Genomic DNA, 144,179 nt, shown 5'->3' with positions numbered 1-144,179 from the left:
TCCAAAATTTGAACGTTCATTCAAGAAAAACATGTACGATAGTATTATTCAAAGTATTGCCCATTTGAAGCTATGACTTTTTCCCATCTTTCTGACAATTCGTGGATCTCATTCCAAAAGAACTGCGCTGGCTTGGTAGCCAATAATGAATCAAGACAATTTTAGATATCTTGCTCTGATGTAAACCGTTTTCCAGTGGGGGCGTTCTGCATCGACCGGAACAAATGGTAGTCAGAAGGAGCAGGGTCTGGGCTATAAAGCGGGTGAGGTAAAACTTCCCATCCACTGTTTTCCAAATAGCTCTTAACTGGAATAGCAACGTGGGACCGAGCGTTGTCATGATGGAAAATTATTGCCTCGTGTCTGGTCGCACATTCCGGGCGTTTTTCGGGTACTGCTATCTTCAAACGGATTAATTGTGTTCGGTAGCGTTCTCCATTGATGGTTTCACCCCGATTTAGCAGCTCATAATATAGCACACCCTTCTGATCCCACCAAATAACCAAATAGAGAGCATTACCTTCGCGCTATGGATATTCGTTAAATTGGCTGGTTGGCCGGATTTCACATATGATTTTTTGCACTTGGGGCTGTCGTAATGGATCCATTTTTCGTTACCAGTCACAATCCGATACAAAAATAGCGCATTCCAGCAGCATTTCGGACGTGCAAAACCGTCTTTCGACGTCTCTCGGTTTGAGTTCATGTGGAACCCAATTTATTTGCTTTTAAATATATCCAGCTACTTTCGAAATGGCTACTTGAGTGACACCCAAAGATTTTGCGAGTTCTTCTTGTGTTTGGCAACAATCATCTTCAAACTTTCTTGGCTGCCCAGGACGTGCATCATCTTCCAAGCCAAAATCACCACTTTTAAATCGTGCAAACCACTTTTGGCACGTTCGCTCAGCTAGAGCATGTTCACCATAAAATTCCACCAAAATACGATGACTTTCGGCAGCATTTTTCTTCATATTAAAGTAATTAAGACATATTTGAGTGAAAAAAAACTATTGTTGTTAATGCTAGAAATGAATGACATATACTGAAAAGACGTACAATAACAGTAGCTTTCAAACGCTTATAAAAATTAAGATTATTTTCTAATTAATTTTGATTTAATTGAAAATTTTTTTCTCCTTTAAAACTCCAATGAAATCAACTAATTTGAAGGCATCTGATTGAAGACAACCAATCAACACTGAAAACAGATCCCATAGGTTGTGACATTTCAAAATGTCACGATTTGGTTTTAATACTGACGAGAAAGAAATTTGTATGGAAAGCATTTGTGGACTTTTTGCAATGATAGAAAGTATCGATCAGATAAAAAACTGATCTCTGCTCCAGATTGGGCAGTGAACATGAGAAGAAAAGATGGTACAGAGTTTGAAGAAACTATAGTCAAAACCATGTGGAACCTAACAAGTTATTATTGACCCATTCAAAAGCCATATACAAATGAAATAACCCATCAGCTGATCTACCAGGGTAAAAAAAGATCATATGACTACAATCCGATCAACTCGATTAGTTTCCGAACAACAATGAACGTGATCAGTGTTAGTTTCCGAACATTTCGACACGTTTTCCAAAAATCCTACAGACGAATGAGAATAGGTTTTGAGCTCTGATTGATCACGTACCAAGGAATGCCAACTGCGTGCTTTCGATTCAGTCGTACCTTGGAAACAAATACATTTCATAGTTTTGGAAATTGTCACCCATATTTAAACTTTAGTACGATTCACGCAATCGTGGTCGAGCCCTCCAATTCCTCCAAAGCTCTGTACTTCTCCTACTACTCTGTTATCAATATATTATATTTATTCACCAATTGAATTATTTTATTTGAGTAATTAGAAAACAAAAGTGATTTTTTAGGTTCTATTGTGAAATTCGAAATCAGTAAATCATGCGAGGCAAATTGTTTCGTGGTTACCCCACATTTCGGAGAAATACCACCCTCGACAGGAACAAATAAACAGAGTGTTAATATTTTCGTTTATTTTTTTGCGAAGTAAGTATTTCTAAACTAAATATATGAGAGGTGATCAATTAAATGTAATTAAGTGACATATCTATCACACGACCAAACTCGTATTGGTAGAAATCAGTTTGCCCTTCATTGATCAAGATCTCGACTAATAATCACTGGGTGCCTAATATGTGCTATAAGAGGGCTACTACACATTACCTACTATCTTAAACCGTCAGATTTCAGCAGTATGACACCAGGTACTGTCAACATTAATATCTAACTATTTGCTTCGGATGATTTCGCATATTTTGTCATAATGACAAATGGACGATATGCATCAAGCTCTAGGTATGCAATAAAGATAACAAATAGCAGACTTTTAGCAACAGAAGATGTGAGCTTAAATTTGTTTTATCGTTGGTGGTTCATACTCGCTTTTTTGTTTGTTTGGAACGAAATGAAACGATTAAATCGATAGAGTGGTGGACGTCAGAATGGTGCAGTGGTAGACGCAACACCCATGAAAAAAGTCAAAAGATTAAAATCTGCAGATCTTGGTGGTATCTGAATGAGCCTTTTCCTACATATGCATTTGCCTGGGAATACAACACCGAGATATTCACAAACAATAAATTATTCGGGTTATTAACTTGTAGGGGGTAGGAAATAAGTTTATGTATAGTGTACGTTTCCAGTTGCTCCTACCAGTTAATTTACAAGGTAGATGTAACAGTACTGGAGCAAATACGAGTAAACTAAGTATATTTTGAGATACTACGGAACTAGATAAATGGCAACAATGCATTTCATGAATTCATAAATATTCACCAACACTAACTGCGATGAAAAAACAAAGAATTATCAAAGATGTTATGTATGCAGTTTAAATAATAACCTGCAGCTCGTGAGTCAGTCGATTTTCATCCTATTCGCCTGATTTGGACATGTTTGGTTTCCTGTTATTCTTTAACACGATCTCAGAACTCAATATTTCTCTAGGATATTATAAAAATCTTTTAGGGGTTGGTTATTATTGTTATACGAAACTTATTCTTGTGGCAATTTATTTTGATAGTTGTTTTATTTTTCAGTGAATGCAAAAAATATTCAGAATCTTTTAGGGTGTTGACGAATATTCCCAATTATTTTATAGAAATTCCGGTGAAAGGAGCTGGCACAATCAACGAAAGATTCTCAACAAATTATAAAACATAAAAAAAATTCTATTGTTTTTATACGAATATATTTATCTGCCATTGTTGACTTTTTCATTGACCACATATTTCGCCTTTAACGACTACTTTATTTGAAAATGATTTCATACAACGCGTTTATCCAGTGCATACCTCATCTACGAGGATATATTGAAAAATTCTTAGTTAACTATAGAACCAAACAAAATTTCAATGTCAAAATATTTTATTATTCAACATATTCTCCTCTTACCTGGATACATTTATTACAGCGAACCTGCAACGTCTCTAGACCTTCAAAAAAATGTTTCTTTTTGATCTGCAAACCAGACATCCACAGCTTTTATTACCTCCTCGTTGGAAGAAAATTAACAACATTTTAAACTTTTTTTCAGTTGAGGAATGAGATGATAGTCGGACGGAGCCAAATCTGGTGAATAAGGGGGGTGTTCTAGTAATTCAAACCCTAAATTACGAATTTTTTGCATGGCAATATGAGATTTATGTCCTGCAAAAACAAAACACCTTTGAATAGCTTTCTGCGTCTTTTCTCTTTAATTTTTTCCCGTAGAGTGGTCAGTAATGTCGAATAGTATTGTTCTAGCCATTTCTAAAAATCAATCATGATTACTCCATGGCAATACCGAAAAACTGAAGCAAGAACTTTTCCACCAAATTTTTGGACACGAAACTTCTTAAGTCTTGGAGAACCAGAGTGTTGCTATTCCATCAATTGTTGCTTTGTTTCTGGATCGTAGAAATATACCCAGTTTCGTCCATAGTAACAATTCGGTTTAAGAAGTCTACATCGTTTTCAAATCGAGCACAGATCGAACGCGATGCACCTACCCTTGCACGCTTTTGGTCAACATTTAAACTTCCTATGAAATATTCAGTGGTTCAGATATCCGTTTTAGCCCAATTAGATAGTCTGATAAAATCATGGCTTGAACTGCATCGATATTTTCGGAGACTGACACAGAAACTGGCCTTCCCGATCGCTCATCATCTTCAATGGAAAATTTACTTGATGATGGTGGACATCTTTTTTCTTTTAATCTATTGCGTAACTCTGGTTCACTTTTTTGACGTCAAACTTTACACTGACACTTCTAATAATTTATTGTTCGTTGCTATGGTAACGCAATATTTTGTTTATGCATGGAACTGGTCTAAGCTAACTAGATATCAATACATCCTCGTATTTTTTTCATTGTGTATACCAGTTATTATTCGTTTTTTTTTTTTAAGAATTGGTATTGTCTTGGGTGTTGTAAAATTTTTCTATATTATTTTTTTCAATAGCTTCTTTTGCGAGTTTTGTTTTGAATCGGATAAAGTATGATTGAAGATAAGTCGGGTTCACATTTATCCGCAAATGTAGTTCATAAATGCATGGAGTACCTCCTCTTGTAGTCTCCTTGGACTCTTCAGAGGTTCGGTGGAGTGATGGTTGTTTTTGTTAGGTTTATAAGGTTTCGTACCCCTTGAGACTTTTAATCAGCTTGCTCCAAACTACCAATGTGTTAAGTTTGAAAAAGAGTTTGAACAAATCGAACACGACATCACGACTCGAATAAAAAATTTCGATGCTTCCATCTTTAGTTAGACGTGTGCTCTCACGCAAATATACTTTTCGTGGAACATCATAAATATTTTATAACACATAAAATACTGTTATTAAAAAGAAGCGGTATGTCTGTCATTATATTTGATATTTTATATTGGGCAATATTACAGTATATTTCCTAAAACTCCCTTTGTTGAGCCACTAAAACGCAATCTGCAAAATATTATGATTTTGGGTAATATACCATAACGGTTATCCTATTTTACGCAAAAGCTGTAAAAATTGCACAAATTACGGTTGTTGCTATAACGGCAAATATTTTTTGGCGTAACAAATTGGTAATAAAACCATAAAAAACTTGACCTGAGATTAGAGAAAAATTAGAATATTGTTGTTTGGAATTTTACAAGAAAGTACATTGTGCAAATAAACTAAGAAAAAAACTTGTGTATACAGTGTGTTTATATAGTGACGTAACTAATATTCCGATTTTTACCAAAATCAATTTTATAGGAATACTTATTCTTGGAGTGCTTAGAACCTATATAGTATATATATACAGTGCTTTTCAGATAAAAGTATCCACCTTTAATAACTTTTGTAATACTGGTATTTAGAAAAAATCCAAAAACACGTCAATTTATGATGGAAGGGGCAAGCATTATGGCTTATTTAAGCTTACTGGAAAAGCCACCCCCTCACCCCTAGCAGCATCCCCTTTATTTTTTTAAATTACTTTTCATATTTTTTATGTAAAATTTGGATACTCCTCTTTGAGCTGATTTCAAAAATGTATAATACTTGTAGGTTAAAGTGGTTAGTTTATGAGATAAACAATTTTTCTTTTAAGAGCACAAATTTTACTTATTATTTACTTTCACCTTATTTGCCTGTACTAAAATGGGTTGTACAACAGTTCAAACTCTTTAATCTTTTCAACTGTGCTATTTATTCTACTTAAAAAATCCAAACAACAAAAAACTCTACTTTTTATTAAAGTTTGACATTGTCAATTAGAATTTGTAGTCACTATTGATAGTGTAATTTGATACATTATTTATTTTGTTTCTCTGAAATGGTTTACTCTTTGCAAGAAAGAATTGAAATTGTAGGTTTATACTACCAAAATAATAATTGTGCAAGAGCTGCTGCTAGAATATTTAACGAATTACATGACGGAAGACATGCAACTCATAAGTATGTAATTCAACTGATGGAGAAATTTACCACAACAGGGTCTGTTTGCAATAAAGTGCATAAGCGAGAGGGACTCGTAAATAACGAAGCAATCCAAGTGGCAATTTTAGGGCAAGTCAGCTTAGAGGCTCAACAACCCCAATCGTTGTCAACAATAAGTAGCGCGATCGGTGTTTCATCTTCTACAGTTTTCCGAGTTCTACATAAATTCAAGTACCACCCATACAAAGTTAAGTTGGTGCACGAGTTGAATGAAGATGATTTTGATCGTCGTCTAGAGTTTTGCGAATCAATGACGCAAATTATCAATAACAATCCACAATTGTTAAACAATATTTGCTTTTCTGATGAATGCTCATGGTCATTAAATGGCTTAGTAAGTAGGCATAATTGTAGATATTGGGCTGAAAGTGATCCACATATTATGCGTGAATTCCATACACAACATCCCCAAAAGTTAAACGTTTGGTGAGGTATCCTAGGTGACCACATTGTCGGACCTTTCTTCATCAACGGAAATTTAAATGGTGAATCATATCTTGAGTTACTCAGGAAGGGGTTGACCCACGTATTACAACAATAATAGAAAATGATGATAACCTTTCCAAAGATTTACTGGTATTTCAACAAGACGGAGCTCCCCCACACTATGCTATGCCTGTCCGACAATTTTTAAACGAAACATTCCCCGCTCGTTGGATAGGTAGAAGGGGGCAGATGATGGAGTGGCCACCTAGGTCACCGGATTTAACACCCCTAGCCTTCTTTTTATGGGGGTATTTAAAAACAAAAGTTTATGCTACCCAACCAGAATCTCTGGATGATTTACGAGAGAGGATAGAAAATGAATGTCGACAATTAAATCCAGCCGTATTAAGCAATGTCAGAGAAGCATTTCAAAATAGATTATACCATTGTATGGAAGTGAATGGTACTCATTTTGAACACTTATTGTAACTTCATAATAACTAGCACAGTAAAAAAGATTAAAGAGTTTGAACTGTTGTACAACCCATTTTAGTACAGGCAAATGAGGTGAAAGTAAATAATAAGTAAAATTTGTGCTCTTAAAAGAAAAATTGTTTATCTCATAAACGAACCACTTTAACCTACAAGTATTATACATTTTTGAAATCAGCTCAAAGAGGAGTATCCAAATTTTACATAAAAAATATGACAAGTAATTTAAAAAAATAAAGGGGATGCTGCTAGGGCTTTTCCAGTAAGTTTAAATAATCCATAATGCTTGCCCCTTCCAACATAAATTGACGTGTTTTTGGATTTTTTCTAAATACCAGTATTACAAAAGTTATTAAAGGTGGATACTTTTATCTGAAAAGCACTGTATATATATATATATATATATATATCTATATATATACATACATATAAGCGGTTTTCTTATTGGGAACGATTCAATGAAACACCAAAGTGGACTAACTTTAATATATTTTCCGAGCTTTTGAATACTTCGAATAAGTTCGAAAACTCAACAAATATAAAATGGTTTTTTTGTAGAAAATTGCGTGAACTACATGTAAGCTCAATTTTAGTAAAAAAGGAAATTTTCTCATGTTAATCAAATGAAAAACTAAAATAGAAATAGGGACCTCTTACAGTTGAGCTACAGCGCCCATCTTTGGTGAGGATTCTTTTTATATCATATAGAAACATTTGAGATGGTAAAAGTTGAAAAAAAAATTTTTGGAGCACCCCAATAGGGTACCAATGGAAAATTATTTTAATCAATAAAATTCTTGACTATTATTTTTTCTAATAACATATGTTTAATAAAAATCATTGATCAAGGGGCACGACAACGTCCAAATTTCATTTCCACTGTAATTGAAGCATGACTACACGTAATTTGTAAATATCATAAACTCACCATCCTTTGGTTGCGTAAAAACCCTTTTGGTTCAAAAGAAATATTTACTTATTGTACAACTGACCCGTCAACGTCCTTGCTATTTATTATGATAAATAACCATTCAACATGACGAATACCAGACTTTTATATACAAGGAGTGATCAAAAATACAATGATTTGTTATTATTAGTAATAAACTTAAATTTTGAATTAACCTCCTTGAACTACTATTAATATTTCACTGTAATCCCTTAAGAGGCTTTTCCCATCTGCTCCGTCGTGGCTCCCTTAAAATCGAGAAGTACCATCATACCAAAACATTTCACCTTTTCATTCGCCGGCTTCACAAGTCTTCTGCAGTTTTCTGTAACCTTGAGAAGTCATTCATCAGCTAAATGGCTGACGACATTTTCATCTGGTCTCTACTCTCCATAAACTTTTTGTTTCGTCAAGCTATTTTGTTTTATTGCCTTTTACTCCCTTTTCAAACTCCTATCTTTCATCATAATTAATTTGGAATGAATCACTGATTTGAAGCATAGATTTTAACAACGACAATTTGGAACATGGGTTTGAAGCATTCCGCATCCATGTGCTCAAATTGTGTAATTTGAAAGCGACTATTTTGGTTAACTTTGGTATTTTGAAAAACATATTCAATCATTAAGACAATGATCTCTTTTTCATGTTAATTGTAATGTATTTTTTTATATTAAAATTTTTAGCTATCAGAATTAACAATGATCTTATCAATTCGAAAACTATATCAATAACATTTTGTTCTTTGAAATTTCAAAATATAACAATAAATTTTATTGGCAACAATTTCTTGTTGATAAAATCTAATTCTGAGTACCCTTTAGTTGCGTAAACCCTTCCGACAAAAAGAAATATTTACTTATTATACAATGCCTTCTACAAACTGGTCCATAAATGTCCTTGAAGTTATGTCATTTCTATTTATTATGAGAAATATAACCTTTTCTGTATGCCTGTATCATAAACAAAAGCAAAAGCGTGGATAATCGCAGGACATGCTTGAGAAAATCCTTCCGCATACATAACCTACAATAAAATAATAAATTATTCAAAATATTGTGTTGTAGTATGTTTATTTAGGAGGTTGTAGAGCTAAAAATTATACAAAAAATTGAATTTGTAGTGAAAAACCAATAACTTTTTTTGGAATTGACTATCGAAGCACAATTTTTAATACAATGAAAAAGTAGCAGATATATCTAAAATCTACGGAAAAATTAGAGAATCTTTTGATTTAGATATAGGCTTGTAAACATAATCTTCAACTAAGGTCGCCATTTGTGCTATACATTAGTTATTCGGGCAATCACAAATATTTTTCTGTGTGTATTTTTCATTAATTATTAAAACTAGTATATCCCAACGTGTTTCACACAATATTTTTTCTAATTTATTCATTAAACCTTGATAAGATGTAAAGAAAAGCTTATCAAGGTTTAATTGATAAGCTTTTCTTTACATTATGAAGATGATTGATTGATGATGAACTTTTCCAAATTGAGGCTCTTACTCTTTAGTAGTTCCTTGGACTCTTAAACTGTTTCCAACTAGCACTAAGCTATTGAAATACCTCAATAGGCTCCTTACTTTAAGATTTTTTCTCTGGCTGGTGTTTTGTAGAAGATAAATAACATCTAAGTTCATACGATCTGAAAGCGGTTTTTCAGGCCTTTTGGTAAAAAATGTACCAAGGAATATTTATTATTTTCTTAGTTATTTAATTTTATATCTTGGGATTCTTTAGATATTACTTATAATATATAATTCCACTTTACTTTATTGCTTGTAGACATAATATAATAATACCCAATACATTTTTTTGTAATTTGATTCTTCTTTTATCATGAAATGGACTTTCCAGAGAAACCCAGCATCTAATCAGGTACTTATCATACTTAAGTTTTGAGACAAATAAAATCAAATATTTATAATTGGATATGACAAAATATTATCCATTAAGATCATCGAAGTATTTTTTCCATTTCGATTTTCGAGCTACGTCCATCAACCGCTTCTTTAGGTATAGAAAAATATCATGTTCCATGTTTTGACTGTCCAGAAACATTTTTGTTTGAACTGGTGTGTGACAGCTCGCATTGTCGTGGTGGAGAATGAATCTCATTCCTTGATCCATCATTTGCTTCAAAGAGCTTCGTACGCGGAAAACTTTTCTTGGATTTGACTCATCTTGAATGACCCAGTGAATTGTTCTTTACCCTCGGGTTTATATGCATAGAGCCATAAAGCCACGATTCGATTTTATAAACGTCTTTTGAAGTACCGCGAATTAATTTTTTTAGAATTTCTTTGCACCAACAGACACGAGCTTTTTTACGATCGATTGTCAAATTGCCAAGTATTTCAACTTAAGCACAACATTGTTGTTGGTCCAATCCACGTCGAAAATCATAAAAAATCATCGCACAACAATTCCATTTTTTTAACAAGAATAAATAAACTTATATAATATTAATAAATATAATGGCAACGTCCAATTTAACATATTCACATCAATATTGCCATATCTCAAAACTCAAGGTACCTCAGTTTGCTTAACTTTTCCAACTTGCATCTTAGGTTTGGAGCTCATTGAACTGGAGACATGTTTCAATTTATATATTTCTGCTAGTGAAATACGTAGTCCAATCCTTTCCTTTTAGAATATTTGGCTTTGGATTCGTACAATCCTATTCCAGATCTGTCTGCCGCTTTTTTGTTTATTTCCAATATGGTGTTTTCCTTCAAAAATAAACATTTTCGGTATTTCACTTTGAGGCATATTCCAGATTTGATTAATTTGTTTCAGAGGAATTTACCATCTAGAACCGTTATCCCAAAGTGGTCTAGGTGGACTCTTAGGGGTACACGGTGGACTCGAGAAGGGTCTACGCAAATTTTCTTCTTTAAAACTCATCTTCATATTGTTTGACGAATTTCGAATATATGGCGAAAATGTATCAGCAGGGGGTATCCTGAAACCAGTAATATTTCGAAGTAAAAAAGTTTGTTAACTTAGGATCTGCAGTTTGTAGTTTACTATTAATTGTTGATACATTTATGTGCGAACCCTGTATATTTTTCGGAATATTTATTACTCTCGACTCCAGTAGGGTTAAAGGACTGGAAACGTAGCAGCCGGTTATGTAAGGGAAATAGTTTTAAAACAGAATAAGTGTGCCCATTAAGTTGAACCCCTTATTATTTATTGCTATGGTCAATAAAGTATAGGGATTGTAAAATATTTGCCTGCTGAACTAGAAATTGAATTTGTATATATCATAAACCATTTTTGGTACCCTTTAGTTGCGTAAAAATCCTTTCTGCTCCGAAGAAATATTTGTTTATTGTACAACGTCTTTCTATGAACGTCCTTCAAGTTAGTCACTTCTGTTTAAGATAAATAACCTCTATATAACTTTTAAATTGATAAATTTGACAAAGAAAGTAAAAGTTGAGTAAAAGTAAGAGAGAAAGTACACTGAAAGTGAAATTTTGACTTCGACTTCGAAGTGTTTGCTATTTTGCAAAAATCAAATTTGAGTTGTTTTGGGTGGTGGGCCTCATTTCTAAATATAATAAATACAATATTTCGATGTTTGTGGTTCAAATGTTAGTGATATTTGCGCTCTGTGCATTCTAATTTAGCTGTCTAAGCAAAAATATGAAACTTTGAAAGAATGAATGCATTCTCACTTGAAGAAATAAAATATACAGTGAAAGTAAAAAAAAAAACAAACTTTTCTACTATCTTCGGCGGTGTCCGAATATTAATATATTAATATATTTAGGTTGTATTTCAAAAATTATTTAGCAAATTTGAAGAAAAAAAATTTGCCCAGAACTGTGTGTGCTCGTGAAGAGATTAAATGACTTAAAGTTTTTGGGTTAAGCTGTTTAGAATCAAGATATAGGACCATATACCAAGAAATCAGTTACCAACTATAATTTTGAAATTTTTCTTGTAATAAACACTTCACATTTTTTTTATCACCACTTACTTAACACATTTTTTTAAACGGGCTAGAAATTAGTACTTTCTGATTTATTTTTAGGCCAGAAAATCTCATTTTGTCGGACCGAGCCAGATAATTATTGTGATAGTCCGATAAAAGCTTTTACCAGACTCATTTTTATTTACTTTCCGGCCCATCTTTAATGAAAAAAATTATAAAATAGTTAGTCTGAGATAGTGGTCAATTGGTTTCTATAGTAACCGAGTTTTTTATTACAGTAAAGCTCTTTATTCGCGGGGTATATGTTCCAAAAATATGCCGCGAATATAGGAACCGTGAATAACGAATGGTAATTTGTATGGGACAAAATAAATAAATAAATACATAAAAAACAAATATATAAAAAAATCAATTTTATTTAAGTTTTTGAACATTTTGATCAATTATCTTTAGGCTTAGGCAATGGTTTGAAAAATTTTGTAATTTTCTCTTGCTTGGCAGTTTTTAAAAGCTCCTTCAATTTAGACTGATACAGAGCAATCGCATTAGCAATTTGCCTCTTAAAAATAAGGCTTCGTTCTATAGACGGATCAATGCTCATAAAGAAATCACAAAGCTCATTTGCCATTCTTAAACCTTCACTAAGATTTTTCTAATTAAATGTCACGTTTCCAGTGGTTGTTGAAGCCTCTTCTTCGATAGGCTGTGAATTTAACATTTCCCCCAAGTCGGTTTGATTCAAATTATCATCTTGCGATTCAAGCAATTCATGAACGTCACTTGATTCTATCTGCTCGAACCCCTCTCGTCCTATTCCATTCGCGATTTCGGCTATGTTTGCAGTCATAGTTTGAACTTGCTCAGATTCTTCATTATTTTCCGGAGTCAGAGCAGGCCACAGTTTTTACCAGCATGACTTCAATTTTTGTGGCTTCAGTTCTTCTAATGATTCTTTTATGTTTACGATGCATTTTGCAATATCAAATTCCTTCCAGCATTCCATACCATTCATATCACGATTACATTCCATATTATCCAATATAATTCTGATGTAATAGAACTTAAAGGCCTGTATTATTCCTTGGTCCATAGGTTGACCATAGGTCGAGTTGGGAGATAAAAATGACACTTTTATATTTGGATGCATAGTTTCGCGAGGATGACCTGGTGCCTTGTCCAAAAGCAGAAGTGCTTTAAAGTCTAAATTCTATTTTTTTAAATAAGTTTCAACTTCAGAAACAAAACAATTCCGGAACCAGTCACAAAAAATAATACTTGTAACCCATGCTTTCTTATTAGCACGCCAAAACACTGGCAGGTTGTCCTTGTTTTGATTTTTTAAAGCCCGAGGATTAAACGATCTGTAAAGCATCAGTTAATGACACAACTTCCAGATGCATTCGAACATAGCAGCAGTGTAACTCTAACCTTTGCTGCCTTAAATCCAGGAGCAGATTTTTCGCTTTTAGAAATGAATGTTGTATTTGGCATTCTTTTCCAAAACAGTGCAGTTTCGTCTGCATTAAATACTTGCTCAGGTTTGTATCCTCCATCAGCTACTAGGTTTGCAAATTCTTCTGGATATCGCTCTGCTGCTCTGCAGCAAAGCGACTTTTACCATAGAACAGAACAGCAACATTGTATGTATACAGTGCTTTTCAGATAAAAGTATCCACCTTTAATAACTTTTGTAATACTGGTATTTAGAAAAAATCCAAAAACACGTCAATTTATGTTGGAAGGGGCAAGCATTATGGATTATTTAAACTTACTGGAAAAGCCACCCCCTCACCCCTAGCAGCATCCCCTTTATTTTTTTAAATTACTTGTCATATTTTTTATGTAAAATTTGGATACTCCTCTTTGAGCTGATTTCAAAAATGTATAATACTTTTAGTTAAAGTAGTTAGTTTATGAGGTAAACAATTTTTCTTTTTTACTTATTATTTACTTTCACCTTATTTGCCTGTACTAAAATGGGTTGTACAACAGTTCAAACTCTTTCAAAATCTTTTTAACTGTGCTATTTATTCTACGTAAAAAATCCAAACAACAAAAAACTCTATTTTTTATTAAAGTTTGACATTGTCAACTAGAATTTGTAGTCACTATTGATAGTGTAATTTGATACATTATTTATTTTGTTTCTCTGAAATGGTTTACTCTTTGCAAGAAAGAATTGAAATTGTAGGTTTATACTACCAAAATAATAATTGTGCAAGAGCTGCTGCTAGAATATTTAACGAATTACATGACGGAAGACATGCAACTCATAAGTATGTAATTCAACTGATGGAGAAATTTACCACAACAGGGTCTGTTTGCAATAAAGTGCATAAGCGAGAGGGACTCGTAAATAACGAAGCAATCCAAGTGGCAATTTTAGGGCAAGTCAGCTTAGAGGTTCAACAACCCCAATCGTTGTCAACAATAAGTAGAGCGATCGGTGTTTCATCTTCTACAGTTTTCCGAGTTCTACATAAATTCAAGTACCACCCATACAAAGTTAAGTTGGTGCACGAGTTGAATGAAGATGATTTTGATCGTCGTCTAGAGTTTTGCGAATCAATGACGCAAATTATCAATAACAATCCACAATTGTTAAACAATATTTGCTTTTCTGATGAATGCTCATGGTCATTAAATGGCTTAGTAAGTAGGCATAATTGTAGATATTGGGCTGAAAGTGATCCACATATTATGCGTGAATTCCATACACAACATCCCCAAAAGTTAAACGTTTGGTGTGGTATCCTAGTTGACCACATTGTCGGATCTTTCTTCATCAACGGAAATTTAAATGGTGAATCATATCTTGAGTTGCTCAGGAAGGGGTTGACCCACGTATTACAACAATAATAGAAAATGATGATAACCTTTCCAAAGATTTACTGGTATTTCAACAAGACGGAGCTCCCCCACACTATGCTATGCCTGTCCGACAATTTTTAAACGAAACATTCCCCGCTCGTTGGATAGGTAGAAGGGGGCAGATGATGGAGTGGCCACCTAGGTCACCGGATTTAATACCCCTAGACTTCTTTTTATGGGGGTATTTAAAAACAAAAGTTTATGCTACCCAACCAGAATCTCTGGATGATTTACGAGAGAGGATAGAAAATGAATGTCGACAATTAAATCCAGCCGTATTAAGCAATGTCAGAGAGGCATTTCAAAATAGATTATACCATTGTATGGAAGTGAATGGTACTCATTTTGAATACTTATTGTAACTTCATAATAAATAGCACAGTTAAAAAGATTAAAGAGTTTGAACTGTTGTACAACCCATTTTAGTACAGGCAAATAAGGTGAAAGTAAATAATAAGTAAAATTTGTGCTCTTAAAAGAAAAATTGTTTATCTCATAAACTAACCACTTTAACCTACAAGTATTATACATTTTTGAAATCAGCTCAAAGAGGGGTATCCAAATTTCACATAAAAAATATGAAAAGTAATTTAAAAAAATAAAGGGGATGCTGCTAGGGGTGAGGGGGTGGCTTTTCCAGTAAGTTTAAATAAGCCATAATGCTTGCCCCTTCCAACATAAATTGACGTGTTTTTGGATTTTTTCTAAATACCAGTATTACAAAAGTTATTAAAGGTGGATACTTTTATCTGAAAAGCACTGTACATATGTATTTCATCATTGAATAATAAGGTTGATTTCATTCTGTTTATTTACATTCTAAAAAACACCGATTGCGGCGAAGGCGGCTTATGTCAAAGTCGTCGGCAGTATCATTTAACAACATACTTTAGGCAAAGTTTTAATAAGATTTATTTTACTTTTTTTATTAGTCCATTTGACGGCATTTACAAAGGATATTGGGTTGAATACTTATTGGAATCCTTTTATTATTTATGTATGTACTTATTAGATCCGCGAATAAAGAAATTTTTAGTCGCGAATATAGGAATTTGATTACATGTTTTTACTCCGCGAATAGTGAAAACGCGAATGAAGGAAGCGCGAATACGGAACTTTTACTGTATTTAAAACTATAAAATAACTTGACATATTTTGACGTTTAGTTGAAAACGTGACATTTATTATAAAATGGATGTTCAATATGATGCATTTGATTGTGTTTATGGTACAACAATGCCCATTTTAAAAAAAATATTGTCCGTAATACGTCCCGAAAGTGCGGCTCGCCCTGCAATTTGTCCACTCGTCCAGTAAAATACCACTTTCGTGAACTACTATTAATAGATATTTACAATATAAGTGTCTATTCATATTACGAAATAAGATGGGAAATTTGAATATGGAAATATAAATTTACGATATGAATATAGTACATTATTTTACCTACTACCAATAATGTTAATTATTTACTCAAAATTAGTCAATATTCCTGAAATTAATGATATATCATGTAACAAGCAAGCGTTGCGCTATCAATTTTGACGCGTTCACTTCAGTTTGGTATAATTGTATCGACATGAGTTCCGACTATGAAGTGTGGATTTTGATATAGAACTTAATACAAATAACGGAGTTCAAACCCTAGTACCCGCTAAATCCCGCAATAGATACGAAAAAGAATATAAACGATTCGAAGACTAGTGCAGTTCAAAAAAAGTCCGTGATATATCCGAGAAATCCGAGAAAATTTTATTAGCTTATTTGGCTGGGAAAGCTGAAAAAGAAAAGGCATCATCATTATGGACACATTATAGTATGCTGAGAACAATGATATCTGTGAAGAAAAATGTGGACAGTAAATATTCACAGCTATTGGCTTTTTTGAAGCGGAAACGTGAAAGTCGCAATTTTTGATTTTGATTTTTGAAAGAAGCCAATGATGATCAATTCTTGATGATGAAGGTAAGATTATACATATATATGGTGACATTTCCATGTAGCATATTATTTTTATAGGTTTCCTTAATCGTGGGTGTGTTTGGCGCCTGCCGAAGAGAAGAATTGATGAAGTTAAAAATTGGTGATGTAGTTGACGAAGTAACGTTCATAACGATCAAAATACCGAATACTAAAACCAAAATTCAAAGGGAATTTGCTATCACTAAAAGAAACATTGCTGGTTTTGACTGCTTGAATAACGTCCGAAAATAATTTCGACTTCGACCTCAAAATATAGTCCATGACCGGTTTTTTATTTTATATAAAAATGGAAAATGTTTTTCTCAACCAATTGGTATCAATACTTTCGGGCGCAAAGAAATAGCAACGTTTCTGGTGCTACCAAATCCATCACAATATACAGGTCACTGTTTTAAAACATCATCAGCATCCCTACTTGATGATGCTGGTGTTGATATGCACATTTTGAAGAGACATGGTGGATGGAAATCCAGTAGTGTCGCTGGAGTATATGTAGAAACATCCTTAGAAAACAAAAAAAATGTAGCTACTAAAATAATGGGAGGGGAAATCGTTTCTACAAAAAATTCAACTGAAATTGAAAACTACAATTCTTCAATTGCCTCGTCACGTCAGCTGGAATAAACATCACTTATTGAACAGGTGTTTAATTATTATAATAAATGAGGTTTAATTTCTTATTTATGAGTTCATTCCACTAGTGCGGTAAAGTATCTCAGTATGAAACTCATATTGGTATCGTAATGTTTGATATTACATATTGGTAGTAGGTAAATATTATTACAGAATAATCAGAATAATTTTATAACCATGAGCTATACAAAACAATAAAAAAGGTTTGGATTAGTTAAAATCTCTGTATATTAAAAATAACATTTATATAAGTATTTGTCAATAAAGTTTGAAATTTTGTTTTACTTTAATTCCAAGAATATCTTCCCGGTCAATTTCAATCAAAAAAACAATTTTTTTCATATTGTAACAAGGTTCAAGTTCATTTTGATGACACAGTGGAATAAGTTTAGTCACACCTTTGGTTTTGGGAAATCTACGATTTACAGGGTTATTAAAGAAGAGGGATGTAGTGGATTTCAAACAGCACGTAAACCATCAGGAATACCATAACTTCAAATATAAAATCACTTGAAAGAAAGACATTGAAGGAAAAGTACATGCGTTCTTCTTTAGAAAAGAATTTCCGACAGAAGATAATGATAACACTGAACTGAGTGGAAGCATATTACTGTAGAAACTATAGAAACCAAAGAAGAAATATATTTTATTTAGATGAAACATGGATCAATAAGAGACATACATTCAAATAAAACAAGGCGAAGAAAGACAGATTTTTCAAAAAATGTATCGACTGGTTCAAATCCACCAACAGGAAAGCACATATCGGCAGCTGAAACGGATTTGTTTAAGGTGGTTTATTGATTTTTAAATCTACTCGTTCCCGGTGACTACCATGATGACATCTTGACCAATAATTTGTGGAATGATTCACCGAGTTGTGTGACAAAACCTCGTGCACGTCAGCTGCGGCATCAGCGGTGGGTTGGCCAACGACAATCACCAAATCACGTTAAAAAAACAAATTTTATAATTTCATCCCTGTTAAAAGTTTGTGAGTCAATAGTTTCTATAATACTGAACTGGAAAAAAAACGTCAGCTGGCTGTAACGCGGTTCCATGTCAGATAATAGTCGACGTAGTACTTGAACTAAACAAATACATCAGCTGGTTGTATACCGAGGGAAAATCTGTCAGCTGACGATTTTTCCATCCACATATTTACAGATGACGGTTTTTTTCATTCGGAGAATTATGTCAACTATCATCTGACAAATTTTCAATCAAATACTTTTTTCTCACTTCAGTATTATAAAAACTATTGACTCACAATTTTTTAACCGAGATGGAATAATAGAATTTTCCATAAAAAAGCAAAAATTAGTAGATATTAAATATAATTATGCAAATTGTCAATGTCAAGTGAAAATTTAACGAAATTCGAAGCAAATCGAAACGTCAATTTTTTATTTGTTTTTTGAATCTAATTTTCCATCAAGAAAAGACGTAAAACCAAGGTAATTTATCCAGGAAAACATCTAAAAAGGTTCAAAAAGTGAACAAGTTTAAGAAATTACTAGATATTAAATATAGTTGTGCAAATTGTTAATGTCAAGTCAAATTTTGACGAAATTCGAAACAAATCGAAACGTCATTTTTTTATTTGTTTTTTCTATCAAGAAAACACCTATGAAGACAATTTATCCAGGAATATATTTAGGTTAGGTTAGGTTAGGTTGGGTTAGGAGACTATGACTATAATCGCATTGATGAGAAAGATACCGTCTTTATAGCTGTAAATGTGAGCTCGATAAATCCTCGTATAGTATAATCTGTGCGATGTGAAAACATCGATGTATCGTTTGCACCCCTAGTTAGAAATGTATGTTCACAATTTACTTTGTTATAATTGGCATCCATTATTTCATTCATTCTTAACCACAAAATAGATTTATTATTAATTGTATTTTTCATCTTTTAGTTCGTGCTTTTAGGAAAAATTATCTAATTTTTTATCATTGCCTATAATTACAGAATTAATTTTTTTTACAATTTTTAATTTACAATCCTCATAACACTTTCTGCGGTTTAGAAATTTTAATCCCTTTCTCAGAAAGTAAAAGACTACTTAAATTGATCTTGAATTATGAATATTCTCTACCTGTAGAGATAACAAACTTACCTTATATTTGTTGATTAAAACGACTAGAAAATTTAAAGTCACTTTTGAGATGCATAAGTAGTTTCATAAATTTGTACAGTCCGCCCTATTTAAGATTATATTTAATATTTAACAGAGTTTGTTTTAAATTGGTTTACAAATCCAACAATACATTAAAACAATTGTTGGGCAATCCTAAGGAATCATGACATAAATATTGATAATGTAATTGTTGAAAAGTGTATCCAATAATGAAGTGTTAGATGCATTTGAAAGAATTTGAATTGCTAAACGTAAAAACAGCTTGAATAAGGACAAAGGACAAACTCCTTAGAGCCCATTCTATAGTTTAGTAGTCAAGGAATAAATTTGAAGATTTCCGCCAAGGAGGTTTACCGTTGGAATTCATTTTCGCGGGAAAAGGTTTATTGGTGGGAAAATTTTGTATAAAGCAGGTAAGTCAAGTAATTAATTTTAGTTTACCTTTACCTTCTGAAGATGATAACTTGGTTATCGAGACGCGGGTCAGACAGTGTAATTGTGAGTGTTGATGTAAACTGTTTACCTTCAGTCTCTGAAAACGATAACTTGGTTATAGAAACGCGCTTCAGACAGTGTAATTGTGAGTATTGGTGTAAAATGTTTCCCTTCAGTGTCTGTAGACGATAACTTCATTATCGAAACTCGCATCAGACAGTGTACTTGTGAGTGTTGGTGTAAACTGTTTGCCTTCAGTCTCTGAAGACGATAATTTGGTTATCGAAACTCGCATCAGATAGTGTACTTGTGAGTGTTGGTGTAAACTGTTTACCTTCAGTGTCTGAGACGATTATTTGGTTACTGAAACGCGCGTCAGATAGTAATTGAGAATATTAGTGTAGAGTGTTCAATATGAATATCACCAACGGTTCCAGAAATTCTAACTTAGTATATATAGTATATAAATATTAAAATACTTGAAACAGAATAAAATACAAATACAAGAAAATGAGTAGATATGGTTCACATGCACAGGAACGAGATATCTGTCAATGTTAAAAAAAGATTAAAAATTTGAGTTTTTATATTTTATTAATGGCAGCATCACAATCATTGCAAAGTACTTGATATATAATATTGCATATTTTGTTTTTGGGTGTTTTAGATTTTAGTTCAGTGGAATATTTCGATAATTTATCATGTCCTTAATGACTGATACTGATATTTATTGAAATAATTCGATAGTTGTTGGGAAAATCCTTGTACATAATTGATTATAGTTTATCCTTCTCTTAAATATGTTGAATTTTTACAGAATAATCTTTTTTGTGTCAAATTATGACATGAATTAAAGTTTACATATACTGAGGACCAATTCAATCCCTTATACCTTTCTTTTTTTTTGTTATTGTCAATTTTATATAATATGACAACAAGAATCAATTTTTTTTCGATTTCGATTGTGGATTGAAATTTTTTATGAAAGAAATTGAAATTACATTTTAAATTTCATTTTTCCATTGAAAATAAATTATACGCAGAAAATACCCGCGTTAACTACTCTTAATTACATTTTCTAGAATTCTAATCAACATTTTTTTAATGTATTAAGTTTTGATTATAAATTGTTATCCAAAGCAAATCGTACGCAGTTCCACCTATCGCGTAGGTTCTGAGTATTACTCTATATTGAATCGTCATTTTTTTTAAGGAAGTGTCGCTTTAACCAACCCATTACAAATTTTAAATATGTTTTCAAACAACGGCACTATTATATTTCAGCAGCCTTACCACAAACTCAATCCATGAACCTTTCCAGTAATTCTAAGTTTCAAAAAATTCTAAGAAAAACCAAATTTCAATTTGCACACCCTTTTAGAAATCCACTGTAACTAATGTCGGCTCATCACATTGCTTTAAACATACAAAAATACCCAAAATATTAAACCATTACAACATTACCTCAGGTACCAAGGTCATAATTGGGATCATAAATATTCACCCCCAATATATTTTTATTGCACCCACAGACCAAGTCAAATTGGGTTGTACCATCCCCATTTGGAAGGGGAAATAGGCGTATATTTATAGTTCTTGTCGAAAACTGTCCATATTTCATTCTTTACTCGCAATTGGGTACCACAAGTCGTACTAAATTAATTTGACTAATATCGAAGTTAAAATGCAAAATCAAAATAACGTCGACGACAAAAAATACAGAAAACCATTGATGGAGAAGAAAAGAAGAGCTAGAATAAACGACAGTCTCGAAAATTTGAAACAAATATTATTAGAGTGCGATCCACAAAGTGTTGGAAAGAAAAGTGCTAAGCTGGAAAAGGCGGACATTCTGGAAATGACTGTAAGTTACCTTCAAACTATAAGAAAAACACCTGCTCCTAATAGTTATTATCAATCAACTAACTACGGGAATTGCTCAACGAATAAATACAGTAGCAACAGTTATGTAACTGTCGCCTCTAAAACCGGTAATGTCGGTCAATATTGCTACGGTGGTAGTTCGACTAGTTCGTATTATTCAAAAAATCAATCTACACAGAAAGCGGACAAAAGCGGATTGTGGAGACCTTGGTAATTAAAAATAGTGTTTAATTTAATTCTTTCTGTGATAATGTATATATAACTTTGTAAATACGATTTTTTTTGTAGAAGTTAGTTGACGAACTACTACAACTTTTTATTTGTATATTTATTGTGTTTATATGTTATATTTTTTGAGAATTAGAAATACTTTTATTGATGAAAAAATTGTAAATTATTGGCAACAATTTCCCAAAGTTTTTGAAATGTTTTTATGTAGTAAATTTACGATTGTAAATGAAATTGTTGTCAACAATCTATCATCATTACAGTAGATTTGATTTTACAAACATACATAATTTACATTTTTTTCCTATTATCTTCTGTTACTGTTTTATATGCATATTTTTTAATTTTTACTATTTGTAATTGTAAGCGTAAAATAAATTATTTTCTACTTTATAAATTTATCTTTCATTATAGTATTTTTAGAACCCACATATTCCATCCTTAAGAAACTTCATCCTCAAGACCGAACCAGTAAATAATTATTTATGTATTTAATGTGTCTTTTTTCGACGAATGTGAATAGTAATTATTTTTAAACTTCGGTCATTGTTTCTTTAACACTCACAGCTCCGATGACCTTGAAAATTTAGTATGTTGTATTAGTAGATGCTGATTAATTTGATGTGCATATATGGGGTGCGGAAATCATATCTTCACATAGTTTTTTTATGTTGAAAATTGAATCAATTTCTTTCCCCCTTGGATCAAAAATATTCTCAGGGTAAATACCTCACTAACCATCTACAATAAACACGAATCCCCTAGCGTTCTTGTAGAGAAAGCATTCTTGGAAATTCTGCATAAAAAATACAACGACCTAATTCTCTATACGGATGCCTCCAAAGCTGATTCCGGTGTCGTTTGCGCAGTTACTACAAATCACGAACTCATAAGCTCTTTCCACTTACCCTCGACGTGTAGTGTTTACACTGGTGAAATATACAGTATCCTTCAAGCTTTCAAATATATTTCTCCTCCCCATAAATATATCACCATATATACTGACTCTCTTTCATCCACAACCATATTCACCGACCATCCAATAGTCCAAAACATTCATGACATCTACCAAACTCTCATTGATTTTGATATAACAGTCTCTCATCTGGCTTCCATCGCACATTGGAATTGCTGGAAACGAATGTGCAGATCGCCAAGCCAAAGAAGCCACAAAGAATCATCCTGAAATCCCAGTTCAGCTGGCCAATGATCTGAGAACTAAATTCAAAAATCTTGGCACAATATATGGAGCAAGAGTTCCCTAAACTTTTTTAATAGGAGAGGAGCTGTGGCAATAAGAAGACTTCGCATCAACCACACGAAACTTACTCACGGGTTATTTGATGTCATCAGAAAGTCATCCTGTCTGCCAAAGTTGTCAAGTTCCTGTGACTGTTAAGCACATCCTCATCGACTGCAGAGATTACTCTACCGCATATCAACAGTTTGATATGAAAACTAACCTCAAGGAGACACTTAACTGCCCGACGGAAATGAAGAAAATCGTGGAGTTTCTTGAATACAGATTAGGTTAGGTTCGATTGGGTTAGGCTAAGTTAGGTTAGGTCAATAAAAAAACTATGTGAAGATATGATTTCCGCGCCCCATATATGCTTATCAAATTAATCAGAATGATCACCTCTACAACATACCAAATTTTCAAGAAGTAGAAAAACATCCACATATTTTTGGGACAATAAATCATTAGGAGCATTCTGTGCTACGTCTAATATGTTTGGTACTATATTTGCGAAATAATCTTTTAAGACATCGTCCAAAGAATCCATTTTTATAATTATATCTAAAAAAACATTTTAGTGGCCTAAAAATGTTTAATAAATATAAATACTTTTGCTTACCCTAGGTATACCGGGAATATCTCAATTTTAATTTTAAATGTTAGATTTAATGCACGAAAAAAATGTCAATCACTTACAACCAACTTATGGATGCAATAATTTTTAATTTCTCATGAAAAACTCAGATTTAATATCTGTTTATTATAAATATCTATATTTTCATAAGACTAGGTATAACTACATATAAATTGGAACTTTAGAAACTTTGAAAAACTCTTTACGCACTAGTTTATAAAGTAGAGTTTTACGCACCCGAAAGTGTATCTAAAGTAGTACTTTACACACGGTAGTAGAAAATAGTTATTTATGTAACAAGTGTGTAAAGTAGATTTTTCTTCGACGATTGTTAATATTGTAATCACAATCACATGAATCAACTTATTTTGAGTTGATTTTTAAACACGTAAATGAGGTATTCATAATTTAATATAAAGGAGTGAAAGTTTTATTTTATTATCGACAGCAACCACCTGTCACTATTGAAAAAATTGAAAAAGGGATGACGAAATGAGTCTAAAGCTCGCGAATTTTGGAATCTCTCACGTCCGTCATTCTCTAGCTGTAAACCCATCCCAGCATGATTATTACAATTGAAGCAAACAAGTATGCAAAAAACAGCAACCGGTTCTGTGGATATCCAGATAGTTTTGATTGTTGTTATGAATATATGATAAAAACAAACATTGTGAACATGAAACCAGATGTAGTTACATCCTCTCCTTGCAATTGCGAGCCATTGGAGATGTTAATATCAACAAAAAGGTCGATTTACATCACGCTATTCAGAGGAGTTGTGATTCAATATTCGTCGAGGCATTAGCCAGGAAAGTAGTTGTTTTCTCCTTTGAAGAACGGTAGAATACATTTTCGAAATTAGAGGTTCAGAGGTGAATCCTTTAAATGTATATATATATGCTAAATTCGGCGGATTGTCCATGACATCAATGTTCAATCACGTATTAGCTAGGCAAATAGTCGTTGTCTTCTTTGAGAAAGGGCAAACCGGTATTTGAAATAATGAAATTCGATATAATAGGTATAAATAGATAGTCTCTTCTGTTTTAAAATAAGTTTTTTTTCATAATTTTTGAAAGACAGATAACAATTTGACGTTTCGACTTGACTTCAATCTTTAATATGATTAATCAATAAATCACCTACAACATGAATATCAAAATAAAAATAAAATAAAAATAGAAATCTGTTTTAACAAAAGAAATTAATTTTTCCTTGATTTCTACACACAACTCAAAAATGTGTGTAGCAGCCATCAATCAAATTATTTGTAGCCTTTTTTATCACTACAGCTTTTCATTCTTATGAATTTCTAAAAATTCTCTCCTTGTTTTAGATTCCGTTCCAAGAATTTTTGAATCTTTATAATTGAATTCATTTTTTGTTTGATATTTCGTGGTTCGTTAAAACAATTTTATTTTTTGTTATCGTCTTGGTGATCTTTTAGTCTATTTTCTAAATACTGAGATTTTTGCCCCATGTAGACAGCGTCACAAACAGTACAAGGCACATATAATATTACATCTTTTGCTTTTAGAATAGCTAAACATCTTAATTCAGGACCTGATAGTTGGATAGATCTATCAGCCAAACTTATTATCATTGATCTGATTTTTTTATCTGTTTTTCAATAATTATAAAAAAACTAATTTTAAAAGCTAAAATCAAGACAATATGGGCACCAGGTACCTCATAGACATTTTCTATCGTGAAATTCGCATTCAACGATCTCGAAATCCCCCGAATAGTAAAATTGTGATCAATATTTTCCGAAATTTTTCATTTTTTAACCATTGGAGATGCACTTTTTGAAATGCCTCTTTCCCCTGCACAAATGCAAGTTTCATTTCTTATTAATAATTATTTTAATTCACAAAGTTTCCTGAAACCAAAAAAATGGATAGTAGAATGAAATCCATTGAAAAAGAAACAGAATATAACAAAAAATCATTTAAAGGTGATTTGTAGTCGAGAAGTGAGTTTTTTAAGGTTAGAAAAATTATTTTAATTAATTTATTAATGTCAACACTGCCTCAAATACTTTAATTAAATTTTCAAAAACTATCAAATGTATATTCCAAATGGATTAAAATATTCAGATACTAAATATCGAAACTCGTTTATCTATTTTTGGGTATTTGTACTGAAAATGGACACGTGGCTTTCTGATAGTACTGGTTACTTTGAAAAAGACTATAACGGATTATAAATTTGTTATTATTCTACAAATTCCTATCCTTATAGAAGTTTTATGGTGGTTATTCCCTTAATCCCCCAACTACAATGGCGCTCACGTACATGATTGAATTCGATGGGTAAGTTCAATAAATTTAAATTCATTATCTTAAGGAGAATATTGAAACATGAATTTAGCTACACAGACTTGTACAAAAAAAGAACAAGTTATAATAAATATATTTGTCGATCACAGAAAGTGAAATATTCAAATGAACATTAAACGAGAATCAATAAAAATTCCATTGAGCTAGTTCGAGGAAGTTGAGAGAAAAACTTTAAGAAAAATTTCAAGAATTGATGTATCTGCCTAAGAGTTTATATTTAAAATTTATATGAGGAGAATAAGTTGCTACAATAGAAGTAATTCAGTACTAGTTTTACCAACAGGGAGAGTAGGCTATTTTTTAATTATTTTGAGCCTAATACCAAAAATTTCATCAAAATTTGACTTGACATTGACAATTTGCATAACTATATTTAATATCTACTAATTTCTTGAACTTTTTCACTTTTTGGATCTTTTCATATGTTTTCCTGAATAAATTGTTTTGATTTTAGGTCTTTTCATGATAAAAAATTCATTTCAAGAAATAAATAAAAAATTGACGTTTCGATTTGATTCTATTTTCGTTAAAATTTGAATTGAAATTGACAATTTGCATAATTATATTGAATATCTACTAATTTCTTGAACTTCTTCACTTTTTGGAGCTTTTTATATATTTTCCTGGTTAAATTGTCTTGCTTTTAGATCCTTTCTTGATAAAAAATAGTTTCAAAGAACAAATAAATAATTGAGGTTTGGATTGGTTTCGAATTTCGTTAAATTTTGACTTGACATTGATAATTTGCATAATTATATTGAATATCTACTAATTTCTTAAACTTCTTCACTTTTTAGAGCTTTTTATATATTTTCCTGGATACATTACCTTGTTTTTAGATTCTTTCTTGATAAAAAATAGTTTCAAAAAACATATAAATAATTGAGGTTTGGATTGGTTTCGAATTTCGTTAAATTTTGACTTGACATTGACAATTTGCATAATTATATTTAATATCTACTAATTTCTTCAACTTTTTCACTTTTTGGATCTTTTCATATGTTTTCCTGAATAAATTGTTTTGATTTTAGGTCTTTTCATGATAAAAAATTCATTTCAAGAAATAAATAAAAAATTGACGTTTCGATTTGATTCTATTTTCGTTAAAGTTTGAATTGAAATTGATAATTTGCATAATTATATTGAATATCTACTAATTTCTTGAACTTTTTCACTTTTTGGAGCTTTTTTGTTTTTAGATTCTTTCTTGATAAAAAATAGTTTCAAAAAACATATAAATAATTGAGGTTTGGATTGGTTTCGAATTTCGTTAAATTTTGACTTGACATTGACAATTTGCATAATTATATTTAATATCTACTAATTTCTTGAACTTCTTCACTTTTTGGATCTTTTCATATGTTTTCCTGAATAAATTGTTTTGATTTTAGGTCTTTTCATGATAAAAAATTCATTTCAAGAAATAAATAAAAAATTGACGTTTCGATTTGATTCTATTTTCGTTAAAATTTGAATTGAAATTGATAATTTGCATAATTATATTGAATATCTACTAATTTCTTGAACTTTTTCACTTTTTGGAGCTTTTTTGTTTTTAGATTCTTTCTTGATAAAAAATAGTTTCAAAAAACATATAAATAATTGAGGTTTGGATTGGTTTCGAATTTCGTTAAATTTTGACTTGACATTGACAATTTGTATAATTATATTTAATATCTACTAATTTCTTGAACTTCTTCACTTTTTAGAACTTTTTATATATTTTCCTAGATAAATTGTCTTATTTTTAGATTCTTTCTTGATAAAAAATAGTTTCAAAAAACATATAAATAATTGAGGTTTGGATTGGTTTCGAATTTCGTTAAATTTTCACTTGACATTGATAATTTGCATAATTATATTTAATTTCTACTAATTTCTTGAACTTCTTCACTTTTTGGATCTTTTTATATGTTTTCCTGAATAATTTTTTTTGATTTTAGGTCTTTTCATGATAAAAAATTCGTTTCAAAAAACAAATAAAAAATTGACGTTTCGATTTGATTCGATTTTCGTTAAAATTTGTATTGTCATTGACAATTTGCATAATTATATTGAATATCTACTATAATTTTCTTACAAAGAAAACTAAGCATGACCAACCCGTTGAACACGCGGGATTTAAAAAATGATTCTACACCATAGATCAAATTAAAAATTTTGTACGTAGTAGATATGAGAAGAAGAATGTAGAAACAGTAGTTTCGTGCTTGTCTTTTAACATCACCCAAATAATTTCAGATGAATATCACCCTTAAACTATAAAAATTTGTTTGTTGTTACTGGAAAGTATTCGAAATGTCACTTGATTTATGAAAAACTGAATGAAAACAACATGAAAAAAACATGAAAACTGTTAAATTAGACTTAATATAATCTATATTTGGTTAGAAAATATCTAGTTTATGTATTACCTTTTCACCACTCCATGTATATTTTAGTTTATTTTTTACGTACAGTTTTTTGCTTTATATAAAAGACACCACTCAAATACAGTATCTGCATAACTAATTTAAAAAATTCACATTGTAAACTTTGGTAGTAAAAATATATTCAAATATACTTCCTCATAGTACTCAGACAGTCCAAAATACAAAATAAAAAGGGAACACGCTGTAATTTATGAAAATATGATTATTCATACCCTTTACAAACCCTAATAGTTGCCAATAAACGCATTTATAAATATTTAGGCAAACTTTTATTGACAATAAAATCAACCCTATTTCCGCATGTTTTATAACTCTTAAAAAAGTTTTTTTAGCTAAAGGCAGTTAGCCCTTTTCTTTGTCGGTCATTTTTTATGGTTTATTTGGAATTTTTTTTTGACTTTCAACACATTTTATGGATAGTATAAGAAAAAAAACACATTTAAATAAAACTCAATTCATAAAACAGGTAGAAAAAAAAATATATCGACTTGGTTAGAATAAAGATATCAACCAAAATTATTTACGTTGGTGGACACGTGATACGTAAATTGGTATTAATAATATTTAAAATTCATCTATACCACAAAATTTCTTATAGTTATTTAAGCAACATCAGGCAAACATTCTCTAGATAAAAAAAGCTTAATTTTCCAAAAGTATCTTCTCATTATATTTCGTTAACTTCTTCACATCTTTATAGATCTGCATTTCAACTCATATGACAAATGAAGTGTCTAATACGACGGTAATGCTAAATATTTTGAGATACAAAAAAGTCTTTTTAAGAAAGTAATTTTATTTATGGTCAAAGTCTTCAATGCAATTAAAACTTCTACAATTTGAAAGCTTGAAGCTCTACTATTCGTTTTGACGTACCGCAAGCTTTTGACATGAAGGAATCAAATACAAAATGTATCGATTACTGCTAGAACAGTTTTCGAAATTATTAGACTTATATACAGGGTGTTTCTAGATTCATTCGAAAAAATTCACGAGGTGATTACTCGTATGAAATTAAGATAGATCTTTCCTATAATAAAATTTTCTCAGATCAACACTTTCCTAGATATTATCCTTAAAAGGGGGTGACTAAAATTAATATCAACTATGAGTGTCGTGTAAACTAATGATTTAAAATAAACAAAAATCGCAAGGATTTAACTCTGGATATCGAGGAGGCCAATGTTGGGACTATCCTCGACCATTCCAACGATTGGAATATATTGATCTAAATGTTGTCTGGAGTGTACTGGACCATCATCGTTCTTAAACAACTGACATGTCTTCAAGTAGTTCAATCGCTTAAGCAGAAAATGTGGCCGAATTAAGTTATCTTTTACAATACCAATACCATACGTCCACTGAAAGAACAATTTCAAAATGGTGCCCTGTGAAATTATTTAAACGAGGTTTTTCTCAATAGGTGGATTGGAAGACGTGGAACGATCGGTTACATGCTCCGATTTGTTTCCTCTCGATTACTACTTATGGAGTTATTTAAAATCTAAAGTATATTTTAATAGACCAGAAAATATTGCTGATTTGAAAATTAGGATAACGGAAGAAATTAACGAAATAACCCCTGACGTCATATAGAATGTACGAGAATTCCAAAATCGTCTCGGTTATTGTCAAGAGATGAATGGGGGTCATTTAATCAATAAATAATTATTATTATCTTCATTCTACGTAAAGTTTTGTAATAGAGACATTATCAAAACTTTTACATCTTGAAAATGTATTTAAAAAAGTACAAAAATCAACTTTTTAACAGAAAAAAAGTAACCAGGCGTTAAGTGGTTAATTCGCATATACTAGCGATTTTTAGACATTTTCCAATGTCAAAATGAATATTCACACAATTATTATCTCTTATTATATCTTTCTTTTTAATATAACCTCAAACTTTATCCTAAATTAATGATTATCAATTTAAATACTTGGGAAATATCCAACAATGTTTATATCTACATAACGTATTTACCAATGTCTCATTTTAAAGATAATTTACGACTAAACCAATCTGTTTAAAATTGGGTTTGAATCATAATTCATAACCACAAACTGATCTTCGTAGAGACACTTTTGGGGATGGTCTCATAATTGAATAATTGTGCTCACCCTTTTTAAGGTTAGGTATTCATAAACGTTTACGGTTTCTTTTCGGAAGCTTGTCAGAAATTACTTGAGACGCATCACCGGTTTCCTTAGCCAAGAATGTCTCGAGTTATCTTTCTTATGTCATCCGGAAAGTTTGGGATGAATTCAAAACGTGTCATTACAGGTGTCTGTAATGATAATGTTAAAATTCACAAGGTTAACTGCTACCATGCTGTAAAATATTGTCAGAAGCCACCGTTAGCATTAATTTCGTCCAAATTATCCACCCTTGATTTAATAGATTTATAAAAACTTTTTATTTCTGGTTTATTATAGGACCGACCGGTAAATTTTTTGTTATATATGGAGGTTATCAAATTGACAGCTTTACTTTGTTTTGGTACCTATGACTAGAGTGTTACGTGCTTGGAAAAACCGGATAAGTTTGATCCTAATTTTCATTTTTTGCTTGGTAGAAATTCAGAGCATTTCTCTCTTGTTACTTCTCATCGGACCAACATATGTTAAAGTAATTATTTTCAAAGAAGAATACTAATTGTCGGCAGTAACATTACAATTGGAGTGTGCAATAGTTGCTCCAGGATCACTTTTCAACCATCCTTGTTGTGGCATCGTCAAACCTCAACGCGAATAACAGAGTTTGACATCTTTTCAAGGACATGACACCTCGATTGGTTTATTTGAAAATAATAGGTTTTCTCCAAACCTGTTAGTTTGGATCGTTCTTGGAACGGTTTTTGGAAGGGTTAATTGATATTTTCTGCGCAACCTCCAGCTATGCACGGTTCTTGTAACAATACTTGATATCAACTAAGTATCGAAGAGACCGTTCTGGGAATCGATTCACTCTATTCCGCAGAATGATCACCGAATCAAGGACGGTTTTTTGATGGGTTGGAACGCAGCTAATAGGTTCGTTCCAACCTGCTAGTACGGATCGTTCTTGGAATGGTTATTGGTAGCGTGTATAGATATTTTCTGCGCAATCTCCAGCCATGCACGGCTCTTGTAACAGTACTTGATATCAACCAAGTATCGAAGAGACCGTCCTGGGAACGATTCACTCTATTCCGCAGAATCTTCACCAAGACTTTCAACGATATCGGTTTCTTTGTATATCGCCGAGTTTTGATTTTTCAGTTTTTCCCTCATTGTTTTCTAATTTGGCTAATTACTATTCGTAATATTATTTTATGATCAAACAAAAGGCGCCAAATATCTTCAATTTTGGGATTTTTACTCAGTGACAGAGTTTGACATTCTAAATTAATTATTATTATCAATTGAAGGACTTGGAAATATCCAACAATGATTATGTCCAGTTCACCTATCAACGCATGTCTCATTTTAAAAATAATTTACGACTAAACAAATCTGTTTAAAATTAGATTTGAATCATGACGCTTAACTGATAATATCAAAGATATAATCATATTTCATAACCACAAACTGATCTTCGTAAAGACACTTTTGGGGATGGTCTCATAATTGAATAATTGTGCTCACCCTTTTTAAGGTTAGGTATTCTTAAACGTTTACGGTTTCTTTGAAAAATTACAATACATAATAACATAACGAAAATAGAAGTGTAATAAAATTTCGTAGTCTAGACGTGAGTGGAATATAAATGTTTCAAATATAAAAGTGATTTATTCAAGATAAGCATTATCTATAGGGATAGAATAATATACAGTTATAAGGTACCTCCTAAATAACTAGGATTAGCCGAACTACTGAAATTTATCGGCATCATAAAGTTTCAAAATTACGAATTCCAAGAAAGGATTGAGAAAAGTTACAGACGTCGTAAGGGATAATTGCCGATTTAAAAGTTACGGATAACGGAATAAAATTAATAAAATAACCCCTGGGATAACACAAAAATTGCAAAGTACATTAAGCGACATTATTATCTACATTCTACGTAAAGTTTTGTGAGAGAATTTTCTCAGTTATGATTGCACTAAATTTAATAACTTCATATTACTGAACAGAGAATTAAAATCCCTTTCCAACGAGGTGCCACACGACACCCATTTGAAATGTTCGATAGGGTGTTTATAATTCAGAAGAGGTCCTGGAGGGAGATAAAGTTTGTCAATTTAGGAATAAAAATTTAAAAATTGAGTTATTTATTCTATAAAAATGGATATCATTGTATAAATAAATAATGTGAATACAAGTCGAAATAGAGAAAATAGTTTAAAAGGCCATTCCAGTATTCCAATATGGAATGCAGGGATAAAAAGCCTTTTGTTAAAGAAGCGCTATTACTAGCGTTTTGTCTGTTCGTCTGACTGTCTGTAGCAGCGATATCTCCTAACAGAAAGCATGTGGTGAACTGGAAAAAAATGTTTGGCATTATTAGAATAAAATACAAACCCTGCTATAGATCACAAAAACATTCATTATTATATTCTACTTAATAATGTGAACGTGGTCTAGCTATTAAATAACGAGACTGATTATCAAAAAGGGTTTTATTATAAAAATTATTCTATATTCGAATGCTCCCCTTCATTATACTCCCCTTCCCTCGCCACACACCTCTCCATACGTTTTTTCCATTCACCGAAAGAGTGCTGGAAGTCTTCTTTGGTGAGTGTCTTTAGGAGCTCTGCCGTTTTTTGCTATACCGCTTCCATCGGGTCCCTTTCAGGGCAAATCTTTTTCTAACCTTACAAGGAAACTTGAGTAGACCCGTTGACGCAAGAGCTTTTGGTCAGGAGTCAGATTTTTTGGCACCAACTTCGCACAGACTTTTGTCATGTATAATTCCTCAAATTTTTCTAACCGTTTCTTTATCGGCGTTTTCAGCCCGGTAATCATCCGGATGCGCATTCGACGATCTGCACGCATAATTTGATTGATTTTGGTCACTGTTTCCGGAGTTGAAACAATCACAAGGCGACCTGGGCGCTGGTAATCTTCGGGGCTCTCTCGGCTCTCTACTACACCACTCAAAAACACGCGCACGAGATAGAGAATTGTCCCCATAGGCCTGTTCTGCTCCTGTTTTTCATCACACATGGTTTTCTACAAGAGAAAAAAAACACGTTCGTTTCAAACCGCTACTGCGCAATGACGGAAACGTGTTTTGGGACGTGCCTAGACAAGATATCCAGATACCCAACACACTAATCGTTTTTTACCCCACCCGTCTAGGGCGCCCTCTAGGCGAATAGTCTTGTTATTTAATAGCCAGATCTCATACTCTAGCCTAAAGGCCGCTTGTCATGATGCAAAACAACATGCATGTTATTTTTCAATTTCAAACTGCCCACAAAATATTAAATAAAGTTTGAGGTTAGGAAATTGTTTACTTTTACTTTTAGAATTTTGATTACTGACAACCATGATGCAGTGGTAAGAGACTTGCATAATGTCAAATGACATGCAATATTCGTCTATGTAATATTTTGATCTTTCATGCAATTTCTTGCACGTTGACTTGGACCATGTCAAGAGTCCTTAAACAGCCATCACTCCCCTGCAACAACTTTTTGTGATTTTTTCTAAGGTTTTCGATTGGGTTAATCGTAATATTTTAATTAACAAATTGCAGTACTACGATTTCAGGAGAACAACTCGCATGGCTTAAGTCATATCTTACAAATAGAAGTCAACATGTAAGAGTTGATATAACGATTTCTTCTTGCTATTCAATAGAATGTGGAGGGCCATAAGGCTCGGTACTAGGCCCTATTTTGTTTCCTCTCTTTATAAACGCCTACCTAGACATCAGTGGTAAAATATGTCTATTTGCAGATGACATTAGTTTCCCTTGGAGCAACCCTGATCCCACGGCACTTCATAGGACCATATCTAGTGACCGAATCACCTTCAAATCATGCTGCGATTCTAAACTTCTCTGTCTCAAAGTTTCTAAAACCAAAGTTTCATCATTTCAAAATACATTGTTGCCTTTTTTATTAAACAACACCACCATTGACGACGTTGAATCTGTAAAATTCTTAGGGCTTGTTGTGGAAAATTTCTTAAAATGGGAGTTACGTATTAAGTTCCTCCTGTTTTGCGCTGAGATCAGTTTCCAAAGAACTGAACTTATCCACCTCCTCAGCAGTCTATTACGCCCTTATTGAGACGCATTTCCGATATGTCCTTCCATTCTGGGGTAGACTCAATTTGAGCGAATTTTCAAACTACAAAAGAGATATTTACTCGGACTAAACAGCAGAGCTCACTGCCGGGAAAAGATTAAAAATTCTGGCTCTTCTTTCCTTATTCATTTTTGAATCCTTTTCCCTGATTTTTAAGCACGCTTTTCCAATTTCAGAAAAGTCTTTGCACGGCTTTCCACTTAGGAAGGCGGAGCACGACCTTTACCTACCTACGTTCAGAATTAGTTAAGGGATCGTTATTTTACAATGCAAAAAATGCACAATCATTTGCCAATTGAAATCAAATCTTCAACATCTTGTTCCGCAATAATTTGAAGACATATTTACTGGAAAGTGCCCTATATACTCTGTAAACGACTTCTTTTTCTTCTTCTTGATTTGTATAGGCATCATTGCCTCTGCTCAGTCACCTGGGAGGTTGTCACTCCATCTTCCCCTAGGTCTTTCAAGGCTTCTTTGTCCTGGTGGTGATTTGTCCCTTGATATTTTCACAATTCGTTCTTCCGTCATGCGGTCAATGTGCTCATTCCATTTTAATTTTCTATCCAGTACCCAGTCATTGATGTTATCTTCCCGCTATTCTTCGAACTATTTTCATTTCTGTAGTCTCCAATATCCGTTTCGTTTTAGAGGTCTGAGGTCGGGTCTCTGCTGCATAGGATAATATAGGTCTGATTGCGGTCTTGTATATGCGGGCTTTTGCTTCAGTTCGAATGTATATTGTGTCATTTAGGTATGCTGCTGCTCTTGAGACTTCTATTCTGATAATATCTAATTCCGGACATGCTGCATACTGGTTTAATTTATTTGTATCTTTATTTAATTATTTTTATGTTTGTTTTTCAAGTTTTACAAGGTTTTGTCTACAAATTGTAAGAATTTTTTGACAATAAAGTATCTCCCTCTGTTTCTTTTTAAAACAACACGATAATGTTATATTTTGTGGAGATTTGGATCAAGATCTCTCAACAACCACTGAATTAATAATTTTGTTTATATTAATTGGTAAAAAATGCGTTATAGTCTCTCTTTTTACTTGACTTAAACTATTATTTATTATCTGTATTTATTGTATTTAGTTACAATTTTATTATTAGCGTTTTTATGAACGTTTACCATTTTCTCAGTAACAAAAATTTAAAGTTTACCTTTCTAGTTAAAAATGACTATTTTTTCCCGTCTTCAAAGTAAATTGTTGGTGTAAAACCATTATAATTGAATTTCAAAATGTTTCCAAACTTAAAAATATATTCCAGTAAGCAATAATTCTAGGCGACATTATTTTGTGTCTTTTATATTTGCAATATAACAAAGAAATATTTCAACCCTTTCAGAAAACCCTTTTTCGCCATAGAACCGTTACAGGTTTATGACACAAACAACTCTTTCTACGGTTCTTTTAATTACAGTTATATTGGTGATTTTTGTAACGGGTTAGGTAGGATACAACTACATAAAATAACTGTTTCATTTTATAGCAAGGGTTATGCAGGGACGTAACCGACAAATAAATATATTTTTAAAATTTATTTAACCCTTGGTAACAGCCATTTTTTACTCATTGCAAGTAACATGCGTCTGTGAGACGTGCACAAATCAAAAATTGATTTTAGCGGTAAAATATTCATTAAATCTGTGGATTCTCTCTGGAAGCTTGTCAGAAATTTCTTGAGACGCATTACCAGTTTCCCCAAGTTCCCCAAGAATGTCTCGAGCTAATTTTATTAGGTCATCCGGTATGGTCAACCGATTTAACATCACAATTAGAGTGTGTAATGGCTACTCCAGGATCACTTTTCAAGCGTTCTGTCCTGGTTGTGGTATCGTCAAACCTTAACACCAATAACAGACTTTGACATCTTTTCAAGGACATGACATTGTTTTCTGTTTTTAATTTGAGCTAATTACTATTCGTAATATAATTTCATGATCTTACAAAAGGCGCCAAATATCCTCAATTTGGGGATTTTTACCCAGTGATTTTGCATTTGTTAGCAAAGCAGGGAGTTTTATCTTCATGTTATTTTTGGCTGTTGTCTTCGTGATTTTTGTTCTCTGATTCTTTTGTACTAGCCAATGAAGACTCTTCACCAGAGGGGCCAGCAGCAACCTTTTTCATTGGATTTCCTCCCAATGTTTCGAGTGCCTTATCCTCCACCTCTTGCTCATCTAATTCAGAACCAGAATTATGTTCAGAATTTTATATTTCATCTTCGATATTGTAGTAATCATCTGAATCAAATTCCTCATCACTTTGTTCTATGTCTGCCATGCTGTAAAAAAAGAAATAAAACAATAATAATAAAAATCCGTACCTACTTATATCAAATTAGGTAAATAAATAAATATTGAACGACGCTGTCGAAAAACTGGGAATGTCAGACCTAAAAAATAAATTCTAGTAGGCCAAGAACAACAAGAACCATTCATAAAGAAAATATGATTATTTTAAATTTAGTTCTACCGTTAGAGTGGAATTTTGTCAAACATTACAAGAAATGGAAGTTATCTATACAAATTTTTACGCGACAACACTCATTTAAAGTTAATTGTTTAGGCAGTAACTTCAGGTAACAAATTAATAGGTTATCACATTCTACCTGGTGATAAGTAAATGGTGATATTGTAAGCAATCACTGAGAGATATTAAAAGATTTAAAGCTAAACGAGCGAAAATTTCTATTTTCTATGCACGATAGAGCCCCACCGCACTTTGATAGAAGGAATCGTAATTGGTTAATTGACCATTTTCCGAATCGATGGATTGGTAGAGGTGCAGAAGCTCCTCTACCTCATTGGCCTCTTCGGGCATGTGATTTTAATCCCTTGGATTACACAGTTTGGTCGTATCTTAAAGAAAAAGTTTATTCTACAGTAATAAATTCACTTCAAGAATTGAACGACAGAAATCAACTTTGATAACCTCGGAGCTGACTCCCAACCGCTTAGAAGATTAATTTATTCTTTAGAAAAAAGGATAGACTTGTGTTTTCGTAAAAACGGAGGATATTTTGAACAACTACTTTAATTGAATTCTATGTTATTAGCCTTTTTTTTTTAATTTTCATCATGTGATTTTTTGTTTAATTGATACATTTATCAATACTTTATACCAGCATCGGTTATTACTTCATAATTTTCAAATCAAAATATTCCCAAAACGGACTACTAATATTAAAAAAGTTTTGTACAATACTACTTCCAAAACATATTCGTATAAAATTTCAATACAAATCCCAAAAATTTTTTATGATTAATAGTGGAGTCATACGTTAATAAAATGTGTATTACCCCCCAACATTAATAATAAAAATTAATTTATCTACATACTTCAGTTGTATAATATAATTAGTTAGCCTTGAATATTTAGAATTTTTTAATACTAATTATCTCGTAATAAGATAAAAATGTTCATTGTTTTATTATCATTATTTTAAGTTTTGATTCTCAATCTTATGTACATAATCTAATAATTTAGAATGAAAACATTTCAAAAATTCATATCTATTATTTTTAAAATTAATATTATTACGTGCATTGTTTATAATCATTGATCGCAATTCAATAGTTGTGGTTGTATAGGGTATAAATCATAAGTTGAAAATTCCCAAAAACGACACATTTACTGGAAGAAAAAAATATAATTATTAAAATATGGGGGAGAGTACGATTTCCGAGTCGCCACGATTTAACAGATTTGGCTTAGTTAAGCTAAAATAAATCGAAAATGAAAGATGAAATTTTTTGATATCTCGTTTCGTTTTCGAGATATCGATACTTAAAGTTATAATCAAACGTTAGTTCAAAATTCGCTTTATTGAACAGATGGTGTTCAATAAATACTTCGATTCATATGAATATTTTATCACTTCAAATTCAATATGAATCTTGTAATTCAATATACAAAAGATTTTTTATTTAATTTTTATATTATTTACCCTGATACTCCAAAATTTTTGATAACTTTCATCACTCTGTGGTGAATATAACTTAACTTACGATAAATACATGAATAATTTGATGTTTTTCATGAAGAATTGTCGGTTATTTTTCATTATTTATGAAATAAAAAAAAATATTTGATGATAAATTGAAGATTTAATTAGTAATTTAATGTAAAAATATCCTCTTTCCAGCAAAAAGCACGTTCTGAATGGTTTCAAAAGTTATTTATTTAGGTTAGGTTAGGTAGTATTTTTATGTAACTCATTTCTATAATAAATAAATAAAAAAAATTGTGCTTAAATATCTTAGAAACATACATTTGGCGTAGGTGCAGTTGGGCAGTATATAAATAGACTAGACCTTTAACAAACGGACTAGACAGTTCATTAAAAGACTAATATCCTCAGTCCTTTTCTATACGGACTAGTCCTTTTATATATAGTTTATTTTTTGTAAACGGTCTGTAACATACAGGGTGGTCCAACGAAAAGTTTGCACCTAGCTTTTCTCCTTTTCTTGTAATTAAATTCAAAAATGCTCGGACTCGTCGATTTTGCTTTTGAGGGGGACATATTTTAAACATATTATTCGATCTGCGCCTTTAACCCTCTGGCGGGGGTGAGTAACATCCCTAAAATTTTTAATAGGAGGGGTCGACTGATATATTATTTGAAAGTGGACAAAATTGTCTTTCTAATGATACCCTGATAATTTTGGTATTAACGAAAAATAAAATAAGTTTTAATTATTACGTCTGAAAACAACTACTATTATTTCTAAATTATTTAATTTAAAGGAAAATGGGATTTCAAAAACACGACATTATTTATCAGAACTAAATTCCTCACTAATCGATTGCGTTTTTTTGTTGCAATAAAAACTGCAGATACGTATAGGAAAAGAATTTACACAGTTTATTTTAGTCTCTTCATTGATTCAGTTTGGTAGCTTTTCAAGTTATTTTAATTTGACGGTACAAAATGATTTATTCCATTCCAGAACGAGTTGAAATAGTTAAACTTTATTTTCAAAATAATAGTTGTGCTAGACTTACGGCTCGCTTATTTAATGAGGGTCATCCCGATAAAAATGTGAATGATGTGTACGTTGACAAGTAAGTTAAAAGTTTTGGAGATACCGGATCTGTCTGTAATTGAAAACACCAGCCGCAGAAACCGATCAAAAATGAAGCTGTGGAAGTCGCTGAATTGGATCATGGAAGATGGAGAACCTCCGCACTATGTGGCTCCTGTAAGACAGTTCTTAGATGACCGGTGTCGTGGACGGTGGATTGGAAGGAGGGGCCCAATTGAATGACCTGCCAGGTCACCGGATTTATCACCTTTAGACTTTTTTTGGGACACTTAAAAAGTAAATGTTTTGCCACGAAACCCGAGTCCATAGAAGATCTTCGCCAACGGATTACAGCAGAGTGCAGAAACATAACACCTGATATGCTACAAAATGTTAGAAATAGATTTAAAAAAAATCTGTATTATTGTATGGAATCAAATGGGTCACATTTTCAACATTTATTAATGTAAGGTTTTAATAAATCAATTCAACGGCTAGTTTACTTTTTTTTACAAATTATGTTAAAAATAAATAAATATAAAACTTATTTGTATTTTTCATTAATACCAAAATTTTCAGCTTAATATCTTTAAAGCCGTTTTCGCAATCAACTGTTTTAGAAAAATTCATAAAGGGTATCATTAGAATGACAATTTTGTGCCCTTCCATTTAAAATTTTAGGGTTGTTACTCACCTCCGCTAGGGGGTTAAAAGCGCAGTTCGCTGTGTTTAAAATGTGTCCCCCTTAAAAGCAAAATCGACGTGTCCGAGCATTTTGGAATTTAATTACAAAAAAACGAGAAAAGCTAGGTGCAAACTTTTCGTTGGACCACCCTGTATACAAATATTAAATAAAAATAAATTTTTCCAACTTCAAGTATCGATATCTCGAAAACGAAGCGAGATATCGAAAAATTTTATTTCTCAAGTTATTTTGAGCCGATTCACAAAATGGCATAGTCAAATCCAGGCGCCACGGAAATCGTACGCGTGCCCACTTTATAATTTTGTAGAGTGTAGTCTGTGAAGTATCTGTTTTCTGGAAAATAGGGAGAAATGTTCGACTTATTTTGGGTCGATTTACAAAATGGCATAATCAAATCCTGGCGCCAGGGAAATCGTACTAGTGTTAAAAAATGAATTGATGTTTGTCTCTAGATACTATTTAACAAATTAATGATGGACATAACAGTACCATAGAATCATAAAGACATGTCGCTAATAATCTTTGTAGTTGATGCAACAATAAATAAAAAAAAACAATATCCGATGAAAAAATGTATTTTTTTTAAACTTGTGCTGAAATAACTGAACTAATCTATAATGAATTTGTAATAATAGCGATGTAGTTAGTCACGAGCAGATAAAATAATTTAAACTAACACTAGAAGAGCAATAAGCAGGAATCATTTGATGATTTGTTGTTGACAGTTCATAACATTGATCAGTATATAATAACAATTTAGCGAGACAAGAATGTTAGTCAAAAGCTGAAATTGTTGAGTCAGATTAACAAGGTCGAACGTTTGAAGGTAAAATAAGTTTGTATTAATAATAATAATCAAGTTCACACATTAAATAATTCACTATGAATTGTATGATAACAAAATGTAGTTGATATTTGATTCCAAATTTATTCATATTAAATTTCTTAAAAGAAAAATATTTTAAAGCAAATGAAACTCATATATTATTAAGAATCTAACCTCACTTTCAATGTACATTATTTATTAATATAGAATAATGTGAAATATAATAAAACTAAAGTAGACACTAAATATTTCAGAGCTATTCTAGAAGTCTTATTCTGGGAAATTTCATAAAATATTTTTTTATTTATTTAAAGCTAATTTACCTGCAATCTGCAAAGAAATAAGTAGAGCTTGATTTATGCAGTCATTATTAAAAATTATCATTAAATTACTAGTTGAAATATACTGAATGATACTTGTACTTCATGCAGAAAATTAACAGTCAAACTAAGAGTTCGCCAACTTTCAACTTCTTAATTTAATTCTTTAATTTTGTGAGTTTTTGAACACAGAATACGTTAGGTCTGTCTGTATTAGTGGTATGGTTTTGTTTACAACATCCTTGTTATCCTTGTTCTTTGATTAAGGAAATATTCGTATTAATACTTCGATTTCCGCAGTGGCATTTTATTTTTTAAACTAAAAAAAAATAGGAGAAAACAAGTTCTGGAAGTCAGCAATGTCCTTTAGACTGTGATAGACTGTGTTAGGAGCTTTCCACATTTGTATGACAAAAAGGACACATACAAGGAATTATAATTATCCTTAATTTACTGCATAAATCAAAAACCACTAAGAAAGTTTAGTTTAATGTTAAGTTGGATTTAGTTTCAATTTTGACTGATTAAACCAAACTATGATCATAGGATGTTTCGAAGAAGAAGTTATCTACTAACAACTCTCCGTATTTTTTAATTGTATAGAGTTCTAATAATAATAATTGTCGATAATAGTTTGTATTCACAAAGTATTTCCTTTTCTACTGTGGGTGTCCTTACTAACTTGGAGCGTTAAGAATGTTGTGGAGTATTTTTGACTAAATCCTTTGTATCATTGATTGAATTTAGACGTTTTAGCAAGAATCAATTGCATTTGTTTGATTTTGATATCAATTGCAATTTTCTTTGACTGTATACCGAAGTTAGTTTTGTATACGACAGACCTGATTGTATGGGGTAGTTGACGAGGTTTCAAGGTTAAATTTCGTTTGGAAGTAACGATCACTTAAATAGGATTTTAGGATTAAATCGTAATTTTTCGGAATTGAGTTTATAGAGTCACTTTTGTAAACAGTCGCGATTGAATGTTCGCTCCAGGTCCAGAAAACCAGAAGCTCAAAAAAGATTAATACAAATAACTCATGCGAATAAAACAATTTTATTAATTAGAATATAAAATATTTGATTCAAAGATCGTTTATGAATGTATCTTTGAATATATTGTGATAAATTTGAGATTTTTATCAAATCATTGATAGTCTAATACCACTAATTATTGGCAAGTAATGCAAGCAAGAGTTTGAAATATCAAAATTTATTAAATTACTATTTACGTAATTAATTTAAAGTATGATAATGTAGAAAAACAGTCTCAATGAGTGATATACGTAGGGCGGTCCATGAGTTCTTGACCTCAATATCCGCAACAAGCTTTACACAAAGTTTAAACTTTCTCATTCGATCCATTTTATTATACGTGGATGGTCCCAGAAGTACCTGGCCTGACATAGAAATGGCGGTAGTTGCTGTTTTAGAATGTACACAATCTATGTTTCAAGTTTGAAGATGCTACGTTGTTTAGTATTTGTTTGGCAGTCGTCAATAGTGAACTTTTTCAATTAATTTGTAAACATGGAAAAAATTGGTCATCGTTATGTGGTACAAGTTTTTATTTGAAAGGCTTTAGCAGAACTAAAGCTGAACTAGATTCTACTCTGGGTCTGCTTCTTTGTTATTAACAGTAAAATATTGGGTAGAAGAGAGAAGAAATGAAAGAACAATCAAAATAATGGATCGAAAAGGAAGAACCGGCTCCAAAGAAGGCGAAGACCGTTCCATCAGCAGGCAAGGACATGGCGTAGGTTTTTTTGGGATAATTTACATTGACTATCTTGAAAAAGGAAAAACTAACAACCGCGAACTTCTTACAACGTTTGAGCGAAGAAATCGAGCAAACACGACTTCATTTGGCTAAGTAGAAAGTGTAGTTTCATCAAGTCAATGCACCAGCTCACACATCCGTTATTACAATGGCCAAAATTAATGATTTAAAGTTTGAATTACTACCTCATACATCCTATTCGTCAGATTTAGCCCCCTCGGATTATGTTCTGTTCCCAGACTTGAAATGAAGGGCTCGATGGTCGAAGATTTACCAACAATATTTTGAGACTGTTTGACTTTAAATGATGAAATACAACCGTGAACACGGCATATTACTATGACTTACTAAGGTAATTGCGTCAAGGAATTATCGAAAAAAGACACATCATAATCAGCCGAGGTGAGCGCTTGCTTTTGATATCAAAGCTCCAGTCTACAGAACTTCGCTTTCCAACTCTTCACGAATATGGCTTCACAAGATTGAGCACCCACCTTATGGCCCTGATTTGATTCCGTCCGACTACTTTTGGTTTGCAAAGCTAAAAGCCAAGTCAAAGTGTAAAATATTTAACAACGACGATGGAATTAAACAAGCGGTGTACGAACATTTGACTCTAAAGATGGATCGTATTTTCAGAGGCTTCAGCAAGACGTTCTGAAAAATGTGTGGAAATGAGCGGAGAAAATATTGAAAAATCACGACAGTTATTTTTATTTGTGATCTTTCTTTCTATGTTAGGCTGATAACTCATAGAATCTACTGTCTAATTGTCTAATTTTTTTTACAAAAATTCCTCATGACGCATATAATCATGTGTGTTAATGTTGTAGTAGTGTAAAAACTGTGGTCAGTATGTCTTTTTATATGTTTAGCAAAATCTCGTTTACATTAATGTCTAGTAAACACAAACAGTATAGTTTTAGGTTAAACATCCAGTACAAAATTATGAAATCCCACTTCTCTTGTACTTCTAGTTTGTACGCGGAGTTTTGTTTCATTTCCATAATAGGCAAATTATGTGATAATACTATTACGAACTCGCCCAATCGTAAAGACCGTGAAGCTGGTCCTGTTCTATTATTTTAATCAAGACTGAAGTTTGGTGAATGCGCCGGTAATAGAACGGCATTTTATTTGTATTGCTTTTATAACCTGTTTACGTTATGTGGTGGCGTTTTTATAGAAATAATTTCTAATAAGACATTTTTATTTGTTCACAGCAAATTGCTGATAGTGTATATACAAATCAAGTCTTTTACAAAGAGAGTTACTGAATAATTTGATACATCGGGATTGTGAAATGTAAACCAGACGGTGTTTTTAAATAAATTAGTGTGTTGAGTATATGTGAATAGCTTAGTGGTAAGTGTTAGTGAATAGCTTACTGTGTGTTAGGAATAATAATAAATCAATTACGTAAGTATAAATTCACTCTACCGTTTTGTAATTAAGAACTGTTTAAATAAAATTCTGTTAGCATGCTCGACAAGAATCCAGTACTCTATAGCTATAATTAATTAATAGATTTATTAGCTTTGTTATTTAAGAATACATTAAGACTTGATAGTACTAGATATATAAAATTATATACTATAGATCGTTTCAGTCAACTCCTTGTTGTACCATGAGGCTCTATTTGGAGATATCTTATAACTTATGCGTGAGTTTTCTAATTCCGCTTTGACCGATTTCATTAGAACATCATGGGCTGTAACAAAATTTGACACAAACCATGGCGCATCCACAAGAATTCTAGGCACTTTGGATTTGCTTCATAATTTCAATACTGCAATTTTCTACTGATCCCACCAAATCCCCTAGAGCTCAAATCCAAACAATAAAAATTGGCAATTTCGATTTGATTAGTTGAACAAGTTTTGTTTTATCACTGTCAACTGTCTCCACTCTACACCGTTAATACTATAAAGCTCTTTAAATTCCGAGGTCGTAGACCAGAGCAACGATGGAACAGAAGAGACAGGATCTACTTCAGATTAGGCGCACGACTAGATATTTGGCATTTGAAGAATTTGATTGTTTGAAGTGACTTCTGTACATTTGCCTTTAAAGTTGGTGAAAATTAATTGTACATGCTTCTATTCATTTGCTTTTATTTCTTCAATTAATTTTCCACCTTTTTAATTTGAAGTTGTTGCTACAACGGTCCCAGTAACTGCATTGAAGAATTCCGAAAACTATTTTGAACAGTACATTAAGGTATTTAACCTGAAAATTGCTATTTTTGAAGTAGGATGATTTGATAAGGATTTTCTGTTTTTAAATAAAAGTCCATCATGCCAAACCTTGTTAAATGCATGTTTGATGTCTAAGAACGATGCAGTACAATATTTTCTGAATCTTTTTTAGTTTACCGATGAATTATAGATTTATATAACTTCTAGAAAGTAGTATAATTTCTGTCACCATAAAATTTTCATATTTTATAGCTTTCAAACTCAATTTTATTAATATTGATTCGCGAAGAATTAGCTTTGTTTTGATAGGATTAGTAATTTAGCCTATTGTGAATGTCTGGCTCTAGATGATTGTAGGAATTCAATAATTTCAATATCAATTTTTTCGATGGGATCCATTGGAAACGGCCAAAGACATACTGGAGCTACTCATAGAGGTTTTAGAAACAAAAATTATTGCCAGAGAATATACTGTAGACGAAATGACCAAGAAGAATGGTCGCACTGTTTTAAGATTACCTACTGGGTTTAAATAAATTTTTTTTTCGATGGGATCCATTGGAAACGGCTAAAGACATACTGGAGCTACTCATAGAGGTTTTAGAAACGAGAATTATTGCCAAATAATATACTGTAGACGAAATGACCAGGAAGATTGGTCGCACTGTTTGAAGATTACCTCCGTACTACTTGGTTTAGATAAAATATGTATTTTTTTTTTCGAAGGGATCCATTGGAAACGGCTAAAGACATACTGGAACTACTCATACAGATTTTAGAAAAAAAAATTATTGCCAGAGAATATACTGTAGACGAAATGACCAAGAAGAATGGTCGCACTGTTTTAAGATTACCTCCCCACTACTGGGTTTAAATTAAATTAATTTTTTTTCGATGGGATCCATTGGAAACAACTAAAGACATACAGGAGCTACTCATAGAGGTTTTAGAAAAAAAAATTATTGCCAGAGAATATACTGTAGACGAAATGACCAAGAAGAATGGTCGCACTGTTTTAAGATTACCTCCCCACTACTGGGTTTAAATTAAATTAATTTTTTTTCGATGGGATCCATTGGAAACAGCTAAAGACATACAGGAGCTACTCATAGAGGTTTTAGAAACAAAAATTATTGCCAGAGAATATACTGTAGACGAAATGACCAAGAAGAATGGTCGCACTGTTTTAAGATTACCTACTGGGTTTAAATAAATTTTTTTTTCGATGGGATCCATTGGAAACGGCTAAAGACATACTGGAGCTACTCATAGAGGTTTTAGAAACGAGAATTATTGCCAAATAATATACTGTAGACGAAATGACCAGGAAGATTGGTCGCACTGTTTGAAGATTACCTCCGTACTACTTGGTTTAGATAAAATATGTATTTTTTTTTTCGAAGGGATCCATTGGAAACGGCTAAAGACATACTGGAACTACTCATACAGATTTTAGAAAAAAAAATTATTGCCAGAGAATATACTGTAGACGAAATGACCAAGAAGAATGGTCGCACTGTTTTAAGATTACCTCCCCACTACTGGGTTTAAATTAAATTAATTTTTTTTCGATGGGATCCATTGGAAACAACTAAAGACATACAGGAGCTACTCATAGAGGTTTTAGAAAAAAAAATTATTGCCAGAGAATATACTGTAGACGAAATGACCAAGAAGAATGGTCGCACTGTTTTAAGATTACCTCCCCACTACTGGGTTTAAATTAAATTAATTTTTTTTCGATGGGATCCATTGGAAACAGCTAAAGACATACAGGAGCTACTCATAGAGGTTTTAGAAACAAAAATTATTGCCAGAGAATATACTGTAGACGAAATGACCAAGAAGAATGGTCGCACTGTTTTAAGATTACCTCCCCACTACTGGGTTTAAATTAAATTAATTTTTTTTCGATGGGATCCATTGGAAACAGCTAAAGACATACTGGAGCTACTCATAGAGGTTTTAGAAACGAGAATTATTGCCAAATAATATACTGTAGACGAAATGACCAGGAAGATTGGTCGCACTGTTTGAAGATTACCTCCGTACTACTTGGTTTAAATAAAATATATTTTTTTTTTCGAAGGGATCCATTGGAAACGGCTAAAGACATACTGGAACTACTCATACAGGTTTTAGAAAAAAAAATTATTGCCAGAGAATATACTGTAGACGAAATGACCAAGAAGAATGGTCGCACTGTTTTTAGATTACCTCCCCACTACTGGGTTTAAATTAAATTAATTTTTTTTCGATGGTATCCATTGGAAACAGCTAAAGACATACAGGAGCTACTCATAGAGGTTTTAGAAACAAAAATTATTGCCAGAGAATATACAATAGACGAAATGACCAAGAACAATGGTCGCACTGTTTTAAGATTACCTCCCCACTACTGGGTTTAAATTAAATTAATTTTTTTTCGATGGGATCCATTGGAAACGTTTAAAGACATACTGGAGCTACTCATAGAGGTTTTAGAAACAAGAATTATTGCCAAATAATATACTGTAGACGAAATGACCAGGAAGATTGGTCGCACTGTTTTAAGATTACCTCCGTACTACTTGGTTTCAATAAAATAATTTTTTTTCGAAGGAACCTATTGGAAACGACTAAAGACATACAGGAGCTACTCATAGAGGTTTAAAAAAAAAAATATTGCAAGAGAATATACTGTCGCCGAAATGACCAGAAAAAATGATTGCACTGTTTTAAGATTACCTCCATACTACTAGGTTTAACTTAAACCATTTTTTTTTTCGATGGGATCCATTGTAAACGGCTAAAGACATACAGGAGCTACTCATAGAGGTTTTAGAAACAAAAATTATTGCCAGAGAATATACTGTAGACGAAATGACCAAGAAGAATGGTCGCACTGTTTGAAGATTACCTCCGTACTACTTGGTTTAAATAAAATATTTTTTTTTTTCGAAGGGATCCATTGGAAACGGCTAAAGACATACTGGAACTACTCATACAGGTTTTAGAAAAAAAAATTATTGCCAGAGAATATACTGTAGACAAAATGACCAAGAAGAATGGTCGCACTGTTTTAAGATTACCTCCGTACTACTTGGTTTCAATAAAATAATTTTTTTTCGAAGGAACCTATTGGAAACGACTAAAGACATACAGGAGCTACTCATAGAGGTTTTAGAAAAAAAAATTATTGCCAGAGAATATACTGTAGACGAAATGACCAAGAAGAATGGTCGCACTGTTTTAAGATTACCTCCCCACTACTGGGTTTAAATTAAATTAATTTTTTTTCGATGGGATCCATTGGAAACAGCTAAAGACATACAGGAGCTACTCATAGAGGTTTTAGAAACAAAAATTATTGCCAGAGAATATACTGTAGACGAAATGACCAGGAAGATTGGTCGCACTGTTTTAAGATTACCTCCGTACTACTTGGTTTCAATAAAATAATTTTTTTTCGAAGGAACCTATTGGAAACGACTAAAGACATACAGGAGCTACTCATAGAGGTTTTAGAAACAAAAATTATTGCCAGAGAATATACTGTAGACGAAATGACCAGGAAGATTGGTCGCACTGTTTGAAGATTACCTCCGTACTACTTGGTTTCAATAAAATAATTTTTTTTCGAAGGAACCTATTGGAAACGACTAAAGACATACAGGAGCTACTCATAGAGGTTTTAGAAACAAAAATTATTGCCAGAGAATATACTGTAGACGAAATGACCAGGAAGATTGGTCGCACTGTTTTAAGATTACCTCCGTACTACTTGGTTTCAATAAAATAATTTTTTTTGAAGGAACCTATTGGAAACGACTAAAGACATACAGGAGCTACTCATAGAGGTTTTAGCAACAAAAATTATTGCCAGAGAATATACTGTAGACGAAATGACCAGGAAGATTGGTCGCACTGTTTGAAGATTACCTCCGTACTACTTGGTTTAAATAAAATATATATATTTTTTTTTCGAAGGGATCCATTGGAAACGGCTAAAGACATACTGGAACTACTCATACAGGTTTTAGAAAAAAAAATTATTGCCAGAGAATATACTGTAGACGAAATGACCAAGAAGAATGGTCGCACTGTTTTAAGATTACCTCCCCACTACTGGGTTCAAATTAAATTAATTTTTTTTCGATGGGATCCATTGGAAACAGCTAAAGACATACAGGAGCTACTCATAGAGGTTTTAGAAACAAAAATTATTGCCAGAGAATATACTGTAGACGAAATGACCAGGAAGATTGGTCGCACTGTTTGAAGATTACCTCCGTACTACTTGGTTTCAATAAAATAATTTTTTTTCGAAGGAACCTATTGGAAACGACTAAAGACATACAGGAGCTACTCATAGAGGTTTTAGAAACAAGAATTATTGCCAAATAATATACTGTAGACGAAATGACCAGGAAGATTGGTCGCACTGTTTTAAGATTACCTCCGTACTACTTGGTTTCAATAAAATAATTTTTTTTCGAAGGAACCTATTGGAAACGACTAAAGACATACAGGAGCTATTCATAGAGGTTTTAGAAAAATAAATATTGCAAGAGAATATACTGTCGCCGAAATGACCAGAAAAAATGATTGCACTGTTTTAAGATTACCTCCATACTACTAGGTTTAACTTAAACCATTTTTTTTTTCGATGGGATCCATTGTAAACGGCTAAAGACATACAGGAGCTACTCATAGAGGTTTTAGAAACAAAAATTATTGCCAGAGAATATACTGTAGACGAAATTACCAAGAAGAATGGTCGCACCGTTTGAAGATTACCTCCGTACTACTTGGTTTAAATAAAATATTTTTTTTTTCGAAGGAACCTATTGGAAACGACTAAAGACATACAGGAGCTACTCATAGAGGTTTTAGAAACAAAAATTATTGCCAGAGATTATACTGTAGACGAAATGACTAAGAAGAATGGTCGCACTGTTTTAAGATTACCTCCCCACTACTGGGTTTAAATTAAATTAATTTTTTTTCGATGGGATCCATTGGAAACGGCTAAAGACATACTGGAGCTACTCATAGAGGTTTTAGAAACAAGAATTATTGCCAAATAATATACTGTAGACGAAATGACCAGGAAGATTGGTCGCACTGTTTGAAGATTACCTCCGTACTACTTGGTTTCAATAAAATAATTTTTTTTCGAAGGAACCTATTGGAAACGACTAAAGACATACAGGAGCTACTCATAGAGGTTTTAGAAACAAAAATTATTGCCAGAGAATATAATGTAGACGAAATGACCAAGAAGAATGGTCGCACTGTTTTAAGATTACCTCCGTACTACTTGGTTTAAATAAAATATTTTTTTTTCGAAGTGATCCATTGGAAACGGCTAAAGACATACTGGAACTACTCATACAGGTTTTAGAAAAAAAAATTATTGCCAGAGAATATACTGTAGACGAAATGACCAAGAAGAATGGTCGCACTGTTTTAAGATTACCTCCGTACTACTTGGTTTCAATAAAATAATTTTTTTTCGAAGGAGCCTATTGGAAACGACTAAAGACATACAGGAGCTACTCATAGAGGTTTTAGAAACAAAAATTATTGCCAGAGAATATACTGTAGACGAAATGACCAAGAAGAATGGTCGCACTGTTTTAAGATTACCTCCCCACTACTGGGTTTAAATTAAATTAATTTTTTTTCGATGGGATCCATTGGAAACGGCTAAAGACATACTGGAGCTACTCATAGAGGTTTTAGAAACAAGAATTATTGCCAAATAATATACTGTAGACGAAATGACCAGGAAGATTGGTCGCACTGTTTTAAGATTACCTCCGTACTACTTGGTTTCAATAAAATAATTTTTTTTTCGAAGGAACCTATTGGAAACGACTAAATACATACAGGAGCTACTCATAGAGGTTTTAGAAAAAAAAATATTGCAAGAGAATATACTGTCGCCGAAATGACCAGAAAAAATGATTGCACTGTTTTAAGATTACCTCCATACTACTAGGTTTAACTTAAACCATTTTTTTTTTCGATGGGATCCATTTAAAACGGCCAAAAAACTGTTCTCCAAACAGTGGAACTTTCTCGCTACTTATCTCAGCCTGTTTACCTTCTGTTCAAAGTGTGCGATCATACAGTTGATACATTAAATTAGCAGCGTTAATATTTAATCAAGACATGTACATTTGATAAAAATCATTATTGAAATATGAGGAATGCTGACATCTGAACAATGACACAATCAGTTAAGATAACACACATATTTATATTGAATAAATTATATAAAGCAAATTAACTATGTTTGCATTTCAGTTTCAATTGTTTTATCCTCAAAATGGAACCAGAAAAAATAAAAAATTTAGACGAATTGATTAAAAAATACCACGGTGAAAATGTGCAAATTGTGGATAAAAAGATGACGAATTTAACAGCCCCCGGTGAAAATTACCTCAGTGATATATTTAAACTCGATGTTACTATTAAAAATAAAAATGGTAATGAAAGTATCGAGCACTACGTTGCCAAATCAGTTTTGATAAAACCCGATATGTCATCTGATATGAATGTTGAAATTTTTAAAAACGAAATATTATTTTACACGACGGTTATTCCTACGATACGACAATTTGCTAAAGAACATGGTCTGCAAGACAAGGACGTTTTCCCAGAATTGATTGCGGCGAGAATGAATTTAGATCATACAGATAAAACAGATGAAAATGCTGTTCTAATTCTGGAAAATTTGGCGGAAAAAGGTAAATCACAGTTCTATATTAAGTACTTGTCTGGTTTAAAACAACATGGGGGCATATTCACACTTTCTTAAATTATTTAATCTTTTGTTTATGGATCTACCGGTCAAATAGGGAAAATATTATCTTTATAAAAAGAGATAAGAGAAGCCCCACTGCGAACTGAATAGCAAACAACTTGTCCAAATCCGCAATATTTAATTTTAAGGATCAGTGAATCATTTAAAAGTACAGTTGAGTCCGGCTATCCGAACTAATTGGAACCAAACACTGTTCGGATCAGTTGATTGTTACCCGAAATAACTAAAATAATCGAAAAGAATGCAATTTAACGTGCCCGTAGTATTAAAATATGAACAGCTAATACACAAAAACCAGTTTCAATAGTCTATTTACTAATAATAAAGCTCATTGTGTAGTTATCAGGCGGCCAAACTACGTTTGATGAATACTGGGCGCGGACTGTACGCACTTCTAACCGAGACTGTACTTAAAATTTGTAATTGAAGACGATACAATCCCTTTGATACAAAAGATTAAAGAAACAAACGTAAAGGATATTGTCTATTGGGCAGCTCAGTCTTGGGAAAATGTTACAGTTGGTGCATTAAGAAAATCTTTGAATAAACTATGGACATCTTTTGAATTTGAAAAACAGTCTACAAAAAATGACACCGTTAACCTGATTTCACTGCTACAGAACATTCCAGGTTGTGAGGATGCAGTCGAAGCAGACGCAATGAATGGATGGCGAAAGACGCCGATAGCCCTGAGACTTTGATAGATTAAGACATCATCGCAGACGTGACTCATGAGCAGGTTCAGTGCGACGATGAGAAAGTCTCGCACAATTAAGCAAGCCGCTGGCTCTTGACCTTGCCCTTAGCTACTTGGAACAACAGTCTACTGCCACACCGCGTATGTCATGTTCATGAGAAAATGGCGGAACTACGCAGCTAAAAACAGACTGTCAAGCTGCAATAAATGACGATGAGGGATTTTATGACCAAAAAGTAACATAAGTTTATTCTTTTGTTCAGTACGGGATGTACCTACAATCTTTTTGACTGTGTATTTGTCCTTTATTTTCATTTCTCTTTAACATAATTCACCTTCCCGACTGCTTTGTCTACTATTAATTATGTAAAATATATTTTTACATTAGTGCAAATTGTGTACTTCATTTACAAACAATTTATGGAACGTGTTCGGATTATATAAGCGGAAATTCGGACTATCGGGACTCAAATATATAGATAAACAACAAAATTACACTTGGAATTCCCAAATAAAACCGGTTACCAAATCATATAACACGAGAAAAAACTGAACGTAAAAACGGTATTATAGATATAATTTTCGGTGTAATTCTTAAAAAAAAATTACACATAATTACAATAATTTTATGTAATGGAATGAATATAATTAATCTCACAAGCGAACCAATTAATATTCAACTCAAAATTGCTTACAATAATCTTATTTTAATAGTAAAATTAATGCTGATACATTTTTATGAAAATAACGGAGGTATTTTTCAGATCAGATCCTTTTCTTTCTTCAAATTAAATTTCTACTTTCTTCTTTTCTTTAATTTCTTCAAATTTCTGTTTTCTTAAAAATTTTCCACTATATTTTCGTCGTACGGTTTGATATTTTCTAATTTTAATTTAAACAATTCCCAATTTAGGGCTTTTGGACGTAAAGTTGCCATTTTTTCGGAATCAGAATTATCTTCTAAGTTTAATTTACAAAATGTATTTAATAAGTTATCTAAATCGTTTATAAAAATTAAGTATTCAAAATTAATAAATTATACCTTCCTTAATCAATAATTGATAAGGATGGATAAAAAAGAAATAAAAATAAGGATACTTTGCACTTACAGCTATTTGAAGTCCTATGGACTTCCGGATGGAAATACGTAGTCGAAACTTTTATCGCGACCGCACTAATCCGAATGACTGCGCCAGATATAATTTTCGGTGTTTTCAAAATATTTATTTACACAAAATTATAATAATTTTATGTAATGGAATGAATATAATTAACCTCACAAGTGAACTAATTAAATTCAACTCAAAATTGCTTACAATAATCTTATTTTTATAGTAAAATAAATACTGATACATGAAATAAATAAATATAATCTTTCTACGTTTTATTTTTAAGAATGTTCTTGAATTTCCTTCATATAACTTTAAACATAATTCGAAATATTTTTTCTAAAATTAGGTAGGTACTTTTAGTAGGGTTTCCGGTTCCCAGTCAATAGTTAATTGTACAGTGTGCGATGTACTGAAGGTCAAATTATTTTTAAATAAAAGTTTTGTCAACAATAAAATATATGACAACCGTGGCTTCAAGATCAACTATCAACAAGTCGATTGATTTACAGATTCGGTAAAGGTCTCACTAGAGCCTAGCACATATATAGGACAAACGTTGAAAAAGAAATAGCAACATCTATCAACAAATGCTCAAAAAGTTATTTTTACTGTTTTCAACCGACTTTGTAGTCGAAGAATGTCCACAAAAGATACTATCCAGAAAACAGATACTTCACAAACTACACTCTACAGAATTACAAAGTAAGGTGGGCACGCGTACGATTTCCGTGGCGCCTGGATTTGACTATGCCATTTTGTGAATCGGCCCAAAATAACTCGAAAATGTGAAATAAAATGTTGCTTCGTTTTCGAGATATCGATACTTGAAGCTGGAAACATTTATTTTTATTTAATATTTGTATATATCAACCTAACCTACCCTAACCTAAACTAACTTAACCTTCTCGTGGGGCACGTTTTCTAAAAAAAATTTTCTTCGTGTGAGGATTATTTTAGTTTTATTTTATTATTATTTTTGGATGCCTTAGAATGCACTACGGCTTCATGAACTACCTGTCGAGATTAAGTCTTGCAGAAACAGAGGATCTAACCTCTTTGAAACCATTATAGGTATTGAAATCATCAAGTACTGTATATTATATATATATATATATATATATATATATATATATATATATATACATTTATTTAACATTGGATTTATTAATATTTCTTTATAACTTCTAACTTATTTTTTTAGGTTATAAAAACGCTGATAGGCACATAAGTTTCGATCTAGACGGCGCTAAATTGATCCTGTCAGATCTCGCTATTTTCCACGCTATACCGTTGGCTATGAAAATCCAGAAACCAAAATTGTTTGAGGAGAATATCGCAAAGATTTGTAAACTACCAACTCCTCCTAATAAACGTGGTGAAATGAACCCATCCTCGCCACCGAATCCTCTTCAAGGAGGGGACAAAGATGATAAAATGAAACCTCCAAATCTAGTGCCTCTTTTAACCGAAGTAGCCAAAGAAGATATTTTTTGTAGAAATCACGTCGATAAATTGGAAAAATTCATAATAGATATGGAAAAGAAAATGATAGAAGAATTTGGCGCTAAAACAGATCCCAGCTTACCTTTTGCAACTTTGTGTCATAATGACATGTGGGTAAATAATACAATGCAACGTTCCGAACAAGGAAAGTTCGTAAAAAATAAATTTGTAGATTTCCAAATGTGTAGCGTGAGTGAACTATTTTCGGATTTAATATTTTTCCTTTTCAGTAGTGTAGATTTAATCACCCTTGAAAACCATTTTGATTATTTGATAATGTTTTATCACGAATGCTTCATTAAAATTTTGGAAAAGTGCAAATGCGACGTCGCTCCTTACGCTTATAACAAATTTATGATGAAAATTAAGGATGCCATTCCTTCGAAGTTCTTGCACATCATGGTTATGAATTTTTTTATTATTTATGCTAAAAAGGGAGTGATGGGGGGCCCATTCAGAATGAAAGAATTGACATCTAGTGAAACACATGCAATAGCTAAAAAGAAATTCCTATTTTTATTCAGAAAATTGATTGAAAACGATTGGATTTAAATTTTTTGAATCAATTTATTTCCTGAACAGTTTATTTCGTAATAAAAATCGTAAAAATTTGTAAGAATGTCCGGAATATTTGTTATTACATAAGATACGTATCAAAACAAGTTATTTACATAGTCTTTCGATAGAGTGCACTGTACAACAACCATATTATGTTTGTTTTTATTTTTTAGGTTGGCCACAAAGTAATTTCGTTTTTGTAGTATAAAATAACACACTTGTTTTCAACAAACAATAGTTTCTAATCAATTATGTTTTTTCATTTTCCAATGACCTTTTGCCATATTTCTTTCAGCTCATAAAATTTCCAGTCCTTATCGGAAAAAAACTGATCCAGATACGATTGAAAGACATCGTCATTTGTAAAAGTTCAAAAAATTCTGCAAACTTCGAAATAAATGGTAATAAATTGTGCCAAATCAGGGCTGTATGGGGGATATGGCATCACTTCTGGCCGTTTTAATCTGATCGCTTCATCCAGTTTCATGAATTATTGATCAGAATTGATAGTTTGGTTCCTTAGATTTAGCACAAGAAACCCACCAACTTTTTTGCTGTTGTCCAGGTTTCGATGTGGTTTGTGCTGGTTCATCGTGTTTGCTCCATGATAGTTTTCGAACTATGTTAATGTACAGGATGCATTTTTCATCTCCAGTGATGATTCTTTTCAAGAAAGGGTCAGTTTCATTTCGTTTAAGGTGCGTATCGAAAATGTTGATACATTCAATTCGCGAGGTTCCCAAATATCAAGCTTCTTAACTAACTCAAGACATTATAAGTGTTTTTCAATTATTGTGTGCTATAGATATAGCCTCTTCGCAACCTCTCGAACAATTTTATGACGATTCTCTTCAATTATGATTTTGATTTGGTCATCATCAACTTCGGAATCAACCATCTGGAAAGTTGCTCATTTTTGAGGAAAAAATCTCCAGAACCGAATTTTTTATACCACATATTTCTTTGTGAGCCGCAGCAAAATAAATTATTCAAAAAATAAAGCGAGGCTCTCTATCAGTAAAAAGCGAAAGTACTTAGTTGCCAACCTTATATTTTATTCCAAATTTATTTCACTTTCCATTTCGACAATATTAATATTTTAAAGGGGGTTCACATCCACTGCTTCATATAATTTTAAGATCCACGTTTGGCAGCTTTATGATATTGAAATGAATGTTTTAATAATAGTCTTGCGATTTCGATTTTAAGATATTTATTTGCTAATAAAACACATTTTTTTTAAATATTTTCTTGTCAATTTTTTTACACCTACATCTTATCGTCGTTATTACAGATTTTCTGCGGTTTTCCTGTAACCTGATGAACCGATTCACCTTCCAAATGGCCGCAGCTGTACCCGCCTTTCCCTTTCCCTTCTCCTAATACCCGCTTCCTATCACACAATAAACAAAAAAAAACAAAAAAAAATTGATGATCAAAATGTTAAATATCAAGTAATTAGACCCAATTTAAATAAATTCATCACTTAAACTTTACAATACATTCGCTGCAGTTAATTTAGTATTGTTTATGTCCGGCAGCCATCTAATAAAACGTCCTTATGAGGATCTGAGAACAAATGCATCACATTATGTTATGCGAGGAACAATCAATATTTCATAAATACGCACGGCATTCATATCAAATTAAGAAATGAAAAATAATGTTTACTACCTGTGTAGAATTCGGTAAACATCTAAAAAACCGTCAGTCCACGGGGACTCATTATCTCCACTGTTTACCAATGAAAACATCGAATCGTAAACATAAATGCTTTTCTTTTGACCGAAGCTGTCGGAAGGCGAATGTACACAATTTTTTTGAAATATTCCAGCGATAAGCAGTGCATCGTTCGGTGAGATTTATTCAATTCATAAATTTCTTTATATAAATAGAAATAAGGCGAATGAAGACAATGAAATTGCTCAGTGTAGTGAGATAAAGACAGTTATGAATTTAATAATAAAGATTTAGATATTATGCAAACACAGCAAGTCATTTTAAATATATTTGAATGTTTAAAAAAGGAAAATAATCAGCAGTCTGATAATGCAATCATAATAAGAATTGCTGAATTAACTAGACTAAACAAATTTTACATTTATCGAATAGTCACGAAAGGGGTTGATTGAACAGATTATCCAGAATACAATTATACCAGTTTAGAAACATTGTTTTGTCAGTATGTGGTTTTTAACACAAAAAACTGAATAAACGGATAGCAATAACCGAATTGTCAAGGATAGTTCGATGGCGACAAGATTATTTGTGTCAGATAGAAGACTACCGAATTTCTAATAGTGGGGTACAAAAAAAGCTCAGTTCGCGTCTGGTACCCTGTTTAAACCAAACGCCCTTACAGGCAGGTACATTTTACTCGTCTATTCACGTTTTGTAATTTTAATATTCAGTTGTAGCAAGTTATAATGATTCGATTGCCTTTTAACTCGCATAAGATCTATATATTTTTAAAAATATTCATAAAAATAATAAATATCTACGCCTATGGTAGATCAAAAAAAATTTTCGGCGAGGGCTTTTATAATCTGCTAATTGATATTTGAAGAATTTTAAATTCTATCCAACTTCTAGCGAATTCACTATGTATGTTAGTCAAATTCACCTATTCTTCGAAATGCATACACCACCCGTCAAATGTTTTTACCCAAGCTTCTCTTTCATATTGTCAAGCGAAGGTGGAAGCGTCTTGCAAACCAAAAATAATAGTGTCCGTTATTTTTTTATATTTTGGTCAGTAAATGCGACAAAACAAGTGTCAGTTGATTTCATTATTAATCTTTAACTTATTTCATCGGTGTTTATGATTGTAGTTTAGTTCCAGTTAGCCCTATGTCAATTTAGAACAACTATATCAAATTCGCCAACTTGATATATAGTTATGTTAGCAGATCCATCTATGGCTCTGAACTTGCACTACAAAAATGATACAACCTTGGGTCATTTACGTGAACCGTATATAAAATTGTTGACTCATGACATGTAAATTCGATAAAAATCATTTTGTATATTATTAAAACACGATAAGAATGCTGTCGATTAACCCATCTGAACAATGACACAATCAGTAAAGATAACATACGTATTTGTATTAAATAAATTAATAAAGCAATTTAAAGATGTTTTCATTTCAGTTTCAATTGTTTTATCCTCAAAATGGAACCAGAAAAAATAAAAAATTTAGACGAGTTGATTAAAAAATACCATGGTGAAGATGTGCAAATTGTGGATAAAAAGATGACGTACTTAACAGCCCCCGGTGAAAATTACCTCAGCGATATATTTAAACTCGATGTTACTATTAAAAATAAAAATGGTAATGAAAGTATCGAGCACTACGTTGCCAAATCAATATTGATAAAACCCGAGATGTCAACAGAAATCAGTGTTGAAATTTTTAAAAACGAAATATTATTTTACACGACGGTTATTCCTACGATACGACAATTTGCTAAAGAACATGGACTCCAAGACAAGGACGTTTTCCCAGAATTGATTGCGGCTAGATTGAATTTAGATCATACAGATAAACCTGATGAGAATGCTGTTCTGATTCTGGAAAATTTGGTGGAAAAAGGTAAATAATAATTCTATATCAAGTACGATTACATAAAGTGATAGATAAAATTGCGTTTACGTCATCACTGGGAACATTCGCGGCATTGTCACGTTGTTCACAAAATCTCAAAATTAATAATAAAGTAGAAAATTTTCTGTAGCGAGTAAAGTTTTTCCATTTGTATTTTTTCTTCACAGTTATAAATACACATTCATTTTCTTCTCTATAACTTTTTAAACCGCACGTCAATAGTATTGGAGTTTTAGTTTTCACTTTCCTACTTCATTTGTCTTATTGTTTTCCGTTTTCTTCTTCCTTTCTGTGTTACTTATTCTAGTCAAGTTTTCCAAGGTTTTACTCTGCTTCTTTTCTAATGTCTGTTTGCTTCTGTCACTTATTAATCTTTGTGGTACTCTTCTCTTTATAGGATTTTTCGGAAAACTATAATCTAAATCTAAAGTTAGGTAGATTGTTGATCCTGATCCAGAACCAGATTGTGATCACAGTTTCCGTACGTCGCATAAATTTTCAATTTTAAAACATGATCTACAAAAACTTTTCAGCTTTTTTGTGAGTTGATGATATTTATTTTGTTGTGTAATAGATTCTGAATATTCAATCATTGTTATTGAATAAGAATTAACCCACTCATACGGATTTTGCATCAAAGTTCATTCAATACGGCAACCATTTTCACAGATTATCACTGAGTACGGGATATACTATTATATATAGGATATATATACGTGATACTATTGGCTCTGACGAAAAGGTTTTTTGATACAGATTATTTGATCTAACATTAATGTCAATTAAAAAAATGATTTAAAAACTCCCAAGGTCCTATTTCCGATAATTAAACGGGCGCGTCTCGGCACGCTCTCCGTCAGTGGTAAAAGGATCAGTTCACCTGTATAGCGGGTAGCCTAACTTCGTGACTTACCTTGTAACTAATTCGTTGTTAGTTCCAAGACCGAGAAATTAAACTAACAATAAAAAAATAAAAAACGTTATTTTAAAAAAATGTGTATATTAATTACGTTAACGATTACTTAAAATCATATATATATTTCACCTTTTTTTTATTGTCAATCAAATAAAATTGTTGTAGGAAATATAATAAATAAACAATCTATTACATTTTTTTTAATAAAACATTTATTATATGTACAATTTTTCAGAATCTTATTTACTGAAAATTTATATAAAATAAATTAAAATTATATTTACAATTAACAGTAGACTTATTTACTAAAATTAATATAAATTGAATTAAAATTATATTTACAAAACAATACAATTATGTACTACAATTACAATTCAATATTTTTATGATAGTTTACGAAAAAGTCAACTAAGCACAAGGGGATTTTTTCTGAGGGAAGTTCATGATTATATCGTATTCTAACTTCTAAAAGTCGAAAAAATGAACAAAAATACGCTGTGAAAAATATAGACGATATTGTTTTTAAAAGTTAGAATGAGATAAAGTGAAATCAGAAAAAATAAAAACTGAATATTTATCAAAAATAGTTTTATAAAATAGACTGAACGAAACAAAATTAAATATTTTTAATCAGAAAACATGTCAACTTATGTTAACGATTTAGTTATTTAGTTGTCATATTTGTTTTTCAACATGATTTTACTTATATACAGGTGGAATTTGAAAATTAATAGCAACATAAGTAAAATTTACAAAAAATATTTTTCACTTACCTGAAATTCAATTTAAAAAAAGGCACACTTTCACTTGTCCGATTTTAAAACTTAACCGTAAAATTGTACACTGTTTCTTCGAGAATCACGGAAGTACAAAGCTGAGTCCTTTGGCTGCAACATATAGTTTGGTGTCAAATTGTAAAGTGAAGGGAAACGAGCGCGCCGGCACGCTCTCCGTCATTGGTGAAGGGAAAGGAGAGCGAGCCGGTACGCGCACCGTCAGTGGGTGAGGAATCCAAGAACGCGCCGGCACGCTCTCCGTATTGAATGTGTACTAATTAGCTATGTTTGTGATGAAATGACGAAAAGTATAAAGAGACAAATAAAACAACCCTTCAGCTGATCGCATTTACCCATCGGTCCACCGGGGTAGTAAGAATCATATGATTACGATCTGATTAACCCGATCAGTTTCTTCTATCTTCGGTTCCCTGCTATTCTTTAATTGTTTCATTTCTGCTGATATTATTCTACTGTGTGTCTTTTGGATATCAACAAAAACAACAACCTACCATCCACAATGGATTCTTTACTGCGGCCTCATGAGCTACCTGTCGAGATTAGGTCTAGCAAAAACAGATCCGGTTCTAAAAAGGCAAGAAACTTCTATATGCGAGTATCTTACCTCTTTAAAATCATAACCGTTTGACACCGAGAGCTGTATTATTACGCTTGAGGATATGCATATAAAAAAATAAAATAAAATAAAAAGATAACACTAATTATTTTGGAAAAAATCATTTTTTTGAAAAGGTAAAGTAAGTACTATAACCACGTGATCCAGAGTTTAAAAATATATAAACATCATGAGTCGCACGTTGTAAATCAGAAAAAATGCCCAGTAATAAATTATTGGGGCTTGAAAATTGTAGAATATTTTCGACAAGTGCTTGACATCACGTATTATCTTTAAATTTGTACTCTGTGACAAATTTATTAAGGTGAGTTTACAAGTGAAAATTTCAAAAATTTTTAATGGTAAAAACATCTGATATTAACCCTGTGTGATAGAATGAAATCATAAAATATTTATGATTTTCCAAAAAAAGTATCCAGATCCTGGAGCCTCATTTTGGTTTCTAGTATTCAGGGCTGAACGGGATAATAGGAATTAATATCTTTAGAACTCAAGAGTTATAGATTTTTACAGGAACAGTAGATCATAATAAACCTTACAGCACAATGATTATTATTTATTTATCTGTGTAACACAATTGTATGCTTGTATTCTAATGTCATTGTTAATGTTTACTTAAAGTACAGAACAACTGTCGCATTCACTTTGTATCATATGTTCAGTGTTTTGTTTTATACATATGAAATCAAGCAATATGGCGGCCTTGCTGAAATGTTTAAACTACTTACGAAATTTTTGAATTTTCAATAATTTTTTCTCTATGAATATCGATCAAAGAATTAAAAAAAAATTATAATGAAAGTTGTGTATAAACTATCAAAAACTAATTTTTTCTCAAACTACGCAAATACTTTATTAACTTATATTAAATTTTTTTTAGGATACACCAATACTGATAGACACAAAAGCTTTGATCTAGATGGCGTTAAATTGATATTGTCAGATCTCGCTGTTTTCCACGCTATACCTTTGGCTATGAAAATTCAGAATCCGAAATTGTTTGAGGAGAATATCATTAAAAATTGCGGTTTGCCACCTCCTCCTGGGAAACGTGATGATGAAATGAATCCATCATCACAATCTCAACCTCCAAAAAATGATAAAATGAAACCCCCAAATCTATTGCCTCTTTTTATAGAGGTAGCCAAAGAAGATATTTTTTGTAGAAATTATATTGATAAATTGGAGAAATTCATAGCAGATATGGAAAAGAAAATGCACGAAAAATTCCGTAGTAAACCCGATTATAGCTCGCCTTTTGCAACTTTATGTCATAATGACATGTGGGTAAATAATACAATGCAACTTTCCGAACAAGGAAAGTTCGTGAAAAATAAGTTTGTAGATTTCCAAATGTGTAACGTGAATGAACTATTTTCGGATTTAATATTTTTCCTTTTCAGTAGTGTGGATTTAGTCACCCTTGAAAACCATTTTGATTATTTGATAATGTTTTATCACGAATGGTTCATTAAAATTTTGGAAAAGTGCAAATGCGACGTCGGTCCTTACGCTTATAACAAATTTATGCTAAAACTTAACGAAGCCATCCCGTCGTCTTTCTTACAAATAATGATAATGAATTTTACGGTTATTTATGCAAAGAAGGGAGAAGTTGGAGGCCCTTTCGGAAAGAAAGAATTCACATCTAGTGAATCACATCCAATAGCTAAGAAGAAATTTTTATTTTTGTTTAGAAAAATGATTGAAAACGAATGGATTTAAACCATAATTTTTTCAAAGCAATGCAATTTCGTTTTTCAAATTACACTAATTTAATAAAAGCACAAAAATTTGAAATAAATTTTTATATGAATAGGTTTCAAAAACAAAGTATAATTTTTCATTAGACCCGTCGCAAATTGAACCCAACCCATGCACATGCTTAGCCAAATTCCCATCTGCCACTATGCAACATTGCCATTCACCAACATCTTCTTCTCGATTTAGAATCCGAATCTGTTCGTTCTGTATTCATTTACATACCGAAAGTTGCGTTTTGCCTAGCCTTAAATTTTTAATTTACCGAAATTATTTGTTTTATCCGAAGTTTTGTCTAAATTAATGAATAACAATGAATTATGATGAAGATCAGCGATGAAAAATTAGTCGAATCCACGCCACCTGATCTCACAGAAGAAAGCAATGCGACCGTTCATAATTCGTTGCCGGATAAATCTCGTGCAAAGTACGAAAAAGAGTACGAGCTCTTTATAAAGTGGTGTGACTAGAAAAAGGCGAAAAACCCAACGGAAAACGTAGTATTCGCTTATTTTTCTAAAAAATCTAAAATCCAGAAAAGTCCTACTTTATAGTCTACATTCTCGATGATTAAAAGTACTCTCGCAATAAAACAATATGTTCACATTAACAAATATCCAAAACTCGTCTGTTGCTTGTCTCGCAATTTTCAGACTCGTCCAACAAAGTAGTCCTTCCAGTCCTTGGCATGCAAATAACTATTTCCATTGTACAAAATAAGAAATATTGATCAACATAAAATAAAATTTCAAAACAAAATATTCACACAGACCCACGAAACTGCGTTGCAAGTACAACTCGACCCTCGTGGGGCTGGTCTAGACTAGCCTTAGGATGGGTTCAACATGCGCCGTTTGAAACAACGTTCCACAGAATAGTACAGGCGTGTGTTGCGTGTGGAATGTGCTGGAATCAATTTGCGGCGGACCTTAAAGGCGTTCTACACGTTCAAAATCGATCACCCAGCCGAGGTGACCTTAATCGGATTGACGTAAAAATGGGCAGTGCAGAAACCTCGGTCACCTCGGTTAGGTGGTCAATTCCCACAGTGTAGAACGCCTTTTACACTGTACCACATCAACGTTATGTTTTTTTTTCTTATTTTATTTCAAATTTCCCCACTTCCCCATTACGAGAATATCAATATTATGAACGGTTTTTCTTAATTAACATCAACTGCTTCCAATTTAGTCCTTTCATACACTTTTTAGAATTGTTTTATGAAGTTTTATGATACTGAAATGAATGTTTTAATGATTTTTTACATATTTTTATGAAGATTCATTTTTCTTCTTGTTGAATGTTTTTCCTGAGGTATAGACATCTACACATGCAGGTGTTCTGCTAATTGCATATAAAATTTTCATAAAACTTCTTGATTGTCTTGACCACGGTCTTAAAGAACTTTTCGTAAACTATAACTAATGTTCAGGTGGATCACCAATCAGTTTATAGCTGATCTTAACTTAAACGTTAGATCACAATCATCGAACGTCGCGTTGAATTGTCGGTGGAAGTTTTAAATTTGAGACATGATCTTCAATAATTTATGATTCTTATTACTTTTTTATGCGTTTTACCCCCTCATATGAATTTTGCACTAAAGTTTAATAGTAGTTAGCTATTTTTATGCTGAAATGACAAATTAAATAACCAGTCAGCTGATCGCATTTACCCACTGGTCCACCAGGGTAGAAAGGATCATATAACTACGACCAAATCAATTTGATCAGTTTCCGAAGAACAAAGAACGCGATCCGGATTGGTTTCCGAACAATCAGATCATGATCATAGTTTCCGAAAAGTCCTATAGAGGTCTTATACCGAGATAGAGAGGGTGGTTCATTTCAAGGACTCTTAGTTATCTCACTTTGTGGCTTCCACGAAATATAATAAATATGAAAAACACGAAATAACTTAATTGGTGACACTGTATAACGCAGTTGTCGATTTCAGGTTGTATATTTTATGTCAAAATTTTATCCTAACTCTACCACGTCCATCCCTAGATAACAGCATTGCGTCACGGCTATTTCAAACACTTGAGAACCACGTCGCTCTGTAAAAATTACTGTCGGCTCCACAATATACTATGAGGAAGCATTTTGTATTATGTATTTTCTGGAATAATAAAAAGTTATGCAAATATAACTACATATTATTATTATTATATTTACCTCTTTTGTTTTCCTTATCACTATTCTTTAAAGAGGACAGGAGAAAATCCTGCCTCCGTTCTATTCTTCTATTCAAGAGCTGGGGTACATGCCAGAGCCTTGAGGAAGGACCAAAGTATCCTTCATACCTCGTTTCTGAAGTGGAAACCTCTCCATCAATTCGCATACCAAACAAGCAAATCTACGGAGGCTGCACTGGTACAATTGACAACTGGAATTCAGAACGCTCTGACGAACAAAGAAATAATAGTATGTGCCTTTTTAGAAATAGAATACGGAATTTCAATGGAAGCAAAACCGAGTTGGTTTTTATTGAAATTGACGATTGATTAGCGGCGAATTGATACATAAAAGACATTTTAGGGGATTGCCGCGTTTCATCGCCAAAAACTTCATTCTTATGCAGGACAATGCCGCTATTAATTGGCCAGCGTGAAGTCCGGTGTTAAATCCTATCGAGTATTTATGGGTCGAAAATCCTGCACCAGCTACGAAATCGGATCTCAAAACGAAGGTCACTCAAAAATGGAATAGCATCGAGTAAAGAAACTTATTAGGACCAAAACGCTAATGGCTGTGAGATGCTAAGATCAGAAACATAATCAAAGGGGCTTTTGGGATTTTTTTGCTCACGACTTCATTTTTTTGGGTCATTCTTAAATCTTAAAATCCTTTCGAAATTAATGTTGATCTACTTTATCCCACTAATAAATCTGTGAGGCACATTTTGGTTGCAACTTAAGAAAAGCAATTTACAAATACAAATATTTATTCTATAATTAATAATGGAGTTTCAACAAGCTAATTCAACATGGTATGACGATCATAAATATTTTTTCGCTGCTCTTTAACTTGTCTTTTCCATTTGTCCTGTTGGTGTCCGACTCTATTCAACACATTTCCTCTTACGCTCATATTGTGCGACATTGATCCGGCCGCTACCTCATCCTGGAAAAAAAATACCACATTCATTATAATCCATACACATACAGTGTATGCCGGAATAAATGGTAACAAAAAAAACACATATTTGATAAGGGATTTGTTAAGATGAGTTCAATTAAAAATATGTTTCTAAGATAGTGTGGAAATTAAATTTTTTTAATGTAAAAAATCTCTCGTCCATTAATACATTACAATCAAAAAATTACATCCTCCTCTCCAAGTAACAGTTAATAAAAATCCTCGAATAGACAGACTTAAATCGTAATTTAGACACTTGTGAGGCGTCAAAATGTCATGACATCATAACATTTAGCAAAATATCACAATGAACAACTAAAATCTAATAGGGTACTAACATGAACATTAAAAAAAAATTTGTTGTATAGTTTATATACAATTTTTATTATAATTCTTTTTCAATTCTTCGACCAATATTTATAGAAAAAAAAATCTTGAAAATTTAAAAATTTTGTAGGTAGTTTAAACATTTCAGTAAGGCGTGACGTCATAGGCATAAACTTTTTTCTGACTAATCAAAATGTCATGAAATTTTACACACAGATGAAAGATGGTACTTCATAAACGTCATATGGATTTGACAGTAACCGCGCCATCTGTATGTCAGTCGCACGATTTATTGAGTGATCTAATACATTCTATAATTCAAGTGGAAATTCAAAATAAAAATATAATAGAAAAATTTACCAGCGAATATAAAAAATCTCAATTCAAATTTTACTACTTACTATTTACACTTAAATTGTATAATGTAGATAGAGGACGTTTTAGCAACGACACTAAGGTTTTATTAAACTATTTGAATGGAGTGGAAGTTTGATAACAAATTTTTTTCTTCAAAACCTCAAATGTTCAATTAAATAAATTAGAAGTGACTGCTGTACCATAATATTTTGGTATTTGTAAGAAAACTCAACAGGCCTAATGGAATGTTACTAGTTTCTATAAAACTCATTTAACAACATAAGTACCAAAAATACTATTACTATTATATCACCTTGGCAATAACAATATGTTTAATAAGATTAATTGTATGTACTTAATCAAAATACTTTAAAGCTTAAATAAGTTTTTTAAAACTTCTTACTTTTATATTTGGTGCAGATGAATCTAAACAATTATTATGTTTTTCTAAAAATGGAATCTCCTGTAAATAATAAAATAGGAAAAAAAAATAAATAATAAACAAAAATTTATTTGTTATCAAGCAAATAAAAACGCAAATGTAATTTACCTCCTCATTTGTATGTTCCTGGTAGTTTCCTTTGATTCTCTTATTCAACAAAGGATCCAATATTATTAAAAAGGCCATGTAAATTACCAATATTGAAATCACCCAGATAACAATTATTACGACCACTTTAATAATTGTAGTATTTCTGTTTTCATATTTACAATCACATCTAGGACAGAATTCTTGTTCTTTTCCAACAATATCTTGACCAATTCTTGGCAGGATTACCCCATCACAATTGCTTGAAATAAAAATAAAAACACTTAGAATATGAATATGAACTGAGAAAGTAAAATGAATAACCTTTCCTCATTTACCAAGTTACTGCTCCTTCAAGGAAACATTAGAACAATTTCTTAATGTATCAAAAATCGTCTATAGCATAATCCCATCTATAAATGTCCCAGGAAAAAAAACTTACAAGTTTTAAATTTGATTATCAACACCTCTTCACCTAGTGATAGATAAATCAACCATACTATGAGTAAGAGTATTTCCCCAGAAACATAATAATAAAAAAAAATTGTAAATTGGGAGAGAGGATCTACTACTCAAACTTTCAAGAAAAACACCATCAAATGGTATACAGATTCCCTCAAAATAAGAGCTAGAGATGGATTCTTTGGAGTTGACAAGCCCATTACCACTAGGATACTATGTTAGTGCCTTACAAGTAGATATATGGAAATGAACCTGGAAAGTATAAACTGCTATGCTGCTGTATGAAACTCAATGACACTGAAAGAACAAGTTCTCTTCAGTTGAGTTATTTAAGGATCGAGAGACACGACGAAATCAATATACTTAACAAAAACATTTTACTGGATTGAGTGAAGAAACTGAATAATAATTACTTCAAAGTCTAAGAAATATATGGATTTTAGTGAAAATTATGTTATAATGTAGTACAAGCTTTCTTACAGGACTCAACCACCTAATGACAATAGTAGAAACTGACAAGTATTGATTCTGTCTGGAATAGGAAGGATCAAAAATTTATATGAGTGAGGATGTGGTGACCTCCCTGATATCAGGGAGGTCACATCAGCTCTTGTGTGTATGTATATATCATATACACTCATTTTAGAAAGCTGCCAGAGATCTTTGTCTTCTATTTTATACACTCCCAGGTGTAGTACTTCAAGAGAATGTTGATAGATCTGCACTCTGCATTATCTGCTAGTTCTAGTGTCTTCAGATGTCCATTGAGGCGACCGTACCCCGATAGGACTCCTGTTAGTATTTATAAGATGTTCTGATTGAGCTGGTACATTCAGTAGATCTTCTCCAGTTATAAAGGCAGATTGTAGTTAATATTTTGTCTGTTCTGATGATATGAAATGCCACCTTTCCCACTTCAGTAGTTAGGAATTAATAATGTTCTCAATTGTTTCTTGCACTGTTCAAAAGAATCATAAAAAAGGCAGATTTAAATTAAGTTAGGGGTAATATATGGACAAATTATGTTATTAATTAATAGTTTAGCCCAAATATTTATTGGCCGGCATTTTCACTAACCAAGAACTAAATACAAAATTTTTATTCTTACTATTAAATTTGCCTTACAAAAAAGCTGTTCAATAACAAAATTTAAACAAAGGAAAACTTTTAACTAGAATACTATAGGCATTTAGAAACTTGATGAACTTGAATTAAGCATTAGAACAGTACATTATAAATAAAAACACTTGCTACTTGAAAACAAAAGGAGTACATGCATTTGCCTCAATAAATTATTTATTTAGTACGCGCGTAATAAAACTGAAACTTTACTTGCTCAAATTTACAAATTTACCAATATCAACATACAATTTAGATTTTGACAACTAATTAAATTATACATACCATTTGTTTGGAGGTACATTCGTAATGTACAAAATTCTGGATGTATGATTTTTTGATTCAGTTTTATTTGTCACAGACGATATACTGGGACATATACATTTACATCTTTTGTCGTCATAGGATTGAGCCTAAAAAAATAAATTTGAACGTATGCATTGAATAGAAAATAATTTTATTACCGTAGAAAATGCAAATATACTAGATAAACTCAAAATCAATAAATAATATTGCATTGTTTCGTTTCAACACAATTTTAAATAGAACATCATCAACTTTCGTTTTCTCTTCTATGTTAATTAATTTTCTTGAACTTCCTACTATCTGTCATTAAACCCAATCTGTAGTCTACGACCATAGAGTTAATATTAATGATAGAGAGGGAGGTATATATGTGGAATTATTCAATTGGAAGAAAGAGAAAGGGCATCGGTTTACCATTTTCTACTCCTCTCTACTGGCTTTTAGAAACCAAACTTATTATTCTCCTCCTTTGCCGTTTTCACAATTCGAAATTTCAACTCCATAACGATTAAATCAGAATGAAGAGAAAGAGATATTTCTTTCTCTCTTTATCAGCAGTTCAGGCCCAAGCTCCTATATTCATAGAAAATAATAAAGATAGAGAGAGCGAGGTTCGGGAGATTGTTCAAGTAGGCCAGAACTGCTGGCAGAGAAAAAAAAGAGCATCGGTATACACTTTCTATTTCTCTAATCTATTCTGATTGGATCGAAATGACGTCGAACCTTCAAGTGGTAAGAATAGCAAAAGATAGAGAGTGGTATATCGATGCTCTTTCTCTCTCGTTCAATATTAGAATTCCACTTATACACCACCTTCAATATTTTCTCTAAGTCCATACGTCACTCTCTCTCTTTCTTTAACTAGAGGGAGATATAGAGTGATGAACTGATGCTCTTTCTCTCTCGTCCAATAGTAAAATTCCAGTTATTTGACACTTTTCTATCTTTGATATGTTCAGTATGCCCATACGTCTCTCTCCCTATCTTTAATGTTAACTCTATGTCTGAGACAGCGAATTCAATAAATGATTCTTTTCCAATGGCGAGGATAGATATTATTATAGTTTATCTATGATGTCAGATATTAATAAAATTATTTCCTATACCGCTTTTATTGAAGCTTAACACGAAATTGAAATAATAAATAGTCATAATATTTTATTTTTGAAGGTTTTATACGTATCTAATGTGTATGTTATGGTGATTGTCAAATTCGTGTTGACAAGCATTCGACATATAATTTGACGTGTGATCAGCGCCTTTTAACCATTCGTAACTTTTGGGAATTACGTAATTGTCAATATAAACCGAAAATTAAACGAGGCTTACTTGATTTTATAGAATGTGGTTCGAACTATTACCTAGTTTTGGCATAATAACAGTTGCTATGGCACTTCCACATGCATCTGCATATATTCTTAATAACCTTGTAGTAGGAAATCGATTTAGAAGGAGTATGCACACAATGGATCAAAGGCGACAGTATTTAAGAGATAGACGATTAACTGGGGACCCATATAAAGTGCAAGGCTTAGAAGCTATACCAGATGCTTAAGCGAAAAAGAAATTTAATGATCCTTATAGGTAATAAGGTAAATGTACTTTTATTTAATAAAAATAATGTTGAGATCAATGGCATATATTTAACCTTAGAATACTATTTTTTTTTGTTAATATGCGACGTTCAACTTTTCTACCAAAGATCTAATTATATTATTTTTATATTATATTATATGAAAAAGAAATAATAAACGGCTTTACATAGAGATAGTTTTACTACTATATTCTAGAAACTTGATTTCAATAGTGCATTTTCTGTTGCAAATAAGTGCAAAAAGTTTAAAATTCATAGAAAAATAATTTGTTAGACTAAATTCTGAAGTTTTCAGTTAAATTAGTGAAAATGGGATGGATTTTGATGATGATGAGGTATTGATGGTTTTGAAATTTTGAAAGACAATAAAGTTGTTATGATGGTGTCAAATTTCGTAGAATCAATGTTATGACAGAAAAAGTTAGTGAATGTAATCAATATGTGGGTGGCATTGATTCATTTGACAGTATTAAGGGATACTATAAAATCTTGATGAGATGTAAAAGATGGCGCAAGTACTTCTATTCTACCATCTATCAGATCTCACAATGGTAAATCATGGCCTTTATATGGGTCAGTAAAAAGGACATGTCTTTGACAGATTCCACGCCTGAGTTGAAAGTTTATACAAATGTGAACAGAGGAAATAATGAAGAGCTGCATTTCAATTGAAGTGACATTTGGGCTAAAAAGTTCAGAGGTTCTGCACTACATGTTTCTCCTACTTCTCTCTTTTTTACTTTTCAAATACTTCTATTGGTCCTTCAAATTTGTAATCAACCTTCTTTTTTGAGTTAGGATTTGGAATTATTTTTATTGAATTTCCAAATATTCTATCACCTCTACTAATTTAATAAACTTGTGAAAATTGCAATTCTGGAAGAATACCGTAAGGAAACAAGAAATTATTGGTAGAAAAGTAGAACACCCCATATATATTGGTCTAATAAATGAAGAATATTTTTTTTTATTAATATTGTAGAACAATTTAGAAATGAAGTTATGGTGAATTATATTTTTGTTTTAGGTTAAACATATGTTGAAAAGAAAACATTAATGATAGGCAAATGAATTCTAATGTAGAATATCAAAATTCTGTAATATATTTATTCCTCAAAGTTTTGATGATCTATCCTATCCCCTTCTTTTTTATTCATATTTACATGTATGTTTATTAAGGGTTTAAAATGTAAAATCACTTCACGATTTTATTTTTATAATGATTTATACTTTCTTTGATCCACCATATTTTTGGCTGTAAAAAATTGATGTTTTCCTTCACTTTGTCACGTTATTTGGCGCATTTAAATGAGACACAAGTTTAAAAACTAAAATTTCAACACTTCTTTGTTGATAAAAAATTTTCATTAACAAGAAACAAATTTTTATAGACTTAATTAAATAATCGTTAAATTCACACAAACTTACAAATAAAGCATGAAAATATGCAATTCCAACCTTAAAAATTATTCAGCTTACATTTAATTAGTCTTTTTTTCCCAAATTGTTAGTTTTATATGTCCTTTCAAAAAAAGTAATCCATTCTTCAAAAAAAAAAATCAAGTACAGTTTCAGAGCCAAATCAGGGAATTTATGATTTTTGAACTTTTTATTGATAAAAACAATGTAATTTTGGTTTACAAATCCCTATCTTAAATGTGCCAATGAAACAAAATATAAATTTCAATTTTTCGATTTTCTTTGACCAATGTTGTTCAAACGTGACATCACACTTGCATTATGATTTAGATTTATTTTTATAGTATAAGACCTATAGAGTATTAAAAACTGATTTAGTCTAAATTCTAGAAATCGAAATAAGTATTAGGAATAAATTAGATAATAAAACATTAGAGTTACTAATTTTCACATATATATTTAAGCTGTATACACATGTTACCTTGCCATTTTTAATTGTCTTCAACATCATCGATCAAATATAAAAAAGCATCGTTCTCATAAGTTGGAAAATAAAACCTAAAAAAAGAGAACTTGAGTTTAAAAACATAAGACGGGTTCATTTCAAATTCATTCAACAAATATCAATTGAAAATTGTATAAAACATAGTTTTTATATGTGAATTCATCAGTTTCATCTACCAACTAATTCCAAAATTGTTTCAATGAGAATGTAAAAATTGTATTATGCTATTGGGATTTAAACAAGGATTCTTAAGGTTTATGATGATTCCTTTAATGAACTCCAATTGTAAGAAGGTTAGATCCCTGCATCAGGTTTCTTGTGTGCAAATATTTTTCCTCTATGCTTGTAATGGGAAGGCTAGACCTTATTTCATTGGGTCTTTTTTTAAGCAATCTCTGTAAGGAAACCAGTGACAAGCTTTTTATTTGAATGAAAGGCGTTCATGCAGTATTTTTTTCCCTTTTATTTCTTTTTTATCAGGAGAAAACACCAACAAACCTACTATTCCATCAAGTTATAATGGACAATCCCTTATCACCCTAAGTATTCGGTATTTTGATAGTTGCTTGACATTTTTGATCCTGGATCTTTTTGATGTATCTTTCTGGAGTTTCTAAACAGGATCCTAGAGATATTGAGTTTGGTACTAGTCCCAAATATGCACACTTTGTGGTGTACCATTTTATATTATGTCTCTTTAAAGTCTGTATAGTTTATGGTATGGAATATGGAATCCTAACCTAAAAATTTTTTCTCAAATTGTTCGTTTTTGTATGTACTTTCCGAGAAAAAAATTCCATTCTTAAAATGATAGCTAGAATTGTCTATTGAGATTTGCATTACTAAGAACTTTATATGGAAATTGTTACACTGAACAATTCAGATAAGTTTTTTAATAGTATCCACATCATTTTTACTAGAAAACAAGAAATGGGCAAAACTGAGGATAGAGAAACATCTGGTATGACCAATCCATAAGAAATGATCTTCAAATTACTTGCTCAGTTGGAATCTGTTATGACCAAATCCATAAGAAATCAACTTCTATATGATCCCAGTTCAGTTTGAATCTGGTATGAACGAATCCATAAGAAATTGTCTTTAAAGTGCTTGTTTCAGTTAAGTTTGAACATTGTATGACTGAATTCATAAGAAATCAACTACAAAGTACTTGTTTCGTTCAATCTGTCCCAATCCGTTACCAATGATATTCCATATGCTTGTTTTAGTTGGGTTTGTACATGGTATGACTGAATTCGTAGCAAATTGAATTAAATTGTGCTTGTTCCATTGTAATTTGAATCTAGTATGACCAAATCTGGAATAAACTATCTTGTAAAGTGTTTCAGTTGAGTTTGCAAAGTCAAGAATTTTCTAACAAAATTTGTCAAAAATTATACCTAACAACGATGTTTGTATTTTTTTAAAAATTTATTCTTGTACTATGAGAAAAAAATGAAATACTTACTCAGGTTGATCAAATGTTTTCAAGTGTGGTATTTTATAATGATTTTCCCCAGTTAAATGTTTTTCTAAGTCATCAAAAGTTTCAAATTTTAATTGGCAATATGAACATCTATTTTCATGAATTTGTTTTCTGATATAATTTATTAGTTTAACTTTTTGAAAGAAATCCAAATCTTTTGTAACATCTGTAAAACTAAAACCATGTTCGGCTTCCATATGTTGGCATATTACATTAATATCAGTTTCTTTGGCTTTACAGAACAAGCATATTATTTGATCTTCTTTTTCGTTCCAATCAGAATACTCTTCATCTGCATTTACTTCTATAAAACAAAATTCACATAATTCTCTTTGTACAGCACCTAATTAGAAAACAAAACACAAAGAGCTCCTTTAGTAGAAAAGCAATTAAAGGAAGGAAACCAACACAATGGCTGCTGTAATGTCAATAAATATACATAATTTTTTTAGAAAGTATCAAAAAAAATATATTACCTCTACTGATAGCATATCTATCATCTTCTTTTTGTATAGTTTTCCACGATTTATTAGGTTCTAGATAATTAACAATGTAGAATCTATCATACTCCTCATTTTCTGGATTAATGCGTTTATGTAACTTTTTTCTCATATGTTCTTTGAGAACGTGTCTATCTGTGAAGATTCGTTCACAATATATACATTGAAGATTCGACATTTTGGATTCTATAGTATTTATTAATTCATCAACAAACACTAAGTTTTGGGGATTACCCAACTGCAAATTGTGTTGGACTGAAAGGTGCTCTAAATATCCTTGTCTTGATCCTTAAAAATTTATGTAAGAAAGGCATTTTTCACCCCAATATATTTACTTTATGAACTATTTTTTTGTTGCATCATGTAAATCCAATACAAAATTTTATGAAATTAATCTCAACTCACCCTCATAGCAAAGTTTACACATTAAACAAAATCTAATGAAACTCTTGTCATTTCTTTCGTACTCCTGTACCTTTAAGGCATACTCTAATTTTAAATTATGCCTCAATTCTTTATCTTCTTTCAACAAATTCGACATTAGAAAATATTTTTGATTCGTTGAATCAAAAGTGATAGATGGTATTATTTGTTCAATTGGTGTGTTCTTGAATTTTTGTTGCCAATAGCTAATATAGCTAAAATTACAGGAAAGTCAAAAGTACTTTTGAAATAGTTCAAATATGAACAATTTAATATCGGAAATGTTATTTATCAATTCTTTACAATGACAAAAATATTATAGTCTTTACATTACTATAATTAGTTCTGAAAATTCAATTTTTGAAAATAAATCCTTTCTAATAGAGTAATAATCAATGGTTTGGTCTTTTCAATAAAAATAATTAGACACGTTACAAATATTGAATAAAATTAGATAATATAAAATAACTCACTCATGTAAATTAGCAATATTCTGTACATCTTCAATGACAATATTATGTACATCGAAAATATGGGCTAGGAACATAGGGAGAGATATTTGCAGGTTGAATTCGTCTTCACACAATAAACATCGAGTGTCAACATTTTGTAATAGATCGCAGCGATTTTCTTCAAAAACTAATGGTCCAAACGACTCTTTTGCTCTTTCTAAAATAAATGATATGAGAAATAAGTTTGATTAAGTTGCTTACATCATTACCCGACTTCATGAAATCCATAATAATACCCTTTTTGTTATAAAATCACTTGATTGTTTTTTTAACGCTTCCCTTTTGGTCTATTTTACATCACTTTTACGTTTCTGTAAATTGTTTTTGTTATTAATTTTCTTTGATATCCATCGACAAAATTCATAGAGTTAATATAGTTAACTATAGGGCTTTTCTGGATCCCAATCGTGACACAAATACTCGGAAGGCAATCCGAACGACGTCCTGATCATGATCTAAAAAATCTGGATTACGTTCATAATATTTCGGAAACCAGTCGAAGTAATCGGATCATAGAACTGTTTTCTTTGTTTCTGTTGTTGTGGACTTTGAAAATACCTTAAATTTCTTTATTTTTTTAATTTTTATCAGCAACCTAATTTACAGTGAAAATTTCAAATATAAAACATAATTTATTACTAACTTTGGATTTTTACTACTTTTTTCGTAGGTTAATCTCCCATGATATTTATTTAGTTGTATAATACATTTTAGATATTTGATTATTGTTATCGATAGACAAATGATCGCTGATTTACCAGGGTAGAAAAGATCCTAATTATTCAAAATTGAACGCCCTCAAGAAACTTGTATTGATACTATATTTGACATTTGATTTGTTACATGTCAAAGCTACCTAAGTGAAACGTCAATATTAAGAAAATTGGTTATCTTTCCGTTATAATAATTATTGAATATGCCGCCTTTAGTTGAAAAATCAACTGAAAATATAACTGTAAATGAGGACGACAAAAAAAATTTATGGTCTCAAATTTTGCATGACGTCCAAAAAAATGGCAATCCCAAATTATCCCCACATAAACAAATACTTGTCTTGGGTGACAACGAATCTGGAAAAACTACCATGGTAGCTAAACTTCAAGGTAAATATTGAAATATGGTTTTTATATTGTCTTTATGTAATAACATCTTTAGGTATTGAGAATTCCAGTAAAGGTTCTGGATTAGAATATGCTTATATTGATGTAAGAGATGATTATAGAGATGATCACACCAGGTTGAGTGTGTGGGTTTTGGATGGAGATCCAGCTCATGTAGATCTTCTTAAATTTGCCCTTAACGAGGAAACATTTCAGGTACCCATATATATATATATATATATATATATATATATATATATATATATATATATATATATATATATATATATATATATATATATATATATACACTTATTAATGCTATATATATTCAATTATTAATTTTTTTTCCAGGAAACGCTTGTAATTTTAACTGTGTCAATGACTACACCTTGGGGTATATTAGAACAATTACAACATTGGGCTTCTGTTTTGGCTGATTATCTTGATAAATTGAAACTTGATATTGATTTGAGACAGGCTAGAAAGCAACTAATGATTAAAATGTGGCTAGATTATGTAGAACCAGGAGATGAATTAGATCCTGCTTCGCCTATGAAGAGGAGCTCTAGAAATTTAGGAGATGATGATGAATTATTTGATGGAAATTCATTACCTGAAGGTATGTACTACAATTTTCCTTAATATTCAACTTTTAAGCTATTAAAGTATGTTTATTACCTCAAATTAATATATATGTTTTGTTGGCATTATTTTTTGTAATATCTTACATTTTATATTTTTTCCTATAAGTATTAATTAATTTGGAATATCTGGAACTGTTGGTTATGTTCATAATGAACACACTATGTGGTTGTTGGTTTTTATACTCAAAACAGTGTAGGTTTTCCATCATGTGCCTAATATGTCAGCAACAAAATTCATATGAATCAAATCAAAATTTCTCAGTAGTAATAATCCCTATGAATAATATTTCAAAGGTCGATCTCTAGGGATTGGTTATAAAAAAATAAATTCAACTTTTTAGTTGTTTTTATTTATTTATAATGGTTAACAGACATATTTAGCAAAACTTTAATGATAAAAATGTCGATATACTTACTCTACTGGGTGAATAAGATCCAAAATTAATATTAGTTACGTTGGCTTATTAGTAGAGAGCTGATTTTTTTCAGGACAATTTGAATTTTATAGAAGTAGGCTCATATTGATGTAGAAAAGTGACGTAATAGTCAGTCTACCAACTGAGTGGACTCTTAACGAAATTAAAAATAAAACTTTATAAACCAATTTTTTTTGGGAGGAATAGGGTATAGAAAATAGAAATAGAAGATTCCTTGAAAATCGACGTTTTGGTAAATATATTACACTATTATCAGGACAACACATACATAAAAATATCCATAACAGAAGTCAGAAATAAAATTTAAACACATAGGTATTAGAAATACAAATGAACTATTGAAAAGTTCTAACTGAAACTAAAAGCCCTTATAAGTAGTACCTGGTACTTTACAGTAGCAATCATTAACAAACAAATGAAAAATTACAAAAGTTACATTGATTTATTGCTCCTCAAAATCTGTATTGCCAAAAATATTCTATTTTTAATATCTAAACGGCTAAAATAAAACTTTGTTACCAATTTTTTCTATCAGTGTAGGCACAAATTATTACTCCATGTAAGCAAAATTATGAAGTGACAGGTAGAAACACTGAGATGTTCTATTTTAATGAGACAAGATGTAACTTAGTATATTTGTGCCGATGGTGTTAGAATTCTAATGCATGTTGGATCTACATTAAAGGTGTCGTACATTATGCAATTTTTTTTTGTACAATATCATTGCAGATAATATATAAAGTTGAAGCAACTTTTTGTGCATTTTTTCCTGCAATAAATTAATAGAAAATCTTCTAGTTTCCAGGGTCATTTTTATGCATTTTTGGTAATGATTACATGAAATGGCATGCAGTAGAGTACAGGCAACAAAAAATAATTACATACAATAATATTGTATGAAAAAATGCAAAATACATGACCAGAGACTGATTTAAACATTGACTGTCCTGGGCTATTCACAATTTGCTCCCCTCATTACTTAGAACCTCTATGATGAAACTTACATTAAATTACCAAGAATTTCAGATACTGGTGGAAAATCACACTGTATATATAATACTATATAATACTACTACATTACTACTTGTACTATGATTGTAATCCTAATTTTTCTTCATTTTATTTATACATAATTTATCCATTTCAAAGGACCAAGCAATGTAATTGTGGGAGTTGGTATAGTTGTAGTAAATAGTGTGTTCATTGCAACCATTAAGTACATGTCCATGGTACTATATTCATACCCGTTTGAAACAAATATGTCATTGTAGGTACTCTTACAAGTAATCTAGGTCTGGATATAGTAGTTGTGGTAACAAAAACAGACTTTATACAAAATTTGGAAAAGGAGCAAGATTACAGAGATGAACATCTAGATTTCATGCAGCAATGGATAAGAAAATTCTGTCTGCAATATGGAGCAGCTCTCTTCTACACTAGTGCAAAAGAGGATAAAAACTGCGATTTATTATATAAATATTTAACTCATCGTATTTATGGCTTTCCGTTTCATACACCGGCTCTAGTTGTTGAAAAAGATGCAGTATTTATACCCGCCGGTTGGGACAATATGAAAAAAATTTGCATTTTATATGAAAATATGCACTCTTGTACGCCTGAAAATTATTACAGGGATGTAATAGTACAGCCAGTTACTAGAAAAGCTATAAATAGAGAAACCGAGATAATTGCTGAAGATGAACAAGCATTTTTGACTAGACAGCAACAGATTTCGTTTGGAGGAGGTGCTCCATCTATCCGCTTAGGAGAATCACCAGCTAGACCACCCATTGGAGGTAAGTATTGTCTTTTTAATATTTATATCTTGTTGAACAAATATTTTTATCATTATTAATGGGTTTTGGTAGATTTTTCTGAAAAAACATAACTAAATGGCATGTAATTCTTTATTTTCACATTATATTTAGGAATCCAAGGTTCTCCTAGGAAACTGGATGGCTCAAAGGTAGTTAGTTCACCAGGAGGTGAAGGTGTTTTGGCTAATTTCTTTAATTCTCTTCTGTATAAAAAAACTGGCAGTCCGGGCGGAGGTGCTTCAAAAATTTCAGGGGCAGAAAGTTTACCGGATAAAAGTATGAGAACAGATGCTGCAGCAGAACTAGATCGATTAGCCAGAGGTGCAGGTAAAAAGCTTCCTGTTTCTACTACACCAAATGCACATAAAGGGTGAGTATCAAGAAAATTATTTTACAGATTGTATCATCTTGAAAAATAAATAATTGATTGAAACTATAAACAAATTGAATCAATAATGTGAAACGTTTTAGATGTTATTATCTCTTGAGCTTCTTTTGAGTTTCAAAGTTTTCAACAGAGTGTTCTTTCTGTTATTATTAAACCTATTCGACTTAGATTTGTCGAGTTTCCTAAGAAATAATTTTTTTTTTCAAATTCATTAAAGAATTGAAATATGTTGACTTTGATTAAAAATATATCATGTGACTGGACTTTTTTAGAACTGGTACTGGAAGTACAGAAACTAATCCAGATCTTGATGAAACATCCAAAGGTGATAAAAAAAATTCAACTGGATCTAGTATTACACATGATGCAGGTGTCGATTTTAATGCTTCTGATTGTTAAAAATATTTTCTATAATAAGTAATGTAATTTTTATTGTTTTATTTAAGCTTTCTAATAAATATCCCTGTGATAACTTTTTTTTTATTATTTGTTCTTAGATTTCCTTAATGCTATTATAAGAATAATAATTTATATTAATTTCTATATTTCAATTAAATTTTGTCTTCATCAAATGTTTTTTTTTTACCTCTAACTCAAAATACTTTCTAATACAGTTTTATTCAGTATTTTCACATCCTCTCAAACATACCTCACACCCAATTAATTGAAAAAGTGCTTTAACAATATTTATAAATATCAACTCTAAAATTCCCATTTCTACATTTTTTCCATTTAATTCATTAAATTTCATTGTTTTCTGGTAATATACTTTAAAAAATTGAACAGTTTTTGCTATTTCAGGCAAAATTGATAAATTTGAAAATATATATAAATTACCATTTTAAATTTCGCGCCTAATAAAATTTGAGTCTAACAGCATTTTGTAAGATATCAATAGACAACGCCACTGTAATAAAAAACCAAGTGATCGTGGCCAGAACTACAAAGTAGTTGATCTGTGATTAATTCACGTACTAGTAATGCACTGGCTGTTATAGCGATGATTCAAACAATATTTTGTTGAAATTTAAAAAAAGAAGACGAGTGTTACCTAACCTCAAAATTTTATTTGTATCTAACCTTTAAGAAAATATAAATAGGGGTGTATAATTTAGTCGTAATAATGCAGAATTCTACAGAGTGTCAATTACAAATTAGATTTATAACTAAACAAGAAATGTGAGTATCGATAACTTCAATCTTCGATTTTCTTCAGCACGTTTATATTTCAGTTATGCAGTTCCAGATGTACCCCTTTCAGTACCCCAAGCGATAGATACGAGTTCTTTAAATGCATTAATAAATCAGTTATTGAAAGAAAGTAATTTCGATTATTTGAAACCGATAGAATTTGATTTTCTTGCAATTGGGGAACTATTGAGAGTTCCTCTTATTAACCATTTACAAGAACGGAATGTATCAACAGAAACTACTATAGATATTGAATATTTAGAAAGAACTCCAGCTCCGGAACCAAAAAATTCCTTGTTGCATGATGATTGGATATGTGGAATAGAAACATTGGACAAATGGTAAGAAAATGTAACTTTCATAAAATATTCATCTGGATGAATAATTTTTTAGGATATTAACAGGATGTTATGATAACTCCATAAATATATGGACAACACATGGAAAACTGATAAAATCTTCAAAGGAACACAAAAATATGGTAAAATCTGTTACATGGATAGATAAATCTGATGCTAGTAAAGGATTTATCAGTGTATCTCATGATTTAACAGCATTGGTGTGGTCATTTCAGCCTGGTAAGTTATATTTCACACATTGTATCCTATTTTACTAATGATACAATGAAAGTGTAACTTTGTTGATATAAATTTCTTATTACACACGATATCACATAAATAAATATTTGAATAGAAAAGTTATGCCTTTTAAAATACATATTGGAATAACAAGAAGCATTTATGTACCTTCTTCAGTTGGTTGATATTTCTGTCTTCAATTACAATACAGGTGGGATGATTTTATACACTAACTTGACCAATCCTATGCACTAAACAATTCACTAATAATGATGTACACTTAATCACTTGTCACATTTACTATAACATAATTGTGTGGCTGTTGGACCATTGCTTTATATATCCAAAAGCATTCTAGATCCTTCAACTTCTGGAAGTTTCTGGTTTGCTTTTCTTGGAAATTGTCTGTGAACAGCCAGAAAATAATAATCTAAATGACTCACAAAAAAATTCAAACAAATAGTGCATCCTCCAAACTTTATCTACGATAACATGTTAGAACAAAACTGTTCCATAGCACCTCTCACACTGATATACTATGGTGGTAAACACTGGAGAACTAGAACGATTATAAGGTCAGAGATAATAAACTACAAGAAGTTTATATTAACTAACCATCAACTGAGGTGCGCCACAGGTCAGAGTGGCAACGTTCATGGAGAATTGAATCTAATTGGGAATACTAGCAGATTACTGTTAGAGACCTACCAGAAGCCAAATATTCACAACATCATAGCTATTTATTGTACATTAAGGAATATTTTTCTAAGTGTTAGAGATTTTTGTACTTATAAAAATATATGTCTTTATGTCACAAAGAAAATTGATGTGTCAATTTTTCTATTGATATATTATTGTTTGGTGACCAAAGTACATTAAAAAAAATTAAATATTATTGACCAGTGTAATTAACAAAAATAATAAAGTTTAAAATTGAAGGTTGTGCATAAATAAACAATAAAACTAAGAGTTTTGTTGAAAATTTTTATTTAATTCGTTTTTTAATTTTATCCCTTATAAGTTATAAGGCAATTAATTGCACAGGAGCTCTTTTCTTTTTTCCATTATCTAGAGCAATACATTTAATCACATAAAGTGATGAAATTATTTAAGGTTCCAGAAACTTCAGTTCTTGTGTAAATTTCAAAATTTAAACATCCCAATAATTCACTTCACAACCATTCCAATACAGTATCTGCCATGTCAGCACTCACAACAAACGATTTTAAAAAAATTAAATACCTCACTTCAATTTGATTTTGTTATTTTACAAAAAAAAGGCCAATTGATTTTGGTTAATAATCTGTTAATCCAGAAGGAAATTGATAACAATTCATTTAATTTTTCAGGTACTGATAATGTAACACCAAAAGCAGTTTTAAGGGGTCACGAAAGAGGTATAGATAGTGTTGGTGTCAGTCCAAATGCATTAAGAATAGCAACTGGAGGTTGGGATACAAATTTAAAACTATGGACTACAAGTTTGGAAGAAGAGGCAAATGAACCAGCACACAAAAAGAGCAGAAATAATAACAGTGTGATAACCAAAACACCGATTAGTACTCTTAAAGGGCATAAAGAAACTGTTTCAGATATAAACTGGATTGATAATTATGTAGTATCCACCATTTCAATGGACCACACTATTAAATTTTGGGATGCCGAAGTAAGTTATTTAAATAAATGCATAAATATAAACCATATTATATTAAAATCTCATTTTTAAGCTATGTGGTATAAAGAATGAAATTGTCGGTCAAAAAGCATATCTCAGTTCCTCTTGGTCGCCATTATCAAATGCGCTCTTGGCTTCATCTGCAGATAGACACATCCGTTTATACGACCCAAGATCTACAGAAGGATCTTTATGTAAAACCACTTTTACGTCCCATACTTTATGGGTTAGTTCTGTGATGTGGTCGACATATGATGAGCATTTGTTTTTGTCTGGAGGATACGATTCTGCTGTGAAAATGTGGGATACTCGAAGTCCTAAAGCACCTCTTTACAATCTACAAGGACACGAGGGACAAGTTTTAAAAGTGGATTGGTCAAACAGGAAATACATGGTGTCAGGGGGTAGTGATAATAGTGTACACATTTTTAAGAATAAACATATTTAATAAAATAGGTTACAAAAACAAAAATTCTTTTCAATTTATATCATACTATTGCTATCTTTGTAGATTTATGTGTTTATCTCCAAGTTGAAAACGATGAATTACTGAAAAGAGAATATTAATTATTTTTACAGTTTATAGATCACAATAAGGCATTTGACTAATCTGTTGAGCACTTAAAAGATAATTATTTGAAAAAATATAGATATAAAATAAAAAAAACTCACCCAGAAAAAGGCAACGATGTTGGCGTCGCCGTTTGCTGAGCTAAACTCCCGAATCCTACAGTATTCTGATTTGCCAAATTTCCAAAACCAGTATTGGTATTATCGGTACTTCCAAATGAAGCTAAAAGAAAAAAATAAAATCATTGTGTAAAAATTAACTAGTAACTGTGACAATGCCTCAGTCAACAAAGGCTTGAGACAAGGGTGCTGCATCTCCCCAACACATTATAAATATATGTTTCTAAAACCCTAATAAAATGGAAGAAGAAATGCAAAGGAATGGGATCCAAATCGACAATGACACTTAGTCTGTCGAAGAAGAAGGAACTGAACAATGGCGAACACAGCTCCAACCAGTCGACGCGGTGGTTTTGGTGACCAAACTTTTTTATTACTTAACATCCCTTGGTATTTGAGGTATAAATGGAAAGTTTGAAACTATGATTTCTTATTTAAGCCCCTTTAGGTATTTTTCCAAAAACTGACCAAATATTTTTAAGAGTTCAATCCAAATCTTATGGACCATTTACCTGCTGGTGTGTTAGATCCAAAAACTTTCGGAGGACTTCCAAATGTAGGTGCGCCTCCAAAGGTTGAGGCTCCTCCAAAAGTGGGGCTAGCTCCAAACGCAGGTTGTGCGGATCCTCCAAAAACAGGTGGGGCCCCGAAACCTCCAGGTTTTTGGAAACTTCCTGGCGAGCCAAAGCCGGTTTGTACGACTCCGCTACCGCCACTACTGAAGTTTCCGGCTTGTGGACTTCCAAACGTCGATTGTTGTCCAAAAGCACTTTGTCCGAAAGTAGGTTGTTGACCGAACCCACCCGAAGTCCCAAAGGAAGATGATCCGAAAGTACCTTGTGTGTTACTTCCAAATATACTACCAGTAGAACTACCAAATATGGATGCGGTAGCAGTTGTAGGAGTTTGAAAAGTCGACGGTCTGCTAAAAGGATTTTGTTGCGCCTGACCGAATGTTGAACTACCACCAAATATACTATTGGTTGTTGATGGGGTACCACCAACATTTAATCCTCCAAAACCAAGATTACTGTTTGCCGCTTGAGCAAAACTAAACGCGTTACTTGATGCCGAACCAAAACTATTACTAGATGTACTTGGAGCGCCAAATGCTGTTCCTCCCGAACCAAAAATACTGTTTGAAGTTGTAGTGGTATTGAATATTGAACCGGAATTGGAACCAAACGTTGCCGGTTGGCCAAAAGCAGTTGTTGTAGTTGGGGTAGAACCAAACGTTGCCGGTTGACCAAAAGCAGTTGTCGTTGGGGTAGAACCAAACGTTGCCGGTTGACCAAAAGCAGTTGTCGTTGAGGTAGAACCAAACGTTGCCGGTTGACCAAAAGCAGTTGTCGTTGGGGTTGAACCAAACGTTGTAGAACCAAATATGGAATTGGATGATTGACCAAATACAGATGTGGTACTCGGAGCTCCGAATATTGACGCTGAAGTAACAACTGGAGCTGGCGATCCAAATATTGAACTTTGAGTGGTAGCAGCGCCAAACGCAGAGTTGTGAGTACTACTGAAGATAGATCCTGAAGAAGCAGGAGGGGCTCCGAATATGGATTGAGAAGTTGTGGAACTATTACCAAAAACTGTCGCTTGTGTAGAAGGAGCAGAGCCACCAAAAATAGAAGCCGATGAGGCTGGAGAACCAAATCCAGTAGCTTGAGTAGATGTAGGTTGTCCAAATATAGAAGATTGGCTGGTTGTTGGAGTACCGAAAATAGAAGACTGGCTTGAAACGGGCGTGGAGAAATTTGAAGGCGCAGTAGATTTACCAAATACTGAAGTACTTGTTACAGGGGTTCCGAATATAGCAGATACAGTAGTTGGTGAAGAATTGCTAAATATAAATCCTTTGGTGGGGTCTGATGTTGTTGTAGCACCTCCAAAAATAGAAGTTTGCATCGTAGGTGTTCCTAAGATTGAAGCAGAAGTAGTTACAGCTGGACTACTGAATACAGAAGACTGTGAAGTAGTGACGGTACTACTAAATATAGGAGCCTGCGATGTAGTGGATACGTTACCAAATATAGTACCTTGTGTAGTAGTCGTGGAAATCGAAATTTGTGTTGTAACTACCTTATTATCAAATGGAAGCGCTTGTGTAGTAACAGCTAGATCTTGTTTAGTAGTGGAAGTGATAACTTCACTACTTACGTCAGACGTGTTAACAGTAGTAGGTGTGGTAGAAGTGATAATATTTGTAGAATCAGCGGAAGTTGTTGGAGAAGATACCGTCGATATTATATTAGACGATGAATTTATAGTCAAAACAGACGTTTTTGTTGATGGTATATTTGCACTTGAAGCAGAAGATTTTGGTGGAGAAAATATTGATGTAGTGGTACTAGATATGGGGGCACCAAATATAGATTTAGATGTAGGTGCAGTTGAAGCAGAAGAAAAAATGGACCCGGTACTAGATCCAAACATAAAAGAACCAGTACTAGGAGTAACGGTTACTGGTGTTATAGACAAACTAGTAGTTGTCGGAGTGAATATAGTTTTCATGGTAGAGGTTGAATTTTCCGAACTAGAATCTGGGATATTTTTAATTGTATTTATTGAAATGGTACTTGGTTCGACTGTTGCTGGACTTGTAGTATCAACCGTTACAGAAGCTTTAGGTTCAATTAATGAAGTAGTACTGGCAGGTGCTACTGTAGATTTAGGTGTAAACAATGAGCTTGCAACTGAAGATGAACTAATAGAACCAAACAGGGAGGTAGTTTGTGTAGTCACTGCTGTTGAAGTTATTGTCAGAGCTCCAAAATTAGGCAAAGATGTACTCTTAACAGCTGTAGTGGTGGATGTTGTTGCAATACCAACTGGTTTTACAATACTAGAAGCAGAAGTTGAATGTGGAGTTCCAAATGTAAAATTAGTCGCCTTGGAAGATGCTACCAATATTGGTTTAGTAACAGTTACTGTAGCAGTTGTTTGAGATGACATTGTAGTTTTTGGTGTATCAGTTGTACTTTTTCCAAATGAAAATAAAGATTGGGATGTAGGTAGGATAGAAACAGACGTTTCAGGTACCTTAGACAGTGTAACTATAGGTTTTAAAACAACATTAGTGGTAACAGCACCAGATGATTTTCCAAATGAGAAAGAAGTTGAAATTCCTTCAGTTTTAACAGAGTTATCAGGAGTTGATTTGGTATCGAAGCTAAAAACTGGTTTTGTAGAAGTCTGTGTGGTACCAAGAGTATTACCAAGACTAAATTGTGTTAATTGAATACCAGGCAACCATGTCGGAGACCCTGTTACAGCGGGGGAGAAAATGGAAACTGCTGGTGAGACTGAAGACAAAACAAAATTTTTTGATGCTTGAGTTGTTGGTACAAAAGCTGAAGAGATTGGAATTTGGTTTAAATTACTCAAAGTAGAAGCACTTTTGGATAGCGGTTGAAATGTACCGGTAGAAGGAGGTGCGATATTTTTGTCAAGACTTTTAAAAGTGAAAGATTTTGAAAGATCTTGTTGGGCAGGTGTATTTGGAGGTACAGTAGTAGGCCTGATGTCTTGTGACGGTTTCAAAGGTGTAGATTCGGAAAACTGTAGATTTTTAACAACAGCAGGTTTTGCTACAGGCGACATCTGAGCTCCTAATATCGAAATCATATGTTTGTTTTTATCGACTGGAGTTTTAATTCTAGAATAATTAAACGAAGGTTTTATGGCTGTTACATGGGAAATCTCCCTGTTTTTAAGGAAATCTTTGAGTTTATTCATTTTTGAAGAGGATAACTTTTTCTGTCGTTCTCTAGTCTGTTCATAAATAATTCGATGGTTACTTTCGGGGTCTATTTGGAGTCGCTTAAGATCTTCTTCTATTCGGTTTATATTTAATCCAACAAACAATGGAGGAGAGCTGCCCGATACCTTTCTTTGTTTGAGACGACCACTTATGTCTTTCAAAATGTAGCTCTGCAAAGAAATAAAAAAATTAGTCATTCTCATGACAGATTACTATAAAAAAAATATCAATAATCTGTTTTTTAGTTTTTTTACTGTGACGAATTAGACTAATTAAGTTTCTATTGTCTATGGAATTAAGGATGTAATGCTGCTATACAACCAAATATACCATAATATAATAAGAAAAGACCCATAAAAATTGAGCAGATAATAGAATTGGATTAAATCAAAATTTCACATGGATAAAAAGAATATACAGCACTGAGTATCACTAGAAAAAGTTCCTCCAGAACTTTGAAACAAAAAATTAAAAAAAAATTCCCAGTCGCTTCAAGAAGCCTCTGATGGGATTAGGTCTAGCAAAATCTGATGAATGTAGGTTCTATTGAGAGGTGGAAGAAATTTTGGAAAATCTATACCAATATTAAGCCAACACAATAAATACTTTTGCTAATCATGAGGCTGTGACAGATACTAGATTTCATCAGCCCTATAAGGTTGGAGTAGAAGATGTAGGTGATGACGATAATAGCACTAATACAATAGACCTACTGGAGTGCGTTAGAGCTATGGAACTGTGAGACGAACTGTAGATAGTGGCAAGAGCAGCATTGATACAGGGTACAATAGACCTACTGGAGTTCATTAAAACCCTGAGATTTGGAAGACGAGATGTAGATAGTGGTGAAAATAGCACTAATACAGGGGTACGATATACCTACTGGAGTGTGTTAGAGCTGCGGAACTGAGAGGTGAATTGTACATAGTGGCAAGAGCAGCATTGATACAGGATACAATAGACCTACTGGAATAGAAGAGCAAATTGGACATTGATTCTTCAATGTTAAATAAACTACATTACTATCTATGTATAAATTTACTATTAAAAATTATGATTGTGGTTAGAAGGTGTTTCCAAATACGGTCAGTATTGTGGTTTTCAAAAATTATTTAGTAATATTCCCTAGGATAGATTCCTTTTACAAGAGGATACTGGTCTTTGGCATTTGTTCAAACTGTAGCAGAACTTTTTGAACAAACAAGTAATAACCTTAACTTATGGATGAACTTGATTAACACATAGAAAGAATAGTATATTTGTAGTAACTATTTGAGGACGAATGAAACAAATCAGATGATTATTTTATTAAATAGTGGAGATTTTGATTTAAACTGTTTATTTTGTTGGTAAGCAATACTTTAAGCCTCTTTAAAGGGCCATCCAAGATACTGGGGGACAGTATAATTACTTGAAAGAAGTCAGCTAAGGTTGATCATTGGAATGATTACCGACTACTGGTATAAGACAACGCACCTCAAGATGATGGGCATCACAGAGGGTATTTAATGTACAATATGAATAAGTGAGGAGAGAACACATATCGTTCAACTATGATTATCTCCGACTCATCAATTATCTTTCAGAGTGTCCGATTTTATCAGAATATGATTCCAAATAATACTTCAATTAAATACTGAAATTATTGACAGTTCTTTCTTCATGCGAAAAAATGTTTGACATTCTCATTTACCTGTTTCTTTAAGATGGCATTCTGTCTCACCATAGCTTGAAAAATAGCCTCCATGGTTGGCATCTGAACTTGATGTGTTTTCTTTGTGTAATCCTGCAACACAATCAAACTTAAATACCTAAAAACATGTTTTCCACTAACTCATGAGAAATTTTGAAAAGTTTGTTTTGTACAGAAAAATGAAAAGTATTATATACAGTTTAAAAATAAAAAATGGCTATTTCCCGAGATTTATTTACCTGAAACTTATCCCACTGTTCATCTAAAGCTCTACTCGCTTGACTTAATTGGGAATCCAAATAATAAATTATTTTTTGAATATCGGATCGCCTTTTTTCAGTTGCAGAATCGAGTGGTTGGCTTTTTAAAATTCTACCCTTCGTTTCGTCTTTTGATGCAGTGAATCTGGACAGCGCTTCTTCGTACCAAGCCCAGGATAAAATCAAATTTTGTTTTAGTGAATGTATCTGATAAATATAAAACGTTGAGTATCAAAATGTCACAAGAAATAGTTGAAAACATACCTCTGCGCTTTCTCCTAAACTTACATCAACAATTTCTTTAATAAAGTCTTGAAAATCTTGTATCTCTTTCAATATCATAATTTTTTCCTCATTGGTACCAATATTTATATCAATACTCCTTCCTTGATGTAGAACAGCTTTTAATTCCGACTCTAAGCAGATACATTCGTCTTTTACCATTTTAGCAAATAAGGCTTGTGTTTCACCCTTTACTTTTTCATCTATAACCAATTTGGGATCTACAACTTTTGAAGCTTCTGATTTAGGCGTTTCTGGTGTTTGTATCTCAGGTGTAACAATTTTTGGAGTTTGTGGAGATTGAGGCTCAGTTTTTGTAGATACAAGAATTGGTTTGGCATCTGCCACCGGGGTTGGAGTTTTTAATGCAGCAAATATTGAACTGTACTTATCGTTTGATTGGGTACCCTACAAATATACTCATAATAATTATTTTGCGGTATAGTAATAATGCGATTACTTACCTTTGGTTGGGTATTGACAGGAGTTACACTAACAGTACATCCGAAAGTGAGAGTACTTTGTGGTTGAGCTTTAACGGGTGTCAGGGTAACTTGGCTTCCAAACAATGGTATGTTGTCCACTGGTTTACTAAATGCAGAGGTATTTGATGGGGTGGAAGGTTGTGGAATATTCAATATAGGAGCTGGCTGACTTGTAAACATAAAAGTGGATTTTGGTGGTTGTGAAATAGTTTGTGGCAAAGAAATTGTAGTTGGTTGGTTGGTTTTAATTGCCGGCTGTTGAGAAGGAAGAAAGGAAAACGTCGACTTGGTCTCTGGAGTTGTTCCTGAAGATTTGAAAAATTTGATGCACTAGTCATAGATTAACATTTTTCATTTAAATTTCATAGAAAATTATTTATTAACTTTTATTGATTTTCAGATAAAAGTAATTGAAATTGTTTTTATTATGTTGGTGGGTAAAACAGATTGTTGATCTAATTAAATTAGGAAAAGCCAAATTTATTAATGACCAAATTTGGCTTAAAATAGTAATTTTTGACCAAATTATATCGACAAAAGCTAATTTCAATTTAGGAAATTCATTTTTGACAAAATTAAAATAGGAAAAGTAATTATTTGAGCAAATTTGGCCGAAAAAAATTAATTTTTCATCAAATTATAATGAGGCAAGCCGATTATTGAACAAATTAAATGTAGAAAAGCAACTTTCTGATATATAAAATCAATATTTGACCAATTTTAACCAAGAAAAACAAATTGGTAACCAAATTGAGGTTAGAAGACTAGTTGCTGTTCAAATAAAACTGATTAAAGTCTATTTAGACTTGGAAAAGCTATTCCTTGGCTGAATTGACTGCAGAACACCTATTATTAACCAGATTGAAATCAGAAAAAGGATTTTCGATAAAATTAGAATTTTGCAAAACTAAACTTAGAACAGCAATTGCTTATTGCTATTTTTGGCTGAGAAAACTGATTGTTAGCCTAATTTTTAGTCAAATTAGATTTAGAAAATCTACTTTTGTCAAATTAAATATATAAATCCAAAATTTGATAATTTAAACAAAAAAAAAACAAACCTGTAACCATACTGAGGTTAGAAAATTAATTGCTGATGAAATTAAGCAATTTAGACTTTAAAAAGCCATTTTTTGATTTATTGACTTCAGAACATCATTTTTTATTAAAATTAAAATGAGGAAAACTATTTACAATCAAATAAAACTTATAAAAATCAAACTGATGGGGAACAAAAAGTATTTTGCTTTTATTAAATTTTTTGTAACTTCTAAAATAACCGAGATATGACCTTACAAATCTTAGCCTAACAGATGAATGATACTATTTTCAAACCCTTTTATAAATATAGGGCTAAGAAATTTAAAACTTTTATAAACTTATAGGTTATGAAATTCCCTATAAATCTACGTTTGGGGCGACTAAATTGCTTGAAAATTAACCGAGATATGACCAAAAAACTAAATACTTTTTTTTTTAAATTTTGGAGTATAAGTTGAAGTATGCAAAAGAATAAATACGTCTATAAATATTTGTTTCGAAATAAGGGATGATATATAAGGGTTTAACATTTAGGATGCAAAATATTTGAGTTAAACAGAAACGAAACGAGTCAATTTAATTAGTAAGTAAACCACCACATAGTAATTAAATAATATTTAATTGTATATTAAGCGGAGGTGCTTTATAAAAAATGAAATACATCAAACAGGGTTCAAATATTATAAATACTATATTAAAGCATTAAAGAACTTTTATTCAAACCTTAAAAGTATTTTTATACTCATTAAATGCTTAAACTTATGATTTTATTGACTTTTTTCAATAAGAGGTAGTTTTCACCCATAAGAGTAATAAGCACATATCAGCATAGGGTAAATTTTCAAAATAAGGGTGAGTCAAGCTTAATTTCATGCAAATCTATACAGGTTCAATAGTTCATGTCATAGTAATCATCGATAAATAGAAACAAGATTCAAACACTCACCTTTAATTTCTGTCCCATCACTTATTACAAAATAACCCATGCCACTAACGTCAATAATTGGATCAGGTGGGCAACAGATAGTAGGGATACCCTCTTTCAAATTAATTATATTATAAAAATAAATAATTCCTTGATGGCTTAAAAGTAACAAATAAGGAGATGGTGGTAATGTCCCTTCGCCCCATGGTAAAGGCTTTGTGTTACTGATATCTAACGCCATACCCAACGGAAGCGTTTCTTGTTTATCAGGTCCTAAAGGTAATTCTGCACGTGCGCAGTCAGATACATTCCATTGAGTCCATATTTCAGATACGGCGCCTAGTAACCCTAATTCCATACTATTCGACGATGATATCATTAAAAGATTCCTAAAATGAATAATATCGATAGATTTACATATGCATTAACATGCTTGTTATATATTTTATGAGTCAGGTATAACAACAAATCCCTTGATCGATTTCAAAATTAGTGAAATAATTTTCAATTTCCTATAGTGACCTTCAAGTTTCATGTACCGTTGAACCAATTTATTTTAATTTCACATTAAGAACAATCAGAATCCAGTTCTATAAGATGCTATCTGTTGATAAGTTTTCTAACTTTTGTTGCTCTTTTATATTTCATCTTTATTTTCCTGTCTCCAATTCTTCTTCCTCTTTTTCTTAGATTATCTATTATTTCTGTACATCATTTTTTCTCCATGTTCCTGTTTCCTCATTGTTTCCAAAACCCAGCATTTCCTGTATGTGTCCCATTATTCTTTCCTCCTTATATTCTTTCTAGTATTTTTCTTTGTGATCTTCATTTTTGTGTGTTTGATTATGATTTTTGTAACTTATCAATTTTGTTCGAATTGTTCATGGTCCATATAAATAATTTTTAATAACCGTATTGTGAGTCTTTTCGAAATCTATTAAAATTACATTACTCACAATCTCTTAATAAGTTTTCTCCATGATATTGGCCATTATTTCATAAACTATGTCTAGTAATGTGAGCTGATCTCCTCTATAGTTTTCATTTTAATTCTTTTTATCTTTTTTGAATTTTTGTGTCCCATGTGCCCCCAATAATTCTTATTAAATTGTAGATTTCCAACTTTAATGTACTTCCACCATATTTTATCACTTCTGATTTTATTTCTTCTCCAATTAATTTTCCGTTCAGTGAGTGATTTCCTTTTTCAATTATTGTGATATTTCTTTGTCATTTGTCTTTTCAATTTTCTTTGAAAGAAATAAAAAAAATATTTACATTATCTGATTTGAAACTACTCTACTGAAGAAACTGTATGAAGAATACAAGGATTTAATCAACTTTATTATTATTAATATATTGAATATTATTATTTATTATGAAATTGTAATAAATCAGAAAATGTTTTCTTACCAATGTTGTAGCAAAATCATATAAAACTGAGGCATTCTAACAGATCCACTATAACAAACATCTTCATAGTTAATATAATTAGTTTCTCCTGTCTTGGGTGCATTTATAACGATCAACTTAGCCTGTCCGTCTTTTTCAGAAGACTGATAAACTCCTATAAATTGATAATTTGATATCCAACATAATGAAATTAGAGAATGAGCTATTTCAAAAGTGGGAGCGTTGATTACTTTAACTGCTTTCAAATCCGGTTTGAACTGGGTGATATGACCATTTTTAGAACCAACTGCAAGTTGTTTGCCCTTCGGACTCCAACAGAAACTTGTACTTTGAGATGCTGCAGGAAGTTCATTAATTTCTACAGTATTATCTGAAAATTATAAATTTTCAATTATCGGGTTCTTAAGAGTCAATTTTAGATTTATTAACACGTTTTTTTTTATAAAAATACCATTTTGATAATATTTTGAATTATTTACCTTTAAAGTCATAATTACCAAGTGAACCATCGCTTTTACATGCAGTAAACATTCCCGGTAAAGATGGGTTCCAATTTACTTCAGTAACATAAATGCCAGGTGTAGCTGATAATCTTACTTCTCTTATAATACTTATATCATTTTTATAAAACGATAAGACATCGTAAAAAATACCAATAGGACAATTGTCTCTTTGTACAACCACTGCTAGTATAGTACTGTCACAGTTGACACAAACATGTTTAGGTGGAGACGGTAAAGAAATATTTCTTCTTGGGTAGTTCGTTATTTCTTTATCTTTGTGACTAAAATTTTCTACTGTCTTTAAATGTATAACTGAAACAGTAGAATTAATTGGAATTCATTTGAAGATTGGCAGAAGGTAGAATCCAGTCATATTATCAAAAATTTAAAAGTAATCTCAACAAAATAGGTAAGTAGCTTAAAAGAGTGTTACAAATACTATTACTATACTGTGCCAGCAGTTGTGGTTATATAATTTTATTTATGAAAATTAATTGAACTTCTTGAAAATAAAAAATGTTGACAGTATTTTAGTCTTTTCAAAGGAACCTACTCTGTTAATGATAATCCACGATTTAATTTACTTATATTATTAGTTTGTATATCGTCATAATTAAATATTTTATTAAAATTATGAATATACGGAGTTCAGTATTATAAAATTCATTACATGAAGGTGTAATTTATATATAAGAAGGGATGGGTTACAATAAAAACATTTCTGGATAATTTTTATTAATAGAAATTTAAATTTTATAGTAATTTTAATAAATTCATTCAAAGTCGTAACAAAGTGATTTACTGTGAAAGTGAATCTAGAATACAAATTAGAGCTTGATTAAAAAGTATCTTAGTTACATTAAAATTGTTAGATTGAATTTAATTTGAAATAAAAATTTGATTATTTTTGTAAGTTTAGAACTTTTGACTTAAGTAAAATTTATTGCTAAAGGAGTTGAAGTATAATATACAAAAATATACAATAATATTAAGTGCCAAGTAATATTAGTAAATCTAACTAACCAAAGTACAAATAAACTAAAGTAGAATAATTTTTTACCTACATAATTTCTAGTACTGAACCTTCAAACTTAAAATTAGTTCTCTTAATTTAACAGTTCCTCAATTGATAAAAAAGAAACATTTTTAAACTGTAATAGTTCAACATTTACTAAATAAAAAATAACAGTGGCAGAAAGACAAAGATTTATCAGTTGATGTACAGTCGGACATTTTATGTCCACACTTTATATAAACCCAAAAGATACTTCAAGACATTTTAATTTCAATGTGTATGTCTCTCTTACTGGCTGAAATATTAAGGAAAAATTTGCTTACAAATGAAAATCAATGAGTGGTCCATGACCACAAAAAGTTATTTTTTTTTCACAGATGAATTATTTGCAACATATAATTGACTATAATGTCTCTCGATTATTAGTACTCATTGACTATAATGTGGACCTAACGGTTTTTAAGTATTTTTAATCAAAGCTGCAAGGTAGGAGTCAAGTAAAGTTAAGGCCTTTTTATTCAAACATATACTATATAAAAAACACTTTTATAAATTTATAATATAGTCAACAATTCATTTACCTTTAAAGTACGCTCCGTTTGAACCTACAAATAAAAGACTATAACGACTAGCGCAGGATATTAAACTGTGATTGTTCTGAAAAGTTTCCACATCGCGATTCTCGAATATCTTCAGACTGCAATGTAATTTAAATTGGATATCCTAAGAATAAAATAGTTATTTTCTAGTACTTGCATATTGTTTTTTTCAATACATACATTGACATCAACAGGATCAGGACACGTTTTTAACATTATTTACATATATAATTCCTTAAACCAAAGAATTAATTTTTAAAAAACCAATAGTTCTTTCGCAGCAAAAATATTTCTAATAACCGAACTTTATTTCTTCTTTTTTACGATAGAAACACATTTCTACATAGATATGTGGATGCTTGGTTCAGAATTTAGACCGAACCAGTATAAAGAATATAATATCGAACTGAGATATTAATTTTTAATTTGATGTGCATTGTAGACATCAATACGATTACAAATAAATTTACATCGAAGTAATAAGGCTACCGATGAATCTTTTATTCGAAACAAAGAAATATACATTAAAACTAACCTTAGTGAAATGAGTAAAGCAATATTTCATTAAAAACTATGGCTAGCAAAACGCTAGTATTAAAATAGTTTTCCCCAAATAATTATGTATACCTACATCAAAAATAAATTTTTAATTTAAAAATCATCTATGCTCTGTGGTTTATCGTGTAGTTCTCAATCTAAGTACTTAATTCTGTGGATAATAGAAACAACGCCCCATAACCCCAAATCATTTACTGTCATACCTTTTAGGTTAAGTTAATGTTTTTGCCATTGTTTTTATACTAATTTAAAAATTTAGGTTACAAGAAATTGTCGAAATTATTAAATTATGGTAAGTACTTATTTTTCAAATAATAGAATTAGTGTTATATCAACAGTTAATTTTAGTCGGGAGGAAGTGTAAACATATGCAGCGTAACTCCGGAAGTTAAGCAAGCATTAAAGGAATTTAGATTCAGAAAATCTAATGACACAGCAGCCTTAGTCCGTAAGTATTTAAACTTTATCAATTATGATTTCTAAAAAATCGATTATCAACGAGTTTTTAGCGCATTTTTTACGTAAAAAAATAGCGTTTTTTATCCGTCCATCTGTCTGTAGCAGCGATATATTCTCTCAGGAAGCACGTATCGAGCTCGCATTTTTTGTATTTAATTCTTGTATAGCTGTAGATCTGCCTGCCAAAACTAAAGAAATTTTGGACATTATTAGGAAAAAAATTATTCCAATTAACCAAAATGTGATTTTTCCCAAAATTAAGAGCTTACAAAATTGCAATTTCTATTTATGAATCATATTTATCATTTCATAAACCAATTATTATGAGAATTGTCAAGAAATAATGAGGAAACAATTATTGAATAAATGAAATTATTGATACTTTTCATGGAAACTTTGCTCTATAAACTAAGTTTTTTTTTAAAATTGCTGATTGCTAATGGTAAAATATGCGCTATATTCGAGAGTGCGACGATTTCAGTTAATTGTTTTTATATAAAAATAAATTTATAACGAATTGTCCAGTAATATGTTACTTTAACTTCCCATCCATTCTCAATTTATTTTCAGTTAAAGTTGATAGGGAAAAGCAAGAAATTATTATAGATGAAAAAATTGAGGACATTTCTGTTGATCAGTTACAGGAAACTTTACCTAGCCACCAACCTCGTTATATTATCCTATCATATAGACAAGAACATAAAGACGGAAGAGTTTCTTACCCTTTGTGTTTCATTTTTTTTACACCAAGAGATAGTCACGCAGAATTGCAGATGATGTATGCGGGATCAAAACTAGCCTTACAACAAGAATCTGAACTCACTAGAGGATATGAAATTAGAGAGTTGGAAGATTTAACAGAAGAATGGTTGTTGGAAAAATTGGGAAATTAATAGGTAGGCCTATTATTCACTATTTAAAAAGTTTTTATTTGAACATTACATATATTATTTACAATTTTGTTATTTTTTATACACATATGTATACATCAAATTAAGAAATGAAAAATTGATAGTTTCAGAAATTTATGAACAAAGTGAGCTTTATTGAATAACAGTCTATTACAAATAATCTTTTGTTCTATAACAGAAATCGAAACATTAATTATAAAAGACTTTTAAATAAGTAATATTTATTAATTAATGAAATAACAATTAAAATCAATTATTCTGCTATGGCATAAAAATTCCTAATGATATTCAAAACTTTTCCTTGTGGTTTTAAATTAAGTTTAAGTTGAAAAACTCTTACTTATAAGATTAATTTCAATATTCAATATCTATTTGGTCCTATTTTTCTATAGTTGTCTTAATATTTCTAAAGATAACTTAAGGGAACTGAAAAATGTAAAATTCAGGCTCAATTTCCTTTTAAAACTCTAGGCTGTTAATTAGAAACAAAATTTGGTTTTTATTTTTGATATTGGGGACTCTTATTATATCCTCTATCTGTTAGTTACTTGAATGATCTCATCAGAATATATTATTTCAAGAATCGTGGCTGTACTGATGGACAAACAATCTGCCATAGTGAAAATTTTAGAAATTACTTTTTACATCTACTACTTAAGTCTTCAAATAATGCCATAATTTGAATGTTTTTTTTTCCTGTAGAAAGGGAAATCCTCATGTTCACCCTGTTGTTATGACTAGTTCCTACCTTCTTTCTCTTTGGTTTCTATTATAGCCCAAATCACTTCATAGGTGCACTCTTCTGATTCTAACAAGCCTTCTATCATGTCGGCAATATTACAAATTTCTGGGTATACAAGTTTCTCATTTCTTCCCATCTGGAGCAGTCTTTCACACTGCAGTAGAGACATTTAGGAATGTCTTATCTCCGCCTGGTATAAAGCTACCTGTGAATGCATCCATGGCATGTGAGTGCTTATGTTAAGAAGTAGTCTGTTGTTTCCTGTTTATTCAGACTTCAATACTAGGGATGAGTCAGCGGTCCATCGGTCATATGTTCCGTTGTCCGATTTCCCTTGCCTATTGATAAATTTGTTCTTCCATCTTCCTTCGACACTCCGTCGTACATGTCTTTTCTCTCTTTTAATCGGAGCTCCATAGGAGTCAACCCTGCGATTACCCCTATTCCTTCACCACCTGTATTAGCCATAAAAGGCAAATTTTTTGTTTGTCAGTATATTCACATTTTTAAATACATATTGTTCATAATTTAAGTGCCACAATTTATAATTCCATGTAATATTTTTTGAATATTTTTTTTGTATATTTAAGTATTGATTTGTTAACATGTACAATATGAATCAATTCATTCACAAAGCAATAAATGATCTTATTAATGAAATCTGATCTCAAACGTTCCTGTTCGAATTTAGTTTGATATCAAATTTATATTTAAACGTGTTTGCAGTGATTTGAATTGGCAAATATCAAAATATATTTTTAAATTGCCTAGACAAGGAAATCATATAGAATTTGTTCGTTTTCGGATTGAAATTAAAAATAAAACTTATTTTGCAATCATCGAGATTAAGCCGATGTTTTGGCACTCTTCTGTTGAACTGAAGGATCCTTTTTATTAATATTTCATTATATCCATCAAAAGTATTCTTCAGTCGATTTAAATTATAACGTTATTTTGTAGAAATGGGGCAATAATTTTTTTGAAACACCCTATATAATTATGATTGATTTGTTGAAACGAAATATTTTTAGAGTGATAATTTGACTATTGGGTTGACAGAAATTTAACCCATGAGAACCCTAATAATTGACAAAAACTAGTTGACAAAAATTTTTGTTATTAAATTAATATTGTCATCACTTCCCCTGTTAATTTCCGTTTATTGGTGGAAACATGACTGTGTCAAACTTTTGAGCCATGAGAACACAGGCACAGTTTCCAGGGCCTCCTTCTCCAAAGAATCTGTCTGCAATATTGCTACTTGTATTTTTGCAAAACTCCTTAAAGTTGTTTTTTCCATTTGGTATGTTAGAAGAGTTTTTTCTTTTTGCAGAAGAAAAAAATAGAGAATTTTTGTGCCACTTAAAACATTATTTTTATATTTAATCCTGTCTGGCTCTTAATCATCAATTGACGCGAGGAAATTCTGCAAATGCTTCCCATTGCTTTTAATCAGTTGACCAGATTCTCCAAACAGTATTAAATCAAACTGCCATTTTTTTATATAATTTGTAGCGTCACTTATGTGACTTTTTCCAAAAACAATGAAGTTTTAGACATCATTCTAACAAATTCTCTAAAGGCATGCAAAAAAACACAGTATCATACAGCAACAAATCTTTTAGGATTGATTTAGCTGTAGTTTTAAGACTGACTGTGTAGGTTGAGCTGTGCAGTTATGAAACAGTTGTAAGATGTTCGACAATGGATTGGTAATTTTGAACAATCGCAATCACCGAGCTTTCTAGTGAATTAACCCATCTGGTTTCACATATGGGTTTAAAAGAAAGCAATTGCAAGTTAAGGGCTTCAGCAACTCTATGTAGCTCCCTTGTCAGTTTTGGACTAATTCTGTAAAATGTGTTAATGGACCTTAACAGAGACATTATTTTTGTAGCTGATACGCTATTCTTCACAGCATCTTTTAAACATAATTCAAGTATATGATTGTAGCAATGGATGTACATCGGTGATTGGATTATTCTTACCAGTCCATTGTGCTTGCCGACATTTACTTTTGCTCCATCAACTGTCACGCATATAAGGCGATCTCGCCAATCAGCACTTTTTCATCTACCAAGACAATCCCTCGGCGTTTGCATTGTCTATGTCACACAGACCTACAAATGACATTTTGTTTCTGCTGTCTCCCTCTACAATGTATCTTAACGTTACAGCCTCATACTCCAAGACTTTTTTTGTCGTGTTTATTTCTTCTATAACTATATTTTTGAAAAATAATGATACATATCTCATCAAAGTTGCAAAAGAATATTGGTTTTGATATGTGTCTCCTAACAAAATACCATTCAACTTTTGTAATTGACATTCAGGTGCAAAATCAGATGCTGGCCTGTCTTTTTTGGCAAAGTAAAAAACAGTCCTCATAAGACATGACATTTTTTTATAAACTTTTTCATCAATGCTGACTAACTGTTTATAAATGGAAATTTTTTGAATCTTTCACGAAATTTGAAAAATATTTTGCGCCAAGCTGTGCCATTTGGTGCAAGCCATGCACCACATGCCCCAAGGATCATCAATGATGAGATTTTTAACTTTCTCTTTTGTGACTTTTTCATCATTCTTAACAAATTTCCATTCTTCTCTAAGGTGACGACTGTTTTCTTTCTGAGAATAAATAACTCTCTTGCAGCCTGACGGAATAAATTACACAAAACAGAAGAGGAAAAAAATCAACTTACCGTTCACAGGTGGTTTCATCATTTGAAATCTGAATATGTGGACTATCAGTAACTTTGTCTTTTGCAACAAAAAACGATGTTATTTTCCGTGGCTGACAATTTTCGTCAGTTAATTTCCTTTTTTTACTGGCCATTTATTATTTAACACATATGAACTAACTACATCCAAAGTAGGAGATTCTGTAGTGGATTTATCTTAATGGTAAATAAACGAAACGAACAAATTATAAAACAAGCGGCTTCTCCAGTCTAAAAAAAGATTTATTTCCCGCCTTCTACAGAGAACAGATTATTTAGAACTCAGACTGAGGATCAGCATTGCTGAGACCCCTCAAGTACTTAAGAAGGAAGGTTCTTTGACTTTGACTATTGGCCATAGATTAGAAACATACAGAGACTATTGAAAAGGATGTGGGAAGGGATTTTGAAATCGCATATTGCACACTGATAATACTCTGTATTGTATCTCTTTTACTGTAGGTTGTAATACCATCGGTATTCCGGAGAAAGGAAATAAAGAATTGTTTTTTCGGAAATATACACGTGGATTATGAATATTATTGTTGTATATTTTTCAGTTCGCCACGTATTTAAAGTACTAGGTCTTCCGGCAGATTTAGAAGAAGTTCCATACCTGGTTAATTGTACTTGCACCAAGTTGCCACTAGGAATTTGTAATGGAAACGTCGATTAACCAAGTGAACATGTACCACCATCATTTTTTTGAACGAATACTTTCTATCGATTGATATTCTAGTCCATCAAATCAGTGCCCCCCATACCTTTATTATATTCGCCGATTGCATAGGGTTTATCGATATGTATGATTTTTTTTCATTTTTTGAGTATTGTTTTATTATCGAGGTGGGATGGGTATTAAAACAGGTGCTCGCTATGGTAACTACGTTGTTGTCTAGCCATCTATTTAAGAAAACCCCCCGTTCGTTCGCTCTAGAGTAGATTCGTACACTCCTCTTTTATATTGTTGACTAATGATTTATTTGTTGGGTAACGGACAGTTCTTTGGAATCCTATTATCGCGGATAATACCAGTTCTTATAAAACCATTATTTCTAAGGTAGATTAACAGATTAAATTTTGTAAAAAGGTTATCAAAGAAAAAGTTGTATGGCAAGTGTTTCTGGGGCTGTACAGTTTCCAAAAAACTGTTCGTCCAATAAGATACCCAGATGTACCACATTTTAAAATCCATAAGGTTTTCAACGGATGCATTGCTTACTTGGATGTCGATCAAAATATTTGATCGTCGATTCATCATAGTTTAGGTTTTGCTCGGGGACAAATTTTTTAAGAAACCTTTGATTAAGCATATTCAAAGGTGGCCGAGATTTAAAAAGCTTAACTCACGGCATTTGTGATCATATTATTGTGAGTATCACCTTGGGTGTTCCGATAACTACGTTTTCCGTGGGTTATACCCACTAAGAACAAGAATTCCAATAAATCATTTCAGTTCATCAACTGTGATTTTTGGATCTATTTAGTTTCTAAAAAGTGCAACTCCACAGGAGACATTATAATATTGGTTTTAGTCTGATTTGGGAAAGGATTTAGACGTAGGTTGAAGATCGCTAACAGTCCAACATTAATTTTTTTCTATACTAGTTGAAGCTGAAAATACCTTTTTAATTTCCTCATCCGATGGTCTATCTTCGGTGATGTTTTTAAAGACTTTTAGTCATCGAACAAAAATTCTTAATATTAAAAGTTTAAATGAAATTACGACGCGTGTATCAGGAGAAATTGAATACTAATAATTGACAGCATCAGTTTCCGGTGTTGCCAGTTGTATTCCTGTTAAATCGGGCAATTGTGTCACAATTTTTTTTCATTTTTCATAATCGCCAACCTTTTATGCTATTTGAAGTATTGACGTTGGTAGTCATCGAACAAATTCATAATATGGAAAGTGTATGTGAAATTATGACTCGTGTATCAAGGAGAAATTGAATTCTAATCATTGACAGCATTTCAGTTTATCAACTGTGATGTTTGGATCAGTTTAGTTTTTAAAAAGTGCTGCTTTTAAAGATTGAATCGCTTCTGTAATATATAGTTTTCCTTTAGTATTGATATCGTTGGTTGTATCTTCTTCAGTAAGACCAATTTTATGCTCATCTGCTAAAATCAATTCCCGCCAGCTGCTAATTGGCAACCAGGAAGCCTATGTATGTTAGAACCATTGTAATTTTCATCCCCCAGTTAGAAAACTGGCTTCGGGGGTTTCGATATATATTGAGTCCACTGGTAGTTGATCAGAATATGCAATTTGAAGTGATTTCTCTAAAGAAAAGCCGCGTTTAAAAAAAAAATGTGAAAAATTTGCATATCGAATGCATATCACATCGAAACTTTGTTGTTTGTAGAGTTGTCATATTAAACTAAACAAGTGCAGGTGTTACGCAAATCGGTATTATCAATAAATTTTCTTATAGAAACATGTTTTTAAATACCGCAACACAAAAGTATGAATATTTGTTTCTGGTGAAATGAGAATTTGTACTTATTCGAACCGTATGTCTATTTTTATCGACACCACCACGAGAAGTTCCGTTAACCTGTTGATAAACAGCTATTTGACCACTATCTGCAAGTTGCCATGAATAGAGAAGACGTTATACACAGTCAAGTACATATATATGTTGCCATCTATCCAATACTTTCTTAAGTTTTTTTGAAATTTGCGCATTTGGCAGCACTAGATCTTGATGGGTTGAAAATATTTGTCAACGAATAGTTTTTTTCTTGTTAATGGAAACAAAATATTTTATTTATATCATAAAATAACAAATAAATGCTAATATATTCTAGAATTAGTAAAAAATTGTTCCAGTATTTGTCAATTGAATGAAATTAAAAAATATAGATTGTTCAATGTGAATATTACTTTTTGCTAGTTACGTGACTGATGATAATGTCAATTTTCTAACACAAACATCATTTTTTTATTTTAACAAATTCTCTTTTAAACTTTCATTTCAGTAAATTCTGATCAATGTTATTATCCTAGAATTTCAGGATTGCAAATAATAACAAATTTTGTTCAAAAAACCTGTATGCAACTAATTTGAGCTGTATTAAGAGACCTGAAGGTTTCAAAATGACGTTCATTATCTTTTCTACGATAGCTGTTCAAACAGGAAGATACAACATTAATGTTACTACCCAGCCATTTACAATAGAAGAATCAAAGTTTACCATTTCAAGTCAAAAAGATTCGAGCCTTAGATTGGACTCTATCAGATCAACCATCTTCCTAACATACCGTCCATATCAATAAATCTCTTCCAATACCACTAGAATGGAAACATCCAAAATTTCTATCCAAAAAAATTTACAAACTTTGAATTGCATTGAAAGATCTAAGTTTAGTATTAATTTAGACAAATATTTAACAATGTTTTTTGTGATAACAAAATATATGAGTTGACAAATATTTGAACGAATTTAACAAATATAATAAAAGCTTTATATGTATATTTTTTAAAAAATTTGATTAGTCTTTTGTTGGGGGAAGTTTCTAATTGTTAATGATGACCACTTCAGTATTAGTTCTTTTTACAAATTATTTTTATATTGGGATTTTTTTTATTAATCTAAATATCGATTTATGTAAGACCTAACAGAATGCTAATTAAAAAAAAGAAAGAAAACGTAGCGTACATTAGATAGGTACCTGAAAATATAAATTTAACTTGTTTGAATATATTTTATATCAATTAATATAAAACTATATTGATGTATAGAAATCTAATAATTTAACTTGCCAAAAAAACTGTTGAATACATTCCAAAGTTAACCAAATACTTTTGTATACAATGTAAGTAAGAAACATAAAAACAGAATATTATGGAATGCAGTTTTGATAATTAGCATAATAAAACAACTAATACAATTTCTATTCGTATTATTTTCCAAATACTTTTCTCCTTTTCAGCATATCCTAGTAATCACTCAACAGATGTACAAAAGTGAATTTTCACCCTTTCGAAAGCGAAAGAACTCCTGCAGATTTTTGAAATGTGACTTGTTCTACATTAATTTCTTTCTTGATATCGAAAGTGTAAGTGAAATTATGACTCGTGTATAAGGAGAAATTGAATTCTAATTATTGACAGTATGAGTTTCCGGTGTTGCCTGTTGTATTGATGTTAAATCGGGCAATTGTGTCACAATTTTTTGTTTTGTTTGTTTGTTTGTTATTTTTCATAATTGCCAACCTTTTATGCTATTTGAAGTTTTAAAGAGGAATTAAATTCTAGTCGTTGACAGCATCAGTTTCCGATGTTGCAAGTTTTATTACTGTTAAATCGGACGATTAAGTCACGATTTTTTGTTTTCACGAAGCTGGAGACGAGACGAGTAACAAAAAAGAGACTTCAGTGAATACTCGCCAAAATATTTGTTTTCAATTTTTTTATATTATTGGTAATAGAACAGTGGGAATTATTCGTGATGTTAAAAGGTTCTAAGCTGGTTGACATATACTTAATCGACTCCTGTCGAATATGAAGCGAATGACATTTCTGTTAATTCAGTGCCTAGGCAGTAAAAGGCGATTTCACTGCCGATTTCTATCGACCAATCGGCATTAATGTTTCACTTAACTGCTGATTTCGAAATAAAACATGTTTATTGTCATAAACGTATAGAAAGCTTTCTATTTTTTAACATAATCTCCGTTTAGATCAATGCATTTTTGCATGCCGAACCGCGAAGATACCTTGAAACCTCTTCTTTCAGCTCTTCGCCGGTTGTGAAATATATTTTTTCAATTCAAGGAAGAAATTGTAATCACTGGGGGCAAAGTCTGGACTGTGAGACAGTATTATATCCAAATTACTCATACACTGCACACAGTTGCAATTGAATGGCTACCAGAGGAACGTTCAATGCACACAAAAAGATAAATCAAATGGAAGCTCCATCATTTACGGCTACCAAGACAAGAATAAACGTTGTATACAACTCGCTGGGGCGGGCATAGGGAAAAAGGGGGTCAAGCTACATTCCAGTCTCGTCAAATCCCCTCTAACAGCGTTCCTAGTGTCCTTGGAATTCTTATTTTATGGACAACCCTCGTATAAACTAATTTAATTATAGGTATGAACCAAGGATCAAGAAGATACAATGAATGATTTAAGGCAGTTAAGACTGGAAGAGAAATAAAAAAATGTTTTTAAATTCTATTTCAATTAAAATCTTTTATATTACAAAATGAATATAAATTATTTATTTTATTATAATAGTGCAGTAAATTCTATAATATCTAATAGTAAGTTTAAACAAAACATACAATCACAAACGACAAAAAAAAATTGAAGTACATTTCCAGCATACCTGGTGGTTTATTGGGACCAGTTCTTCAAATTATGCATTTCTATTCCTCCAACAAGTCTTTCATCGTCAGAAAAAAAATCGGCATAATATCGAGAACCGAATTCCCAACTGTCTTTGTATTTGTTTTTTTTTTTGTTTTTACAAATTAACGAACATTTCTTGATTTACGGTCGAGCTGGCCGTCAATTCTCAGTTGGAAATTAAAACGTATATCATTCTGGAACAAATAGGTAAACATTAGGGATTTCGGTTCTAAAAAACATTTTCTATAAGAGTAAAAATGTTTCCAACACAACATTCAATCACCGTTATCAAGTGATTCGACCAAAAAAAATTTAATCAATATTCAATAAAAAAAAAAAAACCACCCCAAAGTAGATTCGATTACGTTCAAATATTTTGTACTAAGAAAATATTTTTATCAGAGTAAAAATGCACCATTTATATAGTTTTCAGAATCAAAATTTAGTACGGTCATTTTAAATTTTATTACAAAATAATCTAAAGCTTTATGACTATGCTCCACTCTACACAGAGTCGTTTTCCAAGGCTACACGAATATGGCTTCACAGAGATTGAACACCCACCTTATAGCCCTGATTTGGTTCCGCCCGACTACTTTTTGCTTGCAAAGCTAAAGACCGAGTTAAGCAGTAAAATATTAACAGCGACGTTTAAATTATAATGATATAGAAGCTTCAGTCAAATATTCAAAGAAATGTGTGAAAATAAAGGAAGAATGAATATCTGCAAAGCCACATTCGTCTATGGTAGCTATGTAGCTTCCCAGAGATTAAACACCCATCATATAACCCTGATCTGGTCCTGCCAGACTATTTATTTGTTTTCAAAGCTGAAAACCGAGTTAAGGGGTGAAATATTTAACAGCGACAATTAAATTGTAATGCCATAGAAGCTTTAGTCAGACATTCTAAGAAATGTGTGGAAATAAAAGGAAAATAAATATATGTGAAGCCACATTCCTGTACAGTAGCCTTGGAAAGCGAATCTGTGTAGACTGGGGCATTTTCAGGAAGCATTTGTATTCGAAAATAATCTTTGTAGGCATCGGAACTTGTTACAAAATACGTGTGGGCTTGAATAATAGATAAAATAAATTATCAATAAAGACCCAACGATAATTGATCGGCTTGAGAGAAGAAACAGGACGAAATAAAAGTAAAACTCTGGATAAGGATATGGAATTTTTTACTAGGGACATAAAAGCATGGAATGAATAGTTCAAAAATAACATGGAGTTTCAAATTGACGAAAAGACACAAAAACTACTAAACCATTGGTTGAAGGTGGCAAATATTCAGTGATTCATTTAGAATAAGTTGGTGATGGTCTTAGTCCAATATCTGCATGAAGAAATTGAACTAACAAAACTATTATTAGTGATTTCTTTCATCAAGTTGATTCATGAATGTTAGTTTGTCATTAACATCTCTAATTATTGTTCCAGTTATAGTATGAATGTCTCTATCATTTATTCAAAACAATACAATAGAGTCTTTTATACCACCCCATATTTGGTACAATTTGCATTTACAGAAAAATATTATTTGTCACTTGAAAAAGTTTTTACTCTTATATTCCTAAATACAAAATACAAAGACAAATTCTTGTGGAATCTTAAATTGTTATAAAACCCTAACAACATTACATGAGAGACCAGTAAAATAAGTTAGAAAGACATACTGGCGAATAGTTGCACATTTAGTTCTGATTGTCATAAGAAATAAATTTTTGAGCCTGTTTGATTTTCTCATTCTACTACCAAAACATAACAACTGGGTAATAGTGTGGATTTACCAAACATATTAATTATATACGATGAGTCTGTAATTTGAAATAAATTTGATTTGTTTGATTAACCACATACATTAACAGAACAGTAGTTAATTCTGTATAAAAATATATGTCAGATATTATATTAGTTTAGTGCAACAAACTTCAGTGAAGTCTTAAAATTTAATAGAAAAAACCTTGTAACTACTAATCTTATCATTAGCACATAAACAGCAGTCTTGATAACAAAACCTGTGTAAATACTAGATAAAAAAATATAATTTGTAAAAATAAATAGTTTGAAGTACAGAGAGGCTCAAAGTTGTAAAAGTAACAAATAGAGGAAAGGTTGAATCGAAATAATAAGTTCTATATTATAAACCACATTAAAATGAGTTGGAATCAATAACACCATCTACCTCATTTGATATTATACAAGGAAACCTGATAATGCCAAATTTTGTTTGGCATATATAAAAAAATGTTTGTTCCGAAGGTTTAAAAATTTTAAAGCAGCTATCATTATCTGAGATTCGTCATAATTGTATTTTGTAAAATTACTCATAATACAAATGATGTCCTGTTAAATCATTTTTGAATCAGTCTTACAAGATTTATAAAGTACTGACTAGAAAAAAAAATGGATGCTATCAAAAACATCTAAGGTGCCTAGAAACAAAAACCACCAAGTCCATATTTTTCAAAGTTAAGTTTGATATTGTTTCTTATAGAATTTTCCATTCTAAATTCAGTACAATTGTTATTTTGTAACATATCCTGCCACATCCTAGTGTATTTCGAAATCAGACTTGAGGTTTAGTTGCAATATCCGCCAAATCTAAAGGCAGTTATGCCATTTTCAGTTTAAAAATCTGCCAAATCCAAATTGGCCAATAGCAGCGCCTAGTTTTATCACGAGACTACCCTCAGTCCTCTACGAGTTGTTTACCCTTTATTTTCCACAGGGTTTTCAAATTGATTGAGAAAGATTTGAAACAGAAGGACACTATTTTTAGCCAGAAAAGGTTCTGTTGAAACATGGAACCATTCACCAAGTTGTAGTCACTGACCCAGTTTGTATTTAACCAATTTGCAGTTCAAAACAGTTTTGGTTTGCACTTTAATAATGTTGGTAATAGACATTAATTCATTAATTTTAGGTTTTGTTGATAATATAAAATTTACAAAGAGCACAATAGAATCAATCAAAAAGGTTTGTATGTAGAAAATTGTGATGTAAAGTATACCACTTCAACCAGCACTTGAGAATGTAATTAAATGTCACTCAAATTGGCTTTACTTTCTTGAAACCTTGTATTTTAAAGAAAATTTTGGAATAAAAAAAGTTTAGTTTTCGATTTTTTTGAATATGTAGTAGTCAGTGTGAATTATACCAAATCATTTTAATGAGCTGTTAAATTGGCAGCTTTTATTTAACCTTGTTTCCCGATATAGCAATGGTATCAATTGCATATGGGGACGGACTATCTATCTAATCAATTGAGAATATTTTCAATATTTAAAATGAACATTATTCATAACAGTTTACTCAATGAACTAGAACAACAGTGAAGACTAGAAAATTCAATCAATATGATTTAGTAGGGATAAGACATCTTTAGTCAAAATATTAAGATTTTTTTGAGAAAATTATTCTTCATTTAAAAAAGAGTAACAAAGCTTTTATTGATTACTTGTTTTCAAGTTTCGTTATGCTAGATTCCAAAAAATTATCACATACAGTTAATAAAACTATTAATTAAATATTAGATAAGTATAGTTAATTTTATCAGCCTAAGACAGTAGAAACAAAACAAATCATTCTTATGTATATTATAAATAATAATGTCCCATAATTAAAAAAACCAAACAATACAAAATGTTCTCATGTGTGTTCAATATGGAAACTTTCTAGAGCTATAACATACCCGTAGAGGTAGTAGAAAAAGCTTAATAAGTAGAAAGCCAATTTGATCCATCCTTCTCTTTGACACCTTGTAAGTACATCTGCATTCATGATACTTGTGGGATCATATATACCATAACCTGACATCACTGGTCTTGTGCGATATCTGTTGATGTGGTAGGCTATTAAAGGAATGTTCAGGAATAAGGAGAACCATTCTCCAGAAGCAGCAAAAAGAATATTGAAAATTAAATGAAGTAAATATTCCGGTAATACTAGCTGTAAATGAAAATATACTTAAAACTCATAATTAAAACACTGTAAAATAGAAACTACCAATGAGCCGTTACAAAGCTCTAATTGAAATTGCATTATTTAATAATTAAATTATAGTAAATATCATAACCTCACAATATTAACTCTGATTTTATTTAAATCATGAGCAATCTTCCCTCAATAAAAACTTGTTTTAAAGCACATTTTAATATAATTCATACTAATCAAGTTAAATAAATGAGACTTACCGGGTTTAGACTATTACATTGATCAATTGGATTTTTATAATCAGTTTTTAGTTCATCAAAAGCTATTACGTGGAAGAGAGAAAAGAATATTAAAAATGCATCTACAACAAGAGCAATTATATATGCAAATGCAGGAAAATTAAATGCCATTTTTTAATTCTCTAAACTCCAAATAAATTAATGAATGACTATTTTTTTTAATTCAATAACCCCGTAGGTTATGGTTTACCATTGACATTACGATGACAAGTGAAAATTAATATTCGAAGCGGTGTGAAGTAGTTGCAAGATTTGCTTAGATCATAGATATATATATGTCAAAAAACAATACTACAAAGGGACTACTTGATTTAAGTGTACACTAAAGGTAGTCTCCATATCGAATATTACCACCTATAAAATTTATTTTAGAGTTAATAATTAAACGTTTAGTCTTATTTTAATTATAGACAAGATTTATTTAGAGTAAATTCTAAAAGTAATGAACTACATTAGGTTATAATTTATATTTTATATCGAATAAATGTTCTTAAATAAAATTTATCTGTACTAACTTTTTCAATCACAGAAGATTTTGAATTGTAAAACAAGTATTATCTATATGTAAATCTAAACCATCGTATTGGCACTTTTGTTATGGTCTTAATAAATTTTAAAATGTTCCTTTACCGTAAATATTTTATCAAAAATTACGGACATATGGATTAAGATTCATATACAAACGCTATCTTCACGTTAATGAGTCATCGACACATCAATCACTCATTCTGACAATTGCAGTGTCAGTTCAATGTATTGTAAATAAATACATTTTAGTTTATTTAAGTAGCTACAACAAATGTTGACAATAAAATGACATTAGCAGAGTTTTTTGGTTGCACATGCCTAGCCTTCGGGCCACCATTTACAATGTTTGTGTTTACAATTGCACATGATCCTATACGAATTATTATCCTGGTTGCTGCAGCATTTTTCTGGTTAGTCTCGCTACTTTTATCATCGATTGTTTGGGTTGCATTAATTCCTATTAAAACGTATCTCCAGTTTGCGATATTCTATACAGTATTATTTCAAGAAATCTTCAGATTCGCTATTTATAAAATACTTCGAAGAGCAGAGTATGGTTTAAAGAAAATTACAGAAAACAGTACCACTTTAACTGAAAATAAACACATATTGGCTTACGTGAGTGGCTTAGGATTTGGAATTATGAGTGGAGCTTTTTCTCTAATAAATATATTAGCTGATGCAGTCGGACCAGGAACTATGGGATTGAAGGCAGGAAAGGAAACCTTTTTCTTAACGAGTTCAGCAATTGGTTTATGTTTTATTCTATTAAATACTTTTTGGAGTGTCATATTTTTTAATGCGTGCGATAATAGAAACTATATAAATTTGGGTTATGTTATTCTGTCACATTTATTAGCTTCATATTTAACATTATTGAATAGTCAATACAATTATTGGGAATGTATTACTACTTTGTACATATTAATGATTTTCACTGGTTGTTTTGCTCTAAAAATTGCGGGGGGAACAATCCGTTCATTAACAAATGGGTTGAAATTCAAAGCAACAATTTAAATTATTAATTTACTATATAGAATTACTGTCCAATGGACAAATTTTAACATCAATAGTCAGATATTTATTGTACTGTATCAAATTTCTAGAATATTGTAATAACAGATTTATAATGCATACATTAAACAAGACTTTTTAGATTTGGAAGTGCTTATTGCTACTAAAATGTTTTTTTAAACTATATTTTGGTACTTTTCCATTTATATAATATTTATTGTTATTTAAAATCTTGTAATAATGTAAAAAACGAAAATATATATTTCTCTTAGCCAAAATAATGTTTGCTTAATCTTATTTTAATATACTTCCTAAGAAAGGAGGCAGTATCTCTACAAATGTTACTTGTGAGATAATGCAGATTTTAGTAAACACCATAAAAATATTTATCATTTCTGGATCTTTTTGTCTGTGTTGTATTTCTTATGCTTATCATTGAATTAGTTCACATTATTATAAAATATTTCATTAAATTTTGATTAAAATGGCGGTTACTGCTTTTAAACAAGGTATACGAGGTCTGGCTATTAAATAACGAGACTGGTTACGAAAAAGGGTTTTATTATAAAAATTATTGTGCATTTGAATTCTACCCTTCATTATACTTCCTCCCCTTTACCACACACCTTTTTTTTGTCCCTTTTGGTCACTGTTTCCAGAGTTAACAGTCACAGGGCGACTTGGGTGCTAATAATCTTCAGTGCTCTCTCGGTTCTCATTAAACTGCTTACACCACTCAAAAAAATGCGGATTGTCCCCATAGGCTTCTTGCAACAATTTATAGCACTCAGTTCGAGTTTTTTTAAATTTAACGATATTGAGATTGATACGTTGCACATAGTTTTCGACACTACTGCACAAATGCTATAATAGTGACGGAAACGTGTTTTGGGACGTGCATAGACAAGATATCTAGATACCCAACGCACGTTTTTTACTCCACCCGTCTAGGGCGCCCACCGAAATAATGAAAGCAAAATAGGGTTAAATCGATGAATCATAAATTTATTCTATTATTATTATTATATTATTATCCATATGTTGTTTAAAATATAAAAATCAAATCTATAGTTTTGTTTTTACTACATACTCACATAACTAACATGATTCGATAAAATAATTGGACTCATATTTTGTAATATCACCTGCGTTAATTAACTTTTTATATAAAATTTGTCGAGTGATCCTGGTATACCATAGATTCTGTATGTAAGGAAATGGAAATTTGCTGTGTTTACATTATTTTAATGAAGTTTATGAGTAGCATAGTCTTGTTAAAGTTCAAAATTTCTAGCATCGTGGTAAACAAACATTCCTCAATTAAATTTGTGGTCCCTGGATCTATTCGAGCAAGTTGTAACCTCATTTTTCGTTTCCTCTTTGCTGTAGGTATGAGAATAAATAGTTTTTCAGGTGTTTTCAAAGAAGTTTTAATACACCGAGACACTACGTTTCACTTATAAGTTAAAAAAGATATTTCATAACACAAAACACTAAATAATGTCGTAAATGTTTACAAGCTTACTATATATTGACGACAGTACACCGCCATGTTGGTAAAGAGCGTTATAGCGGCAAGTTTAAACCAAAAATGTAAAATCTTCACTTTAAATGTGATAATTATATGAAAATTTATTATTATAATTTTGAATGTCAAATTAGACAAATTTTTCAAGTTTTGTTAAATATCTATTCGACTTCAATCGCCTTCCTCGTTCTTATCAACAGCTTGTTTGTAAGTTTTGATGTATAGTCTACAATTATTTTTTATATTAATTATTTTCCTTGTTTATAGTGCGCGGCAGATTGTGTGTAAAATCAAATTTCAAGGATATCGATATTTATAAAGTACCGGGTGTCGCAATAAGAATGGCTCTCGGCCATATCTCGGGAACCGTTTATAGTACAGCTTCGGGAAAAAAATTTGTTACAAAAGTGACCTCGAGAAAAACCTGGAAATTATTTACATAGTTGTAGGTCCACCGCCAGAGGGCGTAATTAAATACCAAAAATTATAAAATGAATTATTCACAAATTTTGCCTAATTAAGATGCATTTAAACTATGATTATCGTATTCTTCAAGAAATTCAGCGTATATTAGATTTTACAAGTTTCAGTCTATCTCTTCAAATAAGAGGTGGGGGGAAGCGGGAACTTTATTATGAAAAAACGCATGCATGTCTTTTTGAAGAGAGTTCCTTTCTACCAATGTAAGAGTTATAATTTCAAAACAACCTAAGAGTAACGTATACGCTAGAGGGCGCTATTTATTTATTTTTGTAAATCTAGCTGTCCTCGAAAAATGTTGAATAGAAACATGCAGTTTTAATTAAGGAATATAAAAGTAGACCAAATTAGCCACAGAATAGCGAAAACCACATGTCGATATCTTTTTCATATTACGAGATATTCTAAGAAATGTGTAAATTCCATACCGCAGTTTCCCGGTGACAGCATAAGTAATATTGACATAATAATTGGAACTATTATTAATATAACAAGGAAAGACAATTTTGAGTAGTCAAAAAATGTTAAAATCCTTTCAGTCAATCCGGAGTAATTTATGTTTAAAGGAAAATGCTTAAAATTTACACATTTTTTAGGTTGCTTTCGAATTTATAACTCTTACATTGGTAGAAAGGAGCTCAATTCGAAAAAACTAAGTTTGCATAGATAGGTTGAGTAGAATTGGACTTAGAGGCGTTTTTTTCATAATAAAGTTCCCGCTTCCCCCCACCTCTTATTTGATGAGATAGACTGAAACTTGTAAAATAAAATATACGCTGATTTCTTGAAGAATACGATAATCATAGTTTAAATGCATCTTAATTAGGCAAAATTTGTAAGTTATTCATTTTTTAATTTTTGATATTTAATTACAACTCTGTAAATAATTTCCAGGTTTTTCTCAAGGTCACTTTTGTTATAAATTTTTTTCCCGAAGCTGTACTATATACTATATTGGGAAATCCGGTACATTAGCCTAAATTTGCCTTGTTATTATGTTATAGGGTATAAAAACATGTTCACAAAAAAATATATTTGCAGCTTTTTGTAAAATTACATTTCTAATGTAGATACTAACGTATTTAATTTATTTACAAATAATTTTTATGAATCAATTAGCATCAATATCAATAATAGCTACTCTGGAAAAGTGTCTATCTAAATTTATTAATTCGGTTATATTGGCATTAAAATAATCTTCGATTGTAACGAACTTCAATCCTCCGAAATAATCTAGAACTTCAATTTGTTCAGGAACAACTTTCGCAACATAAAACAGATGATCTGAAATTAAGTGTATTTTTAATACGTCTTGGCTAAATTTTTCGAATAAATAATGTGTCACCTTTCGGCCAGTTTTTCATGCTAGGATGTTTTTCAAATAAAGAGTTTCTCCCGAAAACGTATTCTGGTGAAGTTGCTTCGATCTGAAAATGGTTGAAACGATGAAAATATACAATATCGAAACAATTTTACGGAACATAGCAAGCACAAGCAAGCGATCAGCGAAGGAAGTGATTTGATTGGCAGCGATATGAATTTTTTTTATTTTCATGTGTGCAACACCGCATTATTAGCGTATTTTGTCAAAATATTTTCTAGTTCTGTGCTTGTGCTGTTAATTAAATGACAATAGATCATTTTGAGATGACGTTCCGACCACCCCGCTATTTTCCGCGTGGGGCAAACACATTTTTAATAACCTGAAAAGAGAGATGTTCAAAAGTGGATTTATGTAAAATGCCGGCTTTTCGTGCAGTCGTGGGTTGCTCTAAAAGGGCCAACAGGGACCAAGTTCATTTTTTTAGGATTCTCAAAATCTTACTAAAAGGAAAATAAATGATGCAATGATTCCTTTTTCAAAAATGCTTACGGATAGACAAATTTATAAAAATAATGTTTTTTTATAAAATTTAGTGCTTTGGTACTGTAAGAAGTATTTTAAAATTGCATTGCTTTTAAGAAAATGTAATAACTGTGCATGGTGGTTTTAAGGCAATTTTGTTCAGATTGAGGAGTCATGTAATATAAGCAAATTTTTTTCTTTGAAGATATGTTTCATTCAGTTTACTTAAAATAGTTCCAGCTTCATAATATTCATTCAAAATCTTGTAATAATTTATAAGCCTTCATCTGGCCACCAATGCGATAGTTGGGACCTAAAATTAAATAGTTCACCAAATTCATTATGCCTACACACCAAGTTTTTCGATAAATCACTAATACTATACGAAACTATATTGTTTGTTATACTTATTTTTTCGTCATACTGCGATTTCAGGACTTATATCATTCTTAAAATATTAATTTCACTCCTCGATGTCCGAACAACAATGAAAACCTTGGTAAAATGATATTTATTTGTCCCACGCAGGAAATGACCGAGACATTAAAATCACATGACTTGGAATAACTTAAGTTAGAATTTTTGTAACCGTTGGTAGTTACACTACCACTACATCAACACTCACAATTACACATTTTGCCGCGCGTTTCGATAACCAAGTTATCGTCTTTAGATACTGAAGGTAAATAGTTTACATCAACACTCACAATTACACTGATTGCCACGCGTTTCGATAACCAAGTTATCGTCTATAGAGTCTGAAGGTGAACAGTTTACATCAACACTCACAATTACACTGATTGCCATGCGTTTCGATAACCAAGTTATCGTCTTCAGAGACTGAAGGTGAACAGTTTACATCAACACTCATAATTAGATTGATTGCCACGCGTTTCGATAACCAAGTTATCGTCTTCAGAGACTGAAGGTGAATAGTTTACATCAACACTCACAATTACACTGATTGCCACGCGTTTCGATAACCAAGTTATCGTCTTCAAAGACTGAAGGTGAACAGTTTACATCAACACTCACAATTACACTGATTGCCACGCGTTTCGATAACCAAGTTATCGTCTATAGAGTCTGAAGGTGAACAGTTTACATCAACACTCACAATTACACTGATTGCCACGCGTTTCGATAACCAATTTATCGTCTTCAAAGACTGAAGGTGAACAGTTTACATCAACACTCACAATTACACTGATTGCCACGCGTATCGATAACCAAGTTATCGTCTATAGAGTCTGAAGGTGAACAGTTTACATCAACACTCACAATTACACTGATTGCCACGCGTTTCGATAACCAAGTTATCGTCTATAGAGTCTGAAGGTGAACAGTTTACATCAACACTCACAATTACACTGATTGCCACGCGTTTCGATAACCAAGTTATCGTCTATAGAGTCTGAAGGTGAACAGTTTACATCAACACTCACAATTACACTGATTGCCACGCGTTTCGATAACCAAGTTATCGTCTATAGAGTCTGAAGGTGAACAGTTTACATCAACACTCACAATTACACTGATTGCCACGCGTTTCGATAACCAAGTTATCGTCTATAGAGTCTGAAGGTGAACAGTTTACATCAACACTCACAATTACACTGATTGCCACGCGTTTCGATAACCAAGTTATCGTCTATAGAGTCTGAAGGTGAACAGTTTACATCAACACTCACAATTACATTGATTGCCACGCGTTTCGATAACCAAGTTATCGTCTTCAGAGACTGAAGGTGAACAGTTTACATCAACACTCATAATTACATTGATTGCCACGCGTTTCGATAACCAAGTTATCGTCTTCAGAGACTGAAGGTGAACAGTTTACATCAACACTCACAATTACACTGATTGCCACGCGTTTCGATAACCAAGTTATCGTCTTCAGAGACTGAAGGTGAACAGTTTACATCAACACTCACAATTACACTGATTGCCGCGCGTTTCGATAACCAAGTTATCGTCTATAGAGTCTGAAGGTGAACAGTTTACATCAACACTCACAATTACACTGATTGCCACGCGTTTCGATAACCAAGTTATCGTCTTCAGAGACTGTGCTTTTTAAAAGGAAAACTTCTGGATATGTCTGATGGTGAAAGTGATATTGAATAATAACCTTCCCAAATATTATAGACCAAGCCTTAGGAGCCGTAAATAAATTGTTGCAAGTAAAATCATCAAAAGTATACGAGAAATGTTGCTCTCGATATATGGACTGGAAGAACAAAAATAAGGTAAGCAGTTTTTCATAACACGCGGTAATTGTTTATTTAGATGAGTTATCCAAAAAAAAACCTTCAAGTGTTTGTTTTTCATTATTATGATTGTTCGTAGAAAAAATAGTGCACACATCTCGCATTTAATAAAAAGTTACATACACAATTTTATGTTTTGTGAGTTTAGTGGAAAACAGCCCTTCGTGGGTAGGGTAGATATTATGAGGATAATTAAAATTCTTACTTTAAACAATTTTCCACTTATAAGTATTTTAGCACATCTGGGATCTTGCGGGTCAAATTCTTTATTCTCGCAGTAATTAGTTTCAGCTAATGTCGCCATTATCGAAACTCTCCTGTTTTTCTGAAAAATTCAATATAATTCAATATAATATACTCCTAAAATATTAGATCCAAGGTATGGAATTCAGTAAAAGTTTGAAAATTCTGGCAGCAATAGACTACGAGGATGGTCCCAGAAATACCTTGCCTGAGCTATAGATGGCGGTAGCTGCTTGAAAAATACTACTGCTTTGAAAAGTACACAATTTATACAGCATATGTTTCAAGTTTGAAGACGCTACGTTGTTTAGTATTTGTTTGACAGGCATTAATAGTGAAAGTTTTAATTGAATTTGTAAGCATTGAAAAAAAATTTTATCGTTACAATACTTTTATTTGAAACACCTTAGCTCAACCAATATAAAAGCTGAACTAGAATTCTACTATGATTGAGACTACTTCTTCATTATTAACAGTACAATATTGGGTAGCAGATTTAAAACGAGGCCGTAAGACCTGCTAAGACTGGCATAGCAGTGGTGGACCAAATGAGGTGACGATTCCAGAAATGTTGAAGAAAATCTACAAAGCGGTACTGGATGATCGTTGTTTTTGCATCATTTCATAATCATGGATGAAACTTGAGTCTATCACTCCATACCCGAAACAAAAGAACAATCAAAACAATGGACCAAAAAGGGAGAATCGGCTCTAAAGAAGGCAAAGAACGTTCTATCTGCAGGCAAGATCATCGCGTCGATTTTTTGGGAAAACTTATCTACAGCGAGTATTATACGAGCTTATTGCAAAGTTTGAGCGAAGAGATCATGCAAAAACGGCTGCATTTGGCTTAGAAGAATTTGTTGTTTCATCAAGACAATCCACCAGCTCAATTAAAGTTTAAATTGTTACCTCATGCACCCTAGTTGCCAGATTTAGCCCCCTAGGATTATTTCCTGTTTTTAGAAGAGGAGATGTTGATAGTTAATGGTTATTTTGAGGAACTTGACGATTTTTATTATAAAATCGTTTGGAAAAGTGTATGGAGCTAAAAAGAGATTACGTTTAAAAAAATATATTTTTTTCCAAAATTTTTGTGTTTTCTTTGTTGGGTCAGATACTTCTGGGATCATTCTCGTATATAAAACTCTTAATTTTCCATAAATTTTAAAATACGTGATATAACATTCAAATGAATCTATCTTCAAATATCACATAATCTATGAATAACTATTAAAATATTGACAAGAAATGACCATTATTTCTTTTATCAATTGAACAATATTGACGATTCGATAATATAATACGACGGTTATTTGAAAATTTTCCGATCTCAACCCGAAGATATCAGCATTTATCAAAATAATTATGTTAACAGATTCTTACTAAACGACAAAATTTAAGTATCGAGCTGTTATATTTATTTTTGAAAGGCAATACGGCTACGCAATTGGAAGAGGAGCTAGATACTGCGTACGAAGACTCTACAACTAGCGATGTTCACCACACGTTATTCAACGACCATCGAATTGAGGTTAGAAAGATAGAAGAGGCTATAGACATATCAAAGGAACCCATTTGCCATGCACTGAATAAAGAATTATATGTGCGCAAGTTATCCATAGGGAAAGATCGAATCATCATCTTACGCTATGACGATGTCATCACCATATTTGCTACAATGGAGGAAGAAATGGCGGTTCTTCTTAACAGAATAGAGCAGGAGAATGGAAATTTCAAAATGTAATAACAAACAGAAACAAAACAAAATTAATGATAGTGGATAAGCCTAAACAAGTAAATAGGATTAATTTTCCCATATTGCTCAAAAGTTAACCACCAGATTATCATCATTATGCACGAAGAAAGTGCATTAGACACTTAGACAGAAAACAATATGGACAGGATTATAGTAATTAGAGGAGTATATGGAAAAAGGAAATAATGCCGATCGCCTATGAGATGATCTGATTAAATCAAACAACAATATCATAAGGACAGGTTGAAGATTGAAAAATATGGAAGGAGACACTAAAAGATGGAATAGAGACATTCCAAAGAGGCCACAACCCTCGAGACTGAGGAAACGAGTAGAGAGAGAAGCTATTTGCATGATGGGTTCCGCGTTTGCTAGCTTTGGGACAAAAGCTCATTTGAATAAACATTTCCCTGGCCTTACGCTATGATGATGCCATCACCATATTTGCTGCAATGCAAGAAGAAATGGCGGTTCTTCTTAATAGAATAGAGCAGGAGAATGGAAAGTTTGATTTATAAATAAACAGAAACAAAACAAAACTAATGATAGTAGATAAGTCTAAACGAGTTAACAAGATTGATCTTCCCAATCTTCCCATATGACTCAGAATTGTGGAAACTTCGAATCATTTGAAATGTAGTGCTACAGAAGATTATTTAGAACTACCTGGACTGGAAGAGTTGAGTTAACCACAAGACTATTATCACTATGCATGAAGAAAGTTCATTAGACACTTAGAAAACAATATAGACAGGATTATAGTGATTAGAGAACTAGATGAAAAAAGATAATGCCGATCGCCCATGAGATGGTCAGATTCAATCAAACAAGTCACCTATCATAACGCCAGGTTGAAATTGGAAAATATGGAAGTAGACAATAAAATATGGAATAGAGACGTTCCAAAGAGGCCACAACCCTCATGACTGAGGCGTTTGCTAGCTTTGGGCCAAAAGCCCATTTGAATGAACATTTCCCTGGCCTTACTGACGCGATTTAAGCAAAATTGGTCGAATTTTTGACGTTGATTCATAACTTGGAGCTATCACTACACTCCTAAAACGGAAAAACATTCAAGACAGTGGATTTCAAAGGACAAATTAGCTCCGAATAATGCAAAGACGATTTCATCTACCGGAAAAGTAATAGCGACTATTTTTTGAGATAGTTAGTAAAGGTAAAAGAAGAAATACATTTTAGTTGTCCGTACGACCATCCTGATAATGACTAACTACTAAATACTTTGATTATTCTCGTCAGTAAATATTAATAACCATTTTTTTAAAGAAAAATTAGGTAATTTACCATTTTTTCTTATTACCGAAAATGATAATATAAAAATGTAAGTTATAATGATTTAGCTCTTCCATTGGTAGACCGCATTCGATTTTTGAAATGTGGATTAGACCACGGATTCCAAAAGTTTGTCTATCCCTGACCTATATCGAGAAAAAAGCAGCAACCATTATTTTATTATAAGAGTTAAAAAGGCTAAAGAATCGCTAGAAAAAGTATAAATACTTTTCATATAACCCTCGAAGCTGAAAATTCAATTGGAATTCCAAATTAGTAAAAAAAAAACATCGAATGATCATCAATGCGGTGATTTTAAGGTTGACAAATGATTGTTCGATAGATGAAATCATTCGAATAGATATTTACCAGAACATCTTTGCCTGTAACGTCTAGATCGGTCATATAAAGATATGGAACACCTGTCGAATTAGTTGATGTACCATCGCTGAAGGATTTCAAACTTACGAAAGGAAAACCATTTATTGCTTCTTGAGTAGATATAGTTGCTATCGAAACCCAATCTAAAATCGAGAAAAATCAATAAAACACTACTGGTAATCTAAAAATAATTATCAGTTACTCATTTGTTGGTACATCGCTTTTTTCGAAATAAAAAAGTAAATTCTAATTTTTTCAACGATGTTAAGAAGTGTCACCAGAGACACGAAAAGCAAAATGGGTGTTAAATCACTTTTTAAAAATATAGAAACATTCGAATTTGTAATTTATTATCAATAATTGATGTTTTAAGTGATACATTTCCAAATCATAAATTAAATATCGCAGAATGAATTAAATCAGTCATGTCAAAGATACGGCCCTTGGGACACATAAATAAGGCCCGCGATCGCGATGTGTCACAGAAAGAAGAATCATGTTTTTTAGAGCATTTACACTTCATTCTATTCCTCTAAGGATGTTTTATAACTTTGGTATGATTTTTAACAACTTATATAATTTAATAAATAAAATGTTTTATTAATTCAGTTAATTTTTTTTTATTTTCAATCTGGCCCATCTACGAATTCAAAATTTAATAGATCTGTAAAATTGAGTTTGACACCTCTGTATTAGAGGCTTGTTAGAAAAACTTGAAACATTTTTGAAATTCCAAAGATCTGACAATAATTTTGAAATATTTGTCAAATAAGCAAAAACATTTACTAGATATTTATGCTTTAATTTAATAAGTTTCATCTTGGAGTATGGGAAAACCAGTGATAAACCAGTGTCAAAAATATCTTCCAGCAGCTCAAGACTGCTCACTGCTTATATTAGACGATGGAAAATTTTCAATTACATTTGAATTAATGTAAGTTGTACTGTAGTTATCACAGAATTCTCAGAAAGTTCTTAAAATTTATATAGTTCGCTCAAATTTAAATTTGTACTAGCTAGTCATTCCAAATCGCTAAAAGTGAGTTTTTTTATATTTGCTCTGCTTTGAAATAACGAATTTTTCTGAAACTGAAATAATAATATTAGGTTCAGCAATTATTCTGTGAAATATATGCACTACCTTATTACAAATTGTTGAATTTAATTTTTCTCAATATTCTATATATTTTCATTTTCTACATTCTTAGCCTATTATAGAACCAAACAAAATTTCAATGTCAAAATATTTTATTACTCACTCAACATATTCTCCTCTTAATTGGATGTTGCTGCATGGCAACATGAGATTTGTGTGCAGGGGCGTTGACTTGCAGAGCAAAACACCTTTGGATAGCTTTCCGCGTCTTTTCTCTTTATTTTTTCCCTTAGAGTGGTCAGTAATGTCGAATAGCAATCCCAAAAAACTGAAGCAAGAATATTTCCAGCAGATTTTTGGACACGAAACTTCTTAGGTCTTGGAGAACCAGAGTGTCGACCTTACATCGATTGTTGCTTTGTTCCTGGATCGTAGAAATGTACCCAAGTCTCATCCATAGTAACAATTCGGTTTAAGAATTCTACATCGTTTTCAAATCGAGCACATATCGAACGCGATGCTTCTACCCTTGCACGGTTTTGGTCAACATTAGAAAATTTGGGGATCCATTTTGCAGCAATTTTTCTCATGTCCAAATTGACGTGAACTATATGATGAACGCGTTCGTATGAAATATTCAGTGCTTCAAATATCCGTTTTAGCCCAATTCGACAGTCTGATAAAATCATGTCATGAACTGCATTGTTATTTTCGGGGACTAACACAGAAACTGGCCTTCCCGATCGGTCATCATCTTCAATGGAAAATTTACCTTGACATTGAACACCAAGGGTATTAAGCATATCGTCGTAAATCTGCTTACCTCTTAACCCTTTTAAATACAGGTACTTCGTGATGGCTCGATACTCCAATTTTTCGATTTTCACAATTTCGGTGTACACTTCTGCGGTTCAAACGGTTTTGCTAAAGCAAGTTTTTCAGTTTGTTTCAAACTAATTTAATTAAAAGTTTATACGTTTTTCAGTTTCCTGATATTTTTTCATTATTATAATCTGGCGGGGTGAAAAATAAACTTTCGATTTCGAATTTTATTATTGTTTAACTTGTTCTTTCATGATAATTAGTGGATATCATCATTGTGTAGTGTAGCAAAAATATTGGTACATCAGACATCCTAAGATTGGCCCTGATGAAGTTCATTGCTTAGCTTGAGATATAGCTTAAAAAACTCGGTTAAAAAATAACCAATGATTGTAATAGGCTCTTGAAAGTTTACTCCAAATTGCTTACTCCAAATTATTAAATTGCTTACAGCTGAGGAGCGATTGGGATTATTGATTATTTGTACCTCTACCAGAAGAATAATTCGGCGAAATATGGTTTACTTCATTTGTAAGTATGCAGGTATCGAGATTAAACTGCACTAATAAAAAATATTTCATAACTAAATTTACCTGTCATGTGTATGACGTATCTTGCCATAAGAGCGGCTTTCCAAGGTTGAGGAGGTACTATCGGTACGGATAGTGCATCATAACCACAAACAAAGTGAGTAAAAATAAAAAACGACAGATAAAACATCTGAAACAAATGTCATTTTGAAACATGTGGTGTTCTAATTTAGCTAGTGTTGATTATCACTTTTTACACAAATTTCATACAAATAACTATAAAAATAATGTTTTTTATCAAAATACAGGTTAGGTTAGGTTGTACGTCGTCTTTTTTGGAAACCAAAAAAGGAGGTTCTGAAAAAAACGTATGGTAACAGGTATTTTTTTTTAATATGTCCAGGGGTGTCCCCTGAATGTAAATCCAAGTGTGCGTCATGGGGGGTGGGCTTCACTTCAGCCGTCATCATGAAAAACACTTTTTATTAAATATCTCACGAACCGCGCATCGTACGACAAAAATTGTAAAGATTGCAGAAGAGTCTTCCGTCGACATCGAAAAAAATAAGACTCGCCCCGTAAAATGATGCGCCACTTTTTATATTATAACAAATATCCGTTTTTTTTGAAGTAACATTAGTAAAATTCTTTTTCTTTTAGTGATTTCGACAACAATTTTAGACAGAGAAAACAAAGTGCAGACGAATATACATAGTATTTTTCAAAATTTGCAACAATTGAAACAGTGATTTTTCGAAAAACTCTGATTCATGTTAAATTTAAAAAAATAAAAAATTCAAATTGAATACCAACCTTCATATTCTAAAAAAGCAATCATTTTTAATATTACAATATATTATAATATACAATATAAAATAGCATAATACAATCATAACGTTAATTAATGATAATATTATTAAAAATAACAATAACAATTCTTACGATGTAGTGTAACTAAATATTTAGCGAAAACCATATTGAAAAAAGTTTGGAGCTCTATAATTAAAAATTTACGCATTATAAAAAAAAAAGTTTCAAATAAAAAAGATGACAAATATTATTATCTACAATAATGATTTCTACAATTTTTGTCGTACGATGAGCGTTTCGCGAGATATTTGATAAAATGTGTTTTTCAAGATGGCGGCTGAAGTGAAGTCCCCTCCATGACGCCCACTTGGATTTACCTTCAGGGGACACCTCTGAACATATTAAAAAAAATACCCGTTAATGTACGTTTTCAACAAAAAAAACCCGGCTCTTGGCCTAAAAGAGTAAAAATTCTTCACCTTCTTTTAATTAGGTATTTTGTTTGTTTGTTTTGTTTATTGACGAGTAGGTTTTTATAAAAAATAGTGTGAAGTGCAAGGATAAGACTCAGTTAATGAGAGTAGTGGGATGTTGAGGTTACACGGAGAACAGTAGAAAATCAACCTAGTACCAGCACTTGGAACTCCTAGTAGAGGTATGTGAACTAGGGTAACCACACAGTACCGATTTAATGTCTCATGTCCCAGATTCCCTTAGAATCCCGTGGGTACAATCAAATATCCCGCTTTAGAAGATTGATTCAAATTTTGGAATCAAAATACTAATAATGATGACAATATGCTGTTTGCTTAATAAAGTAAATGAATGAAGAAAAAATCAACGACTCTAGAGAGTTCAAGACACCGACGAGCGGTGTTGAGTTCGGTGTTTCAAATATTTTGAAGCTGAGCTAGTACACTGTCTGCTTGGTTCCAATGCACTAGTGAAGACAGTTTTCACTCATATGACAATTTCTGGACTGTAAACAAATCATAGTTTAAAGTGAAAACAATTAAATGTGCATTGTTGCTGAAATGTAAAGTAAATTTAAACTCTGCTCAGTATTATGATCATCAAAGTAAAGTTAGTAAAAGCTATTAACTCTTTTGATAAATATCAGTAGTTTCGTACAATATTTTCTCTAAGTGAGTTTTTTATTAGTAAATTTGACACGTCCCGTTGAGGTGTTTCAAAATTATGGTTACTTTAGTGTAAACAGGGCAGTTCCGAACCATACACTGCGAAAATTACGCGGAAAAAGATCGATGAGATTGGTGATATTGAGCTCCTATCACATCCAGCATTTATTCCGGACCTTGCACTGTTAGATTACTATTTATTCAGATCCAAGGCGAATTTCTTACGTTTTGAAACATTTTGAATTCAAAGATGTTAAAAATGCAGCGCGACAATGACGCCGCCGATGGAACGAAAGCTACTCTGGATACTTAGTTGAATATATAGAGATGAGCGAAGAGGAAAAACGATACCTAAATGAAAAAAATGCTTTCTATCGACCTGTTTATTCATTTGGCTTCAAAACGATATGAATCTAATTCATAATTCTATTTGAAAATAAGCTTTAGAATCAAATTGCACCTAACAACATGGTACAGTTTCCTAACAGTGATCGGAAATCAGCAGGTCAAAAAATTTTTAAAACAGTTTCTCAGGTTTATTTTTAAGTTAACCACTGCAAAAAGTTCATTACACTCCATTGCTATTCGAGGTTAGCTGTCTTATCGTACCATGGTTCTCAGGACACACCAGAGTGAAGAAAATGAAAAGGTAGATTGAAGCAAAACGAATTGGCAGGCAGACAGAGGCTCTCCTGGGAATCTATATTCAGAGTAGATCTGCTGAATGTATCAATCAACATTCTCTCGAAGTGTGAAAAAGTACGGAGCTCCAGAGCTCTACACCTGAGAAATAAAACACGAAGATCTTCAGTAGCTGTAGCCATCCCACATTCTGGACTTTCCAAAAAGAAAGGAATCAACAGATCAGCTGTAAACACCGGGTTCCCCAGTATTGCAACAAGAAAAAGGAATACCAAAGATACTTTGGGTCGCAGTGTATATGATACCCCAATATCCACATACTTACATACAAGAGTATTTGAAGAGGTTTGCAGAAAAGTCCAATCACGTATTGATATTCCACCGAAGCTAATTCCTACTGGAGTAAAACCAAAACTTTTAAAAATTTAAGAATGTTGATAACTTATTTGGCAAGCATTACGGCTAGTAGTTGAAAATTTTTGAAGTTCTAGAATACTACAAGCAAGCAGTGGAAAAATCTTCCGAACATAATCTTCTTTATAGTTCCGATGACGGTGATGAAACCAAGAAAATAGTTTTTGTGAACAAACAAATAAAATGTTAGTTTAATATATTTTCTTATTTTGTTTTTCAATAAGGGAAAAGAGAACCACCAAAGAGATGGATGGACAACTGGCAGGTCACCTCCCAGGAACTAAGAGGACAGAGGAACCTGCAAAACTAACAGATTATGAGAACTTAAAATGAATAAGAAAAAGAAGTTTTCCAGTAATTATGTACTAAGCTTTGCTTCAGTGTTTCTCTTTTCTGTTTTTTAAAGTCTAATCCGTTTTCTACATTTTGAAACTCCCCCAAATCCATATTTTGGTAGTGAACTCCACCAAGATTTTCTCAACACCTAATTTGTGTATTTTTAATATAACACAAAGCTAGGTTTTTGTCGTTTTCTTAAATTTATAAATAATGGATTTACGGAGATATGAAACCAGACAATCTTAGTTTCATCTTAACGATATTTTTTATTTTCACGTTACATTGTGGTTGGAAATATAAGAAATTAATTCAAACAGATATTAACTACCTAATTAGTGCTTATCAACTATTACTATTTATATGTGAATCTATTCTATTTTATTAAAAAAAAATTTGTCATACCTCTTAGTTTATACCACTGTTGACTTCGAAAACGATTGATCTTTATTGGCATCTAGAATTAACCACATTATTGACGATTTAAACAAAGGCAAAGGTTAATATAATCAACATTGACTAGTTTTTGTCGTTATTTTTACATTGTTTTACGAGGGGACTTCGAAAAATATTTAAGTAATATGATCATAAACGATTTAAACATCCAAAATATGGCTAAATGGCAGTATTCAAGTTTTAGTCATCATAAAATGATGCTGATTTTGAATGTATAATAAAATGAGCTAAAATGCTTTTCACAAAATGAGTTAGATAATCATGTAAGAAATTTGGTAATTATTTAGAATTGGAGCTCCAGGCAAAAATCGTTCCAAAAAATTTTTCACGCATTTGGGGTTGTTTCTGAGGGTATAAATAGTAAATTCAAGGAGGGGGAGACATATCATTTCCATTATTTTAGACATTATATGGTACAACTTACATATGATAAATCAATGAAACCTAACCTAACCTAACTAATTCTAAATGATTACCATCTTGGTTAGGTTAGGTTAAGTAAGAAACAGCCCCAAATGCGTATAAATTTTTTGGAACGATTTTTGCCTGGAGACCTATTTCTAAATAATTATCAGAAATTTAAATCTTTCTAAACCAGATTGGAATTGTCAGCAACAAGACTGAAACAAATTTGCTACAGTACAAGTTAAAGAATTTAATTAGTCTTGAACAAAATAAAATTTGTGCCTGAAAACTTCTAGATCAACAAAGTGGTTAAACTAATTTTTCTTATCTTTGAGACAGGTACAGCTAAACATTAGCATTGGGTAAGAAGAAGAAACTGACCCTTGAGAGAAAGTTTAGAGCCTGGAAAGAGAAGTGTAGTTCAGAATTCATAACTAAGTTGTCTTTCCTTATATGGAAAAAATTAAAGCTAACATTTTTGGTAGCCCTCAAATGAAAAAGCTTTCGAAAGATACTTGATTTAGGAATTCTATGACAGAGCTAGAACTAAAAGCTTGGACAGATTTTGTCTTTGTATTACAGAATTTTCTCGAAAAATCAAAAATCTGAAGGTTATATTGAGTTTGTAGAAGACTTTCTGCTACAAATAAAGAATCTGCGGTGTTTATGAGCATAAATCTGCATTTCGTCCATAGGCACTTAGATAGAGTTCCGGAAAATTTAGAAAATATGAGGGAAGAACAGGGAGAGCTTATGCATCGCGACTTAAAAATCATGGAAGAGCTCTACCAGGGTTTCTAGTATACGAATATGAAGTCTTAGCAGATAAATGTTTTTTTTTCTATTTTATACCAACTAATTAGCAACTGATGTACTATAAACTAGTGTAATTGTCAGTAGCAAGAATTGAAAGCAGAAAATTCGTTTTATAACTTCAAAACTGAATTATCCGACCATGCACGATAAAGACACATTTTATTAAATTAACAAAATGACAAATGTACAAAACAGGGGAATAGATAAACTTGGCAACTACTGAATCGCAAATCAAATAATTATCCTACGTATTATACACTATATTTTTTCTACAACGTACAGAAGCGACGAGCAAACATTTTAGAACAGCCATAAAAAAACTTTTTTCATATTATTGTATACAGTACAACATCATAAATCCGGAATCGCTGGGAAAGGATCGTTTAGGTTAGGTTAAGAACATTTGAATGCATTTATGGTGGTGCCATCTATCGTGCTAACGAAAAATCATATCGCATTACATAATAATGTAAATAGAGACAAACAGAAATATAAAATATGATAAAATTGCGTTTAATACTGCACAAAAACCCATTTATAAAATAATAATTAGAAAAAGATTGAATACTTTATAAACATATTCCTAATGCTATCTTTATGTAAGGTGTCGCCATCTAGTCTCAAATGCAGAAGCTAAACATTACGATACAAACTAATCAATCAGGATTTTAGATATTCCGCGTTTTAGAAGTCCGGATTTACGATGTTCAACTGTATAAAACGTTTCAGAAATCAAATATAAATAATCCAATTAAAGTTGTTTATATATTTATGAATTGTAAGATGTTAGGTTAGGTTAGGTCACTAAACAGAGTGGGGGGTTTACATAAAATATAATAAAATCGCGTTCAATACTGCACAAAAACACATTAACAAAATAATAATTAGAAAAAGATTGAATACTTTATAAACATATTCCTAATGCTATCTTTATGTAAGGTGTCGCCATCTAGTCTCAAACGTAGAAGCTAAACATTACGATACAAACTAATCAATCAGGATTTTAGATATTCCGCGTTTTAGAAGTCCGGATTTACGATGTTCAACTGTATAAAACGTTTCAGAAATCAAATATAAATAATCCAATTAAAGTTGTTTATATATTTATGAATTGTAAGATGTTAGGTTATGTTAGGTCACTAAATAGAGTGGGGGGTTTACATAAAATATAATAAAATCGCGTTCAATACTGCACAAAAACACATTAACAAAATAATAATTAGAAAAAGATTGAATACTTTATAAACATATTCCTAATGCTATCTTTATGTACGGTGTCGCCATCTAGTCTCAAACGCAGAAGCTAAACATTACGATACAAACTAATCAATTAGGATTTTAGATATTCCGCGTTTTAGAAGTCCGGATTTACGATGTTCAACTGTATAAAACGTTTCAGAAATCAAATATAAATAATCCAATTAAAGTTGTTTATATATTTATGAATTATAAGATGTTAGGTTAGGTTAGGTCACTAAACAGAGTGGGGGGCTTACATAAAATATAATAAAATCGCGTTCAATACTGCACAAAAACACATTAACAAAATAATAATTAGAAAAAGATTGAATACTTTATAAACGTATTCCTAATGCTATCTTTATGTACGGTGTCGCCATCTAGTCTCAAACGTAGAAGCTAAACATTACGATACAAACTAATCAATCAGGATTTTACATATTCCGCGTTTTAGAAGTCCGGATTTACGATGTTCAACTGTATAAAACTTAAAAAACCAAATATAAATAATCCAATTAGTACATCAAGCGGTATTGGGATATAACCTTTAAATTTAAAGTTGTTTATAGTTATGGGTTTATAGGTTGGGTTATAAAAAAAGTTTGTGAGGTGAAATAGACTCAAATAACAAAAAAATATGGCAGACAAAAACGATTTGTCGAGAAGTCTACATAACCATAGAATCACCGTAGTTAGTTAACAGTTTATGCGTTTGTTCACAAAATAAGAATTTGCAGTAGTACCAATATAAGATGGGCATTGAAATAATTTTTCTGTTGCTTCATCTAAATTTGGAAATAGTTGATTACGATCCTGTGTGTTACAGAAAAAGAAATGTTAAGAGATATCTTACTTCATGGCGGTATAAAAGCGAGTGACAACGCGAGTAGAACGTGTGAGCTATTAAAAGAGAGATTTATGTTAAAAAAAGCGTCTTTCCTAAATGTCTACAAATTGTCGTGGCGGCAAATGAGGTACATTTATCTCAGCACTAATACACGCATTGCATTTTCTGACGACTCGAGTTAATTTCGTGCGAACCTTATAAATTCATGGGATTCTTTGACGTTTTTATTTGTTTGGCATTTTTGAGGTCCCGAAATTTTTGTGGCAATATATTTAGTGTACATATTTCATTATAGAATGTGTCCACTAACAGCAAATGGCGCACTTTGTTATTGTTGATATAACAACAAAAGTTCTGCTTAATGTAGGCCGTCAATCATAATTTTCAAATTCTTACATCAAATTTTTAGTACAAAGGTGCTATTTTGATAAAAGATAAAAGTAGTACATTAAAATCATATTTTGACACCTCCTATCAATTGATTACTTTTTGGTATCGTATTCGTTTTATAGTTCCTCCAATATCAATTGCAGAAGACAGTTATGCGAGGAACAATCAATATGTCATAAATACGTACGACACACACACCAAATAAAGAAATGAAAAATAATGTTTACTCCCTGCATAAAATTCGGTAAAAATCTAACAAACCGTCAGTCCACGTGAACTCATCATCTGCACTGTTTACCAATGAAAACATCGAATCGTAAACACGAATGCATTTCTATTTTAGCTTTAGCGATAGCAAACGTTCATAGCTGCCTCGAAAAACTGCAACAGCCTTTGAGTACTTCTACAGTGAAAAGGAAATTGAGAGAAGAAGTCTTTTTTATAAGGGCGGCAGTGGAGGAACCTATGCGAGACGTTAAAATAATATTAAGAGGTTGGAGTGGACTAAAACATAAAATTGGACGCATAAAGAGTGGGAGAAAGTTCTGTGGAGTGATAAGTCAAAGAAATTTTTGGAAAGCTCGATAGTACGTTCTGGCTAGCGCCTGATTGGCAGAAAATTCATTTTCCCGCCTGAAAACGAATCCAAGCATTTCTCGAAGCTGTGCAAAGAGAATTTGAAAGAATTGGAAAGTTAGAAGAGGAAGAATGTACTCAAAGTAATGATTTGGTCGTAAAGTGGGGATAGGCCCAAACATCTAAAGATTTTTTTTCAGTTGCAGCAGTTTTTCTGCGCCCTGATTTAGATAAATCTTCTACTGAATCAGTTTCGTCAAACTTTTCCACCAATTTACAGACGGTAGATCTTGTTATGGGTTTTGGGTTAGGATATAAATTATTAAAGATATCACACGTTTCTAGTTGACTTCTACGCTCATCACCATATCCGAATATCATTAAAATATCATTTCGTTCTTTGTCGGATTAACGATCCACTGTGACTTTCAATAAATTTCAACAATAATAATTTATTGAATCGTCAAATTATGGCATTTAGGTATAGGGTACGATCCATTTGAAATAACAAAGTTGATTATTTTTTAGGAAAAAGTAGAGATCTGACAACAATGTTAATGCCACTATAATACCGGCCATATCACAAGACCCTTGTATACAAAAATTTATAGAAATCGTACAAGTCGTTTCCGAGATAAGGCGTTCTATACATAAAACTCACTCTGTATGTTCACCATCAGAATCAAATATTTAAATCCTTCATAGTCAGTCACTAAAAACACATTCTTTCATATACTTATAGATGTTTAACAATTTAGTCATACTGTGAATGCATTTCGAGTTGAAATTAGTCTTGATCTCTGAATTTCATTAGTAAACATGTAAGGTCGACCTACAGTAAACAAAAAACTGCATAAATTTCATGAGTCTCGTGCTAAAAGGTACGTCGCAGATTAAATTTTTAGTTTTTCTAATAAAAAGTGTGAATTATTATCATTAAGCACTTTATTTTTAGTTTTATGAAATCATCATAATCAGAAATGTCATCAACATCAAGTTTAATAATAATTTGATTTATTGCTACATTTAGACGTAAAGCTGTTTCAAAATCTTTTTCGCCTTTTCAGAATGCACCACTGCTTTGATAAACAAAGTTTCTTCTACGGCGTTCTGTTAACGAATCGTAGCTGCTAGAATGATCGGAAAGTCAAATAAAAGCAATCAATACAGACAGAGACAACGCACGAAACGTAAACACACACGACTGTCACTATTGTACTGGATCAACCACATCCTTTAAATAATTAAATTGAGCTCTCGTTTCAGCGCCATATCTTGGTTCATTAGCAGTACTAATCGTACATAAAACAACAGTTTCCTTTCTGCATTTGGCGGCATATTTCAAATTAAAATCTATCATCCAGTTATTTATTTTAACAGTTCAACCGTGATCGTTTTGGTTGATGACGAAAGTTGGTCTGAAATATGATGCAACATTTTATTATGGGGAGAATGCGGCTATAGAAATGAAACAACAAAACAACACCTACTTCTCTTAGCATTTTCAGAATATGGGATAGCTGTAGCTGTCTGTGGAAAAACCAAAAACCTCTTACCTGCTCACTGTTCCATACTTACATGAACCCAGGCGAGGCGTTTGGAATCGAGGAGAAGCTCGTTCTGTCAACGACACAGCGAGGCGAATGCCGACATCTCAGCGAAGCTGCGCCGTTTCCAGCGGCGTGGATTCTACTCTTTAATTCTATATATCTGTTTATATATAGTTTTGTCGATATATTTCAGTAAGTTTAAGTTATTCAACTTTATTTATTGTGTTACCTCTCCACTACCTTCGACACTAAAGCTAGCACCTATACATTGATATAAAGGGTTGACAACCTAGAAAATTTTGTTTCCGTTGTTTTCGTTCGAATTTCGTTAAGAAATCACATTGAACTGTCATAGATTCATAATAACTGTGCAAAATTTCGAATAAATCCGAAAGAAGTGCCCCAAAAGAAACGTCAAGGATTCTGTTACTCAATTGTCAGATCCAGGGTTAACAACCAATCAAAATACCCTCCCGACAAAAATCAAATTTAATCGGTTCTCAATAAGTATGCGAAATTTTTAAATAGTTTTGAAGTGCTCGAAAATCGACTTCAAAAATTTCGTTAAAAGAAAACAGCTAATCCTGTGAATCTTATCAGGATAATGACACATTGAACTGTCATAGCTTCATAATAATTGTGCAAAATTTCGAATAAATCCGACGCTTAGAAGTGCCCAAAAAGAAACGTCAAAGATTCCGATTCTCAATTGTCAGATCCAGGGTTACCAGCTTCGTGTGATTGAAATCCAGGACACTAAACCAATAAAAAAGATTTTATAAACACAAAAATTTTACAAATGAACAAAAATGAAACAAAAAACAAAAACAAAAAAAACAAAGTGAATGAAGTGCAGTATTTTCTTCAATCGTCCTCAGTCACTACTTTTTAAATTCAAATCAGTGAATTTAAACATATGAGAAGCTCGGCTTCTATCAAATTCACGTAATAGGGGTTCCTAGACTCTGTCCATTTGAGCTGCATGTGAGAAAAAACCCTCTCGACAAAAATCAAATTTAATCGGTTCTCAATAAGTATACCAAATTTCAAAGAGTTTTGAAGTGCTCCAAAATCGACTTTTCGTTTGAGTTTCGTTAAGAAATCACGTTTAAAAGTGCTCAAAAAGAAACGTCAAAGATTCTGTTACTCAATTGTCAGATCCAGGGCTGCCAACCTCTATTGTGGATTGACAATATATTTGTTTTAAAGGATTATCGTCGCTGAAGTAAAAATGTTTGTCTAAATTGTAAAAAAAATTGAAATCGGAAACTGAACCTTGAAAAATATTCTTATCTGCATGATTCTTGGTCAGCCTCAGATTGTAACAAGAAATTGATCTTCTTTCCTAGCAATAATTTAGACTTCTAAACATTTCATAGTTGGAAAGAATTCTGTACCGCTTGTTTCAGTTTTCTGAAGAAGCCTATTTGGTTTTTCTATGTTTCGAGTGATCACATGTTTCTGGTTAATCTTGGTTCAAATCTTCTAAGTCCAGCAGTTGTTTCAACTTTATTAGGTAAGCGAGAAGATACGAAACTAGAGCTAGATAAATTTTTAAAATTTTTTCAAAGACTAGGCCTAATGACAGCCACTTAGTTGGTTTATATTTGACAATCTCTTGCTTTTGTATTTCGGCTTCCTCCACGAACTCTTTCAAATATTCCCTCTCGAGGGCAGATTATTGAAAGTGATTTCGATTTAGAAGCAAAAAATCAATTCTCCTGTTAAATTTCCACTTCTTAACTCCCAAACCCGAGAAAATTCGTGTCTCGAGAGCAGACAAGACGGGAGACAGGACAAGCGAAATCGCGGAATATCCTGGGGAATCTAGGACGTTTGGTAACTGTGGTCTGACCTCGTATAAGTGAAAAATAATGAGAAACGCAAAGGTTATGCATAAAGAATCATCGTAATATAATTCGTTACATATCTCATGCTGACATTGTTGCGACAACATCTTGTTTGTTTGGTAAAAGTACAATAGATTTTTAATCTGCGTCATGTATATTTAAAAAATCTTGACCGATTTTTGTTTAAGTCAACTACCATCGAATGTACAACAAAAAGTAAAAATACTAATCTATCACTGGGACTAATGCCTGTTCGTTAAAACTGTGGACAAATAAATTTATCGCCACGTCACTCCCACTCTATGAAAGCAGTTGTTTCATATAAATTATCAACTACTAGAAATTTTATTTTTGTCCTACCAAATACGTTAGGCCAGTGCTCGATTTTTTTTAATATATTAATTTTATAATTATGTCATTTATTCTGGCGAAAGTTTTTCCTCATTAATGTGTCACACGCTCAAGACATTCTTGAAAGTTATACACAATAGAATTTATCGAAACCTGTTTATTAATTACGAGAAGTCCATCGTGGATAATTGTCGCTTCTGTAGAGGACCAAATGAAACCGCCGAATACCTTCTTAGTGAGTGCGAGGCAATTTCTAAGAAGTCTATTTATTTTGTTTATTTTTATTCTAGAACTTTGTAGAATTTTATTTAGGTATATAAATAATTTGTGTAACTCAGTTAATAAGCTTTAAAGAAATAGTCTTAGTGAAAAAAACGTGATGTTAATAAGTAAATTATTAAGTCGAGTGTATTGTATAGTGTGTAAATAAATTAAGAACGTTAGAGACAGTGTTTATTAATTTACCCCACGAATAGAGAGGGTGTAAACTGCAACTATTAAAGTCAAACTAGTCCAAATTTATTTGTTGAAAGACATACTCAAAGGTATCAGAAATTAAATGTTTGAAAACATAGGTAGCAGTAGTTACATACATATGTTGATGCAATAATTCTTAAAGACAATCACGACATTTGTCTTGTTTTAACAAAATGGAAAGGAGCCAGCTTGTAAAATTTCCAGCTCGTTCAGCCGACTTAAACCTTTCACTAAGTCAAATTAAACCGAAAATATTTGCAACTATAGAAAAAGAATTTGAATAGATTGTTGCGAGTTGCATGGTATCTGACGCCAGCTCTTGACGGAATGTGAAACTACGTCCAGAAAATTCGTCATTCTTCTAACAATGCCTATTATCATAGTTATGGCCGAGAACAATGATCCAGATTGTTTTAAACGAATATTCCTGATGAGACGATTACCTATATAGTCAATCAGTCTTGATTCGACAGCGATACAGGTGAAAAGTGAAGAAGATTTCAAGAGGTATGAGCATTAATGTAAGTGGTGTAAAATTTAAGAAGCTTGGACATTGTTGTAAGTATCGGTGTAAATAAAATACTAGAAGATTTTAAGCTCAAGCTTTTTAAAGCAAGAAGAGATAAAACGCAAAGCCCCCTGACAGATAATTCGTTGCTACTTGACTAGTGAACAATCAATAGATCGATAGGTCGAAGTGTAAATGTGTAAATTCACGAATTTACATCTATTCTAATTTTCCTGAAGGATAAGTCGTTCTATCTTCGGATTTTCTATCCAATTCTATAAAGTACGGAATATTCACCATAACATCAATCTGGATAATTATATGAAGTTGCAAGCGTTCCTTCCAGTTCGATTGTCATCGAACAAAGGTTGTACACCAATGGAATTGAATATATTTCTTAAAGAACCACCAGGTCATCCATTTCTTCCGAACAAATTAGGATTTTGATGGGACTGACGTGGGAATGAGAAACGTTACATGAAAATTAAAGGTATGAAAAATTATAACGGAGCTTTTATAGCCATTAAAGAGTGTATAGCCAATAGGCTAATCTCTTAACTAAAAGATAAGACATCCCAGAATCTCCTATAGAACACAGGGGTTATCATCTTTAGAGACTGAAGGTAAACTTTACCTACACCAACACTCGCAATTACACTGTTTGCCGCGCGTTTCGATAACCAAGTTATCGTCTTCAGAAACTTAAAGTAAACTTTACCTACACCAACACTCACAATTACACAGTTTGCCGTGCGTTTCGATAACCAAGTTATCGTCTTTAGAGACTGAAGGTAAACTTTACATACACCAACACTCGCAACTACACTGATTGGCGCGCGTTTCGATAACCAAGTTATCGTCTTCAGAAACTTAAAGTAAACTTTACCTACACCAACACTCACAATTACACAGTTTGCCGCGCGTTTCGATAACCAAGTTATCGTCTTCAGAAACTTAAAGTAAACTTTACCTACACCAACACTCACAATTACACAGTTTGCCGCGCGTTTCGATAACCAAGTTATCGTCTTTAGAGACTGAAGGTAAACTTTACATACACCAACACTCGCAATTACACTGATTGGCGCGCGTTTCGATAACCAAGTTATCGTCTTCAGAAACATAAAGTAAACTTTACCTACACCAACACTCACAATTACACAGTTTGCCGCGCGTTTCGATAACCAAGTTATCGTCTTCAGAAACTTAAAGTAAACTTTACCTACACCAACACTCGCAATTACACTGTTTGCCGCGCGTTTCGATAACCAAGTTATCGTCTTCAAAAACTTAAAGTAAACTTTACCTACACCAACACTCGCAATTACACTGTTTGCCGCGCGTTTCGATAACCAAGTTATCGTCTTCAGAAACTTAAAGTAAACTTTACCTACACCAACACTCGCAATTACACTGTTTGCCGCGCGTTTCGATAACCAAGTTATCGTCTTCAGAAACTTAAAGTAAACTTTACCTACACCAACACTCGCAATTACACTGTTTGCCGCGCGTTTCGATAACCAAGTTATCGTCTTCAGAAACTTAAAGTAAACTTTACCTACACCAACACTCACAATTACACAGTTTGCCGCGCGTTTCGATAACCAAGTTATCGTCTTCAGAAACTTAAAGTAAACTTTACCTACACCAACACTCGCAATTACACTGTTTGCCGCGCGTTTCGATAACCAAGTTATCGTCTTCAAAAACTTAAAGTAAACTTTACCTACACCAACACTCGCAATTACACTGTTTGCCGCGCGTTTCGATAACCAAGTTATCGTCTTCAGAAACTTAAAGTAAACTTTACCTACACCAACACTCGCAATTACACTGTTTGCCGCGCGTTTCGATAACCAAGTTATCGTCTTCAGAAACTTAAAGTAAACTTTACCTACACCAACACTCGCAATTACACTGTTTGCCGCGCGTTTCGATAACCAAGTTATCGTCTTCAAAAACTTAAAGTAAACTTTACCTACACCAACACTCGCAATTACACTGTTTGCCGCGCGTTTCGATAACCAAGTTATCGTCTTCAGAAACTTAGAGTAAACTTTACATACACCAACACTCGCAATTACACTGTTTGCCGCGCGTTTCGATAACCAAGTTATCGTCTTCAAAAACTTAAAGTAAACTTTACCTACACCAACACTCACAATTACACAGTTTGCCGCGCGTTTCGATAACCAAGTTATCGTCTTTAGAGACTGAAAGTAAACTTTACATACACCAACACTCGCAATTACACTGTTTGCCGCTCGTTTCGATAACCAAGTTATCGTCTTTAGAGACTGAAAGTAAACTTTACATACACCAACACTCGCAATTACACTGATTGGCGCGCGTTTCGATAACCAAGTTATCGTCTTCAGAAACTTAAAGTAAACTTTACCTACACCAACACTCGCAATTACACTGATTGACGCGCGTTTCAATAACCAAATTATCGTCTTTAGAGACTGAAGGTAAACTTTACATACACCAACACTCGCAATTACACTGATTGGCGCGCGTTTCGATAACCAAGTTATCGTCTTCAAAAACTTAAAGTAAACTTTACATACACCAACACTCGCAATTACACTGATTGGCGCGCGTTTCGATAACCAAGTTATCGTCTTTAGAGACTGAAGGTAAACTTTACCTACACCAACACTCGCAATTACACTGATTGGCGCGCGTTTCGATAACCAAGTTATCGTCTTTAGAGACTGAAAGTAAACTTTACATACACCAACACTCGCAATTACACTGTTTGCCGCGCGTTTCGATAACCAAGTTATCGTCTTCAGAAACTTAAAGTAAACTTTACCTACACCAACACTCACAATTACACAGTTTGCCGCGCGTTTCGATAACCAAGTTATCGTCTTTAGAGACTGAAAGTAAACTTTACATACACCAACACTCGCAATTACACTGTTTGCCGCTCGTTTCGATAACCAAGTTATCGTCTTTAGAGACTGAAAGTAAACTTTACATACACCAACACTCGCAATTACACTGTTTGCCGCGCGTTTCAATAACCAAGTTATCGTCTTTAGAGACTGAAGGTAAACTTTACATACACCAACACTCGCAATTACACTGATTGGCGCGCGTTTCGATAACCAAGTTATCGTCTTCAAAAACTTAAAGTAAACTCTATCTACACCAACACTCGCAATTACACTGTTTGCCGCGCGTTTCGATAACCAAGTTATCGTCTTCAAAAACTTAAAGTAAACTTTACCTACACCAACACTCGCAATTACACTGTTTGCCGCGCGTTTCGATAACCAAGTTATCGTCTTCAGAAACTTAAAGTAAACTTTACATACACCAACACTCGCAATTACACTGTTTGCCGCGCGTTTCGATAACCAAGTTATCGTCTTCAGAAACTTAAAGTAAACTTTACATACACCAACACTCGCAATTACACTGTTTGCCGCGCGTTTCGATAACCAAGTTATCGTCTTCAAAAACTTAAAGTAAACTTTACCTACACCAACACTCACAATTACACAGTTTGCCGCGCGTTTCGATAACCAAGTTATCGTCTTCAGAAACTTAAAGTAAACTTTACATACACCAACACTCGCAATTACACTGTTTGCCGCGCGTTTCAATAACCAAATTATCGTCTTTAGAGACTGAAGGTAAACTTTACATACACCAACACTCGCAATTACACTGATTGGCGCGCGTTTCGATAACCAAGTTATCGTCTTCAAAAACTTAAAGTAAACTTTACATACACCAACACTCGCAATTACACTGATTGGCGCGCGTTTCGATAACCAAGTTATCGTCTTTAGAGACTGAAGGTAAACTTTACCTACACCAACACTCGCAATTACACTGATTGGCGCGCGTTTCGATAACCAAGTTATCGTCTTTAGAGACTGAAAGTAAACTTTACATACACCAACACTCGCAATTACACTGATTGGCGCGCGTTTCGATAACCAAGTTATCGTCTTTAGAGACTGAAAGTAAACTTTACATACACCAACACTCGCAATTACACTGTTTGCCGCGCGTTTCGATAACCAAGTTATCGTCTTTAGAGACTGAAAGTAAACTTTACATACACCAACACTCGCAATTACACTGATTGGCGCGCGTTTCGATAACCAAGTTATCGTCTTTAGAGACTGAAGGTAAACTTTACATACACCAACACTCGCAATTACACTGATTGGCGCGCGTTTCGATAACCAAGTTATCGTCTTTAGAGACTGAAGGTAAACTTTACCTACACCAACACTCGCAATTACACTGATTGACGCGCGTTTCAATAACCAAATTATCGTCTTTAGAGACTGAAGGTAAACTTTACATACACCAACACTCGCAATTACACTGATTGGCGCGCGTTTCGATAACCAAGTTATCGTCTTCAAAAACTTAAAGTAAACTTTACATACACCAACACTCGCAATTACACTGATTGGCGCGCGTTTCGATAACCAAGTTATCGTCTTTAGAGACTGAAGGTAAACTTTACCTACACCAACACTCGCAATTACACTGATTGACGCGCGTTTCAATAACCAAGTTATCGTCTTTAGAGACTGAAGGTAAACTTTACATACACCAACACTCGCAATTACACTGATTGGCGCGCGTTTCGATAACCAAGTTATCGTCTTCAGAAACTTAAAGTAAACTTTACCTACACCAACACTCGCAATTACACTGTTTGCCGCGCGTTTCGATAACCAAGTTATCGTCTTCAAAAACTTAAAGTAAACTTTACCTACACCAACACTCGCAATTACACTGTTTGCCGCGCGTTTCGATAACCAAGTTATCGTCTTCAGAAACTTAAAGTAAACTTTACATACACCAACACTCGCAATTACACTGTTTGCCGCGCGTTTCGATAACCAAGTTATCGTCTTCAAAAACTTAAAGTAAACTTTACCTACACCAACACTCACAATTACACAGTTTGCCGCGCGTTTCGATAACCAAGTTATCGTCTTCAGAAACTTAAAGTAAACTTTACATACACCAACACTCGCAATTACACTGTTTGCCGCGCGTTTCGATAACCAAGTTATCGTCTTCAAAAACTTAAAGTAAACTTTACCTACACCAACACTCGCAATTACACTGTTTGCCGCGCGTTTCGATAACCAAGTTATCGTCTTCAGAAACTTAAAGTAAACTTTACCTACACCAACACTCACAATTACACAGTTTGCCGCGCGTTTCGATAACCAAGTTATCGTCTTTAGAGACTGAAAGTAAACTTTACATACACCAACACTCGCAATTAC

General features: G+C 32.1%; 12 protein-coding genes and 1 long non-coding RNA gene across 17 annotated transcripts; 7 read left to right on the top strand and 6 right to left on the bottom strand.

Annotated features, from left to right (window-relative positions):
* Nucleotides 1-21,552: 21,552 nt before the first annotated feature.
* On the top strand, nt 21,553-21,966 carry LOC130453217 (transcription factor HES-2-like). The gene has a single exon (XM_056792844.1). The coding sequence runs from the start codon at nt 21,553-21,555 to the stop codon at nt 21,964-21,966; it is 414 nt and encodes a 137-aa protein (XP_056648822.1).
* Nucleotides 21,967-41,356: 19,390 nt separating this feature from the next.
* On the top strand, nt 41,357-64,085 carry LOC130453247 (uncharacterized). Its single transcript, XM_056792878.1, has 3 exons — nt 41,357-41,442; nt 59,577-60,019; nt 63,241-64,085. Exons 2-3 carry the CDS (start codon nt 59,599-59,601, stop codon nt 64,083-64,085), a joined length of 1,266 nt encoding a protein of 421 aa, XP_056648856.1. The 5' UTR covers nt 41,357-41,442; nt 59,577-59,598.
* On the top strand, nt 52,011-57,672 carry LOC130453246 (uncharacterized). Its single transcript, XM_056792877.1, has 2 exons — nt 52,011-52,477; nt 55,565-57,672. The coding sequence occupies exons 1-2, from the start codon at nt 52,057-52,059 to the stop codon at nt 56,416-56,418; spliced, it is 1,275 nt and encodes a 424-aa protein (XP_056648855.1). The 5' UTR covers nt 52,011-52,056; the 3' UTR covers nt 56,419-57,672.
* LOC130453248 (uncharacterized) lies at nt 62,924-66,699 on the bottom strand. Its single transcript, XR_008911028.1, has 2 exons — nt 66,299-66,699; nt 62,924-66,242 (listed from the first exon to the last, which is right to left on the bottom strand). It is a non-coding gene; the product is annotated as an uncharacterized LOC130453248 (long non-coding RNA).
* A 350-nt stretch (nt 66,700-67,049) lies between these two features.
* Nucleotides 67,050-70,688, bottom strand: LOC130452832 (uncharacterized protein CG1161). 2 transcript variants are annotated; one of them, XM_056792306.1, is made up of 5 exons: nt 70,520-70,682; nt 70,341-70,468; nt 68,496-68,736; nt 68,349-68,408; nt 67,050-67,246 (listed from the first exon to the last, which is right to left on the bottom strand). In XM_056792306.1, exons 1-5 carry the CDS (start codon nt 70,571-70,573, stop codon nt 67,100-67,102), a joined length of 630 nt encoding a protein of 209 aa, XP_056648284.1. In that variant the 5' UTR covers nt 70,574-70,682; the 3' UTR covers nt 67,050-67,099. The 2 variants fall into 2 exon arrangements, with proteins under 2 accessions (XP_056648284.1, XP_056648285.1); XM_056792307.1 differs by lacking the exon at nt 68,349-68,408 and having other exon boundaries at nt 70,520-70,688.
* Nucleotides 70,689-73,811: 3,123 nt separating this feature from the next.
* LOC130452817 (zinc finger protein 277) lies at nt 73,812-77,246 on the bottom strand. Of its 2 annotated transcripts, none has more exons than XM_056792275.1 (6): nt 77,010-77,246; nt 76,762-76,957; nt 76,271-76,503; nt 75,842-76,153; nt 75,348-75,669; nt 73,812-73,932 (listed from the first exon to the last, which is right to left on the bottom strand). In XM_056792275.1, exons 1-6 carry the CDS (start codon nt 77,026-77,028, stop codon nt 73,866-73,868), a joined length of 1,149 nt encoding a protein of 382 aa, XP_056648253.1. In that variant the 5' UTR covers nt 77,029-77,246; the 3' UTR covers nt 73,812-73,865. The 2 variants fall into 2 exon arrangements, with proteins under 2 accessions (XP_056648253.1, XP_056648254.1); XM_056792276.1 differs by having other exon boundaries at nt 75,842-76,000; nt 77,010-77,229.
* A 368-nt stretch (nt 77,247-77,614) lies between these two features.
* On the top strand, nt 77,615-81,761 carry LOC130452816 (cytoplasmic dynein 1 light intermediate chain 2). Its single transcript, XM_056792274.1, has 6 exons — nt 77,615-77,903; nt 77,956-78,116; nt 78,255-78,522; nt 80,256-80,780; nt 80,913-81,171; nt 81,462-81,761. Exons 1-6 carry the CDS (start codon nt 77,717-77,719, stop codon nt 81,586-81,588), a joined length of 1,527 nt encoding a protein of 508 aa, XP_056648252.1. The 5' UTR covers nt 77,615-77,716; the 3' UTR covers nt 81,589-81,761.
* A 432-nt stretch (nt 81,762-82,193) lies between these two features.
* LOC130453265 (ribosome biogenesis protein WDR12 homolog) lies at nt 82,194-85,105 on the top strand. Its single transcript, XM_056792903.1, has 5 exons — nt 82,194-82,368; nt 82,422-82,721; nt 82,774-82,958; nt 84,308-84,624; nt 84,686-85,105. Exons 1-5 carry the CDS (start codon nt 82,313-82,315, stop codon nt 85,079-85,081), a joined length of 1,254 nt encoding a protein of 417 aa, XP_056648881.1. The 5' UTR covers nt 82,194-82,312; the 3' UTR covers nt 85,082-85,105.
* On the bottom strand, nt 85,059-97,632 carry LOC130453264 (nuclear pore complex protein DDB_G0274915). Of its 2 annotated transcripts, none has more exons than XM_056792901.1 (12): nt 97,486-97,632; nt 97,288-97,429; nt 95,668-96,003; nt 95,189-95,558; nt 93,797-94,164; nt 91,789-92,114; nt 91,307-91,732; nt 91,022-91,249; nt 90,783-90,875; nt 85,836-89,259; nt 85,306-85,426; nt 85,059-85,182 (listed from the first exon to the last, which is right to left on the bottom strand). In XM_056792901.1, exons 1-12 carry the CDS (start codon nt 97,519-97,521, stop codon nt 85,155-85,157), a joined length of 5,898 nt encoding a protein of 1,965 aa, XP_056648879.1. In that variant the 5' UTR covers nt 97,522-97,632; the 3' UTR covers nt 85,059-85,154. The 2 variants fall into 2 exon arrangements, with proteins under 2 accessions (XP_056648879.1, XP_056648880.1); XM_056792902.1 differs by having other exon boundaries at nt 91,789-92,102; nt 97,486-97,614.
* Nucleotides 97,633-98,038: 406 nt separating this feature from the next.
* Nucleotides 98,039-99,269, top strand: LOC130453384 (glia maturation factor beta). The gene is made up of 3 exons (XM_056793092.1): nt 98,039-98,155; nt 98,212-98,311; nt 98,893-99,269. Exons 1-3 carry the CDS (start codon nt 98,153-98,155, stop codon nt 99,213-99,215), a joined length of 426 nt encoding a protein of 141 aa, XP_056649070.1. The 5' UTR covers nt 98,039-98,152; the 3' UTR covers nt 99,216-99,269.
* An 8,608-nt stretch (nt 99,270-107,877) lies between these two features.
* Nucleotides 107,878-112,523, bottom strand: LOC130452831 (protein cornichon). Its single transcript, XM_056792305.1, has 3 exons — nt 112,266-112,523; nt 111,764-112,020; nt 107,878-108,258 (listed from the first exon to the last, which is right to left on the bottom strand). The coding sequence occupies exons 1-3, from the start codon at nt 112,413-112,415 to the stop codon at nt 108,231-108,233; spliced, it is 435 nt and encodes a 144-aa protein (XP_056648283.1). The 5' UTR covers nt 112,416-112,523; the 3' UTR covers nt 107,878-108,230.
* A 519-nt stretch (nt 112,524-113,042) lies between these two features.
* LOC130452821 (gamma-secretase subunit Aph-1) lies at nt 113,043-115,390 on the top strand. Its single transcript, XM_056792284.1, has one exon. The coding sequence runs from the start codon at nt 113,118-113,120 to the stop codon at nt 113,847-113,849; it is 732 nt and encodes a 243-aa protein (XP_056648262.1). The 5' UTR covers nt 113,043-113,117; the 3' UTR covers nt 113,850-115,390.
* Nucleotides 115,391-116,872: 1,482 nt separating this feature from the next.
* On the bottom strand, nt 116,873-129,964 carry LOC130453363 (protein CREG1). 2 transcript variants are annotated; one of them, XM_056793063.1, is made up of 6 exons: nt 129,844-129,964; nt 126,161-126,287; nt 123,638-123,792; nt 120,179-120,298; nt 117,200-117,281; nt 116,873-117,138 (listed from the first exon to the last, which is right to left on the bottom strand). In XM_056793063.1, the coding sequence occupies exons 2-6, from the start codon at nt 126,285-126,287 to the stop codon at nt 116,966-116,968; spliced, it is 657 nt and encodes a 218-aa protein (XP_056649041.1). In that variant the 5' UTR covers nt 129,844-129,964; the 3' UTR covers nt 116,873-116,965. The 2 variants fall into 2 exon arrangements, with proteins under 2 accessions (XP_056649041.1, XP_056649042.1); XM_056793064.1 differs by lacking the exon at nt 129,844-129,964 and adding an exon at nt 129,014-129,395.
* Between the last annotated feature and the right edge of the window lie 14,215 nt (nt 129,965-144,179).

This window comes from Diorhabda sublineata, chromosome 2 (assembly GCF_026230105.1).
Source record: "Diorhabda sublineata isolate icDioSubl1.1 chromosome 2, icDioSubl1.1, whole genome shotgun sequence".
In the NCBI taxonomy this organism is placed as follows: domain Eukaryota; kingdom Metazoa; phylum Arthropoda; class Insecta; order Coleoptera; family Chrysomelidae; genus Diorhabda; species Diorhabda sublineata.
This window is presented reverse-complemented; position numbering and strand designations above follow the sequence as displayed.

Coding starts and splice junctions, on each gene's coding strand:
- LOC130453247 (XM_056792878.1), top strand. CDS start 59,599: ATGGAACCAGAAAAAATAAAAAATTTAGACGAGTTGATTAAAAAATAC. Junction 60,020..63,240: donor GGAAAATTTGGTGGAAAAAG/GTAAATAATAAT, acceptor AATTTTTTTTAG/GATACACCAATACTGATAGA.
- LOC130452821 (XM_056792284.1), top strand. CDS start 113,118: ATGACATTAGCAGAGTTTTTTGGTTGCACATGCCTAGCCTTCGGGCCA.
- LOC130453384 (XM_056793092.1), top strand. Junction 98,312..98,892: donor TGACACAGCAGCCTTAGTCC/GTAAGTATTTAA, acceptor ATTTATTTTCAG/TTAAAGTTGATAGGGAAAAG.
- LOC130452817 (XM_056792275.1), bottom strand. Junction 76,504..76,761: donor AATATTGCTAATTTACATGA/GTGAGTTATTTT, acceptor CTGTAATTTTAG/CTATATTAGCTATTGGCAAC. Junction 75,670..75,841: donor TAGATATGCTATCAGTAGAG/GTAATATATTTT, acceptor TTTGTTTTATAG/AAGTAAATGCAGATGAAGAG.
- LOC130453246 (XM_056792877.1), top strand. CDS start 52,057: ATGGAACCAGAAAAAATAAAAAATTTAGACGAATTGATTAAAAAATAC. Junction 52,478..55,564: donor GGAAAATTTGGCGGAAAAAG/GTAAATCACAGT, acceptor TTATTTTTTTAG/GTTATAAAAACGCTGATAGG.
- LOC130452816 (XM_056792274.1), top strand. CDS start 77,717: ATGCCGCCTTTAGTTGAAAAATCAACTGAAAATATAACTGTAAATGAG. Junction 78,117..78,254: donor TTAACGAGGAAACATTTCAG/GTACCCATATAT, acceptor TTTTTTTTCCAG/GAAACGCTTGTAATTTTAAC. Junction 80,781..80,912: donor AGCTAGACCACCCATTGGAG/GTAAGTATTGTC, acceptor CATTATATTTAG/GAATCCAAGGTTCTCCTAGG.
- LOC130452832 (XM_056792306.1), bottom strand. CDS start 70,573: ATGCAATATTATTTATTGATTTTGAGTTTATCTAGTATATTTGCATTT. Junction 68,737..70,340: donor AATGTACCTCCAAACAAATG/GTATGTATAATT, acceptor TTTTATTTCAAG/CAATTGTGATGGGGTAATCC. Junction 68,409..68,495: donor AGGAACATACAAATGAGGAG/GTAAATTACATT, acceptor TATTATTTACAG/GAGATTCCATTTTTAGAAAA.
- LOC130453264 (XM_056792901.1), bottom strand. CDS start 97,521: ATGTTAAAAACGTGTCCTGATCCTGTTGATGTCAAT. Junction 89,260..90,782: donor ATGCCATCTTAAAGAAACAG/GTAAATGAGAAT, acceptor ATTTCTTTGCAG/AGCTACATTTTGAAAGACAT. Junction 85,427..85,835: donor TGGATCTAACACACCAGCAG/GTAAATGGTCCA, acceptor TTTTTCTTTTAG/CTTCATTTGGAAGTACCGAT.
- LOC130452831 (XM_056792305.1), bottom strand. CDS start 112,415: ATGGCATTTAATTTTCCTGCATTTGCATATATAATTGCTCTTGTTGTA. Junction 112,021..112,265: donor AATGTAATAGTCTAAACCCG/GTAAGTCTCATT, acceptor TTTCATTTACAG/CTAGTATTACCGGAATATTT. Junction 108,259..111,763: donor TTTTTCTACTACCTCTACGG/GTATGTTATAGC, acceptor TATTTGTTCCAG/AATGATATACGTTTTAATTT.
- LOC130453217 (XM_056792844.1), top strand. CDS start 21,553: ATGCAAAATCAAAATAACGTCGACGACAAAAAATACAGAAAACCATTG.
- LOC130453363 (XM_056793063.1), bottom strand. CDS start 126,287: ATGTTTTATCTGTCGTTTTTTATTTTTACTCACTTTGTTTGTGGTTAT. Junction 123,793..126,160: donor ATACGTCATACACATGACAG/GTAAATTTAGTT, acceptor TCTCGATTTTAG/ATTGGGTTTCGATAGCAACT. Junction 120,299..123,637: donor TTACAGGCAAAGATGTTCTG/GTAAATATCTAT, acceptor TGAATTTTTCAG/AAAAACAGGAGAGTTTCGAT.
- LOC130453265 (XM_056792903.1), top strand. CDS start 82,313: ATGCAGAATTCTACAGAGTGTCAATTACAAATTAGATTTATAACTAAA. Junction 82,959..84,307: donor GGTGTGGTCATTTCAGCCTG/GTAAGTTATATT, acceptor TTAATTTTTCAG/GTACTGATAATGTAACACCA. Junction 84,625..84,685: donor TTAAATTTTGGGATGCCGAA/GTAAGTTATTTA, acceptor CTCATTTTTAAG/CTATGTGGTATAAAGAATGA.